This window comes from Hemiscyllium ocellatum, chromosome 46 (assembly GCF_020745735.1).
Source record: "Hemiscyllium ocellatum isolate sHemOce1 chromosome 46, sHemOce1.pat.X.cur, whole genome shotgun sequence".
Taxonomy (NCBI): domain Eukaryota; kingdom Metazoa; phylum Chordata; class Chondrichthyes; order Orectolobiformes; family Hemiscylliidae; genus Hemiscyllium; species Hemiscyllium ocellatum.
In genome coordinates, this window is record NC_083446.1 from 1,493,563 (window position 1) to 1,637,741 (window position 144,179).

At 46.3% G+C, this 144,179-nt stretch overlaps 2 protein-coding genes across 7 annotated transcripts in view; both read right to left on the minus strand.

The window, feature by feature from the left end:
• Positions 1-24,664: 24,664 nt before the first annotated feature.
• On the minus strand, positions 24,665-103,421 carry LOC132836327 (cdc42 effector protein 2-like). 4 transcript variants are annotated; one of them, XM_060855758.1, is made up of 2 exons: positions 102,889-103,421; positions 24,665-27,452 (listed from the first exon to the last, which is right to left on the minus strand). In XM_060855758.1, exon 2 carries the CDS (start codon positions 26,479-26,481, stop codon positions 25,795-25,797), a length of 687 nt encoding a protein of 228 aa, XP_060711741.1. In that variant the 5' UTR covers positions 26,482-27,452; positions 102,889-103,421; the 3' UTR covers positions 24,665-25,794. The 4 variants fall into 4 exon arrangements, with proteins under 4 accessions (XP_060711741.1, XP_060711743.1, XP_060711744.1 ...); XM_060855760.1 differs by lacking the exon at positions 102,889-103,421 and adding an exon at positions 94,596-94,713; XM_060855761.1 differs by lacking the exon at positions 102,889-103,421 and adding an exon at positions 94,456-94,478.
• Positions 103,422-135,769: 32,348 nt separating this feature from the next.
• pola2 (polymerase (DNA directed), alpha 2) overlaps positions 135,770-144,179 on the minus strand; it is a 111,762-nt gene continuing 103,352 nt past the window's right edge. For all 3 annotated transcript variants that reach the window (XM_060855713.1, XM_060855714.1, XM_060855715.1), the window contains exons 17-19: positions 138,130-138,189; positions 137,026-137,152; positions 135,770-136,301 (exon numbers count right to left, since the gene is read on the minus strand). In XM_060855713.1, the coding sequence (XP_060711696.1) occupies positions 136,152-136,301; positions 137,026-137,152; positions 138,130-138,189 (337 nt within the window). In that variant the 3' untranslated portion in view covers positions 135,770-136,151. The remainder of the gene's footprint in view (positions 136,302-137,025; positions 137,153-138,129; positions 138,190-144,179) is intronic.

Below are 144,179 nucleotides of genomic sequence, written 5' to 3' on the forward strand. Positions count from 1 at the left end.
GCATATTGAAGTCTCCCATGATCACTGTGACCTTGCCTTTCTGACATGCCTTCTCTATTTCCAGGTACATGTTGCGCCCCTGGTCCTGACCACTGTTAGGAGGTCTGTACATAACTCCCATGATGGTTTTTTTGCCTTTGTGATTCCTCAATTCCACCCACACAGACTCCACATCATCCGACCCTATGTCATTCAGTGCCATAGATTTAATTTTGTTCTTAACTAACAAAGCAACCCCACCCCCTCTGCCCACCTCCCTGTCTTTTCGATAAGTTGAAAATCCTTGGAGGTTTAACTGCCAGTCCTGACCCCCCTGTAACCACGTCTCTGTGATGCCTACACATCATAATCATTCACAGTGATCTGTGCCATTAGTTAAACTGCCTTATTATGAATGCTACGAGCATTCAGGAAAAGTGCCTTAATGCTAACTTTATCATTACAGATATTGGAAGTCATAAGATGTCCGAAGTTATCCTTCCTTTTTGCTGCATTCCCAGTCTGCCTCGAGTTTAGATCCACATGGACGCATGCTATCTTGCTGCTTATCTTTCCATTTAACTCCATACTCCCTGTCGCTTTCACTTTCCCTTCCCCCCAACTCAGAAGTTTAAAGTCCTACTGACCACCCTATTTATCCTCTTCACTAGAACATTGGTACCCGATCGGTTCAGGTGGAGACCGTCCCAACGGTACAGATCCCCCCTGTTCCAAAACTGATGCCAATGCCCCATGAAGTGGAATCCCTCTTTCCCATACCAATCGCTTAGCCACGTGTTTACTTCCCTAATTTTCTAGTCCCTATGCCAATTGGCACGTGGCTCGGGCAGTAATCCGGAGATGATGACCCTTGATGACCTGTACTTCAATTTCCTTCCACGTGCTTGATAATCCCCAGACAGGTCCTCCACCCTAGCCTTGCCGATGTTGTTAGAACCAACGTGGACAACAACAACTGGATCCTCCCCCTCCCGCTCCAATATCCTGTCAAGTCAGTCGGAGATGTCCCGCACCCTGGCATCGGGCAGGCAACACACCATGAGAGACTCCCGATCCAGCTTGCAAAGGATACTATCTGTCCCCCTAATTATAGAATCCCCTAATTAGAGAAAGTCAGCAGGAAGGTGCATTGACCTAGCACCTGACATGCGCGGTACACATTCTCTCACTGTCTACCACCAAACAGTTCCTTTGCAGTTTCAATCATCGGTTGCACAGCACGATCCCACGGCAGCGACGATGTTAAGAAAGGAGACTGCGTCTAGTTGTAGGGATCCCCCTCCATCCTCACCTCAGGGAGGACTCTCCAAACTTGCAGAATAACTGTCACAGTTCCTCCTCTGTGTGTCGTGCCTGTTTCAATGTGAACGGGTGACAGCCCCCGGACAAGGAAGACTGGGAAAGCCGTGCCTGATCCAGTCCTGGGATTTGCGATCACGCAGCAGCTTTCCCAGTCTCCCCCCCTCCCAATCCATAACAGCCCCCTCTGTATTCCCTTTGTCGAGAGAGTTAACTTTTACTTAATCAAATTATATGCGATTTTTTAGAAGAAGCTACAATCCAAATTCCTCTTCAAATCCCTACAATGGGATTCCGACACATCTGGATAGTAGTAACAGGATAGGTCAGAGTCAGCACGGATTTATGAAGGGGAAATCCTGCTTGACTAATCTTCTGGAATTCTTTGAGGATGTAACTCTGAAGATGGACGAGGGCGATCCAGTAGATGTAGTGTACCTGGACTTTCAGAAAGCCTTTGATAAAGTCCCACATAGGAGGTTAGTGAGCAAAATTAGGGCGCATGGTATTGGGGGCAAAGTACTAGATTGGATTGAAAGTTGGTTGGCTGTTAGGAAACAAAGAGTAGTGATAAATGGTTCCATTTCGGAATGGCAGGCAGTGACCAGTGGGGTACCGCAGGGATCAGTGCTGGGACCGCAGCTTTTTACATTATATATGTTAATGATATAGAAGATGGTATTAGTAATAACGTTAGCAAATTTGCTGATGACACTAAGCTGACACTAAATGTGATGAGGATGTTAGGAGATTACAGGGTGACCTGGACAAGTTAGGTGAGTGGGCAGATGCATGGCAGATGCAGTCTAATGTGGATAAATGTATGGTTATCCACTTTGGTGGCAAGAACAGGAAGGCAGATTACTACCTCAATGGAATCAATTTAGGTAAAGGAGCAGTACAGAGAGATCTGAGTGTTTTTGTACACCAGTCAATGAAGGTAAGCATGCAGGTGTAGCAGGTAGTGAAGAAGGCTAATAGCATGCTGGCCTTCATAACAAGAGGGATTGAGTATAGAAGCAAAGAGGTTCTTCTGCAGCTGTACAGGGCCCTGGTGAGACCACACCTGGAGTACTGTGTGCAGTTCTGGTCTCCAAATTTGAGGAAAGACATTCTGGCTATTGAGGGAGTGCAGCGTAGGTTCATGAGGTCAATTCCTGGAATGGCGGGATTACCTTACACTGAAAGACTGGGGCGACTGGGCTTGTAGACCCTTGAGTTTAGAAGACTGAGAAGGGATATGATTGAGACATATAAGATTATTAAAGGATTGGACACTCTGGAGGCAGGAAACATGTTTCCGCTGATGGGTGAGTGCCGAACAAGAGGACACAGCTTAAAAATACGGGGTAGACCATTTAGGACAGAGATGAGGAGAAACTTCTTCACCAGAGAGTGGTGACTGTGTGGGATGCTCTGCCCCAGAGGGTAGTGGAGGCCCAGTCTCTGGATTCATTTAAGAAAGAGTTGGATATAGCTCTCAATAGTAGTGGATTCCAGGGTTATGGAGATAAGGCAGGAACAGGATACTGATTAAGGATGATCAGCCATGATCATATTGAATGGTGGTGCAGGCTCGAAGGGCAGAATGGCCTACTCCTGCACCTATTGTCTACTGTCTATTGTCTATAATGTGGAAGCAGGCCATTCAGCCCATACCAATCCTCCACAGGGCATCCCATCCAATTACCCTGCATTTCCCATGGCTAACCTGCACATCCCAGGGCACAATGGGCCAATTTAGCGTTTCCAACCCACTCGAAAGGCACCTCTCTGGACGATGTAATTACTGGGAGAAAGTGAGGACTGCAGATGCTGGAGATGAGAGTTGAAACATGTGGTGCTGGAAAAACACAGCAAGTCAGGCAGTATCCGAGGAGCAGGAGAATCGATGGTTCCTCATTCCTGAAGAAGGACTTATGCCCGAAACGTCGATGCTCCTGCTCCTCGGATACTGCCTGGCCTGCTGTGTTTTTCCAGCACTACGTTTTTCAACTCTGCAATTACTGGTCAGAGAGCCCTGCAGTTCATCATGGTCCTGCCCCCAGCCCCACGACGGGACTACCCCTGACCCCGGTCCCACCACCCGCCTACCCCTGACCCCCTACCCCTGACCCCCAGCCCCACCCCTGACCCCTGGCCCCACCACTCCCTGACCCCCGAACCCCGGCCGCGACAGTCCTGCTCCTGACCCCCAGACCCACCACCCCCTATCCCTGACCCCTGACCCCCAGCCCCACCACCCCACTACCCCTGACCCCTGGCCCCACCACACCCCTGCTCCTGACCCCTGACCCCCAGATCCACCACTCGCACTACCCTGACCCCTGCCCCACCACCGCCTAAACTTGACCCCCTACACCCCACCCCCTGTGCTCCTGACCCCCGGCCCCACCTACCCCCTACCCCTGACCCCCTACCCCTGGCCCGACAACCCCCCTGTGCTCCTGACCCCCAGCCCCACCACCCCCTACCCCTGACCCCTGACCCCTGGCCCCAACACCCCCTGACCCCTAACCCTCAGCCCCACCATCCCACTGATCCCTGACCCCCGGCCCCAGCATCCCCTGACCCTAGCTCCACCCCCCACCACCCCGCTGACCCCGACCTCCAACCCCACCACCCCTGACCCCTGACCCCTATCCCCACCCCCCCCCCCTGACCCCTAGCTCCACCACCCCTACCCCGACCCCTAGTCCCACCATCCCCTGACCCCTGACCCCCAGCTCCACCCCTCTGACCCCTGACCCCTAGCCCCACCACCCACCAGACGCCTGACTCCTAGCTCCACCACCCCTCTACTCCTGACCCCCAGCCCCTACACCCCCTCCCTATCTCTGTCACCCCCTCCAGCCCCTACACCCCCTCCCAATCTCTGTAACCCCCTCCAGCCCCTACACCCCTCCCTATCGCTGTAACCCCCTCCAGCCCTACACCCCCTCCCTATCTCTGTAACCCCCTCCACTCCCCCTATCCCTGTCACCCCCTCCAGCCCCTACACCCCCTCCCTATCTCTGTCACCCCCTCCAGTCCCTACACCCCCTCCCTAAATCGGTAACCCCCTCCAGCCCCTACACCCCTTCCCTACCTCTGTAACCCGCTCCACTCCCCCTATCTGTGTAACCCCCTCCAGCCCCTACTCCCCCTCCCTATCTCTGTAACCCCCTCCAGCCCATACACCCCCTCCCTATCTCTGTAACCCCCTCGATCCCCCCTTTCTCAGTAACCCCCTCCAGCCCCTACACCCCCTCCCTATCTCTGTAACCCCCTCCAGCCCCTACACCCCCTCCCTATCTCTGTAACCCCCTCCAGCCCCTACACCCCCTCCCTATCTCTGTAACCCCCTCCAGCCCCTACACCCCCTCCCTGTCTCTGTAACCCCCTCCAGCCCCTACACCCCCTCCCTATCTCTGTAACCTCCTCCAGCCCCTACACCCCCTCCCTATCTCTGTAACCCGCTCCAGCCCCTACACCCCCTCCCTATCTCTGTAACCTCCTCCTGCCCCTACACCCCCTCCCTATCTCTGTAACCTCCTCCAGCCCCTACACCCCCTCCCTATCTCTGTAACCCCCTCCAGCCCCTACACCCCCTCCCTATCTCTGTAACCCCCTCCAGTCCCTACACCCCCTCCCTATCTCTGTAACCCCCTCCAGCCCCTACACCCCCTCCCTATCTCTGTAACCCCCTCCAGCCCCTACACCCCCTCCCTATCTCTGTAACCCCCTCCAGCCCCTACACCCCCTCGCTGTTCATGTTACCTGAATCTCTCTCACTCTCTCTTCAATCCCCCAGATGCTGACAGTGACCAAGCCTTTGGCCTCCTGGTTTTGGTAACTCCTTGTTTGATTCGAGGATCGGTTCTGTGAGCTACCTGGGGGTAATTTGCTCCTTTATTTACCTGCTTAGTGTGACCCCAGGGTTTGGGATAAGCTCCTGTTCCTTGTGTGGGGTGCTGGGATGAAGGTTAGAAAGGATCAGTTTGATCAGATGATTGAGTGTCTTTGTACTGGGGAGAGGTGGTGGGCTGGCCTGTGTTATCCCTGCCTCCTCAACTCCCCCCCCCCCCCCCCCCCCCCCCCCCCCCCCCCCCCCCCCCCCCCCCCCCCCCCCCCCCCCCCCCCCCCCCCATGCAGAGAAGCTTGTCCCAGCACACCCCCTCTCCCCCAGCCTGACGTACCGTCCGAGAGTGGGTCACCAGTGAGTAAAGGAGTTGGAACGTCCTGTTGGGGTTATACAGGACGTTGGTGTGGCCTCGTCTGGAATACTGTGCCCTGACCTGGTCTCCCTGTTACAGGAAGAGTATTATTAAACTGAGGAGGGGTCAGAACAGATTTACCAGGATGTTGCTGGGAATGGAGGGTATAAATGATAAGGAGGGGCTGGGGAGAGGGGGTGGGGGTGACCCTTATAGAGGTTTATAAAATAATGAAACATCAATAAGGTGAATAGTAACGGTCTTTTCTCTACGGTGGGTGTAGGTTTAAGGTGAGAGGAGAAAGATTTACCAGGGACTTCACACAGAATGATTTGTGTGGGGAGAGGGCTGTCAGAGGAAGAGGGGAACGTGGCTAAGGTTATAATGTTTAAAAGATATTTGTATGGGGACATGATGAAGGAGCATCGCTCCGAAAGCTAGTGCTTCCAAATAAACCTGTTGGATTATCGCCTGGTGTGGTGTGGTTTTTAAAAATGAATAGGAAAGGCTGAGAGTCTCCTGCTCCTGGGATGCTGCCTGAACTGCTGTGCTTTTCCAGCACCACTCTCATCTAGAATCTGGTTTCCAGCATCTGCAGTCCTTGTTTTCACTTCGGAGGGGAGTATGGGCCAATCACGGGCAATGGGACTCGGTTTAGTTTGGGAAGGGTGGTGGGTGGATGAGCTGGAGAATAGGGGCTGGTTCCATGCTGTGTGACTGGGCGTCTGCCTACGACCAGGGGGAGTTACTCGCTGTGGGTCTCAGAGGAAGGAAGGGGCAGTGAGAGGGTCAAAGACAGCCCAGGCTGAGGGGAGCCAGGGAGGATAGAACGGTCACTCAGCACCGAGTCACCATGATGAAAGTGAGGGTCGCTCCCCTTTGAACAGAGATGAGGAGAAATAGTTCTTGGGGACTCAATAGTGAGGGGTACAGATAGGCGGTTTTGTGGGGGCGACAGTGACTCACAATTGGTATGTTGCCTCCCAGGTGCAAGGGTACGTGATGTCTCTGATCGTGTTTTCCGGGTCCTTAAGGGGGAGGGGGAGCAGCCCGAAGTTGTGGTCCACATTGGCACCAACGATATAGGTAGGAAGAGGGGTGAGGATGTTAGGCAGGCTTTCAGGGAGCTAGGTTGGAAGCTCAGAGCTAGAACAAACAGAGTTGTTGTCTCTGGTTTGTTACCCGTGCCACGTGATAGAGAGTTGAGGAATAGGGAGAGAGAGCAGTTAAATGCGTGGCTACAGGGATGGTGCAGGAGGGAGGGATTCCGGTTTCTGGACAACTGGGGTTCTTCCTGGGGAAGGTGGGACCTCTATAAACAGGATGGTCTCCACCTGAACCTGAGGGGCACCAGTATCCTTGGGGGGAGGTTTGCTAGTGCTCTTTGGGAGGGTTTAAACTAACTCTGCCGGGGCATGGGAACCTGGACTGTAGCTTTAGGGTACAGGACCTTGGGTGTAGGGAGGTTAGGGACATGGCATCGATTTCGAAGGAGGGTGCCTGTAAACAGAAAGGTGGCTTGAAGTGTGTATACTTCAATGCCAGAAGTATAAGAAATAAGGTAGGTGAACTTGCAGTGTGGGTTGGTACCTGGGACTTCGATGTTGTGGCCATTACAGAGACGTGGGTAGAACAGGGACAGGAATGGCTATTGCAGGTTCCAGGGTTTAAATGTTTTAGTAGGGTCAGACATGGGGATAAAAGAGGGGGTGGTGTGGCATTGCTTGTCAAGGATGGTATTACAGCGGTGGAAAGGACGATGGAGGAAGACTTGCCATCTGAGGTAGTTTGGGCCGAGGTTAGAAATAGGAAAGGTGAGGTCACCCTGTTAGGAGTTTTCTACAGGCCTCCCAATAGTCCGAGAGAAGTAGAGGAAAGTATTGCGAGGATGATTCAGGAGAAGAGTGAAAGTAGCAGGGTGGTTGTTATGGGGGACTTTAACTTCCCAGATATTGACTGGGAAAGCTATAGCTCAAGTTCGTTAGATGGGTCGGTGTTTGTCCAATGTATGCAGGAGGGTTTCCTGACACAATATGTAGACAGGCCAACAAGAGGTGAGGCCATACTGGATTTGGTTCTAGGTAACCAACCAGGCCAGGTGTTAGACTTGGAGGTAGGTGAGCACTTCGGGGACAGTGACCACAACTCGGTGACTTTTACTTTAGTGATGGAGAGGGATAAGTGTGCACTGCAGGGCAAGAGTTATAGCTGGGGGCAGGGAAATTATGATGCGGTGAGGCATGACTTAGGATGTGTGGATTGGAAAAACAGGCTTCAGGAGAAGAACACTAATGATATGTGGAGGTTGTTCAAGGAACAGCTATTGAGTGTCCTTGATAAGTATGTACCAGTCAGGCATGGAGTTAAGGGTCTTGTGAGGGAGCCGTGGTTTAATAAGGAATTGGAATCCCTTGTTAAAGGGAAGAAGGCGGCATATGTAAAGATGAGGCGTGAAGGTTCAGTTGGGGCGATTGAGAGTTATAAGGTAGCCAGGAAGGAGCTAAAGAGGGAGCTAAGAGCAGCGAGAAGGGGACATGAAAAGTCCTTAGTTGGTAGGATTAGGGAAAACCCAAAGGCTTTCTATAGGTATGTCAGGAATAAAAGGATGACTAGGGTAGGTATCGGTCCAGTCAAGGATAGTAGTGGGAAGTTGTGCGTGGAGGCGGAGGAGATTGGAGAGACACGAAATCAATACTTTTCGTCAGTATTCACTCAGGAACAGGACACTGTTGCTGGTGTGAATATTGAGTCACAAGTGATTAGAATGGATGGCTTTGAAGTATGTAGGGAGGAGGTTTTGGGAATATTGGAAAGGATGAATATAGATAAGTCCCCTGGGCTTGATGGCATTTACCCCAGGATCCTCTGGGAAGCTAGGGAGGAGATAGCAGAGCCATTGGCCTGGATTTTTATGTCGTCATTGTCAACGGGAATAGTACCAGAAGACTGGAGGATAGCGAATGTGGTCCCTTTGTTCAAGAAGGGGAGTAGGGATAGCCCTAGTAACTATAGGCCAGTGAGTCTCACTTCTGTTGTGGGCAAAGTCTTAGAGAGAATTCTAAGGGATAGGATTTATGAACATCTGGATAGGAATAATGTGATCAAGGATAGCCAGCATGGTTTTGTGAAGGGCAGGTCGTGCCTCACAAACCTTATTGAGTTCTTTGAGAAGGTGACTAAGGAAGTGGACAAGGGTAAAGCAGTAGATGTGGTGTATATGGATTTTAGTAAGGCGTTCGATAAGGTACCCCATGGTAGGCTAATGCTAAAACTACGGAGGTATGGCATTGAGGATACATTAGAGGTTTGGATTAGGAATTGGCTGGCTGGAAGGAGACAGAGGGTAGTAGTTGATGGACTAGGTTCATCTTGGAGTGCAGTTACTAGCGGTGTATCACAGGGATCTGTTTTGGGACCATTGCTGTTTGTCATCTTTATAAATGATCTAGAGGAGGGGCTTGAAAGCTGGGTGAGCAAGTTTGCGGATGACACGAAAGTCGGTGGAGTTGTTGACAGTGAGGAAGGATGTGGCAGGTTACAGCGGGATATAGATAAGTTGCAGAGCTGGGCAGAAAGGTGGCAAATGGAGTTCAATGTCGCTAAGTGTGAAGTCATTCACTTTGGTAGGAGTAACAAGAAGATGGATTACTGGGCTAATGGTAGGCTACTTGGTAGTGTGGATGAGCAGAGGGATCTTGGTGTCCATGTACACAGATCTCTGAAAGTTGCCACCCAGGTAAATAGTGCTGTGAAGAAGGCATATGGTGTACTGGGCTTTATTGGTAGAGGAATTGAGTTCCGGAGTCCTGAGGTCATGTTGCAGTTGTATAAGACTGGTGCGGCCTCATCTGGAGTATTGTGTGCAATTTTGGTCGCCATACTATAGGAAGGATGTGGAGGCATTGGAACGGGTGCAGAGGAGGTTTACCAGGATGTTGCCTGGTATGGTAGGAAGATCGTATGAGGAAAGGCTGAGGCACTTGGGGCTGTTCTCATTGGAGAAAAGAAGGTTCAGGGGAGATTTGATAGAGGTGTACAAGATGATTAGGGGTTTAGATAGGGTTGACACTGAGAACCTTTTACCGCTAATGGAGTCAGCTGTTACTAGGGGACACAGCTTTAAATTAAGGGGTGGTAGGTATAGGACAGATGTTAGGGGTAGATTCTTTACACAGCGGGTTGTGAGTTCATGGAATGCCCTGCCAGTAACAGTGGTGAACTCTCCCTCTTTATGGTCATTTAAGCGGGCATTGGATAAGCATATGGAAGTTATTGGGCTAGTGTAGGTTAGGTAGGATTCGGTCGGCGCAACATCGAGGGCCGAAGGGCCTGTACTGCGCTGTATTTTTCTATGTTCTATGTATGTAAATATTTTCTCTGAGTGTTCTACAGCTTTGGAATCTCAGCCTCAGGTAGTCTTGGAGGCAGGGTCATTGAATATTCTTAAGGCAGAGGTAGATAGACTTTTCTTATGAAAGGGTATCAGAGATTACTGGGATAGATGGAAATGTGGAATGCAAATTATAAACAGATCAGCCAGGATCTTAGTGAATGGGGGAGCAGGCTCGAGGGGCTAAACGGCCTCCTGCTGTTCCTACCTCCTCTGTCACACAATGACGTCAGCCCAGGACACCACAGCGAACAACAGGGAGGGAGAAAATAGGACCAGTATTAGGCCATTCGGCCCTGCCAGCCTGCTCCCCCATTCAGTGTGGTCACAGCTGATCATCCAACTCAGCTCTCTGTTCCTGCTTTCTCCCTCCCCATACCCTTCCATCCCTTCAGCCCGAAGAACTGTTTTGGCCTCAACAGCTTCCCCAGGCTTCCCCTCCTCTCTGGGGGCAGATGTTCCTCTATATCCCAGTGCAACACATCCCTTCCACAAACTGCAGCCCTGACTGCATTCCTGCAGCCTCTCCGGAGATGGGGGTTTGGTCTCCAAATGCTTTCATCTCCAGGAAGGTCCCCTGAAGCATTTAAACAGCTGACTGGGGTAGCTCGGTGGTCAGCACTGCTGCCTCCCAGCGCCACGGACCCGGGTTCGATCCCAGCCTCGGGTGACTGTCTGGGTGGTGTCTGCACGTTCTCCCCGTGTCTGCGTGGGTTCCCTCCCACAGCCCAAACATGTACAGGTCAGGTGGGTGGTGCTAAACTGTCCCATACTGTCCAGGGACGTGCAGGCCAGGTGGGTGGGTCCCCCATGGGAAATACAAGGTACTGTGATGATCTTTGGAGGGTGGGTGTAAACCTGATGGGCTGAATGGCCTCCTTCCACACTCTAGGAATTCTTCTGAAAACTGACATTCCATGTCATGCTTTCTTGTATCAGTAACATATTTTTATCTGTTCGGGACAGCTGGATGTTATATTTCCTGAAATAACCTGGATTGTTCTCTGAGATAGACAACACAGATTTGATGGGCCGAATGGATTTGATGTATCTAAAGGCTGGAGACAGGCCTTGTTTGCAGGGTGTAGAATAGGCTGTGATAGTGCTGGCTCACCCTGCCCCTCGGTGAAATAGAAAGCGGTTTCCTCCGTTTAATAACAGCGCTCACCGAACCCGAAACGTCAACTCTGATTTCTCTTCACAGATCCTGCCAGACCTGCTGAGTTTCTCCAGCAACATCTGGTTTTGTTTCTGATTTCCAGCAGCTGCAGTTCTGTCGGTTTTTATTAAGACCACATCGTGCCACAACATTGTAATCACTTGCAGGAGCAATTATTGCAAACCTGGATGTGAATGTGTGAAGCATTTGTAATATAAATAACCAGTGGGTTTGGCCACAGCACTGCTGCCTTGCTGCAGGGAATTCTGAGTAACTTTTGTTTGATTATATCAAATGTAACGAGATTCCATGATTTGTGATGCTTCACCTCATCTGACGATGCAGCAGTGCTCTGAAAGCTTGTGATTTCGAATAAACCTGTTGTCACCCCCAACCTGGAATGGTGTGACTTCTGACTTAGTCAGTTTGCAGCTGACCCCAGAATTTGGAGATGTAGTGGACAGTGAAGAGGGTTACCTCAGAGTACAGCAGGATCTGGACCAGATGGGCCAATGTGTGGCAGATGGAGTTTAGAACATAGAACAATACAGCACAGAACAGGCCCTTCGGCCCATGATATTGTGCCGACCATTTGTCCCAGCTTAAGCACCTATCCATGTACCTATCCAATTGCTGCTTAAAGGTCACCAGTGAATCTGACAAATTTAATTCAGATAAATGCACGTTCTGCATTTTGGGAAAGGCAAATTAGGGCTTATACACTCAATAGTAAGGTCCTGGGGAGTGTTACTGAATAAAGAGACCTTGGAGTGCAGGTTCATAGCTCCTTGAAAGTGGAGTTGCAGGTAGATAGGATAGTGAAGGAGGTGTTTGGTATGCTTTCCTTTATTGGTCAGAGTATTGAGTACAGGAGTTGGGAGGTCATGTTGCGGCTGTACAGGACATTGGTTAGGCCACTGTTGGAATATTGTGTACAATTCTGGTCTCCTTCCTTTCGGAAAGATGTTGTGAAACTTGAAAGGGTTCAGAAAAGATTTACAAGGATGTTGCCAGGGTTGGAGGATCTGAGCTACAGGGAGAGGCTGAACAGGCTGGAGCTGTTTTCCCTGGAGCGTCGGAGGCTGAGGGGTGATATTATAGAGATTTATAAAATCATGACGAGCATGGATAGGATAAATAGACAAAGTCTTTTCCCTGGGGTCAGGGAGTCCAGAACTAGAGGGGCATAGGTTTAGGGTGAGAGGGGAAAGATATAAAAGAGACCTAAGGGGCAACTTTTTCACACAGAGGGTGGTATGTGTATGGAATGAGCCGCCAGAGGAAGTGATGGAGGCTGGTACAATGGCAGCATTTAAGAGGCATTTGGATGGGTATATGAATAGGAAGGGTTTGGAGGGATATGGGCCAGGCGCTGGCAGGTGGGACTAGATTGGGTTGGGATATCTGGGTCAGTATGGATGGGTTGGACTGAAGGGTCTGTTTCTGTATGACTCCCTTTTATCCTTAGACTGTGAGCCTCTGCTTCCGGGCTTAGCCCAGCATCAGGATCATTGTTCCTGCACCAACCCTGTCGAATCCTATTCGAATCCAATCGATTTCTATGAGATGCCTCTTTATTCTTCTAAACTCCAGTGAATATAATTTTAACCAATCTAGTCTCTCTTTATATGTCAGTCCTACCATTCCAGGAATCAGTCTGGTACACCTTGGTTACAGTCCCTCTGTATGAAGAAAATCCTACCCCAGATAAGACGACCAGAATGGCACACAATATTCCAGGTATGATCTCATCATAGACCTGTACAATTGCAGCAAGACCCCCCTGTACCTCTCGCTATGAAGGCCAATATACCATGAGCTTTTGTCACCACCCAGTGTCCCAGTGTGCCCTCAGTCAGCACACACACTCCCCCTCCAATTACCGTCAGTCAGGATAGCAGGGTCTGTGCTGGGGGACGTGGCCCCACAGTTAGGGAGAGAGAATTCATCCCCACACCGCGATGGTATTCCAGTGGGAGAGGTGGCTACCATTACATAGACCAGAGCGAGGCCATTCAGCCCACTCCCACTGTAATGGTGCCAGAGAGGGGTGCAGGTGATGCGTGTGTGTGTGTGTGTGTGCGGGGGGGGGGTGGGGGGGGGTGTTGTGTGTGTGTGTGGGGGGGTGAGTGGGGGTGTTGTGTGTGTGTGGGGGGGGGTGAGTGGGGGTGTTGTGTGTGTGTGTGGGGGGGGTGAGTGGGGGTGTTGTGTGTGTGTGTGGGGGGGGTGAGTGGGGGTGTTGTGTGTGTGTGTGGGGGTGTTGTGTGTGTGTGAGTGGGGGCGTTGTGTGTGTGTGTGGGGGGGGTGAGTGGGGGTGTTGTGTGTGTGTGTATGTGTGTGGGGGTGTTGTGTGTGTATGTGTGTGGGGGTGTTGTGTGTGTGTGGGGGGGTGAGTGGGGGTGTTGTGTGTGTGTGTGGGGGGGGATGAGTGGGGGTGTTGTGTGTGTGTGTGGGGGGTGAGTGGGGGTGTTGTGTGTGTGTGTGGGGGTGTTGTGTATGTGTGTGTGTGTGGGTGAGTGGGGGTGTTGTGTGTGTGTGTATGGGGGGGTGAGTGGGGGTGTTGTGTGTGTGGGGGGGAGGTGAGTGGGGGTGTTGTGTGTGTGTGGGGGGGTGAGTGGGGGTGTTGTGTGTGTGTGGGGGGATGAGTGGGGGTGTTGTGTGGTTGTGTGTGTGTGGGGGGTGAGTGGGGGTGTTGTGTGTGTGTGGGGGGGGTGGTGAGTGGGGGTGTTGTGTGTGTGTGGGGGGGGGTGAGTGGGGGAGTTGTGTGTGTGTGTGTGGGGGGTGAGTGGGGGTGTTGTGTGTGTGTGTGTGGGGGGGTGAGTGGGGGTGTTGTGTGTGTGTGTGGGGGGTGTTGTGTGTGTGTGTGTGGGGGGGTGAGTGGGGGTGTTGTGTGTGTGTGTGGGGGGTGTTGTGTGTGTGTGTGTGTGTGGGGTGGTGAGTGGGTGTGTGTGTGTGTGTGGGGGGGTTGAGTGGGGGTGTTGTGTGTGTGTGGGGGGGGATGAGTGGGGGTGTTGTGTGTGTGTGGGGGGGTGTTGTGTGTGTGTGTGTGTGTGGGGTGGTGAGTGGGGGTGTTGTGTGTGTGGGGGGGGTGAGTGGGGGTGTTGTGTGTGTGTATGGGGGGGTGAGTGGGGGTGTTGTGTGTGTGTGGGGGGGATGAGTGGGGGTGTTGTGTGTGTGGGGGGGTGAGTGGGGGTGTTGTGTGTGTGTGTGGGGGTGTTGTGTGTGTGTGAGTGGGGGCGTTGTGTGTGTGTGTGGGGGGGTGAGTGGGGCTGTTGTGTGTGTGTGCGTGGGGGGGTGAGTGGGGGTGTTGTGTGTGTGTGGGGGGGTGAGTGGGGGTGTTGTGTGTGTGTGGGGGTGTTGTGTGTGTGTGTGGGGGTGTTGTGTGTGTGTGTGTGTGGGGGGGTGAGTGGGGGTGTTGTGTGTGTGGGGGGGGGGTGAGTGGGGGTGTTGTGTGTGTGGGGGGGGAGGTGAGTGGGGGTGTTGTGTGTGTGTGTGTGGGGGGTGAGTGGGGGTGTTGTGTGTGTGTGGGGGGTGAGTGGGGGTGTTGTGTGTGTGTGGGGTGGGTGGGTGGGGGTGTTGTGTGTGTGTGGGGGGATGAATGGGGGTGTTGTGTGGTTGTGTGTGTGTGGGGGGTGAGTGGGGGTGTTGTGTGTGTGTGTGGGGGGGTGAGTGGGGGAGTTGTGTGTGTGTGTGTGTGGGGGGTGAGTGGGGGTGTTGTGTGTGTGTGTGTGGGGGGGTGAGTGGGGGTGTTGTGTGTGTGTGTGGGGGTGTTGTGTGTGTGTGTGTGTGGGGGGGTTGAGTGGGGGTGTTGTGTGTGTGTGGGGGGGGTGTTGTGTGTGTGTGTGTGGGGGGGTGAGTGGGGGTGTTGTGTGTGTGTGGGGGGGGATGAGTGGGGGTGTTGTGTGTGTGTGTGGGGGTGTTGTGTGTGTGTGTGTGTGTGGGGGTGGTGAGTGGGGGTGTTGTGTGTGTGGGGGGGGTGAGTGGGGGTGTTGTGTGTGTGTATGGGGGGGTGAGTGGGGGTGTTGTGTGTGTGTGGGGGGGGATGAGTGGGGGTGTTGTGTGTGTGTGGGGGGTGAGTGGGGGTGTTGTGTGTGTGTGTGGGGGTGTTGTGTGTGTGTGTGAGTGGGGGCGTTGTGTGTGTGTGGGGGGGGTGAGTGGGGCTGTTGTGTGTGTGTGCGTGGGGGGGGTGAGTGGGGGTGTTGTGTGTGGGGGGGGGTGAGTGGGGGTGTTGTGTGTGTGTGTGTGGGGGTGTTGTGTGTGTGTGGGGGGGTGAGTGTGGGGTGTTGTGTGTGTGTATGGGGGGGTGAGTGGTGGTGTTGTGTGTGTGTGGGGGGGATGAGTGGGGGTGTTGTGTGTGTGTGGGGGTGTTGTGTGTGTGTGTGGGGGTGTTGTGTGTGTGTGTGGGGGGGGGTGAGTGGGGGTGTTGTGTGTGTGTGGGGGGGGGGGGTGAGTGGGGGGTGTTGTGTGTGTGGGGGGGAGGTGAGTGGGGGTGTTGTGTGTGTGTGGGGGGGGTGAGTGGGGGTGTTGTGTGTGTGTGGGGGGATGAGTGGGGGTGTTGTGTGTGTGTGGGGGGTGAGTGGGGGTGTTGTGTGTGTGTGGGGGGGGTGAGTGGGGGTGTTGTGTGTCTGTGTGTGTGGGGGTGTTGTGTGTCTGTGTGTGTGGGGGGGTGAGTGGGGGTGTTGTGTGTGTGTGGGGGGTGTTGTGTGTGTGTGTGTGGGGGTGTTGTGTGTGTGTGGGGGGGTGTTGTGTGTGTGTGTGGGGGGGGTGAGTGGGGGTGTTGTGTGTGTGTGGGGGGGGGTTGAGTGGGGGTGTTGTGTGTGTGTGTGGGGGGATGAGTGGGGGTGTTGTGTGTGTGTGTGGGGGGGTGAGTGGGGGTGTTGTGTGTGTGTGGGGGGGTGTTGTGTGTGTGTGTGTGGGGTGGTGAGTGGGGGTGTTGTGTGTGTGGGGGGGGTGAGTGGGGGTGTTGTGTGTGTGTATGGTGGGGGATGAGTGGGGGTGTTGTGTGTGTGTGTATGTGTGTGGGGGGGTGAGTGGGGGTGTTGTGTGTGTGCGGGGGGGGATGAGTGGGGGTGTTGTGTGTGTGTGAGGGGGGTGAGTGGGGGTGTTGTGTGTGTGTGTGTGGGGGTGTTGTGTGTGTGTGTGTGGGGGGGGGTGAGTGGGGGTGTTGTGTGTGTGTGCGGGGGGGGATGAGTGGGGGTGTTGTGTGTGTGTGTGTGGGGGGTGAGTGGGGGTGTTGTGTGTGTGTGTGTGTGGGGGGGTGACTGGGGGTGTTGTGTGTGTGTGTGGGGGGGTGAGTAGGGGTGTTGTGTGTGTGTGTGTGGGGGGTGAGTAGGGGTGTTGTGTGTGTGTGTGGGGGGTGAGTGGGGGTGTTGTATGTGTGTGTGTGGGGCGGGGTGAGTGGGGGTGTTGTGTGTGTGGGGGGGTGAGTGGGGGTGTTGTGTGTGTGTGGGGGGGGTGAGTGGGGGTGTTGTGTGTGTGGGGGCGAGGTGAGTGGGGGTGTTGTGTGTGTGTGGGTGAGTGGGGGTGTTGTGTGGTTGTGTGTGTGGGGGGGGTGAGTGGGGGTGTTGTGTGTGTGTGGGGGGGTGAGTGGGGGTGTTGTGTGTGTGTGGGGGGGGTGAGTGGGGGTGTTGTGTGTGTGGGGGCGAGGTGAGTGGGGGTGTTGTGTGTGTGTGTGGGGGGTGAGTGGGGGTGTTGTGTGTGTGTGTGGGGGGTGAGTGGGGGTGTTGTGTGTGTGTGTGTGGGGGGGTGAGTGGGGGTGTTGTGTGTGTGTGGGGGGGGGTGTTGTGTGTGTGTGTGGGAGGGGTGAGTGGGGGTGTTGTTTGTGTGTGGGGGGGTTGAGTGGGGGTGTTGTGTGTGTGTGTGGGGGGGTGAGTGGGGGTGTTGTGTGTGTGTGGGGAGGTTGAGTGGGGGTGTTTTGTGTGTGTGTGGGGGGGTGAGGGGGGTGTTATGTCTGTGTGTGTGGGGGGGTGTTGTGTGTGTGTGTGGGGGGGTGAGTGGGGTTGTTGTGTGTGGGGGGGGTGAGTGGGGGTGTTGTGTGTGTGTGGGGGGTGGGTGGGGGTGTTGTGTGTGTGGGGGGGTGAGTGGGGGTGTTGTGTGTGTGTGTGGGGGGTTGAGTGGGGGTGTTGTGTGTGTGGGGGGGGTTGAGTGGGGGTGTTGTGTGTGTGTGTGGGGGGGTGAGTGGGGGTGTTGTTTGTGTGGGGGGGGTGAGTGGGGGTGTTGTGTGTGTGTGGGGGGGGTGAGTGGGGGTGTTGTGTGTGTGGGGAGGTTGAGTGGGGGTGTTGTGTGTGTGTGTGTGGGGGGGTGAGGGGGGTGTTATGTGTGTGTGTGTGGGGGGGTGTTGTGTGTGTGTGGGTGTTGTGTGTGTGGGGGGGTGAGTGGGGGTGTTGTGTGTGGGGGGGGTGAATGGGGGGGTTGTGTGTGTGGGGGGGTGAGTGGGGGTGTTGTGTGTGTGGGGGGGGTGAGTGGGGGGGTTGTGTGTGGGGGGGGTGAGTGGGGGTGTTGTGTGTGTGGGGGGGGTGAGTGGGGGGGTTGTGTGTGGGGGGGGTGAGTGGGGGTGTTGTGTGTGTGGGGGGGGTGGGTGGGGGTTTGTGTGTGTGGGGGGGTGAGTGGGGGTGTTGTGTGTGTGTGGGGGGTGAGTGGGGGTGTTGTGTGTGGTGGGGGTGAGTGGGGGGGTTGTGTGTGTGGGGGGGGGTGAGTGGGGGTGTTGTGTGTGTTGGGGGGGTGAGTGGGGGTGTTGTGTATGTGTGTGGGGGGGGTGAGTGGGGGTGTGGTGTGTGTGTGTGCACTCTCTGTCCTGCTCTCCCTCGGCACCCTCTGTCTGTCCCTCACTCCCTCGGCGCTGTCTCGGTGCCTAAATCCTTGAGGTTTCCAGATTCGGAAGCACAAAATATTCACAACTTGCCGGATCAGGCAGAGAGGGAGAGAGAGAAAGAGGGAGAGAGAATGAGGGAGAGAGAATGAGGGAGTGAGAGCAACAGGGGGAGAGAGAGAGAGGGACAGACCGGTCTGTAATGGACAGTGGACGCTGCAATTCTCAATTCCTAAAGTGGATGATGGTAGAGACCTTCCTCATGTCCAGGCGGCCCTGCCCAGGGAATGTTTCAGGGTGGCCTGAAAGGACAGTGACTGCCAAAAGGAGGCAGGAGAGGGACAACGTGGGTGGGGGGGAATGTTAACGGCACTATATCAATCCTGAAGGTTGTTGTTGTTTTGGGCAGGGATTGTACCCCAGGAGGAGGATTCCTGTTGGAAACGCAGGGATATGAGAGCAGCTGAACTGAACTATAAACAGCCCAGCCCCATCCTTGGCTCAGGGTAACCTTTAGACACATGCAAACAAACTTTGCAACATTCACCCAAAGCTGAATGAAGTAAATACCAGCGGGAATTCAGTTCCGGGACTTTAGACCAACCCCTGGCCCTCCGAGTTGTCCTTGTTCCACTTTCCCAGGGTACTTTCACCTCTGCTTCCTCTGGGCCTGCCTAACTCACTCGGCAACTCCCTCCCCCCCCCCTCCCCCTCCCTCTCTCTGTGGGGGAGAACTCCAGTCTCTCCCACTCATGGTTCACGAAGGGAAGGACTCTGTGTGTGTCTGTGTGTCGGCGGGGGGAGGGCAGCATGGGGGGAACAGTCAGCTCTGAACCTCTCCAGTCTCTCACATTCATTACCCAGCAGGAGCAGGACTCTGTGTCTGTGTGTGTGTGTGTGTCTCTGCGTGTGTCAATGTGTGTCGGGCTGTGGAACAGCCATTCCCTCCTATTCCCAGCTCTGAACCACTCCAGTCCCTCACACTTATTACCCGTCTGTGTGTCTCCGTGTATGTATCTGTGTGCGTGTTTGTGTATGTCTGTGTCTATCTCTCTGTGTGCCTATGTATATCTGTGTGTGTGTGTGTCTGTATGCATGTCTGTGTATCTCTATGTGTGTGTATTGTGTGGTGTGTCTCTATATATGAGTGTCTGTGTATCTGTGTGTGTGTGCGTGTGTGTATATGTGTGTGTCTGTGTGTGTATGTGGGTGCGTATGTGTGTGTCTGTGTGTGTGTATGTGTGTGTCTGTGTGCGTATGTGTGTGTGTCTGTATGTGTGTCTGTGTGTGTGTCTGTGTGTGTGTATGTGTGTCTGTGTGTGTGTGTCTGTGTGCGTGTGTGTGTCTGTGTGCGTGTGTGTCTGTGCGTATGGTGTGTGTCTGTGTGCGTCTGTGTGCATATGGTGTGTGTGTGTGTGTGTGTGTGTGTGTGTCTGTGGGTGAGGTGGGAAACAGCCATTCCCCTCCCCCCCCAGCTCTGAACCACCCCAGTCTCTCACTCTGGGGCTTCTCACGGGGCGTCCTATTTTGAGAAAACCAGAAAGGGTCACATTCAGGGTCCCACAGTCTCAAGGCCCGCTCCCCCACTCCCACAACAACAACACCTGATTAGTGAAGCCTGGTTCACACGGGCACAGCAGGATCCCATAGTCAGTGATGGGAGAAACAGCAGGACTGAGGATGATGCTTTCCTTTTTCTCACGGGGGGGGGGGGGGGGGAGAGAGAGGGAGCGCAAGAGAGAGAGAGGGAGAGCGAGAGAGAGGGAGGGAGAGAGTGGGAGAGCAAGAGAGAGAGAGGGAGAGAGAGAGAGGGAGAGAGAGGGAGGGAGAGTGGGAGAGCAAGAGAGAGAGAGGGAGAGAGAGAGAGGGAGAGCGAGAGAGAGGGAGGGAGAGTGGGAGAGCGAGAGAGAGGGAGGGAGAGTGGGAGAGCGAGAGAGAGGGAGGGAGAGGGAGAGCGAGAGAGAGAGAGGGAAAGAGAGAGAGAAGGAGAGAGAGGGAGGGAGAGGGAGAGCGAGAGAGAGAGAGGGAGAGAGGGGGGGAGAGAGGGAGGGAGGGGTAAAGAGAGAGAGGGAGGGGGAGAGAGAGAGGGAGGGGGAGAGAGAGAGAGGGAGGGATAGTGGGAGAGCAAGAGAGAGAGAGGGAGGGCGGGGGAGAGAGGGAGAGCGAGAGAGAGAGAATGAGAGAGAGGGAGAGAGAGGGAGAGTGGGAGAGCAAGGGGGAAAGAGGGAGGGAGGACGAGAGAGAGGAGGCGTGGAGAGAGGCAGAGAGGAGAGAGGGATGGAGGGGGAGGGAGAGAGAGAGAGGGAAGGAGGGGGAGAGAGGGGGAAGGAGGGGGAGAGAGAGAAAGGGGGGAGAGAGAGGGGGGAGAGTAAGAGAGGGAGGGGGGAGAGAGAGAGAGAGAGAGACACACACACAGATGTTTCCTGAAGTCACCACATTTCGGTTCCCCCGCTGGTGGGGAGCTCACACGTTCCAGATTGTTCCGCCTTTCCCTCCCATTGGATGTGAGTGAGCACACTTTGACCGTTCCTTGGGGGATGGCTGAGATGGAGGCAGGCGGTATGTAAATGCAATTCTTTCCCTTCCTCTCCTGCTTCCAGTTGAGGGTCTGAGAGAGCATGCCCCTGCCCTCAGTCAAGGAGGACCCCTCCGACTGGGCCCACTGCCCTGAGTGGAGGGTGGGCTGGGGGTGGGGGAATGATGGATACTGGTCCCCAGCCCCCTGTGCACGCTCACAGTGAATCCCAGCTCACACTCTCTCTCCCCCCACAGGCACGCCCCCACTGGGTCACAACACCAACACCCACATTTACACAATCCACTCTCACCAAACACTGAGCCCTGGCCAGCTATTCCACTACATGGGGCTTCACAGGAGGGTTGGGGGACTGGAGGGAGGGTCATCGATGGGAGGGTCGGGGGGCAGGAGGGAGGGTCATCGATGGGAGGGTCGAAGACAGGAGGGAGGGTCATCGATGGGAGGGTCGGGGACAGGAGGGAGGGTCATCGATGGGAGGGTCGGGGGATTGGAGGGAGGGTCATCGATGGGAGGGTCGGGGACAGGAGGGAGGGTCATCGATGGGAGGGTCGGGGGATTGGAGGGAGGGTCATCGATGGGAGGGTCGGGGACAGGAGGGAGGGTCATCGATGGGAGGGTTGGAGGCAGGAGGGAGGGTCATCGATGGGAGGGTTGCGATTGGAAAGTAATGTTGTCTGAGACGGTGTAAACGGCCCAGGTAGAAAGGCAGGCCGGGTGGGGGAAAAGGGGGTGCGATTGAGGGGAGGTGGGTGTGAGGGTGACTCGGGGAGGGTAAAGGGGGTGTGAGGGTGACTCGGGGGAGGGGAGTGTGAGAGTGACTCGGGGAGGGGGAGGGGGAGGTGGGTGTGAATGTGACTCGGGGGGGAGGGGAAGGTGAGTGTGAGGGTGATTCGGGAGTGGGAGGGGAGGGGAGGGTGTCTCGGGGAGGGGGAGGGGGTTGTGAGGGTAACTCGGGGAGGGGGAGGGGAGGTGGGTGTGAATGTGACTCGGGGGGGAGGGGAAGGGGAGTGTGAGGGTGATTCGGGGGGGAGGGGAGTGTGAGGGTGTCCCGGGGAGGGGGAGGGGAGTGTGAGGGTGACTCGGGGAGGGGGAGGGGAGTGTGAGGGTGTCTCGGGGAGGGGAGTGTGAGGGTGACTCGAGGGGGAGGGGAGTGTGAGGGTGACTCGGGGAGGGGAGTGTGAGGGTGTCCCGGGGAGGGGGAGGGGAGTGTGAGGGTGACTCGGGGAGGGGAGTGTGAGGGTGACTCGAGGGGGAGGGGAGTGTGAGGGTGTCTCGGGGCGGGGGGAGGGGAGTGTGAGGGTGTCTCGGGGAGGGGGAGGGGAGTGTGAGGGTGACTCGAGGGGGAGGGGAGTGTGAGGGTGTCTCGGGGCGGGGGAGGGGTGTGTGAGGGTGTCTCGGGGAGGGGGAGGGGAGTGTGAGGGTGACTCGGGGAGGGGGAGGGGAGTGTGAGGGTGACTCGGGGAGGGGAGTGTGAGGGTGTCTCGGGGAGGGGAGTGTGAGGGTGACTCGAGGAGGGGGAGGGGAGTGTGAGGGTGACTCGAGGAGGGGGAGGGGAGTGTGAGGGTCCTGAGGTATGGTGTTTTCTGGCTCCAATCAGAGTCCCAAAGGGAGTGACCAATTAGAGAACCCACAGGGGCTGAGCGGATTGCATTAGTTTACCCCCTGTCCCATCCTTAGACCATGTTAATGTGTTGGTTTGAGAATCACAGCAGCTGGTTTTCTGCACAGGAAGATCCCAGAACAATCCGAAGGAGCAGAGGGACCTATCTGTGCTCCTGGGATCAGAGATCCCCCACTCTCTCTCCCTCTCCCCCTCGACGCTGTCCCTCCCTCCCTCTCCCCCTCAGAGCTGTCCCTCCCTCCCTATCCCCCTCGGTGTACTCCCTCCCTCTCCCCCTCGGCGCTGTCCCGCCCTCCCTCTCCCCCTTGGTGACCTCCCTTCCTTCCTCTCCCCCTCGGCGCTTTCCTTCCCTCACTCTCCCCCTCGGTGCCCTCCCTCTTCACCTCGGTGCTCTCCCTCCCTCACTCACTCTCCCCCTCGCTGCTCTCCCTTCCTCCCTCTCCCCCTCGGTGCTCTGCCTTCCTCCCTTTCCCCCTCGGTGCTCCTTCCCTCCCTCGGTGCCCTCCCTTCCTTCCTCTCCCCCTCGGCGCTTTCCTTCCCTCCCTCTCCCCCTCGGCGCTCTCCATTCCTCCCTCTCCCCCTCGGTGCTCTGCCTTCCTCCCTCTCCCCCTCGGTGCTCCTTCCCTCCCTCCCTCCCTCTCCACCTCGGTGCCCTCCCTTCCTTCCTCTCCCCCTCGGCGCTTTCCTTCCCTCCCTCTCCCCCTCGGCGCTCTCCCTCCCTCCCTCTCCCCCTTGGTGCTCTCCCTCTCCCCCTCGGCACTTTCCTTCCCTCACTCCCTCCCTCGATGCCCTCCCTCCCTCATCTCCCCCTCGGTGCTCTCCCTCCCTCCCACACTCTCCCCCTCGGTGCTCTACCCCCCTCACTCCCCCCCTCGGTGCCCTCCCTCCCTCACTCCCCCCCTCAATGCTGTCCCTCACTCCCCCCCTCGGTGCTTCCCTCAATCTCCTCCTCGGTGCTCTCCCTCCCTCTGTCCCTCCCTCACTCTCCCCCTCGGTGCTCTCCCTCCCTCCCTCGTTGCTCTCCCTCCCTCCCTCGATGCCCTCCCACCCTCACTCTTCCCCTCGGTGCTCTCCCACACTCCCCCCCTCGGTGCTCTCCCTCCTTCCCTCACTCCCCCCCTCGGTGCTCTCCCTCACTCCCCCCCTCGGTGCTCTCCCTCCCTCTGTCCCTCCCTCACTCTCCCCCTCGGTGCTCTCCCTCCCTCTGTCCCTCCCTCACTCCCCCCCTCGGTGCTCTCCCTCCCTCTGTCCCTCCCTCACTCTCCCCCTCGGTGCTCTCCTTTCCTCGTTCTCTCCCTCCCTCTGTCCCTCCCACCCTCGCTCTCTTTGACTCTCCTGCCCTCTTCCTATGGTGCTCTTCCTCCCTCCTTCATGCTGTCCCTCCCTCCCTCGCTCATGCTCTCGCTCCCTCACATCCTCGCTCCCCCACCCTCCTTTGCTGTCATAGAGATGTACAGCAGGGAAACAGACCCTTCGGTCCAACCCGTCCATGCTGACCCAGATATCCCAACCCAATCTAGTCCCACCTGCCAGCACCCGGCCCATATCCCTCCAAACCCTTCCTATTCATATACCCATCCAGATGCCCTTAAATGTTGTAACTGTACCAGCCTCCACCACATCCTCTGGCAGCTCATTCCATACACGTACCACCCTCTGGGTGAAAAAGTTGCCTCTTAGGTCTCTTTTATATCTTTCCCTTCTCACCCTAAACCTATGCCCCTCTAGTTCTGGACTCCCCGATCCCAGGGAAAAGACTTTGTCTATTTACCCTATCCATGCCCCTCATAATTTTATAAACCTTTATAAGGTCACCCCTCAGCCTCCGACGCTCCAGGGAAAACAGCCCCAGCCTGTTCAGCCTCTCCCTGTAGCTCAGATCCTCCAGCCCTGGCAACATCCTTGTAAATCTTTTCTGAACCCTTTCAAGTTTCACAACATCTTTCCGAATAGGAACCTTCCCTCCCTCCCAGTCTCTCGCTCTCCCTCCGTCCTTTGCTCTCCCTCCGTCCCTCGCTCTCACCCTCCCTCTGTCCCTCCCCCCCGTCTCTCCAGCCCTCGCTGTATGTCTCCCTCCCTCCCTCCCTCGCTGTCTCTCTCCCTCTGTCCCTCTCCCTCCCTTCCTGTCTCTCTCTCTCTCTCCCTCCCTCTCTCCCTACCTCTTTCTCTCCCTTTCTCTCTCCCTCCCTCCCTCTCCCTCACTCCCTCTCTTCCTCTCTCTACCTTGATCTCTCTTTCCCTTCCTCTCTCTTTCCCTCCCTCTCTCTCTCCCTCTCCCTCCCTCCCTCTCTCTCTCCCTCTCTCTCCCTGCCTCTTTCTCTCTCCCTCCCTCTTTCTCTCCCTTTCTCTCTCCCTCACTCTCTCCCTCTCTCTTTCCCTCCCTCTCCCTCTCTCTCTCCCTCCCCCCCCCTCTCTCTCTGTGCCCAGTGATGTCCAGTTGGAGAGGGCACTCCTACCAAGAGCCCAGTGATGCCAAACGGAGCCAAGCTGACTCTCAGTGGGGAAGGAGGTAGCAGATGGAGTGAATGGTCTGTTGCTGCTCAGGGAGATTATGGAGCCTAGCAACAGCCTCTGGTTTCCCAGCTGTACAGTGAATCGGTCAGTGTGTGGACCTGAAACTGGTTTGAATCTGATTAGAGATAAACAGCAACATTTCACACAGAAAACGTCTGTTGATTCCTGACATTGACCACATCTCTGATACAGAAAACAAACACTTACATTGGATATAAAAACATAGACAGTGAGTAGTGTCCTGTTGTACCCACACAGAGGTGTCCTCCAGAAACATCCCCAAGTCTGCACAGACCCAACCCTGGCTGTGACGGTACATGAGCTCAACTTGCATTACTATAGCACCTTTCAGCAGCTCAGGCCAATCGCAGGCTCTCCTCTGTCTCTGAAGTGTGGTCACTGCTGGAATGTGGCAAACGCAGCATCAATTTCCACACAGCAAGCTCCCGGGGGCGAAAGCAGACGTTCCACTTCAGTTGGGGAGGTGGGAGGGGGGCGTTGAGGGATTAAAATTGGCCCCAGGACCACTCCCTCAGGCCCTCATCCCACCCAGACTCTCCCACAAAATAGTCTTTTCCGTCCACCTGGTAGAAGGGAGTGCTGTGTTGATTTATGTCCAGTCTCTTTCTCAGAACTTGCTCCCAGCCCAGCCCAGCCCAGATGGGCAGAGTGGGCTGAGGGAGGACTGTCCTGAAGGAAGCTGACAGGTTCTTGCTCAGTCCAGGGAGGGCCAGGCCTCAACAACAGCCCAGCGTGGACGGCGATGCTGAGAGAGCCCCCACAGAGAGCCGGAGTGGGGGGGTGGGTGGGGGGAGGAATGTTCCACTCCCTGAGATATTAGCACCACATTCCCGTCCTCGGCACCACCAACACGGGGCAGCCAAAGGAACTCTTCCGGGGCCACCCACTGACCCGGACCGTGCTGGGGTAGCTGGGGGGGCCAGTTCAGGGAGGATGGGGAAGAGGTGAAGCTCTCCTGGTTGAATAGTCTGCTCCCGCATCAAGCCTGCTGTTTGATTCCCTTCCTTCAGGAGGGTGGGGGGTGATTATTCCGACAGGTACAGGGTCACGGAGTGAGATGCCTGTGTGGATAGCATGGGGCTGAATGGCCTTTTCCCATGGTTCCTGTGCTTCGGAGAGTGGGGTCTTTGTTGTCTAGAAGATGGGGCTGCTCCCCTGCCTCACTCAAACACTCCCTACCCCGTGTCCAGCTCCCGCTGCTCCCAAGGTTAGCACGGACAGCTGGGGGTCAGGGTGGGGGTGGGAACTTACTGTAAGGACAGGATCTGACACCGTGGGCTAGGCTCCAAGCAGGCCAGGTTGGGCTGAATGTCCTGCTCCCTGTCCATGATCTGAAGGACATCGTCTAAGATGGAGGGGCCCAGGTCCAGGTGCAGAGACAGGAGAGAGACAGCATTGGGGAGTAGGTTACTGTCGGGTCCCTCCCTCATGTTGGAGTGGAGTAGGCCTGGAGAAGGTTGCAGAGTCTCTGGGATGGCAGTAGCAGGCTGTCTGCCAGCCGTACTCTCCCCCTGCTCCCGGTCCCTGCTGCAGACCAGCCCCGTGGCCTGGGAATCTCCGCCCTTACTGTCCAAGTGCAGCCTGGGGGGTTTCGGGGGAGCTTCGGTCTCAGGCACAGAGCCCCCGATCACAGGCAGCGAGATGGCATTCTTCAGGAGGGGGGATACCTGCTGCTGCAGGCTAGCAGGGCGGGCACAGCCAGGCACCTTACCCAGCACGGAGTCTCCCTGCCTGCCTGGTAACAGGTGGAACTTGCCCTTCAGGAAGGAAATGTCGCCAAAAATATCATCCTCGCCTCGACTCCCGATGTGGATGGTGTGACGGAAATCTCCGAGAGGCGAGCTGATCATGTCTGACGACAAAATGTCCCGTAACTTCCCCTGTTTCCCCTTCTGACTGTTCCGCTTCAGATAGATCGGAGCTTTGGTGGACATCTCTCCGGCTGGCACTCTCTCTCCTTCCCTCTCTCTGGGAACCTCTCCCTCTCCTTCCCTCTCTCCACCTGTCACTCTCTCTCTCTCTCCTTCCCTCTCTCTGGGAACCTCTCCCTCTCCTTCCCTCTCTCCACCTGTCACTCTCTCTCTCTCCTTCCCTCTCTCTGGGAACCTCTCCCTCTCCTTCCCTCTCTCCACCTGTCACTCTCTCTCTCTCTCCTTCCCTCTCTCTGGGAACCTCTCCCTCTCCTTCCCTCTCTCCACCTGTCACTCTCTCTCTCTCCTTCCCTCTCTCTGGGAACCTCTCCCTCTCCTTCCCTCTCTCCACCTGTCACTCTCTCTCTCTCTCTCTCTCCTTCCCTCTCTCTGGGAACCTCTCCCTCTCCTTCCCTCTCTCCACCTGTCACTCTCTCTCTCTCTCCTTTCCTCTCTCTGGGAACCTCTCTCTCCTTCCCTCTCTCCACCTGTCACTCTCTCTCTCTCCTTCCCTCTCTCCACCTGTCACTCTCTCTCTCTCCTTCCCTCTCTCTGGGGATCACTCTCTCCTTCCCTCTCTATGCCAGTCACTGTCTCTCCTTTTCTCTCTCTCCTTCCCTCTCTCCACCTGTCACTTTCTCTCTCTCTCCTTCCCTCTCTATGCCAGTCACTGTCTCTCCTTTTCTCTCCTCTCTCTGGCAGTCACACTGCCTCCTTCTCTCTCTCTCTCTCTCTCTCCCTCCGAGTGATACTGTCTCCAATGACGATCACTTGTCTCCCACTGATTCAGTTGAAGATAACACTGACAGTTTTGTGGAGTGCTGTCTGTGTGAGATATTCGGGGTGAAATGTTGAGGGAGGGGGATAGGGAGATGAATTGCCCTGGGAACAGCTGCTTCCACTGCCTCGGAGGGTTGTGTGGCTGACGAGGCTATCTCTGTCGTTTCAATCTTCAGAGCAGTAGCTAGGAACAGCCTCTGTCCTCACTCACTGACCTGCAGTGAAAACACACAAGAGAAGAGACCAGCCGTTAACCAGGGAGAGTAGCACAGGGAGTCTCTGCACAGGGAGTCTCTGCACAGGGAGACAGTCAGAGGCAGTGCTGTGGGAGATAGAGGAAAAACAGGAGAGGATCCAGGGGCAGGAGGAAGCAGAGTGCGGGTAATACGTGGGACACCATCAAAAGTCCTGACATCCTGTTCTGAGGAAGGGTCACTGGACCCGAAACGTTAACTCTGATCTCTCTCCACAGACCCGCTGAGTTTTTCCAGCGATTTCTGTTTTTGTAACATTCTTCCTATAACAGGGAGATCAGAACTAGACACAATATTCCAGACGAGACCTCACCAATGTCCTGTACAACCCCAACATGATGTCCCAACTCCTACACTCAAAGGACAAGCCGTGTTAAACATCCTCCCTACCCCTCTGCCCACCACCATCCTGTCCATCCTCAACACAAATCCCAAAGGTCCCTCTGTTTTACAGGGACTCCCCACCACCTGTATGTGTGGGCTGGGGTCTGGGGGAGAGAAGCCATCACTGGATCGAACTGCTCAACACCAACCTCCTCAGCTCAGTCCCAATCAGAGGGTGGGAAGCAGAAAGCTTCCCGATCGGATCCCGAGTCAGGCAGAGTTGCTCTCTCTTTCCTGCTCATTGTATGGCGTCCCATGGCAATCCCACCAGGAAGGATGAGAGCTTGGAGGGGGGGGGGGGGGTCTATTCCAGACAGTGAGGGCCCGATAGGTCAAAGCCTCCCTGGACATGGATGCAGTTGCTGTTTGTTGGTGGAATCTGCACAAACACAGGAGCATCTGCAACTAACTCCAACCAGCCTCAGGAGACAAGGTCAACTGAGGCAAGAGTGAGGCCATGCTCATTGGGAACTGGGCTGACCGATCTCCTATCCCACTCGCCGTCAGGACAGGATAGCGGTAGGTGCTGGGAGTGTGGTTCGGAGCGATCTCCTATCCCACTCACCGTCAGGACAGGATAGCGGTGGGTGCTGGGAGTGTGGTTCGGAGCGATCTCCTATCCCACTCACCGTCAGGACAGGATACCGGAAGGTGCTGGGAGTGTGGTTCGGAGCGATCTCCTATCCCACTCACCGTCAGGACAGGATAGCGGTAGGTGCTGGGAGTGTGGTTCGGAGCGATCTCCTATCCCACTCGCCATCAGGACAGGATACCGGAAGGTGCTGGGAGTGTGGTTCGGAGCGATCTCCTATCCCACTCGCCGTCAGGACAGGATACCGGAAGGTGCTGGGAGTGTGGTTCGGAGCGATCTGGGGAATACACAAAAACTTGGGAGGAATGTGTTGCCGAACTGAGGCTGAAACTGGTCCTTAGTCAGCTCTGGTCCCTGGCCGTCAGGTGTGAGACACGCTCTGTGTTGTTGGACAAGGCCCAGGTCTGGCCTGTTCTGTGCTGTTTCAGTCACCATCCCCTACTTCACATGGAAGCCTAAGGTAGACCAGACCAGGAGGACTCCATGAACAAAGCTCTGGATAAGGTTGGGGTGGGGGGGAGCATGAACGTACCCAACGCCCCTTTTTCATCCTGATGGCCAACTTTGCGTGTGGCTGCATCAAACTGGGCATAGGCTTCGGTACACAAATACCAAGGCCAGGCAGTACCCAAGGAGCAGGAGGATCGACGTTTCCTCATTCCTGAAGAAGGGCTTATGCCCGAAACATCGATTCTCCTGCTCCTCGGATGCTGCCTGGCCTGCTGTGTTTTTCCAGCACCACATTTTCCAACTCTGGTCTCCAGCATCTGCAGTCCTCACTTTCTCCTACACAGACACTACATACCTGTCCCTGGTGTTGGGAAGGAGGGGGGCTGGGCGAGCCTTGCCACCACAGAATCCTACAAATACTTGGGTCCTTCCATATCCCCTGTCCCTCCTGGAGACATTTGCAAAGAGAAGCTCTTGGGCCCCAATCCATCAGGAAGTGGTCAGCACGTACTGTCCTGGGAGGCCCTGGAGGGAAAGGTGAGGGTGGATCCTGTCGCATGACTCCCTGAGCAGACGGTCAAGGTCATCCGGCAGAAGGCCTCGTCACCAGAACTTTCTAACAAGCATCAAGACATGGCTTGGCCGTTGGTGAGAGAAGGTCCCTACCTGTGAGATCCTTCACGTACACCAGCTCAGTCTGTGTCACCACAAGCTGCCCTTGAAATGGCCGTGGGGAGGGGTTGGGGGAGAGACCGTCACACACCTCCTGCTGGAAGGGGCCTTTGCAGAGGAAGTCTGGAGGAAGATGCACTGAGTTTTGTCAAAATTTGGCGTGAGCATTTCCGTAACGCAGGACTCTGTGCCCTCTGGTCTGTACCCCGGCCAGGGGAGTAAGTGGGAGCACCGTGACAAACATCACGGTGCACCCAGAGGACCATCAACTCAGGCAAAGGTGCTCTTCGGGCTGACCCTGGCCGAGTATTCGAGTAAAAAGTGAGGACTGCAGATGCTGGAGATCAGAGCTGAAAATGTGTTGCTGGTTAAAGCACAGCAGGTCAGGCAGCATCCAAGGAACAGGAAATTCGACGTTTCGGGCCAGAGCCCTTCATCAGGAATGAGGAGAGGGAGCCAGGCAGGCTAAGATAAAAGGTAGGGAGGAGGGACTTGGGGGAGGGGCGATGGAGATGTGATAGGTGGAAGGAGGTCAAGGTGAGGGTGATAGGCCGGAGTGGGGTGGGGGCGGAGAGGTCAGGAAGAAGATTGCAGGTTAGGAGGGCGGTGCTGAGTTCAAGGGAATCGACTGAGACAAGGTGGGGGGAGGGGAAATGAGGAAACTGGAGAAATCTGAATTCATTCCTTGTGGTTGGAGGGTTCCCAGGCGGAAGATGAGGCGCTCCTCCTCCAACCGTCGTGTTGCTATGGTCTGGCGATGGAGGAGTCCAAGGACCTGCATGTCCTCGGTGGTGTGGGAGGGAGAGTTGAAGTGTTGAGCCACAGGGTGGTTGGGTTGGTTGGTCCGGGTGTCCCAGAGGTGTTCCCTGAAGCGTTCTGCAAGTAGGCGGCCCGTCTCCCCAATATAGAGGAGGCCACATCGGGTGCAGCAGATGCAATAGATGATGTGTGTGGAGGTGCAGGTGAATTTGTGGCAGATATGGAAGGATCCCTTGGGGCCTTGGAGGGAAGTGAGGGAGGAGGTGTGGGCGCAAGTTTTACATTTCCTGCGGTTGCAGGGGAAGGTGCCGGGGGTGGAGGTTGGGTTGGTGGGGGGTGTGGACCTGACGAGGGAGTCACGGAGGGAGTGGTCTTTGCGGAACGCTGATAGGGGAGGGGAGGGAAATATATCCCCGGTGGTGGGTCCATTTGGAGTTGGCGGAAATGACGGCGGATGATACGCTGTATACGGAGGTGGGATGGAGTTTTTACAGGCGGCAGGGTGGGAGGAGGTGTAGTCCAGGTAGCTGTGGGAGTCAGTCGGTTTATAGTAGATGTCTGTGTTGAGTCGGTCGCCCGAGATAGAGATGGAAAGGTCTAGGAAGGGGAGGGAGGAGTCTGAGACAGTCCAGGTGAATTTGAGATTCCCGCCGCACCAACCAGTACCCTTCCACTGACACCCTCCTTCGACTGACTGAACTGGTCCTCACCCTGAATAACTTCTCTTTCCAACGCTCCCACTTCCTCCAAACTAAAGGAGTTGCCATGGGCACCCGCATGGGCCCCAGCTATGCCTGTCTCTTCGTAGGATATGTGGAACAGTCCATCTTCCGCAACTACACTGGCACCACCCCCCACCTTTTCCTCCGCTACATCGATGACTGTATCGGCGCTGCCTCGTGCTCCCACGAGGAGGTTGAACAGTTCATCCACTTTACCAACACCTTCCATCCCGACCACAAATTCACCTGGACTGTCTCAGACTCCTCCCTCCCCTTCCTAGACCTTTCCATCTCTATCTCGGGCGACCGACTCAACACAGACATTCACTATAAACCGACTGACTCCCACAGCTACCTGGACTACACCTCCTCCCACCCTGCCCCCTGTAAAAACTCCATCCCATATTCCCAATTCCTTCGTCTCCGCCGCATCTGCTCCCAGGAGGACCAGTTCCAATACCGTACAGCCCAGATGGCCTCCTTCTTCAAGGACTGCAGATTCCCCCCAGATGTGATCGACGATGCCCTCCACCGCATCTCCTCCACTTCCCGCTCCTCCGCCCTTGAGCCCCGCTCCTCCAACCGCCACCAAGACAGAACCCCACTGGTTCTCACCTACCACCCCACCAACCTCCGCATACAACGTATCATCCGCCGTCATTTCTGCCAACTCCAAACGGACCCCACCACCAGGGATATATTTCCCTCCCCTCCCCTATCAGCATTCCGCAAGGACCACTCCCTTCGTGACTCCCTCGTCAGGTCCACACCCCCCACCAACCCAACCTCCACCCCCGGCACCTTCCCCTGCAACCGTAGGAAATGTAAAACTTGCGCCCACACCTCCTCCCTCACTTCCCTCCAAGGCCCCAAGGGATCCTTCCATATCCTCCACAAATTCACCTGCACCTCCACACACATCATCTATTGCATCTGCTGCACCCGATGTGGCCTCCTCTATATTGGGGAGACGGGCCGCCTACTTGCAGAACGCTTCAGGGAACACCTCTGGGACGCCCGGACCAACCAACCCAACCACCCGTGGCTCAACACTTCAACTCCCCCTCCCACTCCACCAAGGACGTGCAGGTCCTTGGACTCCTCCATCGCCAGAACATAACAACACGACGGTTGGAGGAAGAGCGCCTCATCTTCCGCCTGGGAACCCTCCAACCACAAGGGATGAATTCAGATTTCTCCAGTTTCCTCATTTCCCCTCCCCCCACCTTGAACTCAGCACCGCCCTCCTAACCTGCAATCCTCTTCCTGACCTCTCCGCCCCCACCCCACTCCGGCCTATCACCCTCACCTTGACCTCCTTCCACCTATCACATCTCCATCGCCCCTCCCCCAAGTCCCTCCTCCCTACCTTTTATCTTAGCCTGCCTGGCACCCTCTCCTCATTCCTGATGAGGGGCTCTGGCCCGAAACGTCGAATTTCCTGTTCCTTGGATGCTGCCTGACCTGCTGTGCTTTAACCAGCAACACATTTTCAGCCCTGACCGAGTATTGCAGACTGGCACATCCCAAGGTCCAGGTCTGTGTGCTCAGAAATGTACTAAAGCTTGGGATAGCTGCTGTCAAAGCAGAGGGGACAGACCACTGTCTGAGGGCTTCCTGCTGAAGGGAAATGGGGGTCCGCTCCATTATTGGATCCATCTAGTACCTCCAATCAATATAAATATAATCTTAGACAATAACAAAGAAATGCCTTGAGTTTGTTTGTTGGATACAGTCAAACCACAATCTTTGTCTGTGTCTTCAAGGCTCTGTACACAAGCGACCTGCGTTAGCAACTACGGATGGACATCACAATATTGTAATGAATAAAGCATATCCTTCAAATCAACAAACATAGACAAATAACAGTCACTCACAGTTATATATATTACCCAGTGACACTCACAGTTATATATATTACCCAGTGACAGTCACAGTTATATATATTACCCAGTGACAGTCACAGTTATATATTACACAGTGACACTCACAGTTATATATATTAATCCAGTGACAGTCACAGTTATATATATTACCCAGTGACAGTCACAGTTATATATTAACCCAGTGACACTCACAGTTATATATATTACCCAGTGACAGTCACAGTTATATATATTAACTCAGTGACACTCACAGTTATATATTACCCAGTGACACTCACAGTTATATATTAACCCAGTGACAATCACAGTTATATATATTAACCCAGTGACAATCACAGTTATATATATTAACCCAGTGACACTCACAGTTATATATTAACCCAGTGACAATCACAGTTATATATATTAACCCAGTGACACTCACTGTTATATATTAACCCAGTGACAGTCACAGTTATATATATTACCCAGTGACACTCACAGTTATATGTATTAACCCAGTGACACTCACTGTTATATATTACCCAGTGACAGTCACAGTTATATATTACCCAGTGACACTCACAGTTATATATTAACCCAGTGACACTCACAGTTATATATATTACCCAGTGACACTCAGTTATATATATTAACCCAGTGACACTCACAGTTATATATATTACCCAGTGACAGTCACAGTTATATATTAACTCAGTGACACTCACAGTTATATATATTACCCAGTGACAGTCACAGTTATATATATTAACCCAGTGATGCTCACAGTTATATATTACCCAGTGACACTCACAGTTATATATATTACCCATTGACACTCACAGATATATATATATTACCTAGGAACAGTCACAGTTATATATTAACCCAGTGACACTCACAGTTATATATATTAACCCAGTGACAGTCACTGTTATATATTAACCCAGTGACACCCACAGTTATATATATTACCCAGTGACAGTCACAGTTATATATTAACCCAGTGACACTCACAGATATATATATTACCCAGTGACAGTCACAGTTATATATATTAACTCAGTGACACTCACAGTTATATATTACCCAGTGACACTCACAGTTATATATTAACCCAGTGACAATCACAGTTATATATATTAACCCAGTGACACTCACTGTTATATATTAACCCAGTGACAGTCACAGTTATATATATTACCCAGTGACACTCACAGTTATATATTACCCAGTGACACTCACAGTTATATATTACCCAGTGACACTCACAGTTATATGTATTAACCCAGTGACACTCACTGTTATATATTAACCCAGTGACAGTCACAGTTATATATATTACCCAGTGACAGTCACAGTTATATATTACCCAGTGACACTCACAGTTATATATTAACCCAGTGACACTCACAGTTATATATATTACCCAGTGACACTCACAGTTATATATATTACCCAGTGACAGTCACAGTTATATATTAACTCAGTGACACTCACAGTTATATATATTACCCAGTGACAGTCACAGTTATATATATTAACCCAGTGATGCTCACAGTTATATATTACCCAGTGACACTCACAGTTATATATATTACCCAGTGACACTCACAGATATATATATATTACCTAGGAACAGTCACAGTTATATATTAACCCAGTGACACTCACAGTTATATATATATTACCCAGTGACAGTCACAGTTATATATTAACCCAGTGACACTCACAGATATATATATTACCCAGTGACACTCACAGTTATATATTAACCCAGTGACACTCACAGTTATATATATTAACCCAGTGACACTCACAGTTATATATATTACCCAGTGACACTCACAGTTATATATTACCCAGTGACACTCACAGTTATATATATTAATCCAGTGACAGTCACAGTTATATATATTACCCAGTGACACTCACAGATATATATATTACCCAGTGACAGTCACAGTTATATATTAACTCAGTGACACTCACAGTTATATATTACCCAGTGACACTCACAGTTATATATTAACCCAGTGACAGTCACAGTTATATATTAATCCAGTGACAGTCACAGTTATATATATTACCCAGTGACACTCACAGATATATATATTACCCAGTGACAGTCACAGTTATATATTAACTCAGTGACACTCACAGTTATATATTACCCAGTGACACTCACAGTTATATATTAACCCAGTGACAGTCACAGTTATATATATTACCCAGTGACACTCACAGTTATATATTAACCCAGTGACAGTCACAGTTATATATATTACCCAGTGACACTCACAGTTATATATTAACCCAGTGACACTCACAGTTATATATTAACCCAGTGACAATCACAGTTGTTTATTAACCCAGTGACAGTCACAGTTATATATATTAACCCAGTGACACTCACTGTTATATATTAACCCAGTGACAGTCACAGTTATATATTAACCCAGTGACACTCACAGTTATATATATTACCCAGTGACACTCACAGTTATATATTACCCAGTGACACTCACAGTTATATGTATTAACCCAGTGATACTCAGTTATATATTAACCCAGTGACAGTCACAGTTATATATATTACCCAGTGACAGTCACAGTTATATATTACCCAGTGACAGTCACAGTTATATATTAATCCAGTGACAGTCACAGTTATATATATTACCCAGTGACAGTCACAGTTATATATTACCCAGTGACAGTCACAGTTATATATTAACCCAGTAACAGTCACAGTTATATATATTAACTCAGTGACACTCACAGTTATATATTACCCAGTGACACTCACAGTTATATGTATTAACCCAGTGACACTCACAGTTATATATTACCCAGTGACACTCACAGTTATATATATTAACCCAGTGACAGTCACAGTTATATATTAACCCAGAGACAGTCACAGTTATATATTACCCAGTGACACTCACAGTTATATATTAACCCAGTGACACTCACAGTTATATATATTACCCAGTGACACTCACAGTTATATATTAACCCAGTGACAATCACAGTTATATATATTAACCCAGTGACACTCACAGTTATATATTAACCCAGTGACAATCACAGTTATATATATTAACCCAGTGACACTCACTGTTATATATTAACCCAGTGACAGTCACAGTTATATATATTACCCAGTGACACTCACAGTTATATGTATTAACCCAGTGACACTCACTGTTATATATTACCCAGTGACAGTCACAGTTATATATTACCCAGTGACACTCACAGTTATATATTAACCCAGTGACACTCACAGTTATATATATTACCCAGTGACACTCAGTTATATATATTAACCCAGTGACACTCACAGTTATATATATTACCCAGTGACAGTCACAGTTATATATTAACTCAGTGACACTCACAGTTATATATATTACCCAGTGACAGTCACAGTTATATATATTAACCCAGTGATGCTCACAGTTATATATTACCCAGTGACACTCACAGTTATATATATTACCCATTGACACTCACAGATATATATATATTACCTAGGAACAGTCACAGTTATATATTAACCCAGTGACACTCACAGTTATATATATTAACCCAGTGACAGTCACTGTTATATATTAACCCAGTGACACCCACAGTTATATATATTACCCAGTGACAGTCACAGTTATATATTACCCATTGACACTCACAGATATATATATATTACCTAGGAACAGTCACAGTTATATATTAACCCAGTGACACTCACAGTTATATATATTAACCCAGTGACAGTCACTGTTATATATTAACCCAGTGACACCCACAGTTATATATATTAACTCAGTGACACTCACAGTTATATATTACCCAGTGACACTCACAGTTATATATTAACCCAGTGACAATCACAGTTATATATATTAACCCAGTGACACTCACTGTTATATATTAACCCAGTGACAGTCACAGTTATATATATTACCCAGTGACACTCACAGTTATATATTACCCAGTGACACTCACAGTTATATATTACCCAGTGACACTCACAGTTATATGTATTAACCCAGTGACACTCACTGTTATATATTAACCCAGTGACAGTCACAGTTATATATATTACCCAGTGACAGTCACAGTTATATATTACCCAGTGACACTCACAGTTATATATTAACCCAGTGACACTCACAGTTATATATATTACCCAGTGACACTCACAGTTATATATATTACCCAGTGACAGTCACAGTTATATATTAACTCAGTGACACTCACAGTTATATATATTACCCAGTGACAGTCACAGTTATATATATTAACCCAGTGATGCTCACAGTTATATATTACCCAGTGACACTCACAGTTATATATATTACCCAGTGACACTCACAGATATATATATATTACCTAGGAACAGTCACAGTTATATATTAACCCAGTGACACTCACAGTTATATATATATTACCCAGTGACAGTCACAGTTATATATTAACCCAGTGACACTCACAGATATATATATTACCCAGTGACACTCACAGTTATATATTAACCCAGTGACACTCACAGTTATATATATTAACCCAGTGACACTCACAGTTATATATATTACCCAGTGACACTCACAGTTATATATTACCCAGTGACACTCACAGTTATATATATTAATCCAGTGACAGTCACAGTTATATATATTACCCAGTGACACTCACAGATATATATATTACCCAGTGACAGTCACAGTTATATATTAACTCAGTGACACTCACAGTTATATATTACCCAGTGACACTCACAGTTATATATTAACCCAGTGACAGTCACAGTTATATATATTACCCAGTGACACTCACAGTTATATATTAACCCAGTGACAGTCACAGTTATATATATTACCCAGTGACACTCACAGTTATATATTAACCCAGTGACAGTCACAGTTATATATATTACCCAGTGACACTCACAGTTATATATTAACCCAGTGACACTCACAGTTATATATTAACCCAGTGACAATCACAGTTGTTTATTAACCCAGTGACAGTCACAGTTATATATATTAACCCAGTGACACTCACTGTTATATATTAACCCAGTGACAGTCACAGTTATATATTAACCCAGTGACACTCACAGTTATATATATTACCCAGTGACACTCACAGTTATATATTACCCAGTGACACTCACAGTTATATGTATTAACCCAGTGATACTCACAGTTATATATTAACCCAGTGACAGTCACAGTTATATATATTACCCAGTGACAGTCACAGTTATATATTACCCAGTGATAGTCACAGTTATATATTAATCCAGTGACAGTCACAGTTATATATATTACCCAGTGACAGTCACAGTTATATATTACCCAGTGACAGTCACAGTTATATATTAACCCAGTAACAGTCACAGTTATATATATTAACTCAGTGACACTCACAGTTATATATTACCCAGTGACACTCACAGTTATATGTATTAACCCAGTGACACTCACAGTTATATATTACCCAGTGACACTCACAGTTATATATATTAACCCAGTGACAGTCACAGTTATATATTAACCCAGAGACAGTCACAGTTATATATTACCCAGTGACACTCACAGTTATATATTAACCCAGTGACACTCACAGTTATATATATTACCCAGTGACACTCACAGTTATATATTAACTCAGTGACAGTCACAGTTATATCTTAACCCTGCGACACTCACAGTTATATATTAACCCAGTGACACTCACAGTTATATATTAACTCAGTGACAGTCACAGTTATATATTAACCCTGCGACACTCACAGTTATATATTACCCAGTGACACTCACAGTTATATATTAACTCAGTGACAGTCACAGTTATATATTAACCCTGCGACACTCACAGTTATATATTACCCAGTGACACTCACAGTTATATATTACCCAGTGACACTCACAGTTATATATTAACCCAGTGACAGTCACAGTTATATATTAACCCTGCGACACTCACAGTTATATATTAACCCAGTGACACTCACAGTTATATATTAACCCAGTGACACTCACAGTTATATATATTAACCCAGTGACACTCACAGTTATATATTAACCCTGCGACACTCACAGTTATATATATTAACCCAGTGACACTCACAGTTATATATTAACCCAGTGATAGTCACAGTTATATAGTAACCCAGTGACACTCACAGTTATATATTAACCCAGTGACACTCACAGTTATATATATTAACCCAGTGACAGTCACTGTTATATATTAACCCAGTGACACTCACAGTTATATATATTACCCAGTGACACTCACAGTTATATATTAAACCAGTGACACTCACAGTTATATATATTACCCAGTGACAGTCACAGTTATATATTAACCCAGTGACACTCACAGTTATATATTAACCCTGCGACACTCACAGTTATATATATTAACCCAGTGACACTCACAGTTATATATTAACCCAGTGATAGTCACAGCTATATAGTAACCCAGTGACACTCACAGTTATATATTAACCCAGTGACACTCACAGTTATATATATTAACCCAGTGACACTCAGTTATATATTAACCCAGTGATAGTCACAGTTATATAGAAACCCAGTGACACGCACAGTTATATATTAACCCTGCGACACTCACAGTTATATATATTAACCCAGTGACACTCACAGTTATATATTAACCCAGTGATAGTCACAGTAATATAGTAACCCAGTGACACTCACAGTTATATATATTAACCCAGTGACACTCACAGTTATATATTAACCCAGTGATAGTCACAGTTATATAGTAACCCAGTGACACTCACAGTTATATCTATTAACCCAGTGACACTCACAGTTATATATTAACCCTGCAACACTCACAGTTATATATATTAACCCAGTGACAGTCACTGTTATATATTAACCCAGTGACACTCACAGTTATATATATTACCCAGTGACACTCACAGTTATATATTAACCCAGTGACACTCACAGTTATATATATTACCCAGTGACAGTCACAGTTATATATTAACCCAGTGACACTCACAGTTATATATTACCCAGTGACACTCACAGTTATATATATTAACCCAGTGACACTCACAGTTATATATTACCCAGTGACACTCACAGTTATATATATTAACCCAGTGACAGTCACAGTTATATATTAACCCAGAGACAGTCACAGTTATATATTACCCAGTGACACTCACAGTTATATATTAACCCAGTGACACTCACAGTTATATATATTACCCAGTGACACTCACAGTTATATATTAACTCAGTGACAGTCACAGTTATATCTGAACCCTGCGACACTCACAGTTATATATTAAACCAGTGACACTCACAGTTATATATTACCCAGTGACACTCACAGTTATATATATTAACCCAGTGACACTCACAGTTATATATTAACCCAGTGACAGTCACAGTTATATATATTACCCAGTGACACTCACAGTTATATATTAACCCAGTGACAGTCACAGTTATACATTAACCCAGTGACACTCACAGTTATATATTAACCCAGTGACACTCACAGTTATATATTAACCCAGTGACACTCACAGTTATATATATTAACCAAGTGACACTCACAGTTATATGTTAACCCAGTGACAGTCACAGATTTATATTAACCCAGTGACACTCACAGTTATATGTTAACCCAGTGACAGTCACAGTTATATATATTACCCAGTGACACTCACAGTTATATATTAACCCAGTGACAGTCACAGTTATATGTTAACCCAGTGACAGTCACAGTTATATATATTACCCAGTGACACTCACAGTTATATATTAACCCAGTGACAGTCACAGTTATATATATTACCCAGTGACACTCACAGTTATATGTTAACCCAGTGACAGTCACAGTTATATATATTACCCAGTGACACTCACAGTTATATATTAACCCAGTGACAGTCACAGTTATATATATTACCCAGTGACACTCACAGTTATATATTAACCCAGTGATACTCACAGTTATATATTAAACCAGTGACACTCACAGTTATATATTAAACCAGTGACACTCACAGTTATATATATTACCCAGTGACACTCAGTTATATATTAACCCAGTGACACTCACAGTTATATATATTAACCCAGTGACACTCACAGTTATATATTAACCCAGTGACAGTCACAGTTATATATATTACCCAGTGACACTCACAGTTATATATTAACCCAGTGACAGTCACAGTTATACATTAACCCAGTGACACTCACAGTTATATATTAACCCAGTGACACTCACAGTTATATATATTAACCAAGTGACACTCACAGTTATATGTTAACCCAGTGACAGTCACAGATTTATATTAACCCAGTGACACTCACAGTTATATGTTAACCCAGTGACAGTCACAGTTATATATATTACCCAGTGACACTCACAGTTATATATTAACCCAGTGACACTCACAGTTATATGTTAACCCAGTGACAGTCACAGTTATATATATTACCCAGTGACACTCACAGTTATATATTAACCCAGTGACAGTCACAGTTATATATATTACCCAGTGACACTCACAGTTATATGTTAACCCAGTGACAGTCACAGTTATATATATTACCCAGTGACACTCACAGTTATATATTAACCCAGAGACACTCACAGTTATATGTTAACCCAGTGACAGTCACAGTTATATATATTACCCAGTGACACTCACAGTTATATGTTAACCCAGTGACAGTCACAGTTATATATATTACCCAGTGACACTCACAGTTATATATTAACCCAGTGACAGTCACAGTTATATATATTACCCAGTGACACTCACAGTTATATGTTAACCCAGTGACAGTCACAGTTATATATATTAACCCAGTGACACTCACAGTTATATATATTACCCAGTGACAGTCACAGTTATATATATTACCCAGTGACACTCACAGTTATATATTAACCAGTGACACTCACAGTTATATGTTAACCCAGTGACAGTCACAGTTATATATATTAACCCAGTGACACTCACAGTTATATATTACCCAGTGACACTCACAGTTATATATATTAACCGAGTGACACTCACAGTTATATATTAACCCAGTGACAGTCACAGTTATATATTACCCAGTGACACTCACAGTTATATATATTAACCGAGTGACACTCACAGTTATATATTAACCCAGTGACACTCACAGTTATATATTAACCCAGTGACAGTCACAGTTATATATTAACCCTGCGACACTCACAGTTATATATTAACCCAGTGACAGTCACAGTTATATATGTTAACCCAGTGACACTCACAGTTATATATTACCCAGTGACACTCACAGTTATATATTAACCCAGTGACACTCACAGTTATATATTACCCAGTGACACTCACAGTTATATATATTAACCCAGTGACAGTCACAGTTATATATTAACCCAGAGACAGTCACAGTTATATATTACCCAGTGACACTCACAGTTTTATATTAACCCAGCGACACTCACAGTTATATATTAACCCAGTGACACTCACAGTTATATATTAACTCAGTGACAGTCACAGTTATATATTAACCCTGCGACACTCACAGTTATATATTAACCCAGTGACACTCCCAGTTATATATTACCCAGTGACAGTCACAGTTATATATATTAACCCAGTGACACTCACAGTTATATATTAACCCAGTGACACTCACAGTTATATATATTAACCCAGTGACACTCACAGTTATATATTAACCCAGTGACACTCACAGTTATATATATTAACCGAGTGACACTCACAGTTATATATTAACCCAGTGACAGTCACAGTTATATATTACCCAGTGACACTCACAGTTATATATATTAACCGAGTGACACTCACAGTTATATATTAACCCAGTGACACTCACAGTTATATATTACCCAGTGACACTCACAGTTATATATATTAACCCAGTGACACTCACAGTTATATATTAACCCAGTGACACTCACAGTTATATATATTAACCCAGTGACACTCACAGTTATATATTACCCAGTGACACTCACAGTTATATATTACCCAGTGACAATCACAGTTATATATTAACCCAGTGACAGTCACAGTTATATATTAACCCTGCGACACTCACAGTTATATATTAACCCAGTGACACTCACAGTTATATATGTTAACCCAGTGACACTCACAGTTATATATTACCCAGTGACACTCACAGTTATATATATTAACCCAGTGACACTCACAGTTATATATTACCCAGTGACACTCACAGTTATATATATGAACCGAGTGACACTCACAGTTATATATTACCCAGTGACACTCACAGTTATATATATTAACCCAGTGACAGTCACAGTTATATATTAACCCAGAGACAGTCACAGTTATATATTACCCAGTGACACTCACAGTTATATATTAACCCAGTGACACTCACAGTTATATATATTACCCAGTGACACTCACAGTTATATATTAACTCAGTGACAGTCACAGTTATATATTAACCCTGCGACACTCACAGTTATATATTAACCCAGTGACACTCACAGTTATATATTAACCCTGCGACACTCACAGTTATATATATTAACCGAGTGACACTCACAGTTATATATTACCCAGTGACACTCACAGTTATATATATTAACCGAGTGACACTCACAGTTATGTATTAACCCAGTGACAGTCACAGTTATATATTACCCAGTGACACTCACAGTTATATATATTAACCGAGTGACACTCACAGTTATATATTAACCCAGTGACACTCACAGTTATATATTACCCAGTGACACTCACAGTTATATATATTAACCCAGTGACACTCACAGTTATATATTAACCCAGTGACACTCACAGTTATATATATTAACCCAGTGACACTCACAGTTATATATATTAACCGAGTGACACTCACAGTTATATATTAACCCAGTGACACTCACAGTTATATATTAACTCAGTGACAGTCACAGTTATATATTAAACCTGCGACACTCACAGTTATATATTACCCAGTGACAGTCACAGTTATATATTAACCCTGCGACACTCACAGTTATATATTAACCCAGTGACACTCACAGTTATATATTAACCCAGTGACACTCACAGTTATATATATTAACCCAGTGACACTCACAGTTATATATTAACCCTGCGACACTCACAGTTATATATATTAACCCAGTGACACTCACAGTTATATATTAACCCAGTGATAGTCACAGTTATATAGTAACCCAGTGACACTCACAGTTATATATTAACCCAGTGACACTCACAGTTATATATATTAACCCAGTGACAGTCACTGTTATATATTAACCCAGTGACACTCACAGTTATATATATTACCCAGTGACACTCACAGTTATATATATTACCCAGTGACAGTCACAGTTATATATTAACCCAGTGACACTCACAGTTATATATTAACCCTGCGACACTCACAGTTATACATTAACCCAGTGACACTCACAGTTATATATTAACCCAGTGACACTCACAGTTATATATATTAACCAAGTGACACTCACAGTTATATGTTAACCCAGTGACAGTCACAGATTTATATTAACCCAGTGACACTCACAGTTATATGTTAACCCAGTGACAGTCACAGTTATATATATTACCCAGTGACACTCACAGTTATATATTAACCCAGTGACACTCACAGTTATATGTTAACCCAGTGACAGTCACAGTTATATATATTACCCAGTGACACTCACAGTTATATATTAACCCAGTGACAGTCACAGTTATATATATTACCCAGTGACACTCACAGTTATATGTTAACCCAGTGACAGTCACAGTTATATATATTACCCAGTGACACTCACAGTTATATATTAACCCAGTGATACTCACAGTTATATATTAAACCAGTGACACTCACAGTTATATATTAAACCAGTGACACTCACAGTTATATATATTACCCAGTGACACTCAGTTATATATTAACCCAGTGACACTCACAGTTATATATATTAACCCAGTGACACTCACAGTTATATATTAACCCAGTGACAGTCACAGTTATATATATTACCCAGTGACACTCACAGTTATATATTAACCCAGTGACAGTCACAGTTATACATTAACCCAGTGACACTCACAGTTATATATTAACCCAGTGACACTCACAGTTATATATATTAACCAAGTGACACTCACAGTTCTATGTTAACCCAGTGACAGTCACAGATTTATATTAACCCAGTGACACTCACAGTTATATGTTAACCCAGTGACAGTCACAGTTATATATATTACCCAGTGACACTCACAGTTATATATTAACCCAGTGACACTCACAGTTATATGTTAACCCAGTGACAGTCACAGTTATATATATTACCCAGTGACACTCACAGTTATATATTAACCCAGTGACAGTCACAGTTATATATATTACCCAGTGACACTCACAGTTATATGTTAACCCAGTGACAGTCACAGTTATATATATTACCCAGTGACACTCACAGTTATATATTAACCCAGAGACACTCACAGTTATATGTTAACCCAGTGACAGTCACAGTTATATATATTACCCAGTGACACTCACAGTTATATGTTAACCCAGTGACAGTCACAGTTATATATATTACCCAGTGACACTCACAGTTATATATTAACCCAGTGACAGTCACAGTTATATATATTACCCAGTGACACTCACAGTTATATGTTAACCCAGTGACAGTCACAGTTATATATATTAACCCAGTGACACTCACAGTTATATATATTACCCAGTGACAGTCACAGTTATATATATTACCCAGTGACACTCACAGTTATATATTAACCCAGTGACACTCACAGTTATATGTTAACCCAGTGACAGTCACAGTTATATATATTAACCCAGTGACACTCACAGTTATATATTACCCAGTGACACTCACAGTTATATATATTAACCGAGTGACACTCACAGTTATATATTAACCCAGTGACAGTCACAGTTATATATTACCCAGTGACACTCACAGTTATATATATTAACCGAGTGACACTCACAGTTATATATTAACCCAGTGACACTCACAGTTATATATTAACCCAGTGACAGTCACAGTTATATATTAACCCTGCGACACTCACAGTTATATATTAACCCAGTGACAGTCACAGTTATATATGTTAACCCAGTGACACTCACAGTTATATATTACCCAGTGACACTCACAGTTATATATATTAACCCAGTGACACTCACAGTTATATATTACCCAGTGACACTCACAGTTATATATATTAACCCAGTGACAGTCACAGTTATATATTAACCCAGAGACAGTCACAGTTATATATTACCCAGTGACACTCACAGTTTTATATTAACCCAGTGACACTCACAGTTATATATATTACCCAGTGACACTCACAGTTATATATTAACTCAGTGACAGTCACAGTTATATATTAACCCTGCGACACTCACAGTTATATATTAACCCAGTGACACTCACAGTTATATATTAACCCAGTGACACTCACAGTTATATATTACCCAGTGACACTCACAGTTATATATTAACTCAGTGACAGTCACAGTTATATATTAACCCTGCGACACTCACAGTTATATATTAACCCAGTGACACTCCCAGTTATATATTACCCAGTGACAGTCACAGTTATATATATTAACCCAGTGACACTCACAGTTATATATTAACCCAGTGACACTCACAGTTATATATATTAACCCAGTGACACTCACAGTTATATATTAACCCAGTGACACTCACAGTTATATATATTAACCGAGTGACACTCACAGTTATATATTAACCCAGTGACAGTCACAGTTATATATTACCCAGTGACACTCACAGTTATATATATTAACCGAGTGACACTCACAGTTATATATTAACCCAGTGACACTCACAGTTATATATTACCCAGTGACACTCACAGTTATATATATTAACCCAGTGACACTCACAGTTATATATTAACCCAGTGACACTCACAGTTATATATATTAACCCAGTGACACTCACAGTTATATATTACCCAGTGACACTCACAGTTATATATTACCCAGTGACAATCACAGTTATATATTAACCCTGCGACACTCACAGTTATATATTAACCCAGTGACACTCACAGTTATATATGTTAACCCAGTGACACTCACAGTTATATATTAAACCAGTGACACTCACAGTTATATATATTACCCAGTGACACTCAGTTATATATTAACCCAGTGACACTCACAGTTATATATATTAACCCAGTGACACTCACAGTTATATGTTAACCCAGTGACAGTCACAGTTATATATATTACCCAGTGACACTCACAGTTATATATTAACCCAGTGACATTCACAGTTATACATTAACCCAGTGACACTCACAGTTATATATTAACCCAGTGACAGTCACAGTTATATATTAACCCAGTGACACTCACAGTTATATATATTAACCCAGTGACACTCACAGTTATATGTTAACCCAGTGACAGTCACAGTTATATATTAACCCAGTGACACTCACAGTTATATGTTACCCAGTGACACTCACAGTTATATATATTACCCAGTGACACTCACAGTTATATATTAACCCAGTGACACTCACAATTATATGTTAACCCAGTGACAGTCACAGTTATATATATTACCCAGTGACACTCACAGTTATATATTAACCCAGTGACAGTCACAGTTGTATATATTACCCAGTGACACTCACAGTTATATGTTAACCCAGTGACAGTCACAGTTATATATATTACCCAGTGACACTCACAGTTATATATTAACCCAGTGCCACTCACAGTTATATGTTAACCCAGTGACAGTCACAGTTATATATATTACCCAGTGACACTCACAGTTATATGTTAACCCAGTGACAGTCACAGTTATATATTAACCCAGTGACACTCACAGTTATATGTTAACCCAGTGACAGTCACAGTTATATATATTACCCAGTGACACTCACAGTTATATATTAACCCAGTGACACTCACAGTTATATGTTAACCCAGTGACAGTCACAGTTATATATATTACCCAGTGACACTCACAGTTATATATTAACCCAGTGACAGTCACAGTTATATATATTACCCAGTGACACTCACAGTTATATGTTAACCCAGTGACAGTCACAGTTATATATATTAACCCAGTGACACTCACAGTTATATATATTACCCAGTGACAGTCACAGTTATATATATTACCCAGTGACACTCACAGTTATATATTAACCCAGTGACACTCACAGTTATATGTTAACCCAGTGACAGTCACAGTTATATATATTAACCCAGTGACAGTCATAGTTATATATTACCCAGTGACACTCACAGTTATATATATTAACCGAGTGACACTCACAGTTATATATTAACCCAGTGACACTCACAGTTATATATTACCCAGTGACACTCACAGTTATATATATTAACCCAGTGACACTCACAGTTATATATTAACCCAGTGACAGTCACAGTTATATATTAACCCTGCGACACTCACAGTTATATATTAACCCAGTGACAGTCACAGTTATATATGTTAACCCAGTGACACTCACAGTTATATATTACCCAGTGACACTCACAGTTATATATATTAACCCAGTGACACTCACAGTTATATATTACCCAGTGACACTCACAGTTATATATATTAACCCAGTGACACTCACAGTTATATATTACCCAGTGACACTCACAGTTATATATATTAACCCAGTGACACTCACAGTTATATATTACCCAGTGACACTCACAGTTATATATATTAACCCAGTGACAGTCACAGTTATATAGTAACCCAGTGACACTCACAGTTATATATTAACCCTGCGACACTCACAGTTATATATATTAACCCAGTGACACTCACAGTTATGTATTAACCCAGTGATAGTCACAGTTATATAGTAACCCAGTGACACTCACAGTTATATATATTAACCCAGTGACACTCACAGTTATATATATTACCCAGTGACACTCACAGTTATATATTAACCCAGTGACACTCACAGTTATATATATTAACCCAGTGACACTCACAGTTTATATATTAACCCAGTGATAGTCACAGCTATATAGTAACCCAGTGACACTCACAGTTATATATTAACCCAGTGACACTCACAGTTATATATATTAACCCAGTGACACTCAGTTATATATTAACCCAGTGACACTCACAGTTATATATTAACCCTGCGACACTCACAGTTATATATATTAACCCAGTGACACTCACAGTTATATATTAACCCAGTGACACTCACAGTTATATATATTAACCGAGTGACACTCACAGTTATATATTAACCCAGTGACACTCACAGTTATATATTAACCCAGTGACACTCACAGTTATATATATTAACCCAGTGACACTCACAGTTTGTATATTAACCCAGTGATAGTCACAGCTATATAGTAACCCAGTGACTCTCACAGTTATATATTAACCCAGTGACACTCACAGTTATATATATTAACCCAGTGACACTCAGTTATATATTAACCCAGTGATAGTCACAGTTATATAGAAACCCAGTGACACTCACAGTTATATATTAACCCTGCGACACTCACAGTTATATAGTAACCCAGTGACACTCACAGTTATATATATTAACCCAGTGACACTCACAGTTATATATTAACCCAGTGATAGTCACAGTTATATAGTAACCCAGTGACACTCACAGTTATATATATTAACCCAGTGACACTCACAGTTATATATTAACCCTGCGACACTCACAGTTATATATATTAACCCAGTGACACTCACAGTTATATATTAACCCAGTGATAGTCACAGTTATATATATTAACCCAGTGACACTCACAGTTATATATATTAACCCAGTGACACTCACAGTTATATATTAACCCTGCGACACTCACAGTTATATATATTAACCCAGTGACAGTCACTGTTATATATTAACCCAGTGACACTCACAGTTATATATATTACCCAGTGACACTCACAGTTATATATTAACCCAGTGACACTCACAGTTATATATATTACCCAGTGACAGTCACAGTTATATATTAACCCAGTGACACTCACAGTTATATATTACCCAGTGACACTCACAGTTATATATATTAACCCAGTGACACTCACAGTTATATGTTAACCCAGTGACAGTCACAGTTATATATATTACCCAGTGACACTCACAGTTATATATTAACCCAGTGACAGTCACAGTTATATATATTACCCAGTGACACTCACAGTTATATATTAACCCAGTGATACTCACAGTTATATATAGTAACCCAGTGACACTCACAGTTATATATTAACCCTGCGACACTCACAGTTATATATATTAACCCAGTGACACTCACAGTTATATATTAACCCAGTGATAGTCACAGTTATATAGTAACCCAGTGACACTCACAGTTATATATATTAACCCAGTGACACTCACAGTTATATATTAACCCTGCGACACTCACAGTTATATATATTACCCAGTGACACTCACAGTTATATATTAAACCAGTGACACTCACAGTTATATATATTACCCAGTGACACTCACAGTTGTATATTAACCCAGTGACACTCACAGTTATATATTAACCCTGCGACACTCACAGTTATATATATTAACCCAGTGACACTCACAGTTATATATTAACCCAGTGATAGTCACAGCTATATAGTAACCCAGTGACACTCACAGTTATATATTAACCCAGTGACACTCACAGTTATATATATTAACCCAGTGACACTCAGTTATATATTAACCCAGTGATAGTCATAGTTATATAGAAACCCAGTGACACTCACAGTTATATATTAACCCTGCGACACTCACAGTTATATATATTAACCCAGTGACACTCACAGTTATATATTAACCCAGTGATAGTCACAGTTATATAGTAACCCAGTGACACTCACAGTTATATATATTAACCCAGTGACACTCACAGTTATATATTAACCCTGCGACACTCACAGTTATATATATTAACCCAGTGACAGTCACTGTTATATATTAACCCAGTGACACTCACAGTTATATATATTACCCAGTGACACTCACAGTTATATATTAACCCAGTGACACTCACAGTTATATATATTACCCAGTGACACTCACAGTTATATATTACCCAGTGACACTCACAGTTATATATATTAACCCAGTGACACTCACAGTTATATGTTAACCCAGTGACAGTCACAGTTATATATATTACCCAGTGACACTCACAGTTATATATTAACCCAGTGACAGTCACAGTTATATATATTACCCAGTGACACTCACAGTTATATATTAACCCAGTGATACTCACAGTTATATATTAAACCAGTGACACTCACAGTTATATATTAAACCAGTGACACTCACAGTTATATATATTACCCAGTGACACTCAGTTATATATTAACCCAGTGACACTCACAGTTGTATATATTAACCCAGTGACACTCACAGTTATATGTTAACCCAGTGACAGTCACAGTTATATATATTACCCAGTGACACTCACAGTTATATATTAACCCAGTGACACTCACAGTTATACATTAACCCAGTGACACTCACAGTTATATATTAACCCAGTGACAGTCACAGTTATATATTAACCCAGTGACACTCACAGTTATATATATTAACCCAGTGACACTCACAGTTATATGTTAACCCAGTGACAGTCACAGTTATATATTAACCCAGTGACACTCACAGTTATATGTTACCCAGTGACACTCACAGTTATATATATTACCCAGTGACACTCACAGTTATATATTAACCCAGTGACACTCACAGTTATATGTTAACCCAGTGACAGTCACAGTTATATATATTACCCAGTGACACTCACAGTTATATATTAACCCAGTGACAGTCACAGTTATATATATTACCCAGTGACACTCACAGTTATATGTTAACCCAGTGACAGTCACAGTTATATATATTACCCAGTGACACTCACAGTTATATATTAACCCAGTGCCACTCACAGTTATATGTTAACCCAGTGACAGTCACAGTTATATATATTACCCAGTGACACTCACAGTTATATGTTAACCCAGTGACAGTCACAGTTATATATTAACCCAGTGACACTCACAGTTATATGTTAACCCAGTGACAGTCACAGTTATATATATTACCCAGTGACACTCACAGTTATATATTAACCCAGTGACACTCACAGTTATGTGTTAACCCAGTGACAGTCACAGTTATATATATTACCCAGTGACACTCACAGTTATATATTAACCCAGTGACAGTCACAGTTATATATATTACCCAGTGACACTCACAGTTATATATTACCCAGTGACAGTCACAGTTATATATATTACCCAGTGACACTCACAGTTATATATTAACCCAGTGACACTCACAGTTATATGTTAACCCAGTGACAGTCACAGTTATATATATTAACCCAGTGACAGTCACAGTTATATATTACCCAGTGACACTCACAGTTATATATATTAACCGAGTGACACTCACAGTTATATATTAACCCAGTGACACTCACAGTTATATATTACCCAGTGACACTCACAGTTATATATATTAACCCAGTGACACTCACAGTTATATATTAACCCAGTGACAGTCACAGTTATATATTAACCCAGTGACAGTCACAGTTATATATGTTAACCCAGTGACACTCACAGTTATATATTACCCAGTGACACTCACAGTTATATATATTAACCCAGTGACACTCACAGTTATATATTACCCAGTGACACTCACAGTTATATATATTAACCCAGTGACAGTCACAGTTATATATTACCCAGTGACACTCACAGTTATATATATTAACCCAGTGACAGTCACAGTTATATATTAACCCAGAGACAGTCACAGTTATATATTACCCAGTGACACTCACAGTTATATATTAACCCAGTGACACTCTCAGTTATATATATTACCCAGTGACACTCACAGTTATATATTAACTCAGTGACAGTCACAGTTATATATTAACCCTGCGACACTCACAGTTATATATTAACCCAGTGACACTCACAGTTATATATTACCCAGTGACACTCACAGTTATATATTAACTCAGTGACAGTCACAGTTATATATTAACCCTGCGACACTCACAGTTATATATTAACCCAGTGACACTCCCAGTTATATATTACCCAGTGACAGTCACAGTTATATATATTAACCCAGTGAAACTCACAGTTATATATTAACCCAGTGACACTCACAGTTATATATATTAACCCAGTGACACTCACAGTTATATATTAACCCAGTGACACTCACAGTTATATATATTAACCGAGTGACACTCACAGTTATATATTAACCCAGTGACAGTCACAGTTATATATTACCCAGTGACACTCACAGTTATATATATTAACCGAGTGACACTCACAGTTATATATTAACCCAGTGACACTCACAGTTATATATTACCCAGTGACACTCACAGTTATATATATTAACCGAGTGACACTCACAGTTATATATTAACCCAGTGACACTCACAGTTATATATATTAACCCAGTGACACTCACAGTTATATATTAACCCAGTGACACTCACAGTTTTATATTACCCAGTGACACTCACAGTTATATATTACCCAGTGACACTCACAGTTATATATTAACCCAGTGACAGTCACAGTTATATATTAACCCTGCGACACTCACAGTTATATATTAACCCAGTGACACTCACAGTTATATATGTTAACCCAGTGACACTCACAGTTATATATTACCCAGTGACACTCACAGTTATATATATTAACCCAGTGACACTCACAGTTATATATTACCCAGTGACACTCACAGTTATATATATTAACCGAGTGACACTCACAGTTATATATTACCCAGTGACACTCACAGTTATATATATTAACCCAGTGACAGTCACAGTTATATATTAACCCAGAGACAGTCACAGTTATATATTACCCAGTGACACTCACAGTTATATATTAACCCAGTGACACTCACAGTTATATATATTACCCAGTGACACTCACAGTTATATATTATCTCAGTGACAGTCACAGTTATATATTAACCCTGCGACACTCACAGTTATATATTAACCCAGTGACACTCACAGTTATATATTACTCAGTGACACTCACAGTTATATATTAACTCAGTGACAGTCACAGTTATATATTAACCCTGCGACACTCACAGTTATATATTACCCAGTGACACTCACAGTTATATATTAACCCAGTGACAGTCACAGTTATATATTAACCCTGCGACACTCACAGTTATATATTAACCCAGTGACACTCACAGTTATATATTAACCCAGTGACACTCACAGTTATATATATTAACCCAGTGACGCTCACAGTTATATATTAACCCTGCGACACTCACAGTTATATATATTAACCCAGTGACACTCACAGTTATATATTAACCCAGTGATAGTCACAGTTATATAGTAACCCAGTGACACTCACAGTTATATATTAACCCAGTGACACTCACAGTTATATATATTAACCCAGTGACAGTCACTGTTATATATTAACCCAGTGACACCCACTGTTATATATTAACCCAGTGACACCCACAGTTATATATATTACCCAGTGACACTCACAGTTATATATTAAACCAGTGACACTCACAGTTATATATATTACCCAGTGACAGTCACAGTTATATATTAACCCAGTGACACTCACAGTTATATATTAACCCTGCGACACTCACAGTTATATATATTAACCCAGTGACACTCACAGTTATATATTAACCCAGTGATAGTCACAGCTATATAGTAACCCAGTGACACTCACAGTTATATATTAACCCAGTGACACTCACAGTTATATATATTAACCCAGTGACACTCAGTTATATATTAACCCAGTGATAGTCACAGTTATATAGTAACCCAGTGACACTCACAGTTATATATTAACCCTGCGACACTCACAGTTATATATATTAACCCAGTGACACTCACAGTTATATATTAACCCAGTGATAGTCACAGCTATATAGTAACCCAGTGACACTCACAGTTATATATATTAACCCAGTGACACTCACAGTTATATATATTACCCAGTGACAGTCACAGTTATATATTAACCCAGTGACACTCACAGTTATATATTAACCCTGCGACACTCACAGTTATATATATTAACCCAGTGACACTCACAGTTATATATTAACCCAGTGATAGTCACAGCTATATAGTAACCCAGTGACACTCACAGTTATATATTAACCCAGTGACACTCACAGTTATATATATTAACCCAGTGACACTCAGTTATATATTAACCCAGTGATAGTCACAGTTATATAGAAACCCAGTGACACTCACAGTTATATATTAAGCCTGCGACACTCACAGTTATATATTAACCCAGTGATAGTCACAGTTATATAGTAACCCACTGACACTCACAGTTATATATATTAACCCAGTGACACTCACAGTTATATATTAACCCAGTGATAGTCACAGTTATATAGTAACCCAGTGACACTCACAGTTATATATAGTAACCCAGTGACACTCACAGTTATATATTAACCCTGCGACACTCACAGTTATACATATTAACCCAGTGACACTCACAGTTATATATTAACCCAATGATAGTCACAGTTATATAGTAACCCAGTGACACTCACAGTTATATATATTAACCCAGTGACACTCACAGTTATATATTAACCCTGCGACACTCACAGTTATATATATTAACCCAGTGACAGTCACTGTTATATATTAACCCAGTGACACTCACAGTTATATATATTACCCAGTGACACTCACAGTTATATATTAACCCAGTGACACTCACAGTTATATATATTACCCAGTGACAGTCACAGTTATATATTAACCCAGTGAGACTCACAGTTATATATTACCCAGTGAGACTCACAGTTATATATATTAACCCAGTGACACTCACAGTTATATGTTAACCCAGTGACAGTCACAGTTATATATATTACCCAGTGACACTCACAGTTATATATTAACCCAGTGACAGTCACAGTTATATATATTACCCAGTGACACTCACAGTTATATATTAACCCAGTGATACTCACAGTTATGTATTAAACCAGTGACACTCACAGTTATATATTAAACCCGTGACACTCACAGTTATATATATTACCCAGTGACACTCAGTTATATATTAACCCAGTGACACTCACAGTTATATATATTACCCAGTGACACTCACAGTTATATATTAACCCAGTGACAGTCACAGTTATATATATTACCCAGTGACACTCACAGTTATATATTAACCCAGTGACAGTCACAGTTATACATTAACCCAGTGACACTCACAGTTATATATTAACCCAGTGACAGTCACAGTTATATATTAACCCAGTGACACTCACAGTTATATATATTAACCCAGTGACACTCACAGTTATATGTTAACCCAGTGACAGTCACAGTTATATATTAACCCAGTGACACTCACAGTTATATGTTAACCCAGTGACTGTCACAGTTATATATATTACCCAGTGACACTCACAGTTATATATATTAACCCAGTGACACTCAGTTATATATTAACCCAGTGACAGTCACAGTTATATAGAAACCCAGTGACACTCACAGTTATATATTAACCCTGCGACACTCACAGTTATATATTAACCCAGTGATAGTCACAGTTATATATATTACCCAGTGACAGTCACAGTTATATATTAACCCAGTGACACTCACAGTTATATATTACCCAGTGACACTCACAGTTATATATATTAACCCAGTGACACTCACAGTTATATGTTAACCCAGTGACAGTCACAGTTATATATATTACCCAGTGACACTCACAGTTATATATTAACCCAGTGACAGTCACAGTTATATATATTACCCAGTGACACTCACAGTTATATATTAACCCAGTGATACTCACAGTTATATATAGTAACCCAGTGACACTCACAGTTATATATTAACCCTGCGACACTCACAGTTATATATATTAACCCAGTGACACTCACAGTTATATATTAACCCAGTGACAGTCACAGTTATATAGTAACCCAGAGACACTCACAGTTATATATATTAACCCAGTGACACTCACAGTTATATATTAACCCTGCGACACTCACAGTTATATATATTACCCAGTGACACTCACAGTTATATATTAAACCAGTGACACTCACAGTTATATATATTACCCAGTGACAGTCACAGTTATATATTAACCCAGTGACACTCACAGTTATATATTAACCCTGCGACACTCACAGTTATATATATTAACCCAGTGACACTCACAGTTATATATTAACCCAGTGATAGTCACAGCTATATAGTAACCCAGTGACACTCACAGTTATATATATTAACCCAGTGACACTCAGTTATATATTAACCCAGTGACAGTCACAGTTATATAGAAACCCAGTGACACTCACAGTTATATATTAACCCTGCGACACTCACAGTTATATATATTAACCCAGTGACACTCACAGTTATATATTAACCCAGTGATAGTCACAGTTATATAGTAACCCAGTGACACTCACAGTTATATATAGTAACCCAGTGACACTCACAGTTATATATTAACCCTGCGACACTCACAGTTATATATAGTAACCCAGTGACACTCACAGTTATATATTAACCCAGTGACAGTCACAGTTATATAGTAACCCAGTGACACTCACAGTTATATATATTAACCCAGTGACACTCACTGTTATATATTAACCCAGTGACACTCACAGTTATATATATTACCCAGTGACACTCACAGTTATATATTAACCCAGTGACACTCACAGTTATATATATTACCCAGTGACACTCACAGTTATATATTAACCCAGTGACACTCACAGTTATATATTACCCAGTGACACTCACAGTTATATATATTAACCCAGTGACACTCACAGTTATATATTAACCCAGTGATAGTCACAGCTATATAGTAACCCAGTGACACTCACAGTTATATATATTAACCCAGTGACACTCAGTTATATATTAACCCAGTGATAGTCACAGTTATATAGAAACCCAGTGACACTCACAGTTATATATTAACCCTGCGACACTCACAGTTATATATATTAACCCAGTGACACTCACAGTTATATATTAACCCAGTGATAGTCACAGTTATATAGTAACCCAGTGACACTCACAGTTATATATAGTAACCCAGTGACACTCACAGTTATATATTAACCCTGCGACACTCACAGTTATATATAGTAACCCAGTGACACTCACAGTTATATATTAACCCAGTGATAGTCACAGTTATATAGTAACCCAGTGACACTCACAGTTATATATATTAACCCAGTGACACTCACAGTTATATATTAACCCTGCGACACTCACAGTTATATATATTAACCCAGTGACAGTCACTGTTATATATTAACCCAGTGACACTCACAGTTATATATATTACCCAGTGACACTCACAGTTATATATTAACCCAGTGACACTCACAGTTATATATATTACCCAGTGACACTCACAGTTATATATTAACCCAGTGACACTCACAGTTATATATTACCCAGTGACACTCACAGTTATATATATTAACCCAGTGACACTCACAGTTATATATTAACCCAGTGACAGTCACAGTTATATATATTACCCAGTGACACTCACAGTTATATATTAACCCAGTGACAGTCACAGTTATATATATTACCCAGTGACACTCACAGTTATATATTAACCCAGTGATACTCACAGTTATATATTAAACCAGTGACACTCACAGTTATATATTAAACCAGTGACACTCACAGTTATATATATTACCCAGTGACACTCAGTTATATATTAACCCAGTGACACTCACAGTTATATATATTAACCCAGTGACACTCACAGTTATATGTTAACCCAGTGACAGTCACAGTTATATATATTACCCAGTGACACTCACAGTTATATATTAACCCAGTGACAGTCACAGTTATATATTAACCCAGTGACGCTCACAGTTATATGTTACCCAGTGACACTCACAGTTATATATATTACCCAGTGACACTCACAGTTATATATTAACCCAGTGACACTCATAGTTATATGTTAACCCAGTGACAGTCACAGTTATATATATTACCCAGTGACACTCACAGTTATATATTAACCCAGTGACAGTCACAGTTATATATATTACCCAGTGACACTCACAGTTATATATTAACCCAGTGACAGTCACAGTTATATATATTACCCAGTGACACTCACAGTTATATATTAACCCAGTGCCACTCACAGTTATATGTTAACCCAGTGACAGTCACAGTTATATATATTACCCAGTGACACTCACAGTTATATGTTAACCCAGTGACAGTCACAGTTATATATATTACCCAGTGACACTCACAGTTATATATTAACCCAGTGACACTCACAGTTATATGTTAACCCAGTGACAGTCACAGTTATATATATTACCCAGTGACACTCACAGTTATATATTAACCCAGTGACAGTCACAGTTATATATATTACCCAGTGACACTCACAGTTATATGTTAACCCAGTGACAGTCACAGTTATATATATTACCCAGTGACACTCACAGTTATATATTAACCCAGTGCCACTCACAGTTATATGTTAACCCAGTGACAGTCACAGTTATATATATTACCCAGTGACACTCACAGTTATATATTAACCCAGTGACAGTCACAGTTATATATATTACCCAGTGACACTCACAGTTATATATTAACCCAGTGACAGTCACAGTTATATATATTACCCAGTGACACTCACAGTTATATATTAACCCAGTGACACTCACAGTTATATATATTACCCAGTGACAGTCACAGTTATATATATTACCCAGTGACACTCACAGTTATATATTAACCCAGTGACACTCACAGTTATATATTAACCCAGTGACAGTCACAGTTATATATATTAACCCAGTGACAGTCACAGTTATATATTACCCAGTGACACTCACAGTTATATATATTAACCGAGTGACACTCACAGTTATATATTAACCCAGTGACACTCACAGTTATATATTACCCAGTGACACTCACAGTTATATATATTAACCCAGTGACACTCACAGTTATATATTAACCCAGTGACAGTCACAGTTATATATTAACCCTGCGACACTCACAGTTATATATTAACCCAGTGACAGTCACAGTTATATATGTTAACCCAGTGACACTCACAGTTATATATTACCCAGTGACACTCACAGTTATATATATTAACCCAGTGACACTCACAGTTATATATTACCCAGTGACACTCACAGTTATATATATTAACCCAGTGACACTCACAGTTATATATTACCCAGTGACACTCACAGTTATATATATTAACCCAGTGACACTCACAGTTATATATTACCCAGTGACACTCACAGTTATATATATTAACCCAGTGACAGTCACAGTTATATATAACCCAGTGACACTCACAGTTATATATTAACCCTGTGACACTCACAGTTATATATATTAACCCAGTGACACTCACAGTTATGTATTAACCCAGTGATAGTCACAGTTATATATTAACCCAGTGACACTCACAGTTATATATATTAACCCAGTGACACTCACAGTTATATATATTACCCAGTGACACTCACAGTTATATATTAACCCAGTGACACTCACAGTTATATATATTAACCCAGTGACACTCACAGTTTATATATTAACCCAGTGACAGTCACAGTTATATAGTAACCCAGTGACACTCACAGTTATATATTAACCCAGTGACACTCACAGTTATATATATTAACCCAGTGACACTCACAGTTATATATTAACCCAGTGACACTCACAGTTATATATTAACCCAGCGACACTCACAGTTATATATATTAACCCAGTGACACTCACAGTTATATATTAACCCAGTGACACTCACAGTTATATATATTAACCGAGTGACACTCACAGTTATATATTAACCCAGTGACACTCACAGTTATATATTAACCCAGTGACACTCACAGTTATATATATTAACCCAGTGACACTCACAGTTTATATATTAACCCAGTGATAGTCACAGCTATATAGTAACCCAGTGACTCTCACAGTTATATATTAACCCAGTGACACTCACAGTTATATATATTAACCCAGTGACACTCAGTTATATATTAACCCAGTGACAGTCACAGTTATATAGAAACCCAGTGACACTCACAGTTATATATTAACCCTGCGACACTCACAGTTATATATTAACCCAGTGACACTCACAGTTATATATATTAACCCAGTGACACTCACAGTTATATATTAACCCAGTGACAGTCACAGTTATATAGTAACCCAGTGACACTCACAGTTATATATATTAACCCAGTGACACTCACAGTTATATATTAACCCTGTGACACTCACAGTTATATATATTAACCCAGTGACACTCACAGTTATATATTAACCCAGTGATAGTCACAGTTATATATATAACCCAGTGACACTCACAGTTATATATATTAACCCAGTGACACTCACAGTTATATATTAACCCTGCGACACTCACAGTTATATATATTAACCCAGTGACAGTCACTGTTATATATTAACCCAGTGACACTCACAGTTATATATATTACCCAGTGACACTCACAGTTATATATTAACCCAGTGACACTCACAGTTATATATATTACCCAGTGACAGTCACAGTTATATATTAACCCAGTGACACTCACAGTTATATATTACCCAGTGACACTCACAGTTATATATATTAACCCAGTGACACTCACAGTTATATATTAACCCAGTGACAGTCACAGTTATATATATTACCCAGTGACACTCACAGTTATATATTAACCCAGTGACAGTCACAGTTATATATATTACCCAGTGACACTCACAGTTATATATTAACCCAGTGATACTCACAGTTATATATAGTAACCCAGTGACACTCACAGTTATATATTAACCCTGCGACACTCACAGTTATATATATTAACCCAGTGACACTCACAGTTATATATTAACCCAGTGATAGTCACAGTTATATATTAACCCAGTGACACTCACAGTTATATATATTAACCCAGTGACACTCACAGTTATATATTAACCCAGCGACACTCACAGTTATATATATTACCCAGTGACACTCACAGTTATATATTAAACCAGTGACACTCACAGTTATATATATTACCCAGTGACACTCACAGTTGTATATTAACCCAGTGACACTCACAGTTATATATTAACCCTGCGACACTCACAGTTATATATATTAACCCAGTGACACTCACAGTTATATATTAACCCAGTGATAGTCACAGCTATATAGTAACCCAGTGACACTCACAGTTATATATTAACCCAGTGACACTCACAGTTATATATATTAACCCAGTGACACTCAGTTATATATTAACCCAGTGATAGTCACAGTTATATAGAAACCCAGTGACACTCACAGTTATATATTAACCCTGCGACACTCACAGTTATATATATTAACCCAGTGACACTCACAGTTATATATTAACCCAGTGACAGTCACAGTTATATAGTAACCCAGTGACACTCACAGTTATATATATTAACCCAGTGACACTCACAGTTATATATTAACCCAGCGACACTCACAGTTATATATATTAACCCAGTGACAGTCACAGTTATATATTAACCCAGTGACACTCACAGTTATATATATTACCCAGTGACACTCACAGTTATATATTAACCCAGTGACACTCACAGTTATATATATTACCCAGTGACACTCACAGTTATATATTACCCAGTGACACTCACAGTTATATATATTAACCCAGTGACACTCACAGTTATATATTAACCCAGTGACAGTCACAGTTATATATATTACCCAGTGACACTCACAGTTATATATTAACCCAGTGACAGTCACAGTTATATATATTACCCAGTGACACTCACAGTTATATATTAACCCAGTGACACTCACAGTTATATATTAACCCAGTGACACTCACAGTTATATATTAAACCAGTGACACTCACAGTTATATATATTACCCAGTGACACTCAGTTATATATTAACCCAGTGACACTCACAGTTATATATATTAACCCAGTGACACTCACAGTTATATATTAACCCAGTGACAGTCACAGTTATATATATTACCCAGTGACACTCACAGTTATATATTAACCCAGTGACACTCACAGTTATACATTAACCCAGTGACACTCACAGTTATATATTAACCCAGTGACAGTCACAGTTATATATTAACCCAGTGACACTCACAGTTATATATATTAACCCAGTGACACTCACAGTTATATATTAACCCAGTGACAGTCACAGTTATATATTAACCCAGTGACACTCACAGTTATATGTTACCCAGTGACACTCACAGTTATATATATTACCCAGTGACACTCACAGTTATATATTAACCCAGTGACACTCACAGTTATATATTAACCCAGTGACAGTCACAGTTATATATATTACCCAGTGACACTCACAGTTATATATTAACCCAGTGACAGTCACAGTTATATATATTACCCAGTGACACTCACAGTTATATATTAACCCAGTGACAGTCACAGTTATATATATTACCCAGTGACACTCACAGTTATATATTAACCCAGTGCCACTCACAGTTATATGTTAACCCAGTGACAGTCACAGTTATATATATTACCCAGTGACACTCACAGTTATATATTAACCCAGTGACAGTCACAGTTATATATTAACCCAGTGACACTCACAGTTATATATTAACCCAGTGACAGTCACAGTTATATATATTACCCAGTGACACTCACAGTTATATATTAACCCAGTGACACTCACAGTTATGTGTTAACCCAGTGACAGTCACAGTTATATATATTACCCAGTGACACTCACAGTTATATATTAACCCAGTGACAGTCACAGTTATATATATTACCCAGTGACACTCACAGTTATATATTACCCAGTGACAGTCACAGTTATATATATTACCCAGTGACACTCACAGTTATATATTAACCCAGTGACACTCACAGTTATATATTAACCCAGTGACAGTCACAGTTATATATATTAACCCAGTGACAGTCACAGTTATATATTACCCAGTGACACTCACAGTTATATATATTAACCGAGTGACACTCACAGTTATATATTAACCCAGTGACACTCACAGTTATATATTACCCAGTGACACTCACAGTTATATATATTAACCCAGTGACACTCACAGTTATATATTAACCCAGTGACAGTCACAGTTATATATTAACCCAGTGACACTCACAGTTATATATTAACCCAGCGACACTCACAGTTATATATTAACCCAGTGACAGTCACAGTTATATATTTAACCCAGTGACACTCACAGTTATATATTACCCAGTGACACTCACAGTTATATATATTAACCCAGTGACACTCACAGTTATATATTACCCAGTGACACTCACAGTTATATATATTAACCCAGTGACAGTCACAGTTATATATTACCCAGTGACACTCACAGTTATATATATTAACCCAGTGACAGTCACAGTTATATATTAACCCAGAGACAGTCACAGTTATATATTACCCAGTGACACTCACAGTTATATATTAACCCAGTGACACTCTCAGTTATATATATTACCCAGTGACACTCACAGTTATATATTAACTCAGTGACAGTCACAGTTATATATTAACCCTGCGACACTCACAGTTATATATTAACCCAGTGACACTCACAGTTATATATTACCCAGTGACACTCACAGTTATATATTAACTCAGTGACAGTCACAGTTATATATTAACCCTGCGACACTCACAGTTATATATTAACCCAGTGACACTCCCAGTTATATATTACCCAGTGACAGTCACAGTTATATATATTAACCCAGTGAAACTCACAGTTATATATTAACCCAGTGACACTCACAGTTATATATATTAACCCAGTGACACTCACAGTTATATATTAACCCAGTGACACTCACAGTTATATATATTAACCGAGTGACACTCACAGTTATATATTAACCCAGTGACAGTCACAGTTATATATTACCCAGTGACACTCACAGTTATATATATTAACCGAGTGACACTCACAGTTATATATTAACCCAGTGACACTCACAGTTATATATTACCCAGTGACACTCACAGTTATATATATTAACCGAGTGACACTCACAGTTATATATTAACCCAGTGACACTCACAGTTATATATATTAACCCAGTGACACTCACAGTTATATATTAACCCAGTGACACTCACAGTTTTATATTACCCAGTGACACTCACAGTTATATATTACCCAGTGACACTCACAGTTATATATTAACCCAGTGACAGTCACAGTTATATATTAACCCTGCGACACTCACAGTTATATATTAACCCAGTGACACTCACAGTTATATATGTTAACCCAGTGACACTCACAGTTATATATTACCCAGTGACACTCACAGTTATATATATTAACCCAGTGACACTCACAGTTATATATTACCCAGTGACACTCACAGTTATATATATTAACCGAGTGACACTCACAGTTATATATTACCCAGTGACACTCACAGTTATATATATTAACCCAGTGACAGTCACAGTTATATATTAACCCAGAGACAGTCACAGTTATATATTACCCAGTGACACTCACAGTTATATATTAACCCAGTGACACTCACAGTTATATATATTACCCAGTGACACTCACAGTTATATATTATCTCAGTGACAGTCACAGTTATATATTAACCCTGCGACACTCACAGTTATATATTAACCCAGTGACACTCACAGTTATATATTACTCAGTGACACTCACAGTTATATATTAACTCAGTGACAGTCACAGTTATATATTAACCCTGCGACACTCACAGTTATATATTACCCAGTGACACTCACAGTTATATATTAACCCAGTGACAGTCACAGTTATATATTAACCCTGCGACACTCACAGTTATATATTAACCCAGTGACACTCACAGTTATATATTAACCCAGTGACACTCACAGTTATATATATTAACCCAGTGACGCTCACAGTTATATATTAACCCTGCGACACTCACAGTTATATATATTAACCCAGTGACACTCACAGTTATATATTAACCCAGTGATAGTCACAGTTATATATTAACCCAGTGACACTCACAGTTATATATTAACCCAGTGACACTCACAGTTATATATATTAACCCAGTGACAGTCACTGTTATATATTAACCCAGTGACACCCACTGTTATATATTAACCCAGTGACACCCACAGTTATATATATTACCCAGTGACACTCACAGTTATATATTAAACCAGTGACACTCACAGTTATATATATTACCCAGTGACAGTCACAGTTATATATTAACCCAGTGACACTCACAGTTATATATTAACCCTGCGACACTCACAGTTATATATATTAACCCAGTGACACTCACAGTTATATATTAACCCAGTGATAGTCACAGCTATATAGTAACCCAGTGACACTCACAGTTATATATTAACCCAGTGACACTCACAGTTATATATATTAACCCAGTGACACTCAGTTATATATTAACCCAGTGATAGTCACAGTTATATAGTAACCCAGTGACACTCACAGTTATATATTAACCCTGCGACACTCACAGTTATATATATTAACCCAGTGACACTCACAGTTATATATTAACCCAGTGATAGTCACAGCTATATAGTAACCCAGTGACACTCACAGTTATATATATTAACCCAGTGACACTCACAGTTATATATATTACCCAGTGACAGTCACAGTTATATATTAACCCAGTGACACTCACAGTTATATATTAACCCTGCGACACTCACAGTTATATATATTAACCCAGTGACACTCACAGTTATATATTAACCCAGTGATAGTCACAGCTATATAGTAACCCAGTGACACTCACAGTTATATATTAACCCAGTGACACTCACAGTTATATATATTAACCCAGTGACACTCAGTTATATATTAACCCAGTGATAGTCACAGTTATATAGAAACCCAGTGACACTCACAGTTATATATTAAGCCTGCGACACTCACAGTTATATATTAACCCAGTGATAGTCACAGTTATATAGTAACCCACTGACACTCACAGTTATATATATTAACCCAGTGACACTCACAGTTATATATTAACCCAGTGATAGTCACAGTTATATAGTAACCCAGTGACACTCACAGTTATATATAGTAACCCAGTGACACTCACAGTTATATATTAACCCTGCGACACTCACAGTTATACATATTAACCCAGTGACACTCACAGTTATATATTAACCCAATGATAGTCACAGTTATATAGTAACCCAGTGACACTCACAGTTATATATATTAACCCAGTGACACTCACAGTTATATATTAACCCTGCGACACTCACAGTTATATATATTAACCCAGTGACAGTCACTGTTATATATTAACCCAGTGACACTCACAGTTATATATATTACCCAGTGACACTCACAGTTATATATTAACCCAGTGACACTCACAGTTATATATATTACCCAGTGACAGTCACAGTTATATATTAACCCAGTGAGACTCACAGTTATATATTACCCAGTGAGACTCACAGTTATATATATTAACCCAGTGACACTCACAGTTATATGTTAACCCAGTGACAGTCACAGTTATATATATTACCCAGTGACACTCACAGTTATATATTAACCCAGTGACAGTCACAGTTATATATATTACCCAGTGACACTCACAGTTATATATTAACCCAGTGACACTCACAGTTATGTATTAAACCAGTGACACTCACAGTTATATATTAAACCAGTGACACTCACAGTTATATATATTACCCAGTGACACTCAGTTATATATTAACCCAGTGACACTCACAGTTATATATATTACCCAGTGACACTCACAGTTATATATTAACCCAGTGACAGTCACAGTTATATATATTACCCAGTGACACTCACAGTTATATATTAACCCAGTGACAGTCACAGTTATACATTAACCCAGTGACACTCACAGTTATATATTAACCCAGTGACAGTCACAGTTATATATTAACCCAGTGACACTCACAGTTATATATATTAACCCAGTGACACTCACAGTTATATATTAACCCAGTGACAGTCACAGTTATATATTAACCCAGTGACACTCACAGTTATATGTTAACCCAGTGACTGTCACAGTTATATATATTACCCAGTGACACTCACAGTTATATATATTAACCCAGTGACACTCAGTTATATATTAACCCAGTGATAGTCACAGTTATATAGAAACCCAGTGACACTCACAGTTATATATTAAGCCTGCGACACTCACAGTTATATATTAACCCAGTGACAGTCACAGTTATATATATTACCCAGTGACAGTCACAGTTATATATTAACCCAGTGACACTCACAGTTATATATTACCCAGTGACACTCACAGTTATATATATTAACCCAGTGACACTCACAGTTATATGTTAACCCAGTGACAGTCACAGTTATATATATTACCCAGTGACACTCACAGTTATATATTAACCCAGTGACAGTCACAGTTATATATATTACCCAGTGACACTCACAGTTATATATTAACCCAGTGATACTCACAGTTATATATAGTAACCCAGTGACACTCACAGTTATATATTAACCCTGCGACACTCACAGTTATATATATTAACCCAGTGACACTCACAGTTATATATTAACCCAGTGATAGTCACAGTTATATAGTAACCCAGGGACACTCACAGTTATATATATTAACCCAGTGACACTCACAGTTATATATTAACCCTGCGACACTCACAGTTATATATATTACCCAGTGACACTCACAGTTATATATTAAACCAGTGACACTCACAGTTATATATATTACCCAGTGACAGTCACAGTTATATATTAACCCAGTGACACTCACAGTTATATATTAACCCTGCGACACTCACAGTTATATATATTAACCCAGTGACACTCACAGTTATATATTAACCCAGTGATAGTCACAGCTATATAGTAACCCAGTGACACTCACAGTTATATATATTAACCCAGTGACACTCAGTTATATATTAACCCAGTGACAGTCACAGTTATATAGAAACCCAGTGACACTCACAGTTATATATTAACCCTGCGACACTCACAGTTATATATATTAACCCAGTGACACTCACAGTTATATATTAACCCAGTGATAGTCACAGTTATATAGTAACCCAGTGACACTCACAGTTATATATAGTAACCCAGTGACACTCACAGTTATATATTAACCCTGCGACACTCACAGTTATATATAGTAACCCAGTGACACTCACAGTTATATATTAACCCAGTGACAGTCACAGTTATATAGTAACCCAGTGACACTCACAGTTATATATATTAACCCAGTGACACTCACTGTTATATATTAACCCAGTGACACTCACAGTTATATATATTACCCAGTGACACTCACAGTTATATATTAACCCAGTGACACTCACAGTTATATATATTACCCAGTGACACTCACAGTTATATATTAACCCAGTGACACTCACAGTTATATATTACCCAGTGACACTCACAGTTATATATATTAACCCAGTGACACTCACAGTTATATATTAACCCAGTGATAGTCACAGCTATATAGTAACCCAGTGACACTCACAGTTATATATATTAACCCAGTGACACTCAGTTATATATTAACCCAGTGACAGTCACAGTTATATAGAAACCCAGTGACACTCACAGTTATATATTAACCCTGCGACACTCACAGTTATATATATTAACCCAGTGACACTCACAGTTATATATTAACCCAGTGACAGTCACAGTTATATAGTAACCCAGTGACACTCACAGTTATATATAGTAACCCAGTGACACTCACAGTTATATATTAACCCTGCGACACTCACAGTTATATATAGTAACCCAGTGACACTCACAGTTATATATTAACCCAGTGATAGTCACAGTTATATAGTAACCCAGTGACACTCACAGTTATATATATTAACCCAGTGACACTCACAGTTATATATTAACCCTGCGACACTCACAGTTATATATATTAACCCAGTGACAGTCACTGTTATATATTAACCCAGTGACACTCACAGTTATATATATTACCCAGTGACACTCACAGTTATATATTAACCCAGTGACACTCACAGTTATATATTACCCAGTGACACTCACAGTTATATATATTAACCCAGTGACACTCACAGTTATATATTAACCCAGTGACAGTCACAGTTATATATATTACCCAGTGACACTCACAGTTATATATTAACCCAGTGACAGTCACAGTTATATATATTACCCAGTGACACTCACAGTTATATATTAACCCAGTGATACTCACAGTTATATATTAAACCAGTGACACTCACAGTTATATATTAAACCAGTGACACTCACAGTTATATATATTACCCAGTGACACTCAGTTATATATTAACCCAGTGACACTCACAGTTATATATATTAACCCAGTGACACTCACAGTTATATGTTAACCCAGTGACAGTCACAGTTATATATATTACCCAATGACACTCACAATTATATGTTAACCCAGTGACAGTCACAGTTATATATTAACCCAGTGACGCTCACAGTTATATGTTACCCAGTGACACTCACAGTTATATATATTACCCAGTGACACTCACAGTTATATATTAACCCAGTGACACTCATAGTTATATGTTAACCCAGTGACAGTCACAGTTATATATATTACCCAGTGACACTCACAGTTATATATTAACCCAGTGACAGTCACAGTTATATATATTACCCAGTGACACTCACAGTTATATATTAACCCAGTGACAGTCACAGTTATATATATTACCCAGTGACACTCACAGTTATATATTAACCCAGTGCCACTCACAGTTATATGTTAACCCAGTGACAGTCACAGTTATATATATTACCCAGTGACACTCACAGTTATATATTAACCCAGTGACAGTCACAGTTATATATATTACCCAGTGACACTCACAGTTATATATTAACCCAGTGACACTCACAGTTATATGTTAACCCAGTGACAGTCACAGTTATATATATTACCCAGTGACACTCACAGTTATATATTAACCCAGTGACAGTCACAGTTATATATATTACCCAGTGACACTCACAGTTATATATTAACCCAGTGACAGTCACAGTTATATATATTACCCAGTGACACTCACAGTTATATATTAACCCAGTGCCACTCACAGTTATATGTTAACCCAGTGACAGTCACAGTTATATATATTAACCCAGTGACACTCACAGTTATATATTAACCCAGTGACAGTCACAGTTATATATATTACCCAGTGACACTCACAGTTATATATTAACCCAGTGACACTCACAGTTATATATTAACCCAGTGACAGTCACAGTTATATATATTACCCAGTGACACTCACAGTTATATATTAACCCAGTGACAGTCACAGTTATATATATTACCCAGTGACACTCACAGTTATATATTAACCCAGTGACAGTCACAGTTATATATTACCCAGTGACACTCACAGTTATATATTAACCGAGTGACACTCACAGTTATATATTAACCCAGTGACACTCACAGTTATATATTACCCAGTGACACTCACAGTTATATATATTAACCCAGTGACACTCACAGTTATATATTAACCCAGTGACAGTCACAGTTATATATTAACCCTGCGACACTCACAGTTATATATTAACCCAGTGACAGTCACAGTTATATATGTTAACCCAGTGACACTCACAGTTATATATTACCCAGTGACACTCACAGTTATATATATTAACCCAGTGACACTCACAGTTATATATTACCCAGTGACACTCACAGTTATATATATTAACCCAGTGACAGTCACAGTTATATATTAACCCAGAGACAGTCACAGTTATATATTACCCAGTGACACTCACAGTTATATATTAACCCAGTGACACTCACAGTTATATATATTACCCAGTGACACTCACAGTTATATATTAACTCAGTGACAGTCACAGTTATATATTAACCCTGCGACACTCACAGTTATATATTAACCCAGTGACACTCACAGTTATATATTACCCAGTGACACTCACAGTTATATATTAACTCAGTGACAGTCACAGTTATATATTAACCCTGTGACACTCACAGTTATATATTAACCCAGTGACACTCCCAGTTATATATTACCCAGTGACAGTCACAGTTATATATATTAACCCAGTGACACTCACAGTTATATATTACCCAGTGACAGTCACAGTTATATATATTAACCCAGTGACACTCACAGTTATATATTAACCCAGTGACACTCACAGTTATATATATTAACCCAGTGACACTCACAGTTATATATTAACCCAGTGACACTCACAGTTTTATATTACCCAGTGACACTCACAGTTATATATTAACCCAGTGACACTCACAGTTATATATATTACCCAGTGACACTCACAGTTATATATTAACTCAGTGACAGTCACAGTTATATATTAACCCTGTGACACTCACAGTTATATATTAACCCAGTGACACTCACAGTTATATATTACCCAGTGACACTCACAGTTATATATTAACCCAGTGACACTCACAGTTATATATTAACCCTGCGACACTCACAGTTATATATTAACCCAGTGACACTCCCAGTTATATATTACCCAGTGACAGTCACAGTTATATATATTAACCCAGTGACACTCACAGTTATATATTACCCAGTGACAGTCACAGTTATATATATTAACCCAGTGACACTCACAGTTATATATTAACCCAGTGACACTCACAGTTATATATATTAACCCAGTGACACTCACAGTTATATATTAACCCAGTGACACTCACAGTTATATATATTAACCGAGTGACACTCACAGTTATATATTAACCCAGTGACAGTCACAGTTATATATTACCCAGTGACACTCACAGTTATATATATTAACCCAGTGACACTCACAGTTATATATTACCCAGTGACACTCACAGTTATATATATTAACCGAGTGACACTCACAGTTATATATTAACCCAGTGACACTCACAGTTATATATAATAACCCAGTGACACTCACAGTTATATATTAACCCAGTGACACTCACAGTTTTATATTACCCAGTGACACTCACAGTTATATATTACCCAGTGACACTCACAGTTATATATTAACCCAGTGACAGTCACAGTTATATATATTACCCAGTGACACTCACAGTTATATATTAACCCAGTGACACTCACAGTTATATATTAACCCAGTGACACTCACAGTTATATATTACCCAGTGACACTCACAGTTATATATATTAACCCAGTGACACTCACAGTTATATATTACCCAGTGACACTCACAGTTATATATATTAACCCAGTGACAGTCACAGTTATATATTACCCAGTGACACTCACAGTTATATATATTAACCCAGTGACAGTCACAGTTATATATTAACCCAGAGACAGTCACAGTTATATATTACCCAGTGACACTCACAGTTATATATTAACCCAGTGACACTCACAGTTATATATATTACCCAGTGACACTCACAGTTATATATTAACTCAGTGACAGTCACAGTTATATATTAACCCTGCGACACTCACAGTTATATATTAACCCAGTGACACTCACAGTTATATATTACCCAGTGACACTCACAGTTATATATATTAACCCAGTGACAGTCACTGTTATATATTAACCCAGTGACACTCACAGTTATATATATTACCCAGTGACACTCACAGTTATATATTAACCCAGTGACACTCACAGTTATATATATTACCCAGTGACAGTCACAGTTATATATTAACCCAGTGACACTCACAGTTATATATTACCCAGTGACACTCACAGTTATATATTAACCCAGTGACACTCACAGTTGTATATATTAACCCAGTGACACTCACAGTTATATATTAACTCAGTGACAGTCACAGTTATATATTAACCCAGCGACACTCACAGTTATATATTACCCAGTGACACTCACAGTTATATATTAACTCAGTGACAGTCACAGTTATATATTAACCCAGCGACACTCACAGTTATATATTACCCAGTGACACTCACAGTTATATATTAACCCAGTGACAGTCACAGTTATATATTAACCCAGCGACACTCACAGTTATATATTAACCCAGTGACACTCACAGTTATATATTAACCCAGTGACACTCACAGTTATATATATTAACCCAGTGACGCTCACAGTTATATATTAACCCTGTGACACTCACAGTTATATATATTAACCCAGTGACACTCACAGTTATATATTAACCCAGTGACAGTCACAGTTATATAGTAACCCAGTGACACTCACAGTTATATATTAACCCAGTGACACTCACAGTTATATATATTAACCCAGTGACACTCACAGTTATATATTAACCCAGTGACACTCACAGTTATATATATTAACCGAGTGACACTCACAGTTATATATTAACCCAGTGACAGTCACAGTTATATATTACCCAGTGACACTCACAGTTATATATATTAACCGAGTGACACTCACAGTTATATATTAACCCAGTGACACTCACAGTTATATATTACCCAGTGACACTCACAGTTATATATATTAACCGAGTGACACTCACAGTTATATATTAACCCAGTGACACTCACAGTTATATATATTAACCCAGTGACACTCACAGTTATATATTAACCCAGTGACACTCACAGTTTTATATTACCCAGTGACACTCACAGTTATATATTACCCAGTGACACTCACAGTTATATATTAACCCAGTGACAGTCACAGTTATATATTACCCAGTGACACTCACAGTTATATATTAACCCAGTGACAGTCACAGTTATATATTAACCCTGCGACACTCACAGTTATATATTAACCCAGTGACACTCACAGTTATATATGTTAACCCAGTGACACTCACAGTTATATATTACCCAGTGACACTCACAGTTATATATATTAACCCAGTGACACTCACAGTTATATATTACCCAGTGACACTCACAGTTATATATATTAACCGAGTGACACTCACAGTTATATATTACCCAGTGACATTCACAGTTATATATATTAACCCAGTGACAGTCACAGTTATATATTAACCCTGCAACACTCACAGTTATATATTACCCAGTGACACTCACAGTTATATATTAACCCAGTGACACTCACAGTTATATATATTACCCAGTGACACTCACAGTTATATATTATCCCAGTGACAGTCACAGTTATATATTAACCCTGCGACACTCACAGTTATATATTAACCCAGTGACACTCACAGTTATATATTACTCAGTGACACTCACAGTTATATATTAACTCAGTGACAGTCACAGTTATATATTAACCCTGCGACACTCACAGTTATATATTACCCAGTGACACTCACAGTTATATATTAACTCAGTGACAGTCACAGTTATATATTAACCCTGCGACACTCACAGTTATATATTAACCCAGTGACACTCACAGTTATATATTAACCCAGTGACACTCACAGTTATATATATTAACCCAGTGACGCTCACAGTTATATATTAACCCTGCGACACTCACAGTTATATATATTAACCCAGTGACACTCACAGTTATATATTAACCCAGTGATAGTCACAGTTATATAGTAACCCAGTGACACTCACAGTTATATATTAACCCAGTGACACTCACAGTTATATATATTAACCCAGTGACAGTCACTGTTATATATTAACCCAGTGACACCCACAGTTATATATATTACCCAGTGACACTCACAGTTATATATTAAACCAGTGACACTCACAGTTATATATATTACCCAGTGACAGTCACAGTTATATATTAACCCAGTGACACTCACAGTTATATATTAACCCTGCGACACTCACAGTTATATATATTAACCCAGTGACACTCACAGTTATATATTAACCCAGTGATAGTCACAGCTATATAGTAACCCAGTGACACTCACAGTTATATATTAACCCAGTGACACTCACAGTTATATATATTAACCCAGTGACACTCAGATATATATTAACCCAGTGATAGTCACAGTTATATAGTAACCCAGTGACACTCACAGTTATATATTAACCCTGCGACACTCACAGTTATATATATTAACCCAGTGACACTCACAGTTATATATTAACCCAGTGATAGTCACAGTTATATAGTAACCCAGTGACACTCACAGTTATATATATTAACCCAGTGACACTCACAGTTATATATATTACCCAGTGACAGTCACAGTTATATATTAACCCAGTGACACTCACAGTTATATATTAACCCTGCGACACTCACAGTTATATATATTAACCCAGTGACACTCACAGTTATATATTAACCCAGTGATAGTCACAGCTATATAGTAACCCAGTGACACTCACAGTTATATATTAACCCAGTGACACTCACAGTTATATATATTAACCCAGTGACACTCAGTTATATATTAACCCAGTGATAGTCACAGTTATATAGACACCCAGTGACACTCACAGTTATATATTAACCCTGCGACACTCACAGTTATATATTAACCCAGTGACAGTCACAGTTATATAGTAACCCACTGACACTCACAGTTATATATATTAACCCAGTGACACTCACAGTTATATATTAACCCAGTGACACTCACAGTTATACATATTAACCCAGTGACACTCACAGTTATATATTAACCCAGTGACAGTCACAGTTATATAGTAACCCAGTGACACTCACAGTTATATATATTACCCAGTGACAGTCACAGTTATATATTAACCCAGTGACACTCACAGTTATATATTACCCAGTGACACTCACAGTTATATATATTAACCCAGTGACACTCACAGTTATATGTTAACACAGTGACAGTCACAGTTATATATATTACCCAGTGACACTCACAGTTATATATTAACCCAGTGACAGTCACAGTTATATATATTACCCAGTGACACTCACAGTTATATATTAACCCAGTGATACTCACAGTTATATATTAAACCAGTGACACTCACAGTTATATATTAAACCAGTGACACTCACAGTTATATATATTACCCAGTGACACTCAGTTATATATTAACCCAGTGACACTCACAGTTATATATATTACCCAGTGACACTCACAGTTATATATTAACCCAGTGACAGTCACAGTTATATATATTACCCAGTGACACTCACAGTTATATATTAACCCAGTGACAGTCACAGTTATACATTAACCCAGTGACACTCACAGTTATATATTAACCCAGTGACAGTCACAGTTATATATTAACCCAGTGACACTCACAGTTATATATATTAACCCAGTGACACTCACAGTTATATATTAACCCAGTGACAGTCACAGTTATATATTAACCCAGTGACACTCACAGTTATATGTTAACCCAGTGACTGTCACAGTTATATATATTACCCAGTGACACTCACAGTTATATATTAACCCAGTGACACTCACAGTTATATATTAACCCAGTGACAGTCACAGTTATATATATTACCCAGTGACACTCACAGTTATATATTAACCCAGTGACACTCACAGTTATATGTTAACCCAGTGACACTCACAGTTATATATTACCCAGTGACACTCACAGTTATATATATTAACCCAGTGACACTCACAGTTATATATTACCCAGTGACACTCAGAGTTATATATATTAACCCAGTGACAGTCACAGTTATATATTACCCAGTGACACTCACAGTTATATATATTAACCCAGTGACAGTCACAGTTATATATTAACCCAGAGACAGTCACAGTTATATATTACCCAGTGACACTCACAGTTATATATTAACCCAGTGACACTCACAGTTATATATATTACCCAGTGACACTCACAGTTATATATTAACCAGTGACAGTCACAGTTATATATTAACCCTGTGACACTCACAGTTATATATTAACCCAGTGACACTCACAGTTATATATTACCCAGTGACACTCACAGTTATATATTAACTCAGTGACAGTCACAGTTATATATTAACCCAGCGACACTCACAGTTATATATTAACCCAGTGACACTCCCAGTTATATATTACCCAGTGACAGTCACAGTTATATATATTAACCCAGTGACACTCACAGTTATATATTAACCCAGTGACACTCACAGTTATATATATTAACCCAGTGACACTCACAGTTATATATTAACCCAGTGACACTCACAGTTATATATATTAACCGAGTGACACTCACAGTTATATATTAACCCAGTGACAGTCACAGTTATATATTACCCAGTGACACTCACAGTTATATATATTAACCCAGTGACACTCACAGTTATATATTAACCCAGTGACACTCACAGTTATATATTACCCAGTGACACTCACAGTTATATATATTAACCAGTGACACTCACAGTTATATATTAACCCAGTGACACTCACAGTTATATATATTAACCCAGTGACACTCACAGTTATATATTAACCCAGTGACACTCACAGTTTTATATTACCCAGTGACACTCACAGTTATATATTACCCAGTGACACTCACAGTTATATATTAACCCAGTGACAGTCACAGTTATATATTACCCAGTGACACTCACAGTTATATATTAACCCAGTGACACTCACAGTTATATATGTTAACCCAGTGACACTCACAGTTATATATTACCCAGTGACACTCACAGTTATATATATTAACCCAGTGACACTCACAGTTATATATTACCCAGTGACACTCACAGTTATATATATTAACCGAGTGACACTCACAGTTATATATTACCCAGTGACACTCACAGTTATATATATTAACCCAGTGACAGTCACAGTTATATATTAACCCAGAGACAGTCACAGTTATATATTACCCAGTGACACTCACAGTTATATATTAACCCAGTGACACTCACAGTTATATATATTACCCAGTGACACTCACAGTTATATATTATCTCAGTGACAGTCACAGTTATATATTAACCCTGCGACACTCACAGTTATATATTAACCCAGTGACACTCACAGTTATATATTACTCAGTGACACTCACAGTTATATATTAACTCAGTGACAGTCACAGTTATATATTAACCCTGCGACACTCACAGTTATATATTACCCAGTGACACTCACAGTTATATATTAACTCAGTGACAGTCACAGTTATATATTAACCCTGCGACACTCACAGTTATATATTACCCAGTGACACTCACAGTTATATATTAACCCAGTGACAGTCACAGTTATATATTAACCCTGCGACACTCACAGTTATATATTAACCCAGTGACACTCACAGTTATATATTAACCCAGTGACACTCACAGTTATATATATTAACCCAGTGACGCTCACAGTTATATATTAACCCTGCGACACTCACAGTTATATATATTAACCCAGTGACACTCACAGTTATATATTAACCCAGTGATAGTCACAGTTATATAGTAACCCAGTGACACTCACAGTTATATATTAACCCAGTGACACTCACAGTTATATATATTAACCCAGTGACAGTCACTGTTATATATTAACCCAGTGACACCCACAGTTATATATATTACCCAGTGACACTCACAGTTATATATTAAACCAGTGACACTCACAGTTATATATATTACCCAGTGACAGTCACAGTTATATATTAACCCAGTGACACTCACAGTTATATATTAACCCTGTGACACTCACAGTTATATATATTAACCCAGTGACACTCACAGTTATATATTAACCCAGTGATAGTCACAGTTATATAGTAACCCAGTGACACTCACAGTTATATATATTAACCCAGTGACACTCACAGTTATATATATTACCCAGTGACAGTCACAGTTATATATTAACCCAGTGACACTCACAGTTATATATTAACCCTGCGACACTCACAGTTATATATATTAACCCAGTGACACTCACAGTTATATATTAACCCAGTGATAGTCACAGCTATATAGTAACCCAGTGACACTCACAGTTATATATTAACCCAGTGACACTCACAGTTATATATATTAACCCAGTGACACTCAGTTATATATTAACCCAGTGACAGTCACAGTTATATAGAAACCCAGTGACACTCACAGTTATATATTAAGCCTGCGACACTCACAGTTATATATTAACCCAGTGACAGTCACAGTTATATAGTAACCCAGTGACACTCACAGTTATATATATTAACCCAGTGACACTCACAGTTATATATTAACCCAGTGACAGTCACAGTTATATAGTAACCCAGTGACACTCACAGTTATATATAGTAACCCAGTGACACTCACAGTTATATATTAACCCTGCGACACTCACAGTTATACATATTAACCCAGTGACACTCACAGTTATATATTAACCCAGTGACAGTCACAGTTATATAGTAACCCAGTGACACTCACAGTTATATATATTAACCCAGTGACACTCACAGTTATATATTAACCCTGCGACACTCACAGTTATATATATTAACCCAGTGACAGTCACTGTTATATATTAACCCAGTGACACTCACAGTTATATATATTACCCAGTGACAGTCACAGTTATATATTAACCCAGTGACACTCACAGTTATATATTACCCAGTGACACTCACAGTTATATATATTAACCCAGTGACACTCACAGTTATATGTTAACACAGTGACAGTCACAGTTATATATATTACCCAGTGACACTCACAGTTATATATTAACCCAGTGACAGTCACAGTTATATATATTACCCAGTGACACTCACAGTTATATATTAACCCAGTGATACTCACAGTTATATATTAAACCAGTGACACTCACAGTTATATATTAAACCAGTGACACTCACAGTTATATATATTACCCAGTGACACTCAGTTATATATTAACCCAGTGACACTCACAGTTATATATATTACCCAGTGACACTCACAGTTATATATTAACCCAGTGACAGTCACAGTTATATATATTACCCAGTGACACTCACAGTTATATATTAACCCAGTGATACTCACAGTTATATATTAAACCAGTGACACTCACAGTTATATATTAAACCAGTGACACTCACAGTTATATATATTACCCAGTGACACTCAGTTATATATTAACCCAGTGACACTCACAGTTATATATATTACCCAGTGACACTCACAGTTATATATTAACCCAGTGACAGTCACAGTTATATATATTACCCAGTGACACTCACAGTTATATATTAACCCAGTGACAGTCACAGTTATACATTAACCCAGTGACACTCACAGTTATATATTAACCCAGTGACAGTCACAGTTATATATTAACCCAGTGACACTCACAGTTATATATATTAACCCAGTGACACTCACAGTTATATATTAACCCAGTGACAGTCACAGTTATATATTAACCCAGTGACACTCACAGTTATATGTTAACCCAGTGACTGTCACAGTTATATATATTACCCAGTGACACTCACAGTTATATATTAACCCAGTGACACTCACAGTTATATATTAACCCAGTGACAGTCACAGTTATATATATTACCCAGTGACACTCACAGTTATATATTAACCCAGTGACAGTCACAGTTATATATATTACCCAGTGACACTCACAGTTATATGTTAACCCAGTGACAGTCACAGTTATATATATTACCCAGTGACACTCACAGTTATATATTAACCCAGTGACACTCACAGTTATATATTAACCCAGTGACACTCACAGTTATATATTACCCAGTGACACTCACAGTTATATATATTAACCCAGTGACACTCACAGTTATATATTACCCAGTGACACTCACAGTTATATATATTAACCCAGTGACAGTCACAGTTATATATTAACCCAGAGACAGTCACAGTTATATATTACCCAGTGACACTCACAGTTATATATTAACCCAGTGACACTCACAGTTATATATATTACCCAGTGACACTCACAGTTATATATTAACTCAGTGACAGTCACAGTTATATATTAACCCTGCGACACTCACAGTTATATATTAACCCAGTGACACTCACAGTTATATATTACCCAGTGACACTCACAGTTATATATTAACTCAGTGACAGTCACAGTTATATATTAACCCTGTGACACTCACAGTTATATATTAACCCAGTGACACTCCCAGTTATATATTACCCAGTGACAGTCACAGTTATATATATTAACCCAGTGACACTCACAGTTATATATTAACCCAGTGACACTCACAGTTATATATATTAACCCAGTGACACTCACAGTTATATATTAACCCAGTGACACTCACAGTTATATATATTAACCGAGTGACACTCACAGTTATATATTAACCCAGTGACAGTCACAGTTATATATTAACCCAGTGACAGTCACAGTTATATATTACCCAGTGACACTCACAGTTATATATTAACCCAGTGACACTCACAGTTATATATTAACCCTGCGACACTCACAGTTATATATATTAACCCAGTGACACTCACAGTTATATATTAACCCAGAGACAGTCTCAGTTATATTTTACCCAGTGACACTCACAGTTATATATTAACCCAGTGACACTCACAGTTATATATATTACCCAGTGACACTCACAGTTATATATTAACCCTGCGACACTCACAGTTATATATTAACCCAGTGACACTCAGTTATATATGTTAACCCAGTGACACTCACAGTTATATAGAAACCCAGTGACACTCACAGTTATATATTACCCAGTGACACTCACAGTTATATATATTAACCCAGTGACACTCACAGTTATATATTACCCAGTGACACTCACAGTTATATATATTAACCCAGTGACAGTCACAGTTATATATTAACCCAGAGACAGTCACAGTTATATATTACCCAGTGACACTCACAGTTATATATTAACCCAGTGACACTCACAGTTATATATTAACTCAGTGACAGTCACAGTTATATATTAACCCTGCGACACTCACAGTTATATATTAACCCAGTGACACTCACAGTTATATATTACCCAGTGACACTCACAGTTATATATTAACTCAGTGACAGTCACAGTTATATATTAACCCTGCGACACTCACAGTTATATATTACCCAGTGACACTCACAGTTATATATTAACTCAGTGACAGTCACAGTTATATATTAACCCTGCGACACTCACAGTTATATATTACCCAGTGACACTCACAGTTATATATTAACCCAGTGACACTCACAGTTATATATTAACCCTGCGACACTCACAGTTATATATTAACCCAGTGAAACTCACAGTTATATATTAACCCAGTGACACTCACAGTTATATATATTAACCCAGTGACACTCACAGTTATATATTAACCCTGCGACACTCACAGTTATATATATTAACCCAGTGACACTCACAGTTATATATTAACCCAGTGATAGTCACAGTTATAAAGTAACCCAGTGACACTCACAGTTATATATTAACCCAGTGACACTCACAGTTATATATATTAACCCAGTGACAGTCACTGTTATATATTAACCCAGTGACACTCACAGTTATATATATTACCCAGTGACACTCACAGTTATATATTAAACCAGTGACACTCACAGTTATATATATTACCCAGTGACAGTCACAGTTATATATTAACCCAGTGACACTCACAGTTATATATTAACCCTGCGACACTCACAGTTATATATATTAACCCAGTGACACTCACAGTTATATATTAACCCAGTGATAGTCACAGCTATATAGTAACCCAGTGACACTCACAGTTATATATTAACCCAGTGACACTCACAGTTATATATATTAACCCAGTGACACTCAGTTATATATTAACCCAGTGATAGTCACAGTTATATAGTAACCCAGTGACACTCACAGTTATATATTAACCCTGCGACACTCACAGTTATATATATTAACCCAGTGACACTCACAGTTATATATTAACCCAGTGATAGTCACAGTTATATCGTAACCCAGTGACACTCACAGTTATATATATTAACCCAGTGACACTCACAGTTATATATATTACCCAGTGACAGTCACAGTTATATATTAACCCAGTGACACTCACAGTTATATATTAACCCAGTGACACTCACAGTTATATATATTAACCCAGTGACACTCACAGTTTGTATATTAACCCAGTGATAGTCACAGCTATATAGTAACCCAGTGACACTCACAGTTATATATTAACCCAGTGACACTCACAGTTATATGTATTAACCCAGTGACACTCAGTTATATATTAACCCAGTGATAGTCACAGTTATATAGAAACCCAGTGACACTCACAGTTATATATTAACCCTGCGACACTCACAGTTATATATATTAACCCAGTGACACTCACAGTTATATATTAACCCAGTGATAGTCACAGTTATATAGTAACCCAGTGACACTCACAGTTATATATATTAACCCAGTGACACTCACAGTTATATATTAACCCAGTGATAGTCACAGTTATATAGTAACCCAGTGACACTCACAGTTATATATAGTAACCCAGTGACACTCACAGTTATATATTAACCCTGCGACACTCACAGTTATATATATTAACCCAGTGACACTCACAGTTATATATTAACCCAGTGATAGTCACAGTTATATAGTAACCCAGTGACACTCACAGTTATATATATTAACCCAGTGACACTCACAGTTATATATTAACCCTGCGACACTCACAGTTATATATATTAACCCAGTGACAGTCACTGTTATATATTAACCCAGTGACACTCACAGTTATATATATTACCCAGTGACACTCACAGTTATATATTAACCCAGTGACACTCACAGTTATATATATTACCCAGTGACACTCACAGTTATATATTAACCCAGTGACACTCACAGTTATATATTACCCAGTGACACTCACAGTTATATATATTAACCCAGTGACACTCACAGTTATATATTAACCCAGTGACAGTCACAGTTATATATATTACCCAGTGACACTCACAGTTATATATTAACCCAGTGACACTCACAGTTATATGTTAACCCAGTGACTGTCACAGTTATATATATTACCCAGTGACACTCACAGTTATATATTAACCCAGTGACACTCACAGTTATATGTTAACCCAGTGACAGTCACAGTTATATATATTACCCAGTGACACTCACAGTTATATATTAACCCAGTGATAGTCACAGTTATATAGTAACCCAGTGACACTCACAGTTATATATATTAACCCAGTGACACTCACAGTTATATATTAACCCTGCGACACTCACAGTTATATATATTACCCAGTGACACTCACAGTTATATATTAAACCAGTGACACTCACAGTTATATATTAACCCTGCGACACTCACAGTTATATATATTAACCCAGTGACACTCACAGTTATATATTAACCCAGTGATAGTCACAGCTATATAGTAACCCAGTGACACTCACAGTTATATATTAACCCAGTGACACTCACAGTTATATATATTAACCCAGTGACACTCAGTTATATATTAACCCAGTGATAGTCACAGTTATATAGAAACCCAGTGACACTCACAGTTATATATTAACCCTGCGACACTCACAGTTATATATATTAACCCAGTGACACTCACAGTTATATATTAACCCAGTGATAGTCACAGTCATATAGTAACCCAGTGACACTCACAGTTATATATGTTAACCCAGTGACACTCACAGTTATATATTAACCCAGTGATAGTCACAGTTATATAGTAACCCAGTGACACTCACAGTTATATATAGTAACCCAGTGACACTCACAGTTATATATTAACCCTGCGACACTCACAGTTATATATATTAACCCAGTGACACTCACAGTTATATATATTAACCCAGTGACAGTCACAGTTATATATTAACCCAGTGACACTCACAGTTATATATTACCCAGTGACACTCACAGTTATATATATTACCCAGTGACACTCACAGTTATATATTAACCCAGTGACAGTCACAGTTATATATATTACCCAGTGACACTCACAGTTATATATTAACCCAGTGATACTCACAGTTATATGTTAACCCAGTGACAGTCACAGTTATATATATTACCCAGTGACACTCACAGTTATATATTAACCCAGTGACAGTCACAGTTATATATATTACCCAGTGACACTCACAGTTATATGTTAACCCAGTGACAGTCACAGTTATATATATTACCCAGTGACACTCACAGTTATATATTAACCCAGTGACACTCACAGTTATATGTTAACCCAGTGACACTCACAGTTATATATATTACCCAGTGACACTCACAGTTATATGTTAACCCAGTGACAGTCACAGTTATATATTAACCCAGTGACACTCACAGTTATATGTTAACCCAGTGACAGTCACAGTTATATATATTACCCAGTGACACTCACAGTTATATATTAACCCAGTGACACTCACAGTTATATGTTAACCCAGTGACAGTCACAGTTATATATATTACCCAGTGACACTCACAGTTATATATTAACCCAGTGACAGTCACAGTTATATATATTACCCAGTGACACTCACAGTTATATGTTAACCCAGTGACCGTCACAGTTATATATATTAACCCAGTGACACTCACAGTTATATATATTACCCAGTGACAGTCACAGTTATATATATTACCCAGTGACACTCACAGTTATATATTAACCCAGTGACACTCACAGTTATATGTTAACCCAGTGACAGTCACAGTTATATATATTAACCCAGTGACACTCACAGTTATATATTACCCAGTGACACTCACAGTTATATATATTAACCGAGTGACACTCACAGTTATATATTAACCCAGTGACAGTCACAGTTATATATTACCCAGTGACACTCACAGTTATATATATTAACCGAGTGACACTCACAGTTATATATTAACCCAGTGACACACACAGTTATATATTACCCAGTGACACTCACAGTTATATATATTAACCCAGTGACACTCACAGTTATATATGTTAACCCAGTGACACTCACAGTTATATATTACCCAGTGACACTCACAGTTATATATATTAACCCAGTGACACTCACAGTTATATATTACCCAGTGACACTCACAGTTATATATATTAACCGAGTGACACTCACAGTTATATATTACCCAGTGACACTCACAGTTATATATATTAATCCAGTGACAGTCACAGTTATATATTAACCCAGAGACAGTCACAGTTATATATTACCCAGTGACACTCACAGTTATATATTAACCCAGTGACACTCACAGTTATATATATTAACCCAGTGACAGTCACAGTTATATATTACCCAGTGACACTCACAGTTATATATATTAACCGAGTGACACTCACAGTTATATATTAACCCAGTGACACACACAGTTATATATTACCCAGTGACACTCACAGTTATATATATTAACCCAGTGACACTCACAGTTATATATGTTAACCCAGTGACACTCACAGTTATATATTACCCAGTGACACTCACAGTTATATATATTAACCCAGTGACACTCACAGTTATATATTACCCAGTGACACTCACAGTTATATATATTAACCGAGTGACACTCACAGTTATATATTACCCAGTGACACTCACAGTTATATATATTAATCCAGTGACAGTCACAGTTATATATTAACCCAGAGACAGTCACAGTTATATATTACCCAGTGACACTCACAGTTATATATTAACCCAGTGACACTCACAGTTATATATATTACCCAGTGACACTCACAGTTATATATTAACTCAGTGACAGTCACAGTTATATATTAACCCTGCGACACTCACAGTTATATATTAACCCAGTGACACTCACAGTTATATATTACCCAGTGACACTCACAGTTATATATTAACTCAGTGACAGTCACAGTTATATATTAACCCTGCGACACTCACAGTTATATATTAACCCAGTGACACTCCCAGTTATATATTACCCAGTGACAGTCACAGTTATATATATTAACCCAGTGACACTCACAGTTATATATTAACCCAGTGACACTCACAGTTATATATGTTAACCCAGTGACACTCACAGTTATATATTACCCAGTGACACTCACAGTTATATATATTAACCCAGTGACACTCACAGTTATATATTACCCAGTGACACTCACAGTTATATATATTACCCAGTGACACTCACAGTTATATATTAAACCAGTGACACTCACAGTTATATATATTACCCAGTGACAGTCACAGTTATATATTAACCCAGTGACACTCACAGTTATATATTAACCCTGCGACACTCACAGTTATATATATTAACCCAGTGACACTCACAGTTATATATTAACCCAGTGATAGTCACAGCTATATAGTAACCCAGTGACACTCACAGTTATATATATTAACCCAGTGACACTCACAGTTATATATTAACCCAGTGATAGTCACAGTTATATAGTAACCCAGTGACACTCACAGTTATATATAGTAACCCAGTGACACTCACAGTTATATATTAACCCTGCGACACTCACAGTTATATATATTAACCCAGTGACACTCACAGTTATATATTACCCAGTGACACTCACAGTTATATATATTAACCCAGTGACACTCACAGTTATATGTTAACCCAGTGACAGTCACAGTTATATATATTACCCAGTGACACTCACAGTTATATATTAACCCAGTGATAGTCACAGTTATATAGTAACCCAGTGACACTCACAGTTATATATATTAACCCAGTGACACTCACAGTTATATATTACCCAGTGACACTCACAGTTATATATATTAACCCAGTGACACTCACAGTTATATGTTAACCCAGTGACAGTCACAGTTATATATATTACCCAGTGACACTCAGTTATATATTAACCCAGTGACAGTCACAGTTATATATATTACCCAGTGACACTCACAGTTATATATTAACCCAGTGATACTCACAGTTATATATATTACCCAGTGACACTCAGTTATATATTAGCCCAGTGACACTCACAGTTATATATATTACCCAGTGACACTCACAGTTATATATTAACCCAGTGACACTCACAGTTATATATATTACCCAGTGACACTCACAGTTATATATTAACCCAGTGACACTCACAGTTATATATTAACCCTGCGACACTCACAGGTATATATATTAACCCAGTGACACTCACAGTTATATATTAACCCAGTGATAGTCACAGTTATATAGTAACCCAGTGACACTCACAGTTATATATATTAACCCAGTGACACTCACAGTTATATATTAACCCAGTGATAGTCACAGTTATATAGTAACCCAGTGACACTCACAGTTATATATATTAACCCAGTGACACTCACAGTTATATATTAACCCAGTGATAGTCACAGTTATATATAGTAACCCAGTGACACTCACAGTTATATATTAACCCTGCGACACTCACAGTTATATATATTAACCCAGTGACACTCACAGTTATATATTACCCAGTGACACTCACAGTTATATATATTAACCCAGTGACACTCACAGTTATATATTACCCAGTGACACTCACAGTTATATATATTAACCCAGTGACACTCACAGTTATATATTACCCAGTGACACTCACAGTTATATATATTAACCCAGTGACACTCACAGTTATATGTTAACCCAGTGACAGTCACAGTTATATATATTACCCAGTGACACTCACAGTTATATATTAACCCAGTGACAGTCACAGTTATATATATTACCCAGTGACACTCACAGTTATATATTAACCCAGTGATACTCACAGTTATATATTAAACCAGTGACACTCACAGTTATATATATTACCCAGTGACACTCAGTTATATATTAGCCCAGTGACACTCACAGTTATATATATTACCCAGTGACACTCACAGTTATATATTAACCCAGTGACACTCACAGTTATATATATTACCCAGTGACACTCACAGTTATATATTAACCCAGTGACACTCACAGTTATATATATTAACTCAGTGACACTCACAGTTATATATCAACCCAGTGACACTCACAGTTATATATTAACCCAGTGACAGTCACAGTTATATATATTACCCAGTGACACTCACAGTTATATATTAACCCAGTGACAGTCACAGTTATACATTAACCCAGTGACACTCACAGTTATATATTAACCCAGTGACAGTCACAGTTATATATTAACCCAGTGACACTCACAGTTATATATATTAACCCAGTGACACTCACAGTTATATGTTAACCCAGTGACAGTCACAGTTATATATTAACCCAGTGACACTCACAGTTATATGTTAACCTAGTGACAGTCACAGTTATATATATTACCCAGTGACACTCACAGTTATATATTAACCCAGTGACACTCACAGTTATATGTTAACCCAGTGACAGTCACAGTTATATATATTACCCAGTGACACTCACAGTTATATATTAACCCAGTGACAGTCACAGTTATATATATTACCCAGTGACACTCACAGTTATATGTTAACCCAGTGACAGTCACAGTTATATATATTACCCAGTGACACTCACAGTTATATATTAACCCAGTGACACTCACAGTTATATATATTACCCAGTGACAGTCACAGTTATATATTAACCCTGCGACACTCACAGTTATATATATTAACCCAGTGACACTCACAGTTATATGTTAACCCAGTGACAGTCACAGTTATATATATTAACCCAGTGACACTCACAGTTATATATATTACCCAGTGACAGTCACAGTTATATATATTACCCAGTGACACTCACAGTTATGTATTAACCCAGTGACACTCACAGTTATATGTTAACCCAGTGACAGTCACAGTTATATATATTAACCCAGTGACACTCACAGTTATATATTAACCCTGCGACACTCACTGTTATATATTAACCCAGTGACAGTCACAGTTATATATTAACCCAGTGACACTCACAGTTATATATTAACCCTGCGACACTCACAGTTATATATTAACCCAGTGACAGTCACAGTTATATATTAACCCAGTGACACTCACAGTTATATATTAACCCAGTGACAGTCACAGTTATATATATTACCCAGTGACACTCACAGTTATATATATTAACCCAGTGACAGTCACAGTTATATATATTACCCAGTGACACTCACAGTTATATATATTAACCCAGTGACAGTCACAGTTATATATTAACCCAGTGACACTCACAGTTATATATTAACCCAGTGACACTCACAGTTATATATATTACCCCGTGACACTCACAGTTATATATATTAACCCAGTGACACTCACAGTTATATATTAACCCTGCGACACTCACAGTTATATATTAACCCAGTGACACTCACAGTTATATATTAACCCAGTGACACTCACAGTTATATATTAAATCTGCGACACTCACAGTTATATATTAACCCAGTGACAGTCACAGTTATATATTAACCCAGTGACAGTCACAGTTATATATATTACCCAGTGACAGTCACAGTTATATATTAACCCAGTGACAGTCACAGGTATATATTAACCCAGTGACACTCACAGTTATATATTAACCCAGTGACACTCACAGTTATATATTAACCCAGTGACAATCACAGTTATATATATTACCCAGTGACACTCACAGTTATATATATTAACATGGTATCCATGTTTGCCCTGTGGGAACCACAATTAACAATTGCCCTGTGAAGGCAGAACAGCACACCCTTGTTCAATCAGAATTCAATTTCGACAGGCCCAGTGGATAGTCTCTCTGTCTGTATGTACCATCACAAAGTACACTGAAAATTCAACCTCAGCTCCTTATCTGTTCCACAGTAACACGTGGGAATGTCACAGGGATATGGAGACTCCTGGGAGCAATCCCATTCTTCACGGAGCTTAGAACTGAATGTCTAGTCGCCTGCTATTGATTCTCTACACCAGGCAGATAACACATGACTCAATGTGGTCGTCTGTCTGCCAAAGAATACACACACCCTACATTCTGGGAACGGCAGTGATTAGCTGCATGTGGTATAGGGGCTGGGCAGTCCCAGAGACTTCACACTGAAACAGGGAGAGTCAACAAGCCTCACTTCCTGGAGTTCCACATGCAGGCTGGGTGGTGTACACACTCTGACTGACTCCAAAATCCTGGGAACAGGATACCAACAGCACACCCACCCATTGGTCAAACCACACTCACCGGGATTGCTTCAATCATCACGGCACAAATCAACGGGGGGTTCAAACAAGGCCAGCAGAAATCAAAAGCCATTCGCCCCCCCCCCCCCCCCCCCCCCACAACCATCCTGGGAGGGTTAGATAGGGGAGCTTTACTCTGTACCCAACCCCATACTATCCTGTACAGGGAGTGTTTGATGGGGGTCAGTGTAGAGGGAGCTTTACTCTGTATCTAACCCCGTGCTGTCTCTGTCCTGGGGGTGTTTGATGGGGGACAGTGTCGAGGGAGCTTTACTCTGTACCTCACCCCATGCTATCCTGTGCAGGGATTGTTTGAGTGGGGTGGGGAGCAGTGTAGAGGGAGTTTTACTCTGTATATAACCCTGTGCAATCCATGTCCTAGGAATGTTTGATGGGTGTTGGTGCAGAGGGAGTCAGAAAGTTAAACAGCACAGAAACAGACCCTTCAGTCCAACTCGTCCATGCTGACCAGATATCCCAACCCATTTGCCAGCACTCGGCCTATGTCCCTCTAACTCCTTCCAATTACCTACCCATCCAGAAGCCTTTTAAATGATGTAATTGTACTCGCCCTCACCACTTCCTCTGGCAGCTCATTCCACACACGCAGCACCCTGTCAGCTGTACCTCACAACTAAGCTACCTATAGTGTGTTACTGATGTACACATAGGGCAACAGGACATTGAGCACTGACCCTCCGATAGTGCGGCACTCCCTCAGCACTGTCCCTCCGACAGTGCGGCACTCCCTCAGCACTGACCCTCCGACAGTGCGGCACTCCCTCAGCACTGTCCCTCCGACAGTGCGGCACTCCCTCAGCACTGACCCTCCGACAGTGCCCCCTCCCTCAGCACTGACCCTCCGACAGTGCCCCCTCCCTCAGCACTGACCCTCCGACAGTGCCCCCTCCCTCAGCACTGACCCTCCGACAGTGCGGCACTCCCTCAGCACTGACCCTTCGACAGTGCCCCCTCCCTCAGCACTGACCCTCCGACAGTGCCCCCTCCCTCAGCACTGACCCTCCGACAGTGCGGCACTACCTCAGCACTGACCCTCCGACAGTGCCCCCTCCCTCAGCACTGACCCTCCGACAGTGCCCCCTCCCTCAGCACTGACCCTCCGACAGTGCGGCACTCCCTCAGCACTGACCCTCCGACAGTGCGGCACGCCCTCAGCACTGACCCTCCGACAGTGCGGCACTCCCTCAGCACTGACCCTCCGACAGTGCCCACTCCCTCAGCACTGACCCTCCGACAGTGCCCACTCCATCAGCACTGACCCTCCGACAGTGCCCACTCCCTCAGCACTGACCCTCCGACAGTGCGGCACTCCCTCAGCACTGACCCTCCAACATTGCGGCGCTCCCTCAGCACTGACCCTCCGACAAGGCCCACTCCCTCAGCACTGACCCCTTGATAGTGCAGCACTTCCTCAGCACTGACCCTCCAACAGTGCCCACTCCTTCAGCACTGACCCCTCGACAGTGCCTACTCCCTCAGCACTGACCCTCCGACAATGCGGCTCTCCCTCAGCACTGACCCTCCGACAGTGCCCACTACCTCAGCGCTGACCCTCTGACAGTGCGGCCATCCGTCAGCACTGACCCTGTGATAGTGCCCACTCCCTCAGCACCAACCCTCCGACAGTGCGGCACTCCCTCAGCACTGACCCTGTGACAGTATGGCCCTCCCTCAGCACTGACCCTCCGACAGTGCCCACTCCCCCAGCACTGACCCTCCGACAATGCCCACTCCCTCAGCACTGACCCTCTGCCAGTGCCCACTCCCTCAGCACTGACCCTCCGACAGTGCCCACTCCCTCAGCACTGACCCTCCGACAGTGCCCACTCCCTCAGCACTGACCCTCCAACAGTGCGGCACTCCCTCAGCACTGACCCTCCAACAGGTGACCCTCCGACAGTGCAGCACTCCCTCAGCACTGACCCTTTGACAGTGCCCACTCCCTCAGCACTGACCCTCCGACAGTGCCCACTCCCTCAGTACTGACCCTCCGACAGTGCCCACTCCCTCAGTACTGACCCTCGGACAGTGCCCACTCCCTCAGTACTGACCCTCGGACAGTGCGGTGCTCCCTCAATGTGACACTGTATCTTGCTGCCAGTCCCTGAATAGCTGGTCTGTGGAATGGAGCGTGAACACATAAAGCTTTGACTCTGAGATTGGGATTTACCCCAAGTCAGTGCTGACTCACTTGTGCTCCTTGTTTTCCGAGTGCTGCCTGAGTTTTGTCCGGACCGATCTGGGAGAGATCCCGGTTCTGGGTCTGCCTTGACTTTGCTTCCCTGACTGTCTGATGAAATCAGGGTCCAAAGGTTTAGTCAGAGATTACAGATCCGTGAGCATTCGTGCTCAGAAACAAAGGACAACATCGTTTGATGACAACGTTCCTTATGTACATTCCATCAGCATTCACACCCTGTACACTCAGGAACAGCAGCTGCACGGGGACTACACCGATTGGGGGTAAAACACAGCATTTCAAAATGACCCAAAACTAACAACAACACATGCACGATTAACTCGACCTTCGGCAAAAGCTTCAGGAACAGAAGGAGGCCATTCAGCCCATCCTTAGTGCTGACTCTCCGAGAGTACAGACTGGCCGACAGTATCCCTCCCTCAGCACTGACCATCCGACAGTGCCAACTCTCTCAGCACTGACCCTCCGACAGTGCGGCACTCACTCAGCACTGACCCTCCCACAGTGCCCACTGCCTCAGCACTGACCCTCCAACAGTGCCCACTCCCTCAGCACTGACCCTCAGACAGTGCCCCCTCCCTCAGCACTGACCCTCTGACAGTGGGTAGTGCTGTGCGGACTATTCAGTAACAGATTCTCCAGCCTGTAACTGTTATGGGTGAGTGAGAAGGGAAGTTTCCAGCAGTAGGGTCAGGCTGAGTGTTGAAAAGTTTCGGTGAAAACACCTTGTTTTGGAGAAAGTGGGCTGTGACCGCGTTGAAGAATCCAGTCCATGTCTTTGAAGAATCCCATTGCTGTGATTCTCATTCGGGTGGTGGGGAAGGTTGCGCCTGGGTCTGTGTACAGCCAGCTGGCCTGTGTCTGAGGGAAGTGTACAGCACTGACAGGGCAGGGGGCTGTGGAAGGTCACCATCTGCCCCCAGTTTCAACCTCAGCAGGAAGTTTAAGGAGACAATGGTTTTAACTCTGTATATCCCAGAACGGATGAGGGGCTGCAAGATTGAACACACTTCTCAAACCTGGTGCTGTTTCAAAATACCCCCACGTCCTCCTGCAGGACAGCTTCCTCTTCCCCACCTCTCCCTCTCCAGCCCTTTCCCTCCCAGAGCAGTTGCTGGGAGTAAACCCCACCAGGTACCCTCCCCCCAAGCCCCTGACTTTAAGAACATCTGGGTGGTGATCTCGTTGCTGCTTGTGGGATCTATCTCTGCTACATTTAGCCAATTCGGGACTGGAGGCGACATTTTGAGAACCACAGTGAGGTGGTCAAAGTGGAAACATCTTCACTTTCTCTGTCTGTCTGCCTCTCTCTGTCTCTCTCTGTCTCTGTCTCTCTGTCTGTCTGTCTCTGTCTGTCTCTCTGTCTCTGTCTCTCTCTCTCTCCAGAGAGCAGGACACTGCATGCCAGAATAAAGGGTGACCCAGAGAGTCACCACGCTGCTGGGTGAGACCGTGGCGATGGGTCACAGGGAATCTGCGTCAGCTACGATGGCCTCTGTAGTTGAACAGCTTCCACCGTTCACTAGCAGCAGTCCCAAACTCCACTTCCCCAGCTGATCCAGGTCCTGCTGTAATCTCGGAGAACCTTTCTCCCTGTCCATGATCCCACCTATTTTAGCAAATTTACTAATCCTGCCTTGGCCATTCTCATCCAAATCATTGAAATCGGTTACAAACAGTAGACATTAGATAACAGGTGCAGGAGTAGGCCATTCAGCCCTTCGAGCCTGCACCACCATTCAATATGATCCTAATTAGTATCCTAATTAGTAATGGGATTACAGCAGAAAGGGAACGCGATATTCAGCTCCAGAACAATACCAGGGCTGACCGGAGGCAGGTAGCTGTACTCTGTCCAGGCTCCCGAAACTAGACTGCAGTGAGAGATGGCATTGACCATACCCAGTGAGCCTTGGCATCCCGAAACTGGAGTTTATAACAAAGCCTTTTTACTGAGGATTTTTAAGTGAGTTAATAAATTAAAACAGGGAAAGAAAATTTTAAAATCAGGGGCTTTTCCAAGTGAGCTTTGGAAATATTTATTTACAGAGTTGGGTAAAAGGTGGGAATCGATGCATCGTGTTTGAACCAGACGTGATCGAACACCAGAACGGTACAGGTGGCCAGTCGGCACGTCATTTCAGTACTAGCCCACTGAAGGAGTGACTCACAGTGTCACTTCTCTGCCCTGGGAATTCTCATCATAAATAATGATCCAAGTCTCTTTCTAAAGTCTGGACTGAACAGACCTTCCGGAAACTCTCAGGCAATGCATTCCAGACTCTAACAGAAAGTGCTGGAAAAACTCAGCAGGTCTGGCAGAACCTGTGGAGAGAAATCAGAGGTAATGTTGTGGGTCAAGTAACCCTTTGTCAGGTCACTTGAGCACAAACATTAACTCTGATTTCTCTCACAGTTAATGCCAGAGCTGCTGAGCTTTTCCAGCTATTTCTGGTCTTGTCTCTGATTTACAGTGTCCACTGTTCTTCCATTCCACGCTCCAAGGTCTTGCTGTGTCAAAAAGATTTTGCGTGTGTGTCTCAGTTGCTCCTTTTGCCAGTCTCCCTAAATCCGGGCCTCCCTATCTTCCCGCTCAGCTTACCGGCGACAGACACGGTGCCAGATCCCTGGCATGGTCAGGTTGTGGCCAGGTGAGGGAGGCGGTCTGTCCACTGAGGGTACAGACCAGGCATCGACTCTCTGAGGGAGGGGACAGCTCTGTGTGTCGGGGGGGGTTGGGGGGGTGGGGGTTACCAGACTGACAGCTGCAATGACTGGCTTGTCTTCTGAGGAAAGGTTGTTTCCACTGACGTTGATCGGAGGGAGGGGTGAGGGGTGACCTGGTCGGTGTATAGGAGACCCTGGGTGGTCTGGACAAAGTGGACATGGAAAGGCCACTTCCTCCTGTAGATATCAAATTACAGATGGCGATGAGAAAGAACATTATCTCCCAGGATTGTGTAACTCTGAATCTCTGCTTTGAAGGTGGATGAGGCGTGGCCACTGACTAGTCTCTTTCGGCTGAGCCGGACAGATTCTGGTTAGGTGGGTGGGGGTCAAAGGTTACTGGGGGTAGGTGGGAATGTGTGTGTGTGTGTGTGTGTCTGTGAGAGTGAGTGTGGGTCTGTGACAGTGTGTATGTGTGAGAGAATGTGTGTGTGTGAGAGAGAGAGAGAGTGTGTGTGTGTGTGTGTGTGTGAGAGAGAGAGTGTGTGTCTGTGGGTGTGAGAGAGTGTGTGTGTGTGAGAGAGAGTGTGTGTGTCTGTGTGTGTGTGAGAGAGTGTGTGTATGTGAGAGAGAGTGTGTGTGTGTCTGTGTGAGAGAGTGTTTGTGTGTGAGTGTTTGTGTGAGTGTTTGTGTGTGTGCGTGAGAGAGAGTGTATGTGTTTGTGTGTGTATTTTTGAGTGTGTATGTGTGTGAGAGAGAGAGTGTGTGTGTGTGTCTGTGTTTGAGTGTGTGTGTGTGAGAGAGTGTGTGCATGTGTGAGAGAGTGTGTGCATCTGTGTGTGAGTCTGTGTTTGAGTGTGTGAGTGAGTGTGTGTGTATGTGAGAGAGAGAGAGAGTGTGTGTGTGTGTGTGTGTGTGTGTGTGTGTGTGTGCGTGAGAGACCCTGTGCCCCCAGAAGCCCTCATGACGCCTGACACATGGAGACAGACCCAGGGCTGACTTTGTGAAAGGTTGGAGTCATCTGCATCACTGAAATCAGACCAAAAACATCCTGAACTCGCTTCGCCTTCGCCTGACTGCGACTCTGTCACCAATCCAGAGGTCGGCTGCCTTTCTTCTGTCCGAAGCTGGGATCAGCGCAGAGTCCCACAGTGGGTCCTGAATCCACCCCATTCAGAACCGGGAATTGCATTTGGCATTTCTCTCAGTTCTGCAGCTACAGACACCTTCCCCAACAGCTCAGAGACTGAAGCTGTGCACAGTGACAGTGGAGATTCCTGTCTCCTTTAACAGAACAGGCACTTCTGCTGCTCCCATGGATTCTGAACAACGTGCTCAGTCGTCCCGTCCTGCAGTGGGAGCTGGACACAAAGCTTCTAGCTCACTGGGAAGGAGCCTCCCCACTGTACCCCTTGTTCCCTCTCCCTCTCCTCCACACAGTCACACAAACAGGCTCTCTCTCTCTCTCTCTCTCTCTCTCACACACACACAAACTCTCTCATGCACACAGACACATCCACTGTCTCACACACTCACTGAGACACACAGGAACACACTCTCACAGTCACGTACTTTCTCATGCTCACAGACTCCTGATCCTGTAATACCCTGAGACGTTGTCAGAGAACTTTACGTTCTATCTTAACTAAGTTAAAAACCACACAACAATTGGTGTTAGCTAGACAATATGTTGACCAGATGTTACATCTAACCTGTAACGTTTAAAATAAGGTTTTGTGATTTACACATGAAAGAAAGGAAACGCTCATGGTATTTGAACAGATGAAAGACTCAACAAATAATCGAGGTAATTTTCACTGTATAATCCCAGTTACATCACACTGTAAATATTTGCTATAAATTCTGTGTTAGGATTGAGCCCTCCACACCCACCTGATGAAGGAGCGTCGCTCCGAAAGCTAGTGTGCTTCCAATTAAACCTGTTGGACTATAACCTGGGGTTGTGTGATTTTTAACTCTGTCCACCCCAGTCCAACACCGGTCCCTCCACATCACACCTTAACTAAAGCCACCTTACCCAAACAACATCCTGCACAGCATTTACACAGGAACACACTGAGGAAAGGTGGACTTGGATATGAATCCATTGCAGACAAACGGCACTCGCTGAGTTCCGGAAACCTGCTTGGCATGGAAGCGATGGGCTGAAGGGTCTGGTTCCGGGCTTTATGATTCTGTGATTTATCTCAGGCCACATCACAGCAGTCGAATGGGACTGGAGGTCTCATGTGCAGCTAACAGGCGAGGTGAAAGAAAGGCTGTGCTCTGTACTGTACCTCTCCTTAACTTCAGTTTACCTGACACTGTTCACGTGTCCAGAGGAGAGGGTACGTTTTATACACACCGAGGTGGTGTCAGTTCTGACTTGTAGGCTGGCTCTGCAGCTTCTCAGAGCACAGCATGACCCCACGCAATGGGAAAGTCACTGTTTGGGTGAAATTAGTGAAGGGAAGAGGGCATGCCAGGGACTCAGTGAGAACTCCACTCATTCAGAAAGTGCTGTTCGGAGACATTCAATCGGTAGGGTCAGACAGACAGAGATGGAGGAAGAGAAAATGTCAACATACTGCGTGGAGACATGGGAGAGCTGAAATCCTTCACCCTCCCCCAGGCCTTAACCAGCCCATGGCAGAGAAATTCAAATCTAACCCAGCAGTGTGGAGGTTGGCACTAAAGGGATACCAACTGGGCAGGTGAGGAAGGTCCCTCCCTGTACTATACCAATCCTGGGAATGCTTGATGTGGACACTGCCAAGACAATATGATTCCAGCTTTAAAATGTTGAAGGAGTTTTACTCTGTATCTAACCCCATGATGTCCCTGTCCTGGGAGTGTTTGATGGGGGACAGTGTAGAGGGAGCTTTACTCTGTATCTAACCCCATGAGGTCCCTGTCCTGGGAGTTGTAGAGTGTAGAGGGAGCTTTACTCTGTATCTAATCCCATGCTGTCCCTGTTCCTGGGAGTGTTAGATGGGGGGATAGTGTAGAGGGAGCTTTACTCTGTATCTAACCCCATGATGTCCCTGTCCTGGGAGTTGTACAGTGTAGAGGAAGCTTTACTCTGTATCTAATCCCATGCTGTCCCTGTTCCTGGGAGTGTTAGATGGGGGGATAGTGTAGAGGGAGCTTTACTCTGTATCTAACCCCATGATGTCCCTGTCCTGGGAGTTGTACAGTGTAGAGGAAGCTTTTCTCCGTATCTAACCCCATGATGTCCCTGTCCTGGGACTGTTTGATGGGTGGGACAGTGTAGAGGGAGCCTTACTCTGTATCTGACCCTGTGCTGTCCCTGTCCTGGGAGTTGTACAGTGTAGAGAGAGCTTTACTCTGTATCTCACCCCGTGCTGTCCCTGTCCTGGGAGTTGTACAGCGTAGAGGGAGCTTTACTCTGTATCTTACCCCGTGCTGTCCTTGCCCCTGGGAGCGTTTGATGGGGGGACAGTGTAGAGGAAGCTTTACTCTGTATCTAACCCCATGCTGTCCCTGTCCTGGGAGTGTTTGATAGGGGGACAGTGTAGAGGGAGCTTTACTCTGTGTCTGACCCCGTGCTGTCCCTGTCCCTGGGAGTGTTTGATGGGGGGACAGTGTAGAGGGAGCTTTACTCTGTATCTAACCCCGTGCTGTCCCTGTCCCTGGGAGTGTTTGATGGGGGAACAATGTAGAGGGAGCTTTGTTCTGTATCTAACCCCGTGCTGTCCCTGTCCCTGGGAGTGTGTGACAGACTCAGTTTGAGTGACATTCACAGTAACAGGTACCAATAAACTGATGGGAAGAGATGCTGCTGACCTGAGGAATAACACCCAGACAGTACCTGAGCTCAGTAAATATTCACGTCAGGATGCCTGTATAAAACAGCTCAGGTTCCAGTTGCCAGTGCACTGTCAACAACTCGCTAACCCTAACATGATGAATGCTGCCCCGTTACTGGACAGGTTGGGACACTGCCATTTGCTCACACATCTCTCTGTAAATCCCTGCCACAGGATGTAAAGTGGTTGTGTTCAGGTGCTCTGGGTGGGAAGGAGGCCGAATGAGCCAGCAGCTGCCCTGCTCTGCCCTTCGCATCTGGGAATTAGAATTAGAATTCCTACCGTGTGAAAACGGGCCATTCAGCCCAACAAGTCCATACTGACCCTTCGAAGAGTATCCATTACCCTACGTTTCCCCTGCACCGAACCCACACATCCCTGGACACTATGGGACAATTTAGCATGGCTAACCTACCCTAACATTCGACTGTGGGAGGAAACCCACACACACACGGGGGGGAATGTGCAAACACCACACAGACAGTCGCCCGAGGCTGGGATCGAACCTGGGTCCCTGGCGCTGGGAGGCAGCAGTGCTAACCCCTGAGCTACCATGCTGACCGTTGGGTGAAGACAGTCACTTGAGTCAGACTGTCTGAGGAAATTAGGTGAAAGCTGGGGACTGAGGCAATGGAGTGTTGACTCCACTGACCAGGGGGAAAGACAGCATCTAAAACAGTGCAGCCCTCCCTCGGTACTGCACGGCTCTTAAACACATCACTGGCAAACCCAGCAAGTTTTGATCTTCCTGAATTTCCACTGAGCGGAGAGTCTGTGTACAGCTAGTTCAGAGACAACTGTATCACTGTGGAATCCCATTTAAACCAGCCCAGAAAAGGATGTCTCCCTAAAGGGGATTGGTTTGTCAGATGACTTTTTACATCACTCTGAGATGGGGACTATCACTGAGACCAACTCCTCAGTGGCAGGTTTATGAAGTACATTGATTCCCACCGGCTGTCACAGTGAGATTCGAACAAGTCCCAAAAGCATTAGTCAGAGGTCTAGATTACCCATGCAGCGACATTAGCCCAACGCCACCACCACCCCCCATCCAACCTTCCCAAATCACTGGGGAATATGTTCACATCTCAGGCAGGAGCTGAAAACCGAGTGACAGGGCAGCTTCAAGGGGCGGGGTGTCTGTTCCTGTTTCTTCTACTTCAATTCAGAAGCAAGACCAAGAAACCGAGTCAATGAGAGGGAGAGAGAGATAGAGGGGGGGAGAGAGAGAGAGAGACAGAGAGAGAGAGAGAGAGACAAAGAGAGAGAGAGAGAGAAGTAGTCCGAGAGAGATGGTCTGAGAGAGAAAAACAGAGAGGGACAGAGAGAGACAAACATAGAGAGACAGAAAAACAGAGAGAGCCAAAAAATTACAATGACAGACAAAGCAAGTGAGAGAGAGAGAGGGTCAGAAGAGAGGAACGGACAGAGACAGATTGACACAGGGTTAAAGAGTCAGAGAGAGAGGTTGAGACAGAAAAACAGAGCAAGAAAGAGAGAGAGAGAGAGAGACAGAGAAAAAGGAATTAGAAAGAGATAAATAGTGAGAGTAGGAGAGAGTGTCACAGAGAGAGTGTGAGAGTGTGTCACAGAGAATGACAGACAGTGAGAGAGAGTGAGTATGTCACAGAGAATGACAGACAGAGAGAGAGAGAGAGTGTCATAGGGAGTGACAGAGTAGGACAGAGTGAGTGTGTCACAGTGAGTGAGAGAGAGAGAGAGAGAGAGAGTACTCTGAGCTCCAACAGATCTCCCCCTGAACTGAAATAACATTGTGTACTTACAGTTCCTGTGCAGTGAGAACACGCTTGCTCCTTTTATAAAGAAATTGTTTCAGGACTCTTCTCCACAGTTTATGAAACAGCGGCGCTCCTTAAGGAGGAGACAGCAGAGTATCCCAATTATCTGCAGGGATATTCTTTATAAACCTGCCAAGGGCTGGGGAATATTCCTCCTTTCTTTCCCAAGTTGGTCAGTGGTGAGGCTTTTTCACGTTTCAGGGACTCTGGCTGAAGTGAAGGTTTGAAATCCCTCCCAGGTCAGTATGTCTGTTCTCAGCGGAGTGACAACATGCCCAACCCTGCACAGCCTGGCTTGTTCACACATCCAGCAGCCTCTCTGAGAAACAAGATTTCAAAACATCTCGCCCTGTTCCTCATTAAAGGCGGCAGTTTTCAAACAAGGACAAGCTGAACTCTGTACTCTCCGTCAGCCCGAGAGATAATCAACCCAGGCCGTTGATCTTGCTGCATTCCTCCTCCTCCTCCTCTAATTGAATTGTTTAGTTTCTGTTCTGTCCCAATAGTTTGTTTGTCTGGGGCAGAAACCCCTTTCACAAATCTCTCCTGAAGAGCAGCTTGGCACAACTCCTTGAGAATGGGACTGGAAAGGCTGATGTATTCAGCTGTCTGGATTGTTTGTAAAACACTCAGATCGGGATGTTCTTAACTCATTGCTAACCCGGTCAGCAGCAGCAGCACATAACCCCCCCCCCACGTCACCCCGTGGAGCGCAGGGCAACTGTGGGTCATGTCATGTTGAGCAGGAGGGGAGGTAATGCTGAGGAGGAGGTTTTGCCCTTTGTCTGTCTCACCGAGCTGCCTGGAGGGAAGAGGTACCAGATGGTTGCAACCGTTCCCCAGACCAGCCTCAGAATAAGCCCCCTGCTTTTACAGCTGCTGGGGAAGGGGAGGGAGGGGGGTGCGCTGCTGGGGAAGGGGAGGGAGGGGGGTGTGCTGCTGGGGAAGGGGAGGGAGGGGGGTGCGCTGCTGGGGAAGGGGAGGGAGGGGGGTGCGCTGCTGGGGAAGGGGAGGGAGGGGGGTGTGCTGCTGGGGAAGGGGAGGGAGGGGGGTGCGCTGCTGGGGAAGGGGAGGGAGGGGGGTGTGCTGCTGGGGAAGGGGAGGGAGGGGGGTGTGCTGACTCTCAAAGCAGCAACAGACACCAGCTCCTGACCTCTCACACAGTGGGGCACTCCATTCCCATCCTCCAGCCTGGCCCATCCTCCACAGGGACAGCTCAGCGCCGACAGGCAGAACACAGCCTCAACCCCAGGACATACCTCATCTCGGCCTCCATTTCAACGGTGGATGGTAGTGGGTGACACCTTGCTAATCTCAGGCAGCATCCAGGGAACAGGAGGTTCGACGTTTCGGGCATAAACCCTTCTTCAGGAATGCCCGAAACGTCGATTCTCCTGCTCCTTGGATGCTGCCTGACCTGCTGCGCTTTTCCAGCAACACATTTTCAGCTCTGATCTCCAGCATCTGCAGTCCTCACTTTCTCCACCGTGGTAATCTCACTGGGCAGGACATCCAGAGGAGCAGGAGAATCGACGTTTCCGACAAGAGCCCTTCCTCAGGTTCTCCTGCTCCTCGGATGCTGCCTAACCTGCTGCACTTTTCCAGCACCGCTCTGATCCAGACTCTGACCTCCAGCACGTGCAGTGCTCCCTTCCTCCAGTATATCCGGAGGGCCACGCTGACACTCAGGGGGTGGGGAAACGCTCCAGGAAACCTGGCCATTAAAAACAGAGAGTGATGGAGGAACTCTGCAGTATCAGCGCAGAAACAGAGTTAACGGTTCAAACCAATATTGCCTGAACTGGAAATCAGACTAGACTCTGAACATGACCCTCTGTGTGTTGGTCCTGATCTTAGCCACCACTTTCAGCAAAGTAACCTGTGGCTAAGTCCCTCTGACTTGCAGATCCTCACTCGCTGTGATCCCGTCCTACTGGGAAACAAAGCTTTTCACTGTACTTCAGGACATGTGACAATAAATCAATGGTTTGGATTGTCCACGGCACGGGTTCAAATCCCACCCAGTGCTGGCAGACAATGAACAAATCTGTAATCAGACAGGAGTCACTGACAGGGTAACCACCCACTGGAGGAACCCATCTGGGTAACTCATGTTCCTTAGGGAAGGAAAGCTACCATCCTCACCTGGTCTGGCCTACACGTGACTCCAGACCCACAGTGATGGGGTTGACACACCCAGAGGAATGGAGAAGAAACGCTGACCGAGCCAGTGCCACCCAGCTCCCATTGACAAAGAGATCTTCAGAGCAAACTCCTTGAACAATTGCTGCTGTTCAGGGTGCACATCCCAACTTGTTGTCATCATCCCGGCCTTGGATTGATATTAAAGGGAAGCTGGGACATGGCTTTCCCAACTGTGAAGATTCAGAAACATAAACGTAGCGCAACACATTGAATCTCTCCTCCTTAGAGTCATAAAGAGTACAGCATGGAAACAGACCCTTCGGTCCAACCCGTCCATGCTGACCCAGATATCCCAACCCAATCTAGTCCCACCTGCCAGCACCCGGCCCATATCCCTCCAAACCCTTCCTATTCATATACCCATCCAGATGCCTCTTAAATGTTGTAATTGTACCAGCCTCCACCACATCCTCTGGCAGCTCATTCCATACACGTGCCACCCTCTGTGTGAAAAAGTTACCCCTTATGTCCCTTTTATATCTTTCCCCTCTCACCCTAAACCTATGCCCCTCTAGTTCTGGACTCCCCGACCCCAGGGAAAAGACTTTGTCTATTTACCCTATCCATGCCCCTCATAATTTTATAAACCTCTATAAGGTCACCCCTCAGCCTCCGATGCTCCCGGGAAAACAGCCCCAGCCTGTTCAGCCTCTCCCTGTAGCTCAGATCCTCCAACCCTGGCAACATCCTTGTAAATCTTTTCTGAACCCTTTCAAGTTTCACAACATCTTTCCGATAGGAAGGAGACCAGAATTGCACACAGTATTCCAACAGTGGCCTCACCAATGTCCTGTACAGCCGCAACATGACCCTCCCAACCCCTGTACTCAATACTCTGACCAATAAAGGAAAGCATACCAAACACCTCCTTCACTATCCTATCTACCTGTGACTCCACTTTCAGGGAGCTATGACCCTGCACTCCGAGGTCTCTTTGCTCCTTTTCTGCCACCTGAAATGGTCCAGAGAGACAGTGGGGCGAAGGTGGAGAACACCCTGCTGGGTACAGCTGCTGTCTGAGACAAAGGAGTCAGAACAGATCACTGGGAGATTAGCCACTGTCCAAGCTCATGACACAGAGTGAGAGACAGAGAGAGAGAGAGAGAGAGAGAGACACAGACAGAGAGACAGACAGAGGGAGAGATAGAGAGAGAGAGACACAGAGAGAGAGACAGACAGAAAAAGAGAGAGAGACAGAGAGAGAGAAGGAGGGAGGGAGGGAGAGAGACAGACAGAGAGACAGAGAGAGAGCGCGCATGGTTGGGATCACAGAGTCCATCCAGAGATCATTTTTGTAACATTCAATGCACTGAAAGAAAAGATGCCTTGAGTTGAAGAGGTTGGTGGGAGTGTGGATTAAGGCAACAGAGCAATGATAAATACATTCAAATAAATACAAAGGAAGACCATATTGTTGGAAGATCAGTGCTGAGGGAGTGTGCACTGTCAGAGGGTGAGTGCTGAGGGAGTGTGCACTGTCAGAGGGTGAGTGCTGAGGGAGTGCTGCACTGTCGGAGGGTGAGTGCTGAGGGAGTGCCGCACTGTCGGAGAGTCAGTGCTGAGGGAGTGGGCACTGTCAGAGGGTCAGTGCTGAGGGAGTGGGTACTGTAGGAGGGTCAGTGCTGAGGGAGCGGGCACTGTCAGAGGGTTAGTGCTGAGGGGGTGCCGCACTGTCGGAGAGTCAGTGCTGAGGGAGTGCTGCACTATCAGAGGGTCAGTGCTGAGGGAGTGGGCACTGTCAGAGGGTCAGTGCTGAGGGAGTGGGCACTGTCGGAGGTTCAGTGCTGAGGGAGTGGGCACTGTCAGAGGGTCAGTGCTGAGGGAGTGAGCACTGTCCATGGGTCAGTGTTAGGGGAGTGGATACTGTCGAAGGGTCAGTGCTGAGGGAGTGCTGCACTGTCAGAGGGTCAGTGCTGAGGGAGTGGATACTGTCGGAGGGTCAGTGCTGAGGGAGTGGATACTGTTGGAGGGTCAGTGCTGAGGGAGTGGGCACTGTCGGGGGGTCAGCACTGAGGGAGTGGGCACTGTCAGAGGGTCAGTGCGGAGGGAGTGGGCACTGTCGGAGGGTCAGTGCTGAGGGAGTGCGCACTGTTGGAGGGTTAGTGCTGAGGGAGGGGGCACTGTTGGAGGGTCAGTGCTGAGGGAGTGCCGCACTGTCGGAGGGTCAGTGCTGAGGGAGTGGGCACTGTCGGAGGGTCAGTGCTGAGGGAGCAGACACTGTCGGAGGGTCAGCACTGAGGGAGCGAGTACAGTTGGAGGGTCAGTGCTGAGGGAACGGGCACTGTTGGAGGGTCAGTGCTGAGGGAGGGGGCACTGTCTGTGGGTCAGTGCTGAGGGAGTGCCGCACTGTCAGAGGGTCAGTGCTGAGGGAGGGGGCACTGTCGGAGGGCCAGTGCTGTGGGAGTGAGTACTGCTGGAGGGTCGGTGCTGAGGGAGGGGGCACTGTCGGAGGGTCGGTGCTGAGGGAGTGGGGCACTGTCAGAGTGTCAGTGCTGAGGGAGTGCCGCATTTTCGGAGGGTCAGTGCTGTGGGAGTGGGCACTGTCAGAGTGTCAGTGCTGAGGGAGTGCCGCATTGTCGGAGGGTCAGTGCTGTGGGAGTGGGCACTGTCGGAGGGTCAGTGCTGAGGGAGTGCTGCATTGTCGGAGGGTCAGTGCTGTGGAAGTGGGCACTGTCAGAGTGTCAGTGCTGAGGGAGTGCCACATTGTCGGAGGGTCAGTGCTGTGGGAGTGGGCACTGTCAGAGTGTCAGTGCTGAGGGAGTGCCGCATTGTCGCAGGGTCAGTGCTGTGGGAGTGGGCACTGTCGGAGGGTCGGTGCTGAGGGAGTGGGTACTGCTGGAGGGTCGGTGCTGAGGGAGGGGGCACTGTCGGAGGGTCGGTGCTGAGGGAGGGGGCACTGTCAGAGGGCCAGTGCTGAGGGAGTGCTGCACTGTCGGAGGGTCAGTGCTGAGGGAGTGGGTACTGTTGGAGGGTCGGTGCTGAGGGAGGGGGCACTGTCGGAGGGTCGGTGCTGAGGGAGGGGGCACTGTCAGAGGGCCAGTGCTGAGGGAGTGCTGCACTGTCGGAGGGTCAGTGCTGAGGGAGTGGGTACTGCTGGAGGGTCGGTGCTGAGGGAGGGGGCACTGTCGGAGGGTTGGTGCTGAGGGTTGGCGTTGATGCTGTGATGATGAGCTTTGAGATGTCTCTGGTGGTGCGATAAATGTCCTTCCCCCTGCAGCCTGGCACAGGAGCAGCCGAGGTGTTGCCTGATGGTTTTGAGAAGGGGTGGTGTCTACATTGCTTTGTCTATCGTGTGGGAACTCCAGGCCTGTGCGTCTTTCTTACGTAAGAGCCCGTCTCTGGTACAATAGAGCTCATTGTGTGAAGCTGCTGGGGCCTTTCCTGGGTGGGGGCAGAAAGACAAATTCACGGAACAACTTGCATTTAAATAGCACCTTCTACAACCGCACAGCATTCAAAGATTTTTCCCAGAACATCTCTCCTGCTGGGGGGTGATTGTAGAAAGAATCTGTCAAGACAATGAACTAGTTGTGTAATGTTTTTCTGGCAGCTGAGGGACAATGTTCTCTCTCCACCCCCATAGCCTAGCTCTCAGCTCCACTGGGGCAGTACAGAGACCCTGAGGGCTCCTCTCTCATTGCTATGGGAAGGACACACGAATTCCAGTTTCATTCCTCCTTTCTGTGCTCATTCAGTACATTCACAGTAACCACTGCTGAAATTCCAACCCTTTCCCTCTGACCCTTCCCACAAAAGAAGTGGTTTGTTATATTAAAAAAGTGCAGATTTCCAGAGTCCTACCCGAATTCCTGGACACCTCCCACCCCAACCGGCCTAGGAAGGTGCCCACCTCTCTGGGGTGTACAAACCAAACAAAAACACTGCCTTCTTACAGCTTTCATAACCTCAGGAAGTCCCAGCCAGGACTGGGCACTGCAGCCAAATTACGCACAGCAAGGGCCAACTTCCAGGAGAATGATGATAAACAGATGATTGAACCACATGCACATCTCAGAGATGTTCCAGGGTGTACTTCAGGGGAAAAAACACATTCAGTTTAACACTGTCTGAAACAAAAACCTCTAACAGTGTCCACTCCCTCAGCACTGACCCTCCGGCTCTCCCTCAGCACTGACCCTCTGACAGTGCGGCGCTCTCTCAGCACCGACCCTCTGACAGTGCGGCACTCCCTCCGCACTGACCCTCCGACAGTGCGGCACTCCCTCAGCACTGACCCTCCGACAGTGCGGCACTCCCTCAGCACTGACCCTCCGACAGTGCGGCACTCCCTCAGCACTGACCCTCCGACAGTGCGGCACTCCCTCAGCACTGACCCTCCGACAGTGCGGCACTCCCTCAGCACTGACCCTCCGACAGTGCGGCACTCCCTCAGCACTGACCCTCCGACAGTGCGGCACTCCCTCAGCACTGACCCTCCGACAGTGCGGCACTCCCTCAGCACTGACCCTCTGACAGTGCCCACTCCCTCAGCACTGACCCTCCGACAGTGCGGCACTCCCTCAGCACTGACTCACCGACAGTGCGGCACTCCCTCAGAACTGACTCTCTGACAGTGCGGCGCTCCCTCAGAACTGACTCTCCGACAGTACGGCGCTCCCTCAGAACTGACTCTCCGACAGTGCGGCACTCCCTCAGCACTGACCCTCTGATAGTGCTTGCTCCCTCTGCACTGACCTTCCGAATGTGCGGTGTTCCCTCAGCGCTGACCCTCTGACAGTGCGGCACTCCCTCAGCACTGACCCTCCGACAGTGCGGAACTCCCTCAGCACTGACCCTCCGACAGTGCATCCCTCCCTCAGCGCCAACCCTCTGACAGTGCGGCGCTCCCTCAGCACTCACTCTCCGACAGTGCGGCACTCCCTCAGTGCCAACCCTCCGACAGTGCAGCACTCCCTCAGCGCTGACCCTCTGACAGTGCGGCACTCCCTCAGCGCTGACGCTCTGACAGTGCAGCACTTCCCTCAGCACCGACTCTCTGATAGTGCGACACTCCTACAGCGCCGACTCTCTGATAGTGCTGCACTCTCTCAGCACCGACCCTCCAACAGTGCGGCACTCCCTCTGCACTGACCCTCTGATAGTGCCTGCTCCGTCTGCACTGACCCTCCGAATGTGCGGTGTTCCCTCAGCGCTGACCCTCTGACATTGGGGGGTCTCCCTCAGCACTGACCCTCTGACAATGCGACACTCCCTCTGCGCCGAAGCTCCGACAGTGCGGCACTCCCTCAGCACTGACCCTCCGACAGTGCGGAACTCCCTCAGCATTGACCCTCCGACAGTGCGGCACTCCCTCAGCACTGACCCTCTGATAGTGTGGCACTCCCTCAGCATTGACCCTCTGACAGTGTGGCGTTCCCTCAGCACTGACCCTCTGACACTTTCCACTCCCTCAGCACTGATCATCTGACAATGAGGCGCTCCCTCAGCACTGACCGTCTGACAGTGCCCCTTCCCTCAGCACTGACCCTCCGACAGTGCAGCACTTCCCTCAGCACCGACTCTCTGATAGTGTGACACTCCTACAGCGCCAACTCTCTGATAGTGCGGCACTCTCTCAGCACCGACCCTCCGACACTCCCTCAGCACTGACCCTCTGATAGTGCCTGCTCCCTCTGCACTGACCTTCCGAATGTGCGGTGTTCCCTCAGCGCTGACCCTCTGACAGCGGGGGGTCTCCCTCAGCACTGACCCTCTGACAGTGCGACCCTCCCTCTGCGCCGAAGCTCCGACAGTGTGGCACTCCCTCAGCACTGACCCTCTGACAGTGCAACCCTCCCTCTGCGCCGAAGCTCCGACAGTGTGGCACTCCCTCAGCACTGACCATCTGATAGTGCGGCACTCCCTCAGCACCGACCTTCCAACAGTGTGCGCTCCCTCTGCACCGACGCTCTGACAGTGCGGCACACCTTTAGCGCCGACCCTCCGACAATGTGGCACTGTCTCAGCGCTGACCCTCTGACAGTGCGGCGCTCCCTCAGCACTGACCCTCTGATAGTGTGGCACTCCCTCAGCATTGACACTCTGACAGTGTGGCGTTCCCTCAGCACTGACCCTCTGCCAGTGCCCACTCCCTCAGCACTGACCCTCCGACAGTGCCCACTCCCTCAGCACTGACCCTCCGACAGTGCCCACTCCCTCAGCACTGACCCTCCAACAGTGCGGCACTCCCTCAGCACTGACCCTCCAACAGGTGACCCTCCGACAGTGCAGCACTCCCTCAGCACTGACCCTTTGACAGTGCCCACTCCCTCAGCACTGACCCTCCGACAGTGCCCACTCCCTCAGTACTGACCCTCCGACAGTGCCCACTCCCTCAGTACTGACCCTCGGACAGTGCCCACTCCCTCAGTACTGACCCTCGGACAGTGCGGTGCTCCCTCAATGTGACACTGTATCTTGCTGCCAGTCCCTGAATAGCTGGTCTGTGGAATGGAGCGTGAACACATAAAGCTTTGACTCTGAGATTGGGATTTACCCCAAGTCAGTGCTGACTCACTTGTGCTCCTTGTTTTCCGAGTGCTGCCTGAGTTTTGTCCGGACCGATCTGGGAGAGATCCCGGTTCTGGGTCTGCCTTGACTTTGCTTCCCTGACTGTCTGATGAAATCAGGGTCCAAAGGTTTAGTCAGAGATTACAGATCCGTGAGCATTCGTGCTCAGAAACAAAGGACAACATCGTTTGATGACAACGTTCCTTATGTACATTCCATCAGCATTCACACCCTGTACACTCAGGAACAGCAGCTGCACGGGGACTACACCGATTGGGGGTAAAACACAGCATTTCAAAATGACCCAAAACTAACAACAACACATGCACGATTAACTCGACCTTCGGCAAAAGCTTCAGGAACAGAAGGAGGCCATTCAGCCCATCCTTAGTGCTGACTCTCCGAGAGTACAGACTGGCCGACAGTATCCCTCCCTCAGCACTGACCATCCGACAGTGCCAACTCTCTCAGCACTGACCCTCCGACAGTGCGGCACTCACTCAGCACTGACCCTCCCACAGTGCCCACTGCCTCAGCACTGACCCTCCAACAGTGCCCACTCCCTCAGCACTGACCCTCAGACAGTGCCCCCTCCCTCAGCACTGACCCTCTGACAGTGGGTAGTGCTGTGCGGACTATTCAGTAACAGATTCTCCAGCCTGTAACTGTTATGGGTGAGTGAGAAGGGAAGTTTCCAGCAGTAGGGTCAGGCTGAGTGTTGAAAAGTTTCGGTGAAAACACCTTGTTTTGGAGAAAGTGGGCTGTGACCGCGTTGAAGAATCCAGTCCATGTCTTTGAAGAATCCCATTGCTGTGATTCTCATTCGGGTGGTGGGGAAGGTTGCGCCTGGGTCTGTGTACAGCCAGCTGGCCTGTGTCTGAGGGAAGTGTACAGCACTGACAGGGCAGGGGGCTGTGGAAGGTCACCATCTGCCCCCAGTTTCAACCTCAGCAGGAAGTTTAAGGAGACAATGGTTTTAACTCTGTATATCCCAGAACGGATGAGGGGCTGCAAGATTGAACACACTTCTCAAACCTGGTGCTGTTTCAAAATACCCCCACGTCCTCCTGCAGGACAGCTTCCTCTTCCCCACCTCTCCCTCTCCAGCCCTTTCCCTCCCAGAGCAGTTGCTGGGAGTAAACCCCACCAGGTACCCTCCCCCCAAGCCCCTGACTTTAAGAACATCTGGGTGGTGATCTCGTTGCTGCTTGTGGGATCTATCTCTGCTACATTTAGCCAATTCGGGACTGGAGGCGACATTTTGAGAACCACAGTGAGGTGGTCAAAGTGGAAACATCTTCACTTTCTCTGTCTGTCTGCCTCTCTCTGTCTCTCTCTGTCTCTGTCTCTCTGTCTGTCTGTCTCTGTCTGTCTCTCTGTCTCTGTCTCTCTCTCTCTCCAGAGAGCAGGACACTGCATGCCAGAATAAAGGGTGACCCAGAGAGTCACCACGCTGCTGGGTGAGACCGTGGCGATGGGTCACAGGGAATCTGCGTCAGCTACGATGGCCTCTGTAGTTGAACAGCTTCCACCGTTCACTAGCAGCAGTCCCAAACTCCACTTCCCCAGCTGATCCAGGTCCTGCTGTAATCTCGGAGAACCTTTCTCCCTGTCCATGATCCCACCTATTTTAGCAAATTTACTAATCCTGCCTTGGCCATTCTCATCCAAATCATTGAAATCGGTTACAAACAGTAGACATTAGATAACAGGTGCAGGAGTAGGCCATTCAGCCCTTCGAGCCTGCACCACCATTCAATATGATCCTAATTAGTATCCTAATTAGTAATGGGATTACAGCAGAAAGGGAACGCGATATTCAGCTCCAGAACAATACCAGGGCTGACCGGAGGCAGGTAGCTGTACTCTGTCCAGGCTCCCGAAACTAGACTGCAGTGAGAGATGGCATTGACCATACCCAGTGAGCCTTGGCATCCCGAAACTGGAGTTTATAACAAAGCCTTTTTACTGAGGATTTTTAAGTGAGTTAATAAATTAAAACAGGGAAAGAAAATTTTAAAATCAGGGGCTTTTCCAAGTGAGCTTTGGAAATATTTATTTACAGAGTTGGGTAAAAGGTGGGAATCGATGCATCGTGTTTGAACCAGACGTGATCGAACACCAGAACGGTACAGGTGGCCAGTCGGCACGTCATTTCAGTACTAGCCCACTGAAGGAGTGACTCACAGTGTCACTTCTCTGCCCTGGGAATTCTCATCATAAATAATGATCCAAGTCTCTTTCTAAAGTCTGGACTGAACAGACCTTCCGGAAACTCTCAGGCAATGCATTCCAGACTCTAACAGAAAGTGCTGGAAAAACTCAGCAGGTCTGGCAGAACCTGTGGAGAGAAATCAGAGGTAATGTTGTGGGTCAAGTAACCCTTTGTCAGGTCACTTGAGCACAAACATTAACTCTGATTTCTCTCACAGTTAATGCCAGAGCTGCTGAGCTTTTCCAGCTATTTCTGGTCTTGTCTCTGATTTACAGTGTCCACTGTTCTTCCATTCCACGCTCCAAGGTCTTGCTGTGTCAAAAAGATTTTGCGTGTGTGTCTCAGTTGCTCCTTTTGCCAGTCTCCCTAAATCCGGGCCTCCCTATCTTCCCGCTCAGCTTACCGGCGACAGACACGGTGCCAGATCCCTGGCATGGTCAGGTTGTGGCCAGGTGAGGGAGGCGGTCTGTCCACTGAGGGTACAGACCAGGCATCGACTCTCTGAGGGAGGGGACAGCTCTGTGTGTCGGGGGGGGTTGGGGGGGGGGGGGTTACCAGACTGACAGCTGCAATGACTGGCTTGTCTTCTGAGGAAAGGTTGTTTCCACTGACGTTGATCGGAGGGAGGGGTGAGGGGTGACCTGGTCGGTGTATAGGAGACCCTGGGTGGTCTGGACAAAGTGGACATGGAAAGGCCACTTCCTCCTGTAGATATCAAATTACAGATGGCGATGAGAAAGAACATTATCTCCCAGGATTGTGTAACTCTGAATCTCTGCTTTGAAGGTGGATGAGGCGTGGCCACTGACTAGTCTCTTTCGGCTGAGCCGGACAGATTCTGGTTAGGTGGGTGGGGGTCAAAGGTTACTGGGGGTAGGTGGGAATGTGTGTGTGTGTGTGTGTGTCTGTGAGAGTGAGTGTGGGTCTGTGACAGTGTGTATGTGTGAGAGAATGTGTGTGTGTGAGAGAGAGAGAGAGTGTGTGTGTGTGTGTGTGTGTGAGAGAGAGAGTGTGTGTCTGTGGGTGTGAGAGAGTGTGTGTGTGTGAGAGAGAGTGTGTGTGTCTGTGTGTGTGTGAGAGAGTGTGTGTATGTGAGAGAGAGTGTGTGTGTGTCTGTGTGAGAGAGTGTTTGTGTGTGAGTGTTTGTGTGAGTGTTTGTGTGTGTGCGTGAGAGAGAGTGTATGTGTTTGTGTGTGTATTTTTGAGTGTGTATGTGTGTGAGAGAGAGAGTGTGTGTGTGTGTCTGTGTTTGAGTGTGTGTGTGTGAGAGAGTGTGTGCATGTGTGAGAGAGTGTGTGCATCTGTGTGTGAGTCTGTGTTTGAGTGTGTGAGTGAGTGTGTGTGTATGTGAGAGAGAGAGAGAGTGTGTGTGTGTGTGTGTGTGTGTGTGTGTGCGTGAGAGACCCTGTGCCCCCAGAAGCCCTCATGACGCCTGACACATGGAGACAGACCCAGGGCTGACTTTGTGAAAGGTTGGAGTCATCTGCATCACTGAAATCAGACCAAAAACATCCTGAACTCGCTTCGCCTTCGCCTGACTGCGACTCTGTCACCAATCCAGAGGTCGGCTGCCTTTCTTCTGTCCGAAGCTGGGATCAGCGCAGAGTCCCACAGTGGGTCCTGAATCCACCCCATTCAGAACCGGGAATTGCATTTGGCATTTCTCTCAGTTCTGCAGCTACAGACACCTTCCCCAACAGCTCAGAGACTGAAGCTGTGCACAGTGACAGTGGAGATTCCTGTCTCCTTTAACAGAACAGGCACTTCTGCTGCTCCCATGGATTCTGAACAACGTGCTCAGTCGTCCCGTCCTGCAGTGGGAGCTGGACACAAAGCTTCTAGCTCACTGGGAAGGAGCCTCCCCACTGTACCCCTTGTTCCCTCTCCCTCTCCTCCACACAGTCACACAAACAGGCTCTCTCTCTCTCTCTCTCTCTCTCTCACACACACACAAACTCTCTCATGCACACAGACACATCCACTGTCTCACACACTCACTGAGACACACAGGAACACACTCTCACAGTCACGTACTTTCTCATGCTCACAGACTCCTGATCCTGTAATACCCTGAGACGTTGTCAGAGAACTTTACGTTCTATCTTAACTAAGTTAAAAACCACACAACAATTGGTGTTAGCTAGACAATATGTTGACCAGATGTTACATCTAACCTGTAACGTTTAAAATAAGGTTTTGTGATTTACACATGAAAGAAAGGAAACGCTCATGGTATTTGAACAGATGAAAGACTCAACAAATAATCGAGGTAATTTTCACTGTATAATCCCAGTTACATCACACTGTAAATATTTGCTATAAATTCTGTGTTAGGATTGAGCCCTCCACACCCACCTGATGAAGGAGCGTCGCTCCGAAAGCTAGTGTGCTTCCAATTAAACCTGTTGGACTATAACCTGGGGTTGTGTGATTTTTAACTCTGTCCACCCCAGTCCAACACCGGTCCCTCCACATCACACCTTAACTAAAGCCACCTTACCCAAACAACATCCTGCACAGCATTTACACAGGAACACACTGAGGAAAGGTGGACTTGGATATGAATCCATTGCAGACAAACGGCACTCGCTGAGTTCCGGAAACCTGCTTGGCATGGAAGCGATGGGCTGAAGGGTCTGGTTCCGGGCTTTATGATTCTGTGATTTATCTCAGGCCACATCACAGCAGTCGAATGGGACTGGAGGTCTCATGTGCAGCTAACAGGCGAGGTGAAAGAAAGGCTGTGCTCTGTACTGTACCTCTCCTTAACTTCAGTTTACCTGACACTGTTCACGTGTCCAGAGGAGAGGGTACGTTTTATACACACCGAGGTGGTGTCAGTTCTGACTTGTAGGCTGGCTCTGCAGCTTCTCAGAGCACAGCATGACCCCACGCAATGGGAAAGTCACTGTTTGGGTGAAATTAGTGAAGGGAAGAGGGCATGCCAGGGACTCAGTGAGAACTCCACTCATTCAGAAAGTGCTGTTCGGAGACATTCAATCGGTAGGGTCAGACAGACAGAGATGGAGGAAGAGAAAATGTCAACATACTGCGTGGAGACATGGGAGAGCTGAAATCCTTCACCCTCCCCCAGGCCTTAACCAGCCCATGGCAGAGAAATTCAAATCTAACCCAGCAGTGTGGAGGTTGGCACTAAAGGGATACCAACTGGGCAGGTGAGGAAGGTCCCTCCCTGTACTATACCAATCCTGGGAATGCTTGATGTGGACACTGCCAAGACAATATGATTCCAGCTTTAAAATGTTGAAGGAGTTTTACTCTGTATCTAACCCCATGATGTCCCTGTCCTGGGAGTGTTTGATGGGGGACAGTGTAGAGGGAGCTTTACTCTGTATCTAACCCCATGAGGTCCCTGTCCTGGGAGTTGTAGAGTGTAGAGGGAGCTTTACTCTGTATCTAATCCCATGCTGTCCCTGTTCCTGGGAGTGTTAGATGGGGGGATAGTGTAGAGGGAGCTTTACTCTGTATCTAACCCCATGATGTCCCTGTCCTGGGAGTTGTACAGTGTAGAGGAAGCTTTACTCTGTATCTAATCCCATGCTGTCCCTGTTCCTGGGAGTGTTAGATGGGGGGATAGTGTAGAGGGAGCTTTACTCTGTATCTAACCCCATGATGTCCCTGTCCTGGGAGTTGTACAGTGTAGAGGAAGCTTTTCTCCGTATCTAACCCCATGATGTCCCTGTCCTGGGACTGTTTGATGGGTGGGACAGTGTAGAGGGAGCCTTACTCTGTATCTGACCCTGTGCTGTCCCTGTCCTGGGAGTTGTACAGTGTAGAGAGAGCTTTACTCTGTATCTCACCCCGTGCTGTCCCTGTCCTGGGAGTTGTACAGCGTAGAGGGAGCTTTACTCTGTATCTTACCCCGTGCTGTCCTTGCCCCTGGGAGCGTTTGATGGGGGGACAGTGTAGAGGAAGCTTTACTCTGTATCTAACCCCATGCTGTCCCTGTCCTGGGAGTGTTTGATAGGGGGACAGTGTAGAGGGAGCTTTACTCTGTGTCTGACCCCGTGCTGTCCCTGTCCCTGGGAGTGTTTGATGGGGGGACAGTGTAGAGGGAGCTTTACTCTGTATCTAACCCCGTGCTGTCCCTGTCCCTGGGAGTGTTTGATGGGGGAACAATGTAGAGGGAGCTTTGTTCTGTATCTAACCCCGTGCTGTCCCTGTCCCTGGGAGTGTGTGACAGACTCAGTTTGAGTGACATTCACAGTAACAGGTACCAATAAACTGATGGGAAGAGATGCTGCTGACCTGAGGAATAACACCCAGACAGTACCTGAGCTCAGTAAATATTCACGTCAGGATGCCTGTATAAAACAGCTCAGGTTCCAGTTGCCAGTGCACTGTCAACAACTCGCTAACCCTAACATGATGAATGCTGCCCCGTTACTGGACAGGTTGGGACACTGCCATTTGCTCACACATCTCTCTGTAAATCCCTGCCACAGGATGTAAAGTGGTTGTGTTCAGGTGCTCTGGGTGGGAAGGAGGCCGAATGAGCCAGCAGCTGCCCTGCTCTGCCCTTCGCATCTGGGAATTAGAATTAGAATTCCTACCGTGTGAAAACGGGCCATTCAGCCCAACAAGTCCATACTGACCCTTCGAAGAGTATCCATTACCCTACGTTTCCCCTGCACCGAACCCACACATCCCTGGACACTATGGGACAATTTAGCATGGCTAACCTACCCTAACATTCGACTGTGGGAGGAAACCCACACACACACGGGGGGGAATGTGCAAACACCACACAGACAGTCGCCCGAGGCTGGGATCGAACCTGGGTCCCTGGCGCTGGGAGGCAGCAGTGCTAACCCCTGAGCTACCATGCTGACCGTTGGGTGAAGACAGTCACTTGAGTCAGACTGTCTGAGGAAATTAGGTGAAAGCTGGGGACTGAGGCAATGGAGTGTTGACTCCACTGACCAGGGGGAAAGACAGCATCTAAAACAGTGCAGCCCTCCCTTGGTACTGCACGGCTCTTAAACACATCACTGGCAAACCCAGCAAGTTTTGATCTTCCTGAATTTCCACTGAGCGGAGAGTCTGTGTACAGCTAGTTCAGAGACAACTGTATCACTGTGGAATCCCATTTAAACCAGCCCAGAAAAGGATGTCTCCCTAAAGGGGATTGGTTTGTCAGATGACTTTTTACATCACTCTGAGATGGGGACTATCACTGAGACCAACTCCTCAGTGGCAGGTTTATGAAGTACATTGATTCCCACCGGCTGTCACAGTGAGATTCGAACAAGTCCCAAAAGCATTAGTCAGAGGTCTAGATTACCCATGCAGCGACATTAGCCCAACGCCACCACCACCCCCCATCCAACCTTCCCAAATCACTGGGGAATATGTTCACATCTCAGGCAGGAGCTGAAAACCGAGTGACAGGGCAGCTTCAAGGGGCGGGGTGTCTGTTCCTGTTTCTTCTACTTCAATTCAGAAGCAAGACCAAGAAACCGAGTCAATGAGAGGGAGAGAGAGATAGAGGGGGGGAGAGAGAGAGAGAGACAGAGAGAGAGAGAGAGAGACAAAGAGAGAGAGAGAGAGAAGTAGTCCGAGAGAGATGGTCTGAGAGAGAAAAACAGAGAGGGACAGAGAGAGACAAACATAGAGAGACAGAAAAACAGAGAGAGCCAAAAAATTACAATGACAGACAAAGCAAGTGAGAGAGAGAGAGGGTCAGAAGAGAGGAACGGACAGAGACAGATTGACACAGGGTTAAAGAGTCAGAGAGAGAGGTTGAGACAGAAAAACAGAGCAAGAAAGAGAGAGAGAGAGAGAGACAGAGAAAAAGGAATTAGAAAGAGATAAATAGTGAGAGTAGGAGAGAGTGTCACAGAGAGAGTGTGAGAGTGTGTCACAGAGAATGACAGACAGTGAGAGAGAGTGAGTATGTCACAGAGAATGACAGACAGAGAGAGAGAGAGAGTGTCATAGGGAGTGACAGAGTAGGACAGAGTGAGTGTGTCACAGTGAGTGAGAGAGAGAGAGAGAGAGAGAGTACTCTGAGCTCCAACAGATCTCCCCCTGAACTGAAATAACATTGTGTACTTACAGTTCCTGTGCAGTGAGAACACGCTTGCTCCTTTTATAAAGAAATTGTTTCAGGACTCTTCTCCACAGTTTATGAAACAGCGGCGCTCCTTAAGGAGGAGACAGCAGAGTATCCCAATTATCTGCAGGGATATTCTTTATAAACCTGCCAAGGGCTGGGGAATATTCCTCCTTTCTTTCCCAAGTTGGTCAGTGGTGAGGCTTTTTCACGTTTCAGGGACTCTGGCTGAAGTGAAGGTTTGAAATCCCTCCCAGGTCAGTATGTCTGTTCTCAGCGGAGTGACAACATGCCCAACCCTGCACAGCCTGGCTTGTTCACACATCCAGCAGCCTCTCTGAGAAACAAGATTTCAAAACATCTCGCCCTGTTCCTCATTAAAGGCGGCAGTTTTCAAACAAGGACAAGCTGAACTCTGTACTCTCCGTCAGCCCGAGAGATAATCAACCCAGGCCGTTGATCTTGCTGCATTCCTCCTCCTCCTCCTCTAATTGAATTGTTTAGTTTCTGTTCTGTCCCAATAGTTTGTTTGTCTGGGGCAGAAACCCCTTTCACAAATCTCTCCTGAAGAGCAGCTTGGCACAACTCCTTGAGAATGGGACTGGAAAGGCTGATGTATTCAGCTGTCTGGATTGTTTGTAAAACACTCAGATCGGGATGTTCTTAACTCATTGCTAACCCGGTCAGCAGCAGCAGCAGCAGCACATAACCCCCCCCCCACGTCACCCCGTGGAGCGCAGGGCAACTGTGGGTCATGTCATGTTGAGCAGGAGGGGAGGTAATGCTGAGGAGGAGGTTTTGCCCTTTGTCTGTCTCACCGAGCTGCCTGGAGGGAAGAGGTACCAGATGGTTGCAACCGTTCCCCAGACCAGCCTCAGAATAAGCCCCCTGCTTTTACAGCTGCTGGGGAAGGGGAGGGAGGGGGGTGCGCTGCTGGGGAAGGGGAGGGAGGGGGGTGTGCTGCTGGGGAAGGGGAGGGAGGGGGGTGCGCTGCTGGGGAAGGGGAGGGAGGGGGGTGCGCTGCTGGGGAAGGGGAGGGAGGGGGGTGTGCTGCTGGGGAAGGGGAGGGAGGGGGGTGCGCTGCTGGGGAAGGGGAGGGAGGGGGGTGTGCTGCTGGGGAAGGGGAGGGAGGGGGGTGTGCTGACTCTCAAAGCAGCAACAGACACCAGCTCCTGACCTCTCACACAGTGGGGCACTCCATTCCCATCCTCCAGCCTGGCCCATCCTCCACAGGGACAGCTCAGCGCCGACAGGCAGAACACAGCCTCAACCCCAGGACATACCTCATCTCGGCCTCCATTTCAACGGTGGATGGTAGTGGGTGACACCTTGCTAATCTCAGGCAGCATCCAGGGAACAGGAGGTTCGACGTTTCGGGCATAAACCCTTCTTCAGGAATGCCCGAAACGTCGATTCTCCTGCTCCTTGGATGCTGCCTGACCTGCTGCGCTTTTCCAGCAACACATTTTCAGCTCTGATCTCCAGCATCTGCAGTCCTCACTTTCTCCACCGTGGTAATCTCACTGGGCAGGACATCCAGAGGAGCAGGAGAATCGACGTTTCCGACAAGAGCCCTTCCTCAGGTTCTCCTGCTCCTCGGATGCTGCCTAACCTGCTGCACTTTTCCAGCACCGCTCTGATCCAGACTCTGACCTCCAGCACGTGCAGTGCTCCCTTCCTCCAGTATATCCGGAGGGCCACGCTGACACTCAGGGGGTGGGGAAACGCTCCAGGAAACCTGGCCATTAAAAACAGAGAGTGATGGAGGAACTCTGCAGTATCAGCGCAGAAACAGAGTTAACGGTTCAAACCAATATTGCCTGAACTGGAAATCAGACTAGACTCTGAACATGACCCTCTGTGTGTTGGTCCTGATCTTAGCCACCACTTTCAGCAAAGTAACCTGTGGCTAAGTCCCTCTGACTTGCAGATCCTCACTCGCTGTGATCCCGTCCTACTGGGAAACAAAGCTTTTCACTGTACTTCAGGACATGTGACAATAAATCAATGGTTTGGATTGTCCACGGCACGGGTTCAAATCCCACCCAGTGCTGGCAGACAATGAACAAATCTGTAATCAGACAGGAGTCACTGACAGGGTAACCACCCACTGGAGGAACCCATCTGGGTAACTCATGTTCCTTAGGGAAGGAAAGCTACCATCCTCACCTGGTCTGGCCTACACGTGACTCCAGACCCACAGTGATGGGGTTGACACACCCAGAGGAATGGAGAAGAAACGCTGACCGAGCCAGTGCCACCCAGCTCCCATTGACAAAGAGATCTTCAGAGCAAACTCCTTGAACAATTGCTGCTGTTCAGGGTGCACATCCCAACTTGTTGTCATCATCCCGGCCTTGGATTGATATTAAAGGGAAGCTGGGACATGGCTTTCCCAACTGTGAAGATTCAGAAACATAAACGTAGCGCAACACATTGAATCTCTCCTCCTTAGAGTCATAAAGAGTACAGCATGGAAACAGACCCTTCGGTCCAACCCGTCCATGCTGACCCAGATATCCCAACCCAATCTAGTCCCACCTGCCAGCACCCGGCCCATATCCCTCCAAACCCTTCCTATTCATATACCCATCCAGATGCCTCTTAAATGTTGTAATTGTACCAGCCTCCACCACATCCTCTGGCAGCTCATTCCATACACGTGCCACCCTCTGTGTGAAAAAGTTACCCCTTATGTCCCTTTTATATCTTTCCCCTCTCACCCTAAACCTATGCCCCTCTAGTTCTGGACTCCCCGACCCCAGGGAAAAGACTTTGTCTATTTACCCTATCCATGCCCCTCATAATTTTATAAACCTCTATAAGGTCACCCCTCAGCCTCCGATGCTCCCGGGAAAACAGCCCCAGCCTGTTCAGCCTCTCCCTGTAGCTCAGATCCTCCAACCCTGGCAACATCCTTGTAAATCTTTTCTGAACCCTTTCAAGTTTCACAACATCTTTCCGATAGGAAGGAGACCAGAATTGCACACAGTATTCCAACAGTGGCCTCACCAATGTCCTGTACAGCCGCAACATGACCCTCCCAACCCCTGTACTCAATACTCTGACCAATAAAGGAAAGCATACCAAACACCTCCTTCACTATCCTATCTACCTGTGACTCCACTTTCAGGGAGCTATGACCCTGCACTCCGAGGTCTCTTTGCTCCTTTTCTGCCACCTGAAATGGTCCAGAGAGACAGTGGGGCGAAGGTGGAGAACACCCTGCTGGGTACAGCTGCTGTCTGAGACAAAGGAGTCAGAACAGATCACTGGGAGATTAGCCACTGTCCAAGCTCATGACACAGAGTGAGAGAGAGAGAGAGAGAGAGAGAGAGAGACACAGACAGAGAGACAGACAGAGGGAGAGATAGAGAGAGAGAGACACAGAGAGAGAGACAGACAGAAAAAGAGAGAGAGACAGAGAGAGAGAAGGAGGGAGGGAGGGAGAGAGACAGACAGAGAGACAGAGAGAGAGCGCGCATGGTTGGGATCACAGAGTCCATCCAGAGATCATTTTTGTAACATTCAATGCACTGAAAGAAAAGATGCCTTGAGTTGAAGAGGTTGGTGGGAGTGTGGATTAAGGCAACAGAGCAATGATAAATACATTCAAATAAATACAAAGGAAGACCATATTGTTGGAAGATCAGTGCTGAGGGAGTGTGCACTGTCAGAGGGTGAGTGCTGAGGGAGTGCTGCACTGTCGGAGGGTGAGTGCTGAGGGAGTGCCGCACTGTCGGAGAGTCAGTGCTGAGGGAGTGGGCACTGTCAGAGGGTCAGTGCTGAGGGAGTGGGTACTGTAGGAGGGTCAGTGCTGAGGGAGCGGGCACTGTCAGAGGGTTAGTGCTGAGGGGGTGCCGCACTGTCGGAGAGTCAGTGCTGAGGGAGTGCTGCACTATCAGAGGGTCAGTGCTGAGGGAGTGGGCACTGTCGGTGGGTCAGTGCTGAGGGAGTGGGCACTGTCGGAGGTTCAGTGCTGAGGGAGTGGGCACTGTCAGAGGGTCAGTGCTGAGGGAGTGAGCACTGTCCATGGGTCAGTGTTAGGGGAGTGGATACTGTCGAAGGGTCAGTGCTGAGGGAGTGCTGCACTGTCAGAGGGTCAGTGCTGAGGGAGTGGATACTGTCGGAGGGTCAGTGCTGAGGGAGTGGATACTGTTGGAGGGTCAGTGTTGAGGGAGTGGGCAATGTCCGTGGGTCAGTGCTGAGGGAGTGGATACTGTCGGAGGGTCAGTGCTGAGGGAGTGGATACTGTTGGAGGGTCAGTGTTGAGGGAGTGGGCAATGTCCGTGGGTCAGTGCTGAGGGAGTGGGCACTGTCCGTAGGTCAGTGCTGAGGGAGTGGGCACTGTCGGGGGGTCAGCACTGAGGGAGTGGGCACTGTCGGAGGGTCAGTGCTGAGGGAGTGCGCACTGTTGGAGGGTTAGTGCTGAGGGAGGGGGCACTGTTGGAGGGTCAGTGCTGAGGGAGTGCCGCACTGTCGGAGGGTCAGTGCTGAGGGAGTGGGCACTGTCGGAGGGTCAGTGCTGAGGGAGCAGACACTGTCGGAGGGTCAGCACTGAGGGAGCGAGTACAGTTGGAGGGTCAGTGCTGAGGGAACGGGCACTGTTGGAGGGTCAGTGCTGAGGGAGGGGGCACTGTCTGTGGGTCAGTGCTGAGGGAGTGCCGCACTGTCAGAGGGTCAGTGCTGAGGGAGTGGGCACTGTCAGAGTGTCAGTGCTGAGGGAGTGCCGCATTGTCGGAGGGTCAGTGCTGTGGGAGTGGGCACTGTCGGAGGGTCAGTGCTGAGGGAGTGCTGCATTGTCGCAGGGTCAGTGCTGTGGGAGTGGGCACTGTCGGAGGGTCGGTGCTGAGGGAGTGGGTACTGCTGGAGGGTTGGTGCTGAGGGAGGGGGCACTGTCGGAGGGTCGGTGCTGAGGGAGGGGGCACTGTCAGAGGGCCAGTGCTGAGGGAGTGCTGCACTGTCGGAGGGTCAGTGCTGAGGGAGTGGGTACTGTTGGAGGGTCGGTGCTGAGGGAGGGGGCACTGTCGGAGGGTCGGTGCTGAGGGAGGGGGCACTGTCAGAGGGCCAGTGCTGAGGGAGTGCTGCACTGTCGGAGGGTCAGTGCTGAGGGAGTGGGTACTGCTGGAGGGTCGGTGCTGAGGGAGGGGGCACTGTCGGAGGGTTGGTCTGAGGGTTGGCGTTGATGCTGTGATGATGAGCTTTGAGATGTCTCTGGTGGTGCGATAAATGTCCTTCCCCCTGCAGCCTGGCACAGGAGCAGCCGAGGTGTTGCCTGATGGTTTTGAGAAGGGGTGGTGTCTACATTGCTTTGTCTATCGTGTGGGAACTCCAGGCCTGTGCGTCTTTCTTACGTAAGAGCCCGTCTCTGGTACAATAGAGCTCATTGTGTGAAGCTGCTGGGGCCTTTCCTGGGTGGGGGCAGAAAGACAAATTCACGGAACAACTTGCATTTAAATAGCACCTTCTACAACCGCACAGCATTCAAAGATTTTTCCCAGAACATCTCTCCTGCTGGGGGGTGATTGTAGAAAGAATCTGTCAAGACAATGAACTAGTTGTGTAATGTTTTTCTGGCAGCTGAGGGACAATGTTCTCTCTCCACCCCCATAGCCTAGCTCTCAGCTCCACTGGGGCAGTACAGAGACCCTGAGGGCTCCTCTCTCATTGCTATGGGAAGGACACACGAATTCCAGTTTCATTCCTCCTTTCTGTGCTCATTCAGTACATTCACAGTAACCACTGCTGAAATTCCAACCCTTTCCCTCTGACCCTTCCCACAAAAGAAGTGGTTTGTTATATTAAAAAAGTGCAGATTTCCAGAGTCCTACCTGAATTCCTGGACACCTCCCACCCCAACTGGCCTAGGAAGGTGCCCACCTCTCTGGGGTGTACAAACCAAACAAAAACACTGCCTTCTTACAGCTTTCATAACCTCAGGAAGTCCCAGCCAGGACTGGGCACTGCAGCCAAATTACGCACAGCAAGGGCCAACTTCCAGGAGAATGATGATAAACAGATGATTGAACCACATGCACATCTCAGAGATGTTCCAGGGTGTACTTCAGGGGAAAAAACACATTCAGTTTAACACTGTCTGAAACAAAAACCTCTAACAGTGTCCACTCCCTCAGCACTGACCCTCCGGCTCTCCCTCAGCACTGACCCTCCGACAGTGCGGCACTCCCTCAGCACTGACCCTCCGACAGTGCCCACTCCCTCAGCACTGACCCTCCGACAGTGCGGCACTCCCTCAGCACTGACCCTCCGACAGTGCGGCACTCCCTCAGCACTGACCCTCCGACAGTGCGGCACTCCCTCAGCACTGACCCTCTGACAGTGCCCACTCCCTCAGCACTGACCCTCTGACAGTGCGGCACTCCCTCAGCACTGACTCACCGACAGTGCGGCACTCCCTCAGAACTGACTCTCTGACAGTGCGGCGCTCCCTCAGAACTGACTCTCCGACAGTACGGCGCTCCCTCAGCACTGACTCTCCGACAGTGCGGCACTCCCTCAGCACTGACCCTCTGATAGTGCTTGCTCCCTCTGCACTGACCTTCCGAATGTGCGGTGTTCCCTCAGCGCTGACCCTCTGACAGTGCGGCACTCCCTCAGCACTGACCCTCCGACAGTGCGGAACTCCCTCAGCACTGACCCTCCGACAGTGCATCCCTCCCTCAGCGCCAACCCTCTGACAGTGCGGCGCTCCCTCAGCACTCACTCTCTGACAGTGCGGCACTCCCTCAGTGCCAACCCTCCGACTATGTGGCACTCCCTCAGCACTGACCCTCCGACAGTGCAGCACTCCCTCAGCGCTGACCCTCTGACAGTGCGGCACTCCCTCAGCGCTGACGCTCTGACAGTGCAGCACTTCCCTCAGCACCGACTCTCTGATAGTGCGACACTCCTACAGCGCCGACTCTCTGATAGTGCTGCACTCTCTCAGCACCGACCCTCCAACAGTGCGGCACTCCCTCTGCACTGACCCTCTGATAGTGCCTGCTCCGTCTGCACTGACCCTCCGAATGTGCGGTGTTCCCTCAGCGCTGACCCTCTGACATTGGGGAGTCTCCCTCAGCACTGACCCTCTGACAATGCGACACTCCCTCTGCGCCGAAGCTCCGACAGTGCGGCACTCCCTCAGCACTGACCCTCTGATAGTGCGGCACTCCCTCAGCACTGACCCTCCGACAGTGCGGAACTCCCTCAGCATTGACCCTCCGACAGTGCGGCACTCCCTCAGCACTGACCCTCTGATAGTGTGGCACTCCCTCAGCATTGACCCTCTGACAGTGCGGCGTTCCCTCAGCACTGACCCTCTGACACTTTCCACTCCCTCAGCACTGATCATCTGACAATGAGGCGCTCCCTCAGCACTGACCCTCCGACAGTGCCCCTTCCCTCAGCACTGACCCTCCGACAGTGCAGCACTTCCCTCAGCACCGACTCTCTGATAGTGTGACACTCCTACAGCGCCAACTCTCTGATAGTGCGGCACTCTCTCAGCACCGACCCTCCGACACTCCCTCAGCACTGACCCTCTGATAGTGCCTGCTCCCTCTGCACTGACCTTCCGAATGTGCGGTGTTCCCTCAGCGCTGACCCTCTGACAGCGGGGGGTCTCCCTCAGCACTGACCCTCTGACAGTGCGACCCTCCCTCTGCGCCGAAGCTCCGACAGTGTGGCACTCCCTCAGCACTGACCCTCTGACAGTGCGACCCTCCCTCTGCGCCGAAGCTCCGACAGTGTGGCACTCCCTCAGCACTGACCATCTGATAGTGCGGCACTCCCTCAGCACCGACCTTCCAACAGTGTGCGCTCCCTCTGCACCGACGCTCTGACAGTGCGGCACACCTTTAGCGCCGACCCTCCGACAATGTGGCACTGTCTCAGCGCTGACCCTCTGACAGTGCGGCGCTCCCTCAGCACTGACCCTCTGATAGTGTGGCACTCCCTCAGCATTGACACTCTGACAGTGTGGCGTTCCCTCAGCACTGACCCTCTGACACTGTCCACTCCCTCAGCACTGATCATCTGACAATGAGGCGCTCCCTCAGCACTGACCCTCTGACAGTGCGGCACTCCCTCAGCGCTGACCCTCCGAATGTGCGGTGTTCCCTCAGCGCTGACCCTCTGACAGTGGGGGGGTCTCCCTCAGCACTGACCCTCTGACAGTGCGACACTCCCTCTGCGCCGAAACTCCGACAGTGTGGCACTCCCTCAGCACTGACGATCTGATAGTGCGGCACTCCCTCAGCACTGACCCTCCGACAGTGCGGTGCTCCCTCAGCACTGACCCTCCGACAGTGCGGCACTCCGTCAGTGCTGACCCTCTGACAGTGCGGCGCTCCCTCAGCACTGACCCTCTGATAGTGTGGCACTCCCTCAGCATTGACCCTCCAACAATGCCCCTTCCCTCAGCACTGACCCTCCGACAGTGCAGCACTCCCTCAGTACTGACGCTCCGATAGGGCGGCGCTCCCTCAGCTCCGACCCTCTGACAGTGCCCCCTCCCTCAGCACTGACCCTCCGACAGTGCAGCACTCCCTCAGCACTGACCCTCTGACAGTGCGGCGCTCCCTCAGCACTGACCCTCTGATAGTGTGGCACTCCCTCAGCATTGACACTCTGACAGTGTGGCGTTCCCTCAGCACTGACCCTCTGACACTGTCCACTCCCTCAGCACTGATCATCTGACAATGAGGCGCTCCCTCAGCACTGACCCTCCGACAGTGCCCCTTCCCTCAGCACTGACCCTCCGACAGTGCAGCACTCCCTCAGTACTGACGCTCCGATAGTGCGGCGCTCCCTCAGCTCCAACCCTCTGACAGTGCCCCCTCCCTCAGCACTGACCCTCTGACAGTGCAGCACTCCCTCAGCACTGACCCTCTGACAGTGCGGCACTCCCTCAGCGCTGACCCTCCGAATGTGCGGTGTTCCCTCAGCGCTGACCCTCTGACAGTGGGGGGGTCTCCCTCAGCACTGACCCTCTGACAGTGCGACACTCCCTCTGCGCCGAAACTCCGACAGTGTGGCACTCCCTCAGCACTGACGATCTGATAGTGCGGCACTCCCTCAGCACTGACCCTCCGACAGTGCGGTGCTCCCTCAGCACTGACCCTCCGACAGTGCGGCACTCCGTCAGTGCTGACCCTCTGACAGTGCGGCGCTCCCTCAGCACTGACCCTCTGATAGTGTGGCACTCCCTCAGCATTGACCCTCCAACAGTGCCCCTTCCCTCAGCACTGACCCTCCGACAGTGCAGCACTCCCTCAGTACTGACGCTCCGATAGTGCGGCGCTCCCTCAGCTCCGACCCTCTGACAGTGCCCCCTCCCTCAGCACTGACCCTCCGACAGTGCAGCACTCCCTCAGCACTGACCCTCTGACAGTGCAGCGCTCCCTCAGCACTGACCCTCTGATAGTGTGGCACTCCCTCAGCATTGACCCTCTGACAGTGCCCACTCCCTCAGCACTGACCCTCTGACAGTGCCCACTCCCTCAGCACTGACCCTCTGACACTGTCCACTCCCTCAGCACTGATCATCTGACAATGAGGCGCTCCCTCAGCACTGACCCTCCGACAGTGCCCCTTCCCTCAGCACCGACAGTGCGGCACTCCCTCAGCACTGACCCTCCGACAGTGCGGCGCTCCCTCAGCACTGACCATCCGACAGTGCGGCGCTCCCTCAGCACTGACCCTCCGACAGTGCGGCGCTCCCTCAGCACTGACCCTCCGACAGTGCGGCGCTCCCTCAGCACTGACCCTCCGACAGTGCGGCGCTCCCTTCGCGCCGACCCTCCGACAATGCGGCACTGTCTCTGCGCCAACTCTCCGACAGTGCTCCCTCCCTCAGTGCTGACCCTCTGACAGTGTGGCACTCCATTGGTGCAGACCCTCTGACAGTGCGGCGCTCCCTCAGCACTGACCCCCTGACAGTGTGGCGTTCCCTCAGCACTGACCCTCCGACAGTGCTCCCTCCCTCAGCGCTTACCCTCCCACAGTGCAGCACTCCCTCACCACTGACCCTCTGATAGTGCCTGCTCCCTCAGCACCGACCCTCTGACAGTGCCCACTTCCTCAGCACTGACCCTCCGACAGTGCCGCACTCCCTTAGCGCTTCCCTCAGCACCGACCAGCCGGCAGTGCTGCATTCCCTCAGCGCAGACCCTCCAACAGTGCGGCACTCCCTCAGCACTGACCCTCTGATAGTGCGGCACTCCATCAGCACCGACCCTCCGACAGTGCCCACTCCCTCAGTACTGACCCTCCGACAGTGCGGCGTTCCCTCAGCACTGACCCTCCGACAGTGCCCACTCCCTCAGCACTGACCCTCCGACAGTGCGGCGCTCTCTCAGCACTGACCCTCTGACAATGCCCGCTCCCTCAGCACTGACCCACCGACAGTGCGGCGCTCCCTCAGCACTGACCCTCCGACAGTGCGGCACTCCCTCAGCACTGACCCTCTGACAATGCAGCATTCCCTCAGCACCAACCCTCCGACAGTGCAGCACTCCTTCAGCGGTGACCCTCCAACAGTGCCTGCTCCCTCATGGTGGCTCTTCGGCAGTGCAGCACTCCCTCCGCACTGATCCTCCGATAGTGTGGGGCTTCCTCAGCGCTGACCCTCCGACAGTGCAACACTCCCTCAGTGCTGACCCTCCGATAGTACTCAATCCCTCAGCGCTGACCCTCCGACAGTGCAGCACTCCCTCGGTGCTGACCGTCCGATAGTGCTCAATCCCTCAGTGCTGACCCTCTGACCATGCAGCACTCCCTCAGTGCTGACCCTCTGATAGTGCATCTCAGAATTAAGGGTACACCTAACATGGAGACAGAGGAGATGGGTGGGAGAAAGTGAAATGTGCTGCCACTTCTCTGCTCCCTGAATGAGCATCCCGAATTCTATCCTTTCATGACCAGCAGGAAAACCGCAATCAAGCACAATTCGACTGTAGGGAAGGTGCCCATTGCGCACATCAGATAGTGAAGGACTTTGGTCCGAGTGGTATTTTGATGAGTTCTTGTAAATTCACATTAACTGGATACTTACAATTTTAAACACCAAAGCCAGTCCTGCTCACATGTGGAGAGACAGCATCCCCTTACTGTCACGACCTTTCCTGTTTTTATCTTCAATCAGACCAGCTGCCATGATTGTGCACCCCTCCTCCTACCTGACCCCAGGGTCACCCAGTATGCCTGGCCACATATGTCAGCAGAATGTGCATCGTCAGCACGTTGGTGTAAACAGCACAGGCCCCTGCCCCAAGAGACAGAGTGTGTCCCACCTAAACCATCCCCTTCTGACTGTCAAACTGCCTTCGATAATCTGGAGGAGACTTCACACGTGTGTGGAGCCCCAGTCTCTGATTAAGTAGAGCTGAACGCCCTTTACAGAAACACTAGCTACAGTTTGTGAACTTCCTGCCTACACGTACCATCTCCAAATGGAGGGTCTGCTGTAAAGGCAAAGGTATGAGGCTGTAGTTGCTTTCTCTCTCCATTCCTTGTCTTCCCCATATCTGACCAACTCCTTACTGCTGTTGTTCTGCACCTATCCCAGCTGCCACACCTTCACCGGTCAACGTGGTCTGGGCTTTTTCAACTTGGAGAGGTGCCTCACCTGACAAACACCAATGGACGCTTTACTCGTGCAGTTAGATGGTGATCAGGACCAAGTGATTTGGCCAACTCTTCCTGACCCAGGAGAGCAGAGGGATCTGATGGCAGTGCTGCCTTCCCGGGATGGGACGAGATCAGCCCAGCCAAGTAAATCCAGTGCAGACTGCGACATGAAGGAGACACGTTTCCACTTTGTGCACTCAGTATCAGCCACTGAATCTTCAGGAATTGGCCCAGTGATAAGTAAGGGCAGCCCTTTGAGCCCACCCAGGCAAATTCCTGGCCTATCAATGTCAAAACTCCACTGCCTCACTTTCAGGTAGCCTAAAACCAATTAATCCTTCCCAATCAACCAATCTCTGTTCTGACAGAATTTGGGAGAATCTGCTTTGTGTGAGCGCACTTGTTTGGGGATGGGAGGGATGCTGAAAGTAGGTTTCCCCCTGGTAGGACAGAGAAATAAAAAGTAGAGTGGGGTTAGGTCGATTGCTGCCTAACAGGGATGGAAGAATAATACAGGGAGGCAGGAAAATAGAGCTGAGGCCACAAATGGATCAACACGGATCTTAGTCAAATGGCCGATCTAATTACAAGAGCCAAACGTCAGTGCTTGTGTACGATGAGGTGTTTCCTGACATTACACCCTGAACAATGGGGCTCTAATTTAAAGGTTCTTAGCCCTAGTTTGAGACTTTTCCTGCTAGAGGAAAGAGGTTTTCTCTCTTTTATCAACTCTTTTGATCATGGCAAGTATCATAAAAACCAAAAGAAGTATGGATGGTCCCTATGGAAGGCTATGTGGGAGCCCTTTCCCTCAGGGATCTGGGGTAGAGGGTGCTGTCCCCTGCAGCCACAGATTGTGGTGGTTCACGGACTCCCAGCCCAACTGCTGGTTCTGTGGCGCCCGTGGACCATGTATATATGGGGTGTGGGCATTTGCACTCCCTTTTTGATTTCCTTAAAAATCTCCTGTTTTTGGTTGCATTTCAGTCCTGAGCTTCCTGATGAAGAGCTTATGCCCGAAACGTCGAATCTCCTGTTCCATGGATGTTGCCTGACCTGCTGCGCTTTTCCAGCAACACATTTTCAGCTCCTTTAGAGTTGACCTGGTGAGAGTAACCCTACATTCGATATTCAGTGTGATCCGACAGGGTAACAGGTGACTGTGGAGAGTGAAAGGCTGAAACATGATTTCCAGGCTCTGAATGGGGCCATATCGTGTTCAACCTAAACTGCATGCAGTCTAAGGTTTCAGCTCAATGTCTGCTAGTCACTTTGATAGCTTTAAGGATTATACTTTCTTCTGCAAATATGGTGTGTGTGTGTGTGAGAGAGAGAGAGAGAGAGAGAGAGAGAGAGAGAGAGAGAGAGAGTGTGAGTGTGTGTGTGAGAGAGAGAGAGTGTGTGTGTGTGTGCAGGACTTAAGAGTGGGCTAGCCCCTGACCTTTAGACAGTGCTGATGGAGTCCGGCAGCGTAGCAGTCATCAGCGAGTGTTGCACTAAGATAAAGTACCTCTCATTTCTTCAGTTAGCAAAGGGCCGTTTTGTGAAGTGCTCCCACTGCTGTGATGTAGGTAATCTGTACACAACAAGCTCCCACAGACCGTCTGCGAGTTTGAAAAACTCAGACATCAGTAAGCCCAGTATTTATCATGCTTCAGAGGGTGGTGGTGAGCTGCCTTCTTAAGACATGGCAATAGGAACACCCACAACACTGTTATAGGGAGGGAGCTCCAGGAATTTGACCCAGTCACAGGGAAGGTAAACCATTTCAAGTCAAGATAGTGAGTGATTTGGAGGTGGTGGTGGTGTTCCCATCTCATGTTAAGCACTAGTTAACAAGTAACATTGGCTCCAATCCAGAGGGGAGCTCTTCACTCAACGGGAACATTTACAACGAGCTGAGAAGGCAGGCAGAGGTCTTGGTTAGAGCAGGGCAAGGGAAGAGACAGGGAAAACAGTACAAAGTTCAGACTGAAAACCCAAGGCAAAAGCTATGCTCGATTACTCTCTCTAACCTTGTTCAATCAGAGGCTGCACTAGTCTCTGGTTTAGGAGTGAGGCTAGGAACAGGATGGTGTTTCCTTATTGGAAGCTGAGACATTTAAATCTAAAATGCTTGGAAATTATGTCAACTTTTCCAAATACTTAAAAGCAGCCCTTTAGGGAGTTACAAAATACTCCAACAATGAGATAGATTTAAAAAATTCCAGATGGCAACAGTTTGAGGCCATAAAACATTAATTTAGGACATAGCACAGATTCCCAGTTAACTCCCTCATGGTCAGAGTCCACATTTCTTGGGTTTGATGCACTTTCCTCATTGATTTATCTTTCTTCCTTTTCAGTAGTACTCCAATCAGATAATTGGGAGAAAGTGAGGACTGCAGATGCTGGAGATCAGAGCTGAAAATGCGTTGCTGGAAAAGCACAGCTTCAGGAATTATCCCCGAAGAAGGGCTCATGCCCGAAACGTCGATTCTCCTGCTCCTTGGATGCTGCCTGACCTGCTGCGCTTTTCCAGCACCACATTTTTCAGCTCCATCAGATAATTGCCCAAGTTTGTTTTGAAAGGAATCTGCCTCCACCATGTTCCAAGCTCTAACCACGCGCTGTACTGTCATTATTGCTTCTTTGATCACTCACCTTAAACCTGGTTCACCTGGCCCCTGACCCTTCCATGACGGGGAACAGTTTCTCATACTCTACCCATACCTCTCACCATTTTGAGCACCTCAATCAAATCACCCCTCAGCCTGTTTTTGCTCAAGAGGACAGTCCCACCTTCTCCAATTTATCTGTTCATCACAGGAATCAGAATCCTCGCAGTGTGGGAGCAGGCCGGAGAGTCCACACTGACCCTCTGAAGGTCATCTCTCCTAGACCCAACTCCCCATACCCTACACTTCCCATGGCTAACCCAGCTAGTCAGCACATCCCTGGACACTATGGGCTACTTAGGCATGGCCAATCCACCCTAACTTGTCCACCTTTACACTCTGGGAGGAAACCCAGGGAGAATGGGCAAACGCCGAACAGGCAGTTGCCCGAGGCTGGAATTGAACCCAGGTCCCTGGTACTGAGGCAGCAGTGCTAACCTCTGTGTTACTGTGGCATCCATGGAAACAATCCGGTTAATCTTTTCTCCACCCTATCTCATCCGTTCTAGAGTAATCTAGTCTAAGCTGAACCAGTAGTTTATGCAGCACAACTCCCTTGTTTTCTTACCTGATAATCTAAAGATCCCAAATGCCTCTCACTTCCACAACTTGCCGTGCTGTCTTTAATGATTTATGTACCTGTCGCTCTAGGTCCCCATTACTACAACCCCTTTAGAGATTTTTATCCTTTATTTAATATTCTCTCTCCTCACTCCTCCTCCCAAACCACACCACTTCACACTTCTCTCCAACAAATGAGATCGGACACTTATTGCTCTGTTCCAGCATCCTGTTCACATCCTCTTCAGGCGTTTTTCTGTTCTCTTCACAGTTGACAATATCGTAAAAGCCTTTGTTGTCCCCTCTATTTCCCCACCATGTCGTGGAAGTTCTATTGGAAAGACACTGCAGCTGCTCAGTTTTGTCACAGCCGATAGTCTTCATTGGGTCACCCTATTCGGCCATTCAACTCCAAGTGTGTTGTCAGGTGGGTTCAGCGATAGCCAGAAGTGCTCAGAATGCCTGTTCGAATGCTCCTCCAGGGTTAGCATGTCTGAAGAGAACATTGGAAGGGATAGATCACCTTTCCTCTTTATTGCTGCTGTTCAGGCAGGTATTTGTCACTGATTCCTAATTGCCTCTTGAAGTGGCTCCCTCAGCCATTCCAGAGAACAGTAAAAGAGTCAATGACATTGCCCGTGGGTCTGGAATCACGTCCAGGCCACACCGGGTAAGGATGGCGGAAAAGTCTTGATAAGCCAGTTGGCCCCCTCCTATTTCCCATGTGAAAAGTGCGAGGTCAACACAGCCCTCCAGCCTCTGCTTACTTGTGCCAAAGTTGTACAGTTGCCCCGAGGTACATTCTGGGAGCTGTTGCTCCCTCCCCTTGGAACTGGCAGCAAGGTGTACCTCGCCAGGTGAGGCAGGAGTACCTCGCCAGGTGAGGCAGGTGTACCTCGCCAGGTGAGGCAGGTGTACCTCGCCAGGTGAGGCAGGAGTACCTCGCCAGGTGAGGCAGGAGCTCACCACTTCACTCTCAAAATCAAAACTTCATCTCTCTGGAACACAACAGAACAACCAAATCATTTTATTTACATGAAACGTCACCGAACCAGAGTTTTACATTAAATCTCAGGGCTCCCATGCATTAGGAACAGAGAGTGAGTGAGAAAGAGAGAGAGAGAGAGAAGAGAGAGAGAAGAGAGAGAGAAGAGAGAGAGAAGAGAGAGAGGCACTAATTTGGTCTTGTTTGATCAAGTCCTTAGTATGAGGCAAATAAAATGCCTAGCTTGAGCTGTAATGAACTCTCCAAGTTTTGCTGCAAGGTCCAGGGAGGAATCCCAATACCGTGCCCAGCAGTGAGGTACCTCTCAGTTAGGCATTTCTGCTACGGCCCAGGGAATCTCCCAAATTCGGGATTGAGAGATGAGAAAGTCCACCTGCCTCAGGAGGGTCAGATTTTCACCACTTGTGCAGCCACGCAGGGAGTCTGTCGATCCACCCGTTCACTACTCGGTTTCTGTACAAACAGGCGCCCGTAGGTGCCACCAACCTGGCCCTTGGTTAACCTCCCGGGGTTGATGCAGATGCAACCCAGAACATCCTGATTTTGGGATAAAACACAGAGGTGACCACCAAAGATTAGCACGGTTTTCTCAGTCAGCACCTCCCTCCAAGCCCAGGGGTAACATTCCCCCACCTGCCTTCCCTTGTAGACACACACACTAAGGATAAATGCAAAATAAAGCCCCTTGCAAAATACCCAGCACAGATTCACCCAACACAGATTTAAGTCTCCTGGGAGGAAGCCCCAGCCAATGCTAGTGGGTATGTCTGTTGGGCTGACAGGTTCGTGAACCTAGATGTAAGACAAGGCAGGTCCATTTCCACACCAAAACTATCAATGGCCACATGCAGGAGTTGACAAAATCTGGGATCAGGAATTAAATTTGTGGATCAGACCTAAACCAGAGTTGGTAGGGATGAGCACAATTTGCTGAGGGACTTTCAAACCAAAATCCCTTTGCCCAAACCTGAATGGACCCAGCTGCACAGTGTTTGAACCAGAATTAATGAAAGTAACAGCCATATCATGTTGTGTAGCCTTATCTGCTGTATCTCACTTAGCTAGCCGGTCAGAGAGGAGAACACTCCTCTTCGGATTGCTGGGAATGGTGGGTAAAAGTACAGTGCCTGGCCAACTCCTCTTGGTTTTATGTTAGATAAAGATATTAAAGATAATGCCATAAAGATCAAACAGCACCATCCAGCACACAGTCCTTACTGGATCAGGAGAAGTCACATGCTGATAATGATAGGCTCCTCACCTTAATAAAATACCGCAGCTCCGAAGGCACAATTAAAATATCAGGGGTAACAGGGAGCTGTGCATACAACTGCAGACACTCATAATCTATGTTGATCTCTTCCGCAGGTGGGTACAGAGGATAGTAACTGGGGGCGGGGGTGAAGGAAAGAAAAGGCTGTTAGCCAATGATCCAAAATCCCTTGGCAAGCATAAAAGCATGTATCCAGCCCACCCTCCCTTGAGCGAACACACAGATAAAACCCTCGTTCATCATGGAGGCACTCCCCAGAATCTGCCAAAACAAATCTTCCCCAATGAGGTTTAATATACATTTTAAACATTGGAAATGACTGTGAGTTATTCCCTGTCCCCTAGCTGCTCTTCAAGAAGGGAGCAATGAACAGTAAACAAGAACAATGCTGGAGGGGCAGAAGCTCCAGGGTTTGGTCCGAGCTACAATGAAGGGAGTGGAAGGGAGTGTGCGTACGTGCGTGCCTGTCTCTGTGCATGTCTGTGCCTGTGTGTGTGCTTGTCTCTGTGCATGTCTGTGCCTGTGTGTGTGTGCCTGTCTCTGTGCATGTCTGTGCCTGTGTGTGCGTACCTGTGTGTGCGTGCCTGTCTCTGTGCATGTCTGTGCGTACCTGTGTGTGCGTGCCTGTGTGTGCGTGCCTGTGTCTGTGCATGGCTGTGCCTGTGTGTGCGTACCTGTGTGCACGTGCCTGTCTCTGTGCATGGCTGTGCCTGTGTGCGCGTGCCTGTCTCTGTGCATGTCTGTGCCTGTGTGCGCGTGCCTGTGTGTGCGAGTATCCCTGCAGCACTCCCATTTGTCACACTCTTGGACGTTTGAAGCAAACGTTCCAGAATATCAGGAACATTCATGAATGACAGGGTCAAAGCTCATGGCTTGAGGTTGAATCCTCACAGATCCCTTCTTCTGTATTCACAGCGACTATGGCAGTGAGGGGGCGGGGGCGGTGGTAACAGAACATGAGGGGCCTGCTCTTGCTGTCAGTTTTCACATGTCAATGCAGTTAGGTATGGAAAGACAGGGGGGGGATCCAGAGCCTGGCTGAAGTCAGTACCTTTGGGAGCGGATGGAAGGGGTTGAAAACGATTCTCTCACCTTCGCTGGGTCAGAATGTGCTTGAGGATTCTTGTAAATCGGTCTGATCCGCCTGGGGGACTGCAGATGAAGAGATGCACAACATTATTGGTTGAGTCACTGGCTCCACGTTTATAAACACAAGACCACAACTTGACCTCAGAACAAATGTAAAGATGGGGAATGATCCAGCATTCAAATCACTGACTCCTCACTGGAGCTGCCAACTCTAATCCCATTTCCTGTCTACTTTAATATTCTTATCAAAGACAGATGCATGATGATTCAATGATGTTTATACTCATGGTGAAATATTCTGAGCCTTGTTCTGCCTAGTAAAAAAAAAATTCTTGAATCCTGTTTCTCGGAGAGTGAAGATTCCACACCCATTGATCCCAAACTTTCACAGTGACTCTCTGAAGACCTTCCGCAGACTCTGTGTGAACCTCCTCTGCTACAACGTGAGCAGGTTACAGTGTCTTTGGAAGAGAAGGTAGAAGCAGATAGTTGCATCTTTGTAAGGCAGAGGGGGGTGGATTCTTGAAGAGCAAGGGGGTGGAAATGCTCCGAGGTTGGTGGGAATCTAAAGTGATCAGACCAGCCCTGGTTTTCAGAGCTGGACCGAGGGGCTGAGTGGCTGACACTTGTAACTGTCTGTAATCTCTCCAATGTATTCCAACCTTCTCCCTCGCATGTTAATCCACCTCCCCTCTGAAATCCATTAATACTATTGACATCTGCTGTTTCCTGTGGGAGGGACCACTTTACCTTCTCCAGAGGAAGAAACTTTCCCCTGACTCCCCGAGTGGTTGCTTTATACCGATGGCCCCTTGCTCTGTTCTCCCATAATTCCATCCTATCAAAACAACAGCCTCCATCCCTTCAGTCACCTCTCTTCCGAGGAAATAAAACAGAATTCCAGCCTGGTCAGCTGTAACAAGTCACTGCACTGAGTGAATACTTAGATGGGCAATTTGTTCCTGGATCATTCTGGGAAGCATCTTAGCTGAACAACACTGCTATCTGACACCAGCCTAGATCCAAGGAGGACGTATCTCCAGGCATTGCTGCTTTACACAGCTGGGTAATGTTTATTTTAGAGATCCATGGCGTGAGGAAGAGAGTCACCTTTACACGTAATGAGCCCAGCAAAGCCAGGCTTCATAACTCAAAGCTGCCCAATGAATTAGCAGATCCCCAGAGCCTACAGGAAGCAACTGCTGCAGGACGGATGGGGCCACCTCTCCACAAATAGCTCGCCAGGAAGTTTGTTACTTGAGATAACACAAGCCAGAAATGTCATTAGCATTCGGGATCCTGGAATTCTCAGTATCTGATTAGTCCAGCACACGATGCACCATTCCAGAGTTTCCAGCTGTGCAAGGTAGGCTGCAAAATGAGAAATCTAACTCTCCTGGTTTCAGCTCTGAACTGGAGCAAGACAGATGGCCCAGAGTTAAAGGGTGTTACTCCCCATTACAGACCGGAGTCCCAGGCACAACCCCTGGCTGCTACAAGCCCAGGTCAAGCACTGCCTATCAGCTGGGTGAAAGGACAGAAATGCAGAAAATAGGATCGGAGTAGGCCATTTGGCCCATTGGGCCTGACCCACCACTAGACATGATCATGGCTGACCCTCTCTCTCATTTCCTGCTCCCTCCCCACATATCTAATCGCCCCTCAACCAAAACACTAGTGTCAGGAAATCTATTTCCTACTTAAATATATTCAGTAACTTCAGCCTTGGGTGGTTGAGTGCTCCACAGGTTAACCCCCCCCCTCAGTGAAGAAACCTTTCCTCATTTCTCTCCTAAAGTCAGAGATAGTGACCGTCTCGTTCTGGACCTCGAGCCATGGACAGCCAGCAGCTAGTCAGACCAGGAACGCTGTAATCCTCAAAGCTTTGTATCTGTGGGAATGACAGTCCGAGGAAGGAGTGACCCTGATTCCAACCTGGTGTACCGAGTCGGAAGCCCGTTTATGGGAGAGATTGACTCGGTTTGATAGAAAGGGTCGAAGGTGGGCATCCAACAGGGTACTACATCAGGTAGGAACCAGGGTCACTCCTTCCTTGGTCTGTCATTTCCACAGCTTAGATTAGATTAGATTACTTGCAGTATAGAAACAGGCCCTTCGGCCCAACAAGTCCACACCGACCCGCTGAAGCACAACCCACCCATTCCCCTACATTTAACCCTTTACCTAACACTACGGACAATTTAGCACGGCCAATTCACCTGACCTGCACATCTTTGGACTGTGGGAGGAAACCGGAGCACCCGGAGGAAACCCACGCAGACACGGGGAGAACGTGCAAACTCCACAGTCAGTCACCTGAGGCGGGAATTGAACCCGGGTCTCTGGCGCTGTGAGGCAGCAGTGCTAACCACTGTGCCACCCACAAAGCTATGAGCATTGCATCATTCCTGGTCTGTGTAGCTGAGAATCAGGGACTTCATTGGTGACAACTCTACTCTGGGACTAAGGACTGTACCTAGGTACTCTGTACCTAAGATGGCACCATGTGTTGGTGACACTGACACCCTGTAACTGCAGAAGGTGTACCCAAGATGGTGCTGCTAGCGGTGACTTGTAAGCTTTCCACTGTACTCACTTGAGAACATCTGGCAATGAAGCTAATTGAAGGGCAGTCACTATCGTTAGAACGTAGCAGTCACTTTTCCCCACAGCAAGACCCTGTAAACCTCGGTGTAGCTCAGAAACAGGTCTCGGTTTCTACAAGAGGGACCTGGACCAGTATTTGTTGACAAGGGAAGTGTGTGCAGAATAGTGATGTATGACAAAGAGATACCACTCCATGTCCCAAAGTGGACCTTCCTAAAGCAGGCTCCCCCACACAGCAACAGGAGAATGACCCAGATCACATTTCAAATGACACCAGATACACTTCCCTTTGTGCTTCACCCAATAAGGTCAGTGCTGCTGGAGGAGACAAGTCAGCAATCCAAAAGGTGGGAAAACATTTAGAATCATCACCCATGGAGTGGGTTAGGTTGTGCTCATTCTCTCCTTTCGGACATTGCCCTCTATAACGGTTTTAGTTTCTCCTGAATGGAATATTTGCCCCTGACCCAAAGGGAAACAAATGCTGTATAAGGGGGCCCCAGTACCTCCTTTGGTCAGTGGGAATGAGAGCGATTAATGAGGCTTCATTCTCTTAGTGCAGGATCTCTCTCGACAGGGCTGTTATTCCGAAGAGTTCACTTGGGAGATGTGTAAGAACAGCTTGCCTTCCGGCTCCTCCCTCGGTAAATATAACCTGAACTCTGACAGATGGAATAATCAGTGAAAGGAAACGTGGTCCCCTGAGCTGCAGAGCCGCAGTTTGGGGGTGATTTGACCATGTTGAGCCACAGCATTAAGGGCATGATGTGCCCCACCAGTAACCCTTAGCTGAAGGCCAGCGTGAGGCAGCAGTAAAATGGGGGGGTGTTGGATGCCTATGATCCAGTGACCCCTGCTGGAAGTTGGGAAGCTGACAAGGACAGGGCTTAACCCGGATGGTTTCTTGCTTCCAGGCGTCAAACTTGTTTAGTGTGAGGGGAATTAAAACGAGGAGAGTGAAAGGAAATCAGTCTTTTGTCTGCACTTGGCGAAGGGAGGTTCATCTCGACTATCGTGGGAAGTTGGCAGTTTGAGTCCAAGCCGGAGATATCTTAGCATCCGGCATGACCTCGCCAACAATTAACCGGTCACTGACCGTGGCCCTTCTCAAGCCTGCTTCCCCACCCTTGGAGACAGCTGAACTCCATCACGGAGAGGTCGATGCTGGACTATCTGGGGAGGTCAGCAAGCAGATACTGTGACCCCCCCCACCCCTAAACCCACCTTGGGCCTAACACAGCAGCACAAGGGGCGCCCGGAACTCCAGCTGCAGACTCCACTGCCATGTTTAATGGGGAGGGGCATCAGCCCTTAGCTTTTCTCTGCTTCCTTTCCAGCAACATTTAACTGTCAGTGGAGGCTGGAAACAAACAAATCCACTGAAGAACCCCAGGGTTTTGTTAATGCAATATATTTAGCACACTCCTAGCACCATCAATTAGCTTAGTGCAGATTGGAAAAGGATTGGCTGGAGTTGGCAGGCTCTCAACATTAGTCATGTTGTGGTGGCAGCAGCTCAGCCCTTTCTGCATCTGGTTCCTATCACAGCCTTGTTACTTTCTCCAAAGTCTTTACACTTTGCTAATTTGGGACAGTTTGACATTGCAGCATCAGCGTTATTCCACACAAACACTGGAGTGGGGCAAACAAGGAAGGGGGGCCAACAATTAGGAGGGTTTCAGAAACAAAACCATTCGAGGCGTTGCTGCTGCCAACCTCCACGTAAAGCCGAAGGGGAGCCATCTGCAGATGGAGCGCTGCAGAGTGAGGTCACCCAGGCCAGGATAGCAGGCAATGTGTGCACCCTGGCCTAGGCCAGGGACAATCAGACAGGGGCTGCTCTCCAGGTGGACAGTACAGGTCACAGGCCCAGGCCTAGTGCCTCAGCACTCTCAGACACAGGAGCTTGTGAGCAACTGAAAAACCCCCCAACACTGACTTTGAGAGGGGGCAGGAAGTCACTGGACCTTACAGGCGGCTAAAATACCTTCTGTATAGAAACAAAAATACTAGCACAGGGAACAGACTACTCCAGACTAATCGGAGGAACTTAGATAATGTTACGTCAACTGGATTATTTGCCTTCCAAGTTGTTAATAGCGATTGTTCATCTGTTCTGCACTGACCGCCTGAAGGTTTTATCTGACAATGTGGTTGATAAATGAATCCAACTGGAAAGATAAGTTTGTTTATATCACGGCAGTGTCTTAAAGCTGTATAGTACAGAAACAGACCCTTCGGTCCGACTTGTCCATGCTGACCAGATATCCCAACCTAAACTAGTCCGTTCGCCAGTACTTGGTCCACTAAACCCTTCCTATTCATATACCCATCCAGATGCCTCTTAAATGCTGTCATTGTACCAGGCCCCACCACATCCTCTGGCAGCTCATTCCATACACGTACCACCCTCTCTGCGAAAACGTTGCCCCTTAGGTCTCTTAAATATTTGCCCTCTCACCCTAAACCTACGCCCTGTAATTCTGGATTCCCCTGCCCTTGGGAAAAGTTCTTGGCTGTTCACCCTATCCAGGCCTCTCATGATTTTATAAACCTCTATAAGGTCACCCCTCAGCCTCCGACGCTCCAGGGAAAACAGCCCCAGCCTGTTCAGCCTCTCCCTGTAGCTCAGATCCTCCAACCCTGGCAACATCCTTGTAAATCTTTTCTGAACCCTTTCAAGTTTCACAACATCTTTCTGATAGGAAGGAGACCAGAATTGCACACAATATTCCAACAGTGGCTTAACCAATGTCCTGTACAGCCATAACATGACCCCCCAACTCCTGTACTCAATACTCTGACCAATAAAGGAAAGCATCCCAAACGCTGCCTTCACTATCCTATCTACCTGTGACTCCACTTTCAAGGAGCTATGAACCTGCACTCCAAGGTCTCTTTGTTCAGCAAACTCCGTAGGACCTTACCATTAAGCGTATAAGTCCTGCTAAGATTTGCTTTCCCAAACTGCAGCACCTTGCATTTATCTGAATTAAACTCCATCTGCCACTTCTCAGCCCATTGGCCCATCTGGTCCAGATCCTGTTGTAATCTGAGGTAACCCTCTTCGCTGTCCACTACACCCTCCAATTTTGGTGTCATCTGCAAACTTACTAACTGTACCTCTTATGCTCGCATCCAAAAAATTTATGTAAATGACAAAAAGTAGAGGACCCAGCACCGATCCTTGTGGCACTCCACTGGTCACAGGCCTCCACACTCCACCACCACCCTCTGTCTTCTACCTTCAAAGCAGTTCTATATCCATATAACTAGCCTCCCTGGATCTCATGTGACCTGACTTTGCTAACAGTCTACCATGTGGAATCTTGAGGAAGACTTTGCTGAAGTCCATGTAGACCACTCTGCCTTCATCCACCTTCTCGGTCACTTCAAACAACTCCAACAATTTAGTGAGAGACAATTTCCCACACAACAATACCTTC

Coding starts and splice junctions, on each gene's coding strand:
- LOC132836327 (XM_060855758.1), bottom strand. CDS start 26,481: ATGTCCACCAAAGCTCCGATCTATCTGAAGCGGAACAGTCAGAAGGGG.